The sequence below is a fragment of the Lissotriton vulgaris genome, chromosome 3_1, assembly GCF_964263255.1.
Source record: "Lissotriton vulgaris chromosome 3_1, aLisVul1.2, whole genome shotgun sequence".
Lineage (NCBI taxonomy): Eukaryota > Metazoa > Chordata > Amphibia > Caudata > Salamandridae > Lissotriton > Lissotriton vulgaris.
Window position 1 is genome coordinate 1,534,421,189 of NC_141689.1, and position 144,179 is coordinate 1,534,565,367.

A 144,179-nucleotide genomic window follows, 5' to 3' on the forward strand; every position below is an offset into this window, starting at 1 on the left:
TGATTTCTCAAGCATTAACAAACAGGCCATTTTTGTTATGTACTAACACGGATATCTATGCAAAAAATGTAACACTATTTACCATCAACAATAGCGGATGTTACAGAAAGAAAAACTTGTGTTCAATAGATCAACAAAAAACACAGAGGTTTTACGAAACTGGTCCCAGAAAATATCCAAAAAAAGAAATCCATAGGTTGTGTGTCTTTTTTAAAAAAAATATGTTTTTGCATAATAAATGATCCTTACATCATAAGTCTATAAAAATCACAAAGTCTTACTGGTATAATAGGGATGACAAAACTGCTCTACTAATCAAAATGACAGGGTGCTGGCCCAGCCTAGCCTTGTCCGGGCAAGGACGGGCTCGTCTTCGGCCCAGGCTTTGCCAGTGTGCCGCCCGCGCGCGTCCCGCATCGCGGGTGGAGGTGCGCGCCTTTTATGCGCGAGTCAGTTCCTCCCCTTGAGCAAGGGGTTCTGGTTGTTGAAGTACCCCCGCGGCAGTGGAGTAGGGTGCAGTCGGCCGATTTCAGTTCCCGCGTCGCAGGGCGCGCCTTTATGCGCGAGTCAGCTCCTCCCCTTGAGCAAAGGGTTCTGGTTGTTGAAGTCCCCCCTCGGCAGTGGAGCAGGGTGCAGGCGCCGGATTTCAGTTATCATTTGCATGGGGCCTCGCCCCCATGCATGTGAGGGTACGCTCTCTTGAAGAAGCGCTTGTGCTGTATGTGGGCCAGCACTTTCAATATTACAGAAGGCGACGCACAAACGTCTGCGGCCTCTTCTGTGATAACAAAATGCCCCGGGGGCACCCATAGCAGGCGAAAATGCCCTTTGTGTCCCCGGCACACATGTGTAATGCAGTCCCTGGTCCCAATTTCCCCATTAGCACTACACTGACTTTAGGTCAGTGCTTAAATGAGCCGGTGCTTTTCGTGCTTGCACCAGCCCTTCATTGTCAACACCGCACTAATGAAAGTCTGCCACATGGTGGCGCTTCTCATCTAATTTAGAGGTGAGCAGAACAACGATTGTTTATAAATACAATATACATTAAGAAGTACTATTACCTGCCTCCCCAGACATTCCTTTAGCTTTGGGGACCTGGAATAATCTGAACTGTCACCCTTGCTGGCGAGAGAGATGGTTAGTAGTTGTTTTGGCACAATGACATGGGTAATGGGTGGTGCAAGCTGCAGTGGCCTCCTGGGGCCCAATTCACAAAACTAACTAAAGACAAAATCCTAAACTTACTACTTTTGGTATTCACAGAATGCACTTACTAATTTTGCTATTCACAGAATGCACTTACTACTTTTTGTATTCACAGAATGGATTTACGACTACTAACTTTACGTCCGCACTCAGGCCAGAGATTTAGGCCTGGAGGCGGAGCTTCTGGCCAGGAGGCAGAGCTTCCGGCCCGGAGGCAGAGCTTCCGGCCAGGAGGTGGAGCTTCCGGGCCAGAGGCGGAGCTTCCGGCCCAGAGGCGGAGCTTCTGGCCCAGGGGTAGAGATTTTGGCCATGGCTAAATCTCTGCCACCGGTCGGAATCCCCACCTCTGGGCCAGAAGCTCCGCCTCCGGGCCGGAATCTCCGCCCGAGTGCGGACTTAAAGTTAGTAGTCGTAAATCCATTCTGTAAATACCAAAAGTAATAAGTGCATTCTGTGAACACCAAAAGTAGTAAGTGCATTCTGTGAATACCAAAAGTAGTAAGTTTAGGATTTTGTCTTAAGTTAATTCTGTGAATTGGGCCCCTGGTCAGGGCCCTGGCACTGATTATTTTGCAAATGAAGCACTGCTTTGGGTGCAATACCCGTTTTATGAATTTGACCCCAGGTGAACATTTTATTCTCCATCTCAAGTGTCCAGGAGTCTTCATATGATCAGAGGTGATGGCATTGGTATGCTATCACCCGAAACAGGGAAGCACCCATGAAGAAAACTTTGAGAACAGTGAGGAGAGTAATGGAGGATGTTCCTGAATGCTAGATGCCATGTGGCGATTCACACAAAAAACCTTAAAGGTTTGTTCATGCAGAGTTATAAATCTCCATCCATACTTCACTTATATTTCCAATTTAAAAACCTTCACAGTAGTATGCCCAGAAAGCTATACCAGGGCCAGGTTTCTATGTGTTCAAATGTGAATTTCATGTGGCATCTCCCAAGGCTTATATTCCCCCTGCGCATTTCTGCCTAACGTAAATTTAGGCTCAGAAAGGATGGACCCCGCTGTACAAATTTTTAACTCCATGTGAAAAAAAATTCTTTATGGACAAAACCCTTCCTCTACGCCCCTACAAATCTGGGGGTAGACCATTATTCTGCCAATGCTGCAAAGGAATTAAATTCCTGATCAATTCCAGGGTATGAATGAGTTGGATAGGAGTTTGTGACTTCCTATAAACATATATGTTTTTTGGGATTCACAAACTTGCAAGACAAACCACTGAATAACACCTGCTTTTCATGAATGCGCTGTAGTAAATCTTTTTGCGTCTGCCAATAACCATTTTGTAGTTATTTTTCACCAAAAACGATTGTTTACAGCCGAAAATACCTTGCTGTACCGGGCCCATTGTTAGTATTGTTACCTATTAGAACGGTTTGAGGCTAGGAAGTATATACGAGGCGCCACGCGGCCTACAGGAGAAATCTGCTGCGTAGGCTGCACTGTGTGTTACTCAGCTCTTCATGCGTGATAATGGCAAACGCTTCCTGTGAACGCACGCGCTCTCCTGTCACGCGAGCCCAGCCTTCTCAGCGAGAGTACGAAAAATAAAGCTGTTGCAAATAACGGGAAAACTTTCATATTTAAGTAAACAGAACACTTGTCCCTTGTCAGGCTGATTTCTCCCTTTGGGAGCCGCGAGAGTTCGTCGTTTGACAGCAGAAGTGGGCGGACAGCTACTACTTTTTCTGCTGGGACAAAAGACTGCAATATAGCATCTGTTATCCAGTGTAATTTATTAACTCGGGTACGGTTTCCGTATCAGCCCGAGTGTGGTACCAGCTCTCATCATTATCCTGGTCTCAAGGTTCAGGCCGCAGTGCACAGTCGCTGACAGGAGCCTGCATGCAACTCTGGGAACGAGAGCATTTAGGGTAAGCAGTAGAGAAATTATGCTGTTTTCTTAACAAGGAATTTTAATTATTTAAATCTTTGGGCGTGTGGCAGCGCTTACATTAATAAAAATGGCCCATTGCACGTTGATGGCAGACACTGTGTTGTTGAATAATGATTTAGTATTATACAAGAGCAAAAGGAGGGTCATCCATGGACTTAAATTAAATCCAACTCCACAAATGTCTCTAAAGGCAAGTTAAAATAAGTTTGATGCGTGGAGACATCAAGGCTGTGTTTCCAAGCACAAGAGGGCGATTATACACATGCTTTTTAAACAACCCTGTAGAAATAATTGTTTTGGATGTGAAACGTTTGTAGTCTAAATAATGTTTATGTGCAACATCATTGCCTTTCAACACAGGGACCCATTCGCAAAGATAAATTCGGTCGTAAACATAGGTTTACAACCAAGTTCAACTTTTACATGCTTGCCAGAAATTCACTAAGCCTGATTCCCAGCAGGCGTAACTCACCAGTAAAGCGATCTCTGCACTTTTAAACCGAGCCTCATGGGGTGAGGCTCTGGGAAGTGGTATTCCAGAACACGGTATGCCTTGGCGTTTGCGAATGTGCACAAACATTCATGTTTGTAGACATTCCAAAATCTCCAACTCTTCCCTTTCCCACCTTGGAAATGGTCAGAGGTTTACTATATAGTAAAGGGCTGGAGTAACTTCTTTTCAGGGTGGGAATCATCCCCCAAATTTGACTGAGACTTTCTACATGATGAAAAATATTTTCCATGGAGAGAAAAGCAATGTGCATTTGCACAGGTTATCGTATTATCTCTGTGGAGAGTTCTGTTTTATGGTGAACTCTATACAGCCGGAAGAGGAGCCCTCTGGAAAAGTAATCTGCCCATCCCAGGAGTATTCCCGGATAGCTGCCCCTATTATAGCCTTATAGCCTACCGTAGCGTGCTATACTGGCCATTAAAGGCACTCTGTAGCCTGCAGCTCGGGCCTTTAACAAGGGAGCAAGCCTTTATTGGCCAGTATAGCCGAGCTACAGAGGGCTATTACACTATTGGAACAAAACCCACACTATAGGGCAGAATCTTCTAACATATAAAATAAAGGCTTCAGTGAGCCCAAGGAGATTTAAAACCCTCGGGTTCCTTTATGCCTTTGTTCACAGCAACACCTGTGAACGACAAACATTGGAATGTTGGAGCTCCGGGCTCTTGCCAGACATTAGAAACCCAGAGCACTCCATTGTCTTCAATGGAGCTCCTAACATTCCAATGTTCTAATACAGTCTTAGAGCCCGACGTAGCGGGCTCTTCCGGCCATTAAAGGCCAGCTCCAACGTTCGGTTCGGGCCTTGAACAAGGGAACATGCCTTTAATGGCCAGTAGAGCCCACTACGGAGGGCCCTAAGGCTATCAGAACATTCAGCCCCTAGAGAGCAGAATGTTTAAATTTGTAAAAAACAAAGGCCTCTCGGAGCCAGAGGGGATTTAGATCCCCTTGGGTCCGAGAGGCCTTTGTTCACAGCAACAGCTGTGAAACAAAAAAAAACTGGAATATTGCTTTCCAGGATTATACCAGCCAGTAAAAGCCTGGAGCATTCCATTGTCCACAATGGAGTGCTCGACATTCCAATGTTCTAATATAGCCTTAGAGCCCACCATCGCAGGCTCTACCAGCCATAGAAGGACCACTTCAGCATTATAGGCCCAAGTCAAAGGCGAGGGCCTTTATTAAGGGAGCAGGCCTTTAACGGCCAGTAGAGCCCACTACAGAGGGCTCTAAGGTTATTGGAACATGTCGCCCCTAGAGGGCAGAATGTTCTAATTTGTTAAACAAAGACCTCAAAGACCCGAGGGGATTAAAATCCCCTCGGGCTCCGTGAGGCCTTTTGGTCACAGCAACAGCTGTGAGCAAACATTGGAATTTTGAAGCGCCGGGCTTCTGCCAGCCATTAGAAGACCGGAGCACTCCACTGTTTTTAATGGAGCGCCCAACATTCCAATGTTCTAATAAGATTTAATCCTACATTGCCTGTTTAAGCATCATATACAGCGGGCTACTGTTGCGGGAAGGGACATCCTTTCAACAGAACATGAAATAGACACTGAGGAAAACTACAGTGGAAACAAGAGGCATGGAATGGGCAGACACCATGATAGTCTGCGTCCTTATCTGCCTCTAGGTATGTTTCTATGACCTCCGATTTGGAAATGCATACACTTTATGATGGCTTGATCCTGGCATCGCGCATCTGGATATCTAGATCCAGGTTCCACTGGATTAGTGCTCTTAGGATGTAGGGCTGGGTGGTGGGTTAGCATGCCTAGGATGTTACAGTCTCCCACTGCTGGAATGCATGAAAGGATTTACTGTGGTTAGGATGCAGGTCATATGTCAGTAGGATGTCGTTTTGCGTGGAAAATATGTTTCATAAAGATGCTGCCGTGTGGTCTCCTGTCCCGCGAATGAAGTGTAGTGTGGTAGTTTCTGTTTACAGTATCCTAAGCAATGTGGATTGTAAGCATCCCTTTGGTGTAACGGGCTAGTGCCCTTGGGATATAGAGCAGCGTTGAGTCTCTGCCTCTACATTTTCAGACCTATGACAAGATAATTCAGTTCTATTTTAAACGTTTGTGGTACCTAATACTGAAAACAGGGGCGTAACACAGGCCCCTGCAGCCCCCGCAGTGCGGGGGGGCCTCTGCGCTCCAGGGGCCCCCAGGGGCCCCCGGCCCCTTCTGCTGCCACGCAGCCTGCAACCTCTAAGAGCCATTTCGACCTGAGCAGGCCTGCCTTCAGCAGTCTATGCGTTACTGGCGTCTCAGTGTGGGTGGGATAATGGATAAACGTCACTTCATCAGATTCCTGCTGCAAGCGCCGATGATTGATAGCCTGACGTCATGACCCCAAGTAGTTGACGCAAGCCAGTCAGGTGTCGACATGGGAGGGGGGTTCTCACTCACATCCGGCTGCCACCAGAAAGAGGGAAGCTTCGAGGAAGGACTGGCGCGGCTCCGCGCTAGCTGGTTTGCCAGCTGCGTCTTATAACAGAAAGAAACCTGTTTGAAAGAGTTTCTCTCACGTGAAGGGAGGACTCATAACTCTTGACAGATGCACTATGCAGTAGGAAGAGAAGCTCCGATGAAGGATGAAATGGCAAAGGCTGCATATATACAGTGAGTGTGTGTTACAAAAATGGTTTCGGTTTGCTACAGAGTACTCGCTGTTCTTTAGTTTAACTATTGCAAGTAAATGTTAACTAGCTCTACTCGCAGCAGCAGCAGGCTTGTTGGTGGGAGTGCAACTCTCAAGATGCATCTGGTGCGCCATATAAAGATATTTTTAATAATTGTCAAATAATGCATTTCTGGCAAAAAAAAATAAGCCACCTGTTTTACACACATTTCGGACAGGTAGTGCATCAGATGATTCAATCTTTCAAGACCAGACACATTTCTCAAAAGCATGAATCTTAAGCAGCCGGAAATACGTTTGTATCCGTCAGGAAAGTATGTGTCTTGTAATAGGGCTGATGGATAGCAAAAGCGTGTTACTGACTTCCATTTCGGTTGTACATCGTTTAACGGTCTGTGTAGTATAGCCATGTCACTGCTCGAACTCACAGCAGAAGTAAGCAGTGAGAGTTTAGCTTACCTAGCAGTTGACTTCCTGTAGGGAAATGACCATTATAACTAATCATTGTACCAGGTAAAAAACACATCCGATTGTTTTGTAATATTTTTTTCAAGATGTAATGCACATTATATATATATTTGCCAGTGTATGTCTGTCGAGAACCTGATACTTTTTGTGCCTGAAAATAACATACTTTCCCAATTGCTGCAAACATTTGCCACTGTGCTGGCATTAGATGTGAAGATACTAGTATCGAATGCCAGGCAGTGTCTTTCTGATGCTGCTCAGAAGTTCCTGGCAGCTGTGGTGCTGCTCAGTTATGCCACCGGAAGCTGCTGCTGCTCAGATAGCCCTGTGGTTTCATTCAATTATGGGCTGTAATGAAGCTCTCTGTTCAGTTGCTGTGCAAATCAATTTCCCCATGTGGTGCAGCTCAGCTACAGCTCTTTTTGACTATTAAAATATCGCAATTTCCCCATGTGTAACTTTGGTGGCTCACTAACTCCTGTGGCACTGCTCCTTTATGCCAAATGCATTTACACCTCTTTGACTTCATTGTGCAGTTCACCTGTGAGCTTCAGCACAGGTCCTGTAGGCATCTGTTCAGACTAACTATGCCCTGTGGTATGGCAATGTATAACCTGGATGTATTTGCACTGGGTAAATAGGTCGAAATTTGGAAAAGCGTGCACGCTTCGGTAAAACCTCATCCACTTGTTATTCTCCATTGCAAACTCAAGTCATGCTCCATGCTCAAGTCTGGTCTGTAGGCCGATGTGACGTTAGACTTTTAGCTTTCGAGTGCTTTTTGGAGGGTTGGTGGAGCTTATTGGTGCAGGGTATGAAATTGGTATCACAGGGCATATTTCAGATATGTATGTGGAGTGTAGGAAGGAAATCTTTACTTTTCAATGAAATTCCAGACGTTCAGCTTAAAACTTGGTGCCAGGTGTACGAATGCTTTTTCTGGTCACAAACTCTGTGATTCAAAAATGTTTTCTTTTTACTGCACTAAACACATTTAGCAATTCGGTAAGATGTTATCAAATCGCTAAATGGGTTTAGGAAACTGTTTAGAATCACTATTTGGAACAGGCGTATATAGGGCTTCATTTCCAAACAGCAATTTATAATGGTATGTATTAATGTTTGGGACAGTAATCCATAAACAAAACATTAACATTTTACTGACTACTGAAAGATAGTGATAACCCGATCTCAAATTGGACGGGGTCCTTCAAGAAATTGGATTATTAATTGGTAAAGGTGACTACAGACTTCAAGGAATATTCACAACTCTTATAAGGGTAAACCTTCAAAGTCAGCTACTTAACCTAAGTTCAACCGCCTGGTAGCATTGGCACAGAGCAGACAGGCTTACACTAGGGCAATGTGTATGGTATTTATGCAGTATCAAAACAGTAATAATGTCGAACTGCAACACAATAAGAAGACCAAACCAAATTAGAGGAACAGAGTAAAATTTTAAAAAACAACATATAGATGACAAAAATACAGTAAGGGGAAGTGGACATATGAATTTAAATGTTTTAATTAGGAATAACTCAAATGAGCATAAAGTGCCAATAAAAGTCAATGGCTGAAATATTCTGGGACCTAGTTGCAAAATGAGGCTGAACACGATGGAGTATGGTCAGAAACTCCAACCAGGTTTGTCGTGGTCGAAGATTTTACCTTCTGACTTTAGTCCTCTAAGTCACAATCCACCACAAGGTGACGCTTCTAAAGCCCCCCGGGACCTTAGGGAGACACTTAAAGACTCACAGGGTGTCAGACAGAGGCCAAACAGACAAAGTCAAGTACAGCTCTTGTTGCCACTGGACAGCTGAACAGTTGCAGGAAAAGGCCTCTCATAGCTTGTTGTATACCTTTAAATTTAACTGGAGGTCAGCCGTATGCCATTAGAGTCCACTTCTTTGTCCTGAGTAAAAGAGGGATGTTCAATTCCAGTCTTCTTGACTTTTCTCATTTCTCAGAGAGCAACAGATATCAAGTTCAGTCCTCTTCTGATTTTGCACATGTCAAGAAGTGTTCTGAAGTGGGTGCCTGGAGGTGCCACATTCATGTCTGACTAAAGATAGTGGGTAGGAATTACCCCTGGGTATACCCTAACTAACCCAGTAAAAGATCTCATGGCCAACCATACTCAATCTGGGCATTTCCAAGATGGTGGAAGTCTTCGGTTACACTTGGGCTTTGACGACTGAGGGTGTGCGTGGAAAGCGTACTATGGTAATACCTTTCACATTTAACACTAAAATCCAGTTTGAGGCTGCCACTGTATCCTTATTAAACCTGGACACAGATGTCTGGTAGAGCGAAGTGTGGATTTCCAGCAACCATACAGTAGATACACAAGAATTTCTTTGACATCCTGTTCTCGACTTTTTTAGCGCACCCCCTGTGTTATTTGTAAACTCCAGCAGACCTGGCATGCAGGGTGTTACACTCTAGCAGGATTTGACACTGTAACATAAAAAAAGGCCTACTTGGTTGAGGGGGACAATGGACAGCCCAGCCCAGGGGTCAGCTAACATTTGCCTGTGACAGGGGTAGCCTCTTTGAATTGTTTCCTAAGTGTTATAAGTAAACCCCAGCATACCTTTCAAGCAGGATTTGACATTCAAACACACTTTGATGCTGGAATGTCTAAAAGGATGCTCACAGCTCCACCCTGCATATTCTGTCAAGTTCCGATCGGTCATCTCTTCCCATTCAGGTCCGCCTTTCAATTTCTCATGGGAGACATTTCACACTCATTTACACCTATTTAAATGCTAACTAGTGACTGGCAGAAGTGGGAGAGCAAATGGAGATGAGCGTTCAGAGACTTCTGGCTGGGGAAAGGTAACTTTCTAAAGGTTACTTTTCCTTAATATTTATTAAAAATCAGACTGAAAAATAAACCTTTAATTATAGTTAGTCCCATTATTCGAGATACAGTTTTAGGATTTTATTCTGTACTGTGTGTTATGATTTTCATCTGTTTCTACGTTGGACAGCTATGACTACCACAGTGATAGATAGCTTTTGTATGATAATACATGTAAAGACATGTTATCATTGAATATCTACACGTCCTACTTTTAAACAGCATGCACCCAACCTTTTGGGTGACCAGGCCTGCATATGCGTGTCTTATTAATATTTAAAAGGGAGGTTTTAAACTGTAAAAAGCTTTTATTTTGACATGTCAAATTTAAGGTTTTATACTGCTACAATCAGGCTGCGCTGGTATGCCTGATGCCAGGTTTTACACTGTCACTGTAGTAGATGGCACAATAGGTGCTTCTGTCTACTAATGACATTGAACTTACAGGCCGTTGGTACACTTTGTACCATATACTATGGACATTTAGGTAAGTTAAATATACCAATTTGGTATGTGACAATTCAACCATGTTTAGAGGAGGAGTACTGACTCTTTCTACTGGTTAAGTGGGGTAAGGTGTACAGAGTTCTAGAGCCAGCAAAAATATAGGGTCCAGCTAAAGATGTTAAATACCAGGTCACCATGTAGAAAAGGTGAATTTCCTACAGGTCCTCAACATACCCCTTCCCGTTACAAAATACTACAGGATTTGCCAATAGTCATTGCACAAATTGCGTCCACTTTTTGTGAATCCTGTCTTATTACATCTGGCCCTTAGTTCTTTGGTTAATGTAAATAAGCAGTTATCCTAGTGGCCTATTGGGACTTGGGCCCACTGGAAATATCATGAAAGGTCAATGGTCAAAGGTCAATGGTCTAAAACCGGCTTTATAGCAACAATCTGTTACAGCTACAGATGAAAATAATTGTGCACACTAGACAGCTCAGAGATATAGTCAAATCAAATTTGGATTGGTGCCAAGAGACAAAACATGAGCTGGTGATTGCTTAGGACTCAACAAAGGCTTTTGAAAATAGAATCCATACAAGGATCTGGATGGGTCACACATAACACAATTAGAAAAAAGAAAGCATTGACAAAGCTGATAGGTATCCTCTTTGGGACATTCTGGTTTTGCCGATAGTTTTACCAATATGATACTGTATATTCACTGTATATTTTATATAAGTAAAGACTTTGATATTGATAACATTTGTAAAGTCTCTTTAGTGTAATTTTGAATTGTAATTATAATTTACTAAATATGAGCAAAACAAAGATGTCTGGTCTAAAATTTGCTGAGCAATTGTTTTCCAATGCTTCTGTGGTACATGTGAGAGGAGTCGCAATTAGGTTTCCAGGTGAGTTCTGGTTGTGAGAGGGTGTTCATGTTTGGGCATGACTGGAGCTCAGGAGCTGAGGCTGAAGGCAGTGTGAGTCAGTAGGCCGTCACATTGTTCATATTACATGATCCCCCAATCCTTAGCCTCTCTATATTGTGCACATAGTAATGGTCACATATGTCCCATTTATAATTACCATTACAAATTATTTACAAGAAATCATGGTTGTAGCATCTTTATATCTAACAGTTAACAAGCAATCACAGTGCCAATACATCGGCCTTGTTTTAGGTGTATGTTTATTGTTATGTGATATGTCTGGAATCAAGAGCAGAAAATCATCAAGAGGCGCCTTAATACTGGTAATGCAGCATGACGTGTAAAGAAAGCACAGGATTATAGTACACGTTTGTTAAGCCGCACTTTTAAATACTTGGACCACACCGCTTTTAGAGACCTCTCCCCCATCCCACCCTTTCCTCATTACTTAAATGAATGTGGGCCTTACTAGGCTGTAGCCTGGGGACTGCTAACATTCTTTCCTCTCTAAGGTGAGACCAAACAATTGTAATGTAAAACTGTTGAATCCTTGAAGTCACATCTAAAACTTGTGGAGCAGAATGGAGCGACTATTTTGCAGTGTCTATGAGAGGGCAGAAGCACAGCTGGGGTGAGTCGTTCACTTCAGTAAAAGAAAGGAAGGGGCCTGACCTCCTCCACTGTGACACCCCTGGCCGTGATTGTAGGTCTTAGGGGCCTCCCTGAGGGCCACTGTGCCCCTTTAGAGATAGTGCTGATGTATTTGTTCACCAGTGTTGTTGATCCAAAAGTCGTGCAGTTTATATACTCTCTGACAAAGCTGATCCAGTTATCCTCAGCTTCTTTGGGGTTCAAGTGCAAAGGGAGAAACACAGGTGAGAGATTGCAACGTGGAGCGTCGGGGGTGCTGGGCAGAATACGATGAGCTGGCATCCTATTCATGGAAGAGAAGGGGTTTAGGAAGCGGCAAGGCGGCATGCGGAAGCGACAGAGAGCAGGGCAGATGCAGCACGATGGGCCCTAGTATGTTGGAAGCTGTACGGAGGAGCGCAGGGTCGAAAGCAAACTAATGGGCAGATTGAGCAGCAGGGAGGGCTGGTGGGGGAAATGTAAACAGGTGAGCGAGTAATGGAGCGGGTCAGGGAATAACACACGGGCACAAGGGAGAGCGCATACGGTGAAAAGACAGCTGGAAAACATATGCACTCTTTAGGAATGGTTAAAAAAAGAAAAACGTAGTGCCTGAAAAGTGAGCAGTGGAATGTGCCAAGTAATGCGTCCATGGTGCAAGGGAGTGACAAATATGAGAAGAAGGACAGCCCACTCAAGTTTACAAGTAAGAAGACAGCAAATGTGAGTGACAATAAAATCAACCAATGGTAAGCAATAGGTGGGTTCTAAACCCATTGGAAGCAAGCGATACATTGTACAACAGACAGCGTATGTGCTGTCTAGTAGGTGAGAACTAATGAGAGATACAGATGTGATTCGATCATTTTATTTAGACCAAATTAATTGTTTATTCAAAGGAACCCTGGCCAGGGTCTAAGACTTGACCATATGTCTTCTTCAAAGCAGGTTTTTGCCTTCACTTGTATGGCCATCCATAACAGAAGTTGGGTTCATTGATAGTTACACTCCATTAGGACTGAAAAAGGAGAGTCAGGGATTTATGTACAGTGCAACCCTTTCGCAGTTACAACCAGGGGCCTAACACAGGCCCCGCAGCCCCCAAGCTCCAGGAGGCCCTCTCAGCACGGCACTTCATCCGGAGAGCACCTGATAGAGTCCGGAGGGGCCCCCTCCACTTACCTTGCAGGGGGGCCCCCTGAAGTTTCGTTACGCCACTGACTGAAAAAGCTAAATGTGCTATATTCATTCACACTATTAAATACAAGTTGGATCTCAAAAGAATGAGCTTAACCTCAGGGCAACCTGAACTTTGCTAGTTTACATCCCTTTAGCCTTTGACAGCCTGAGTTCTTCTACTCCTCTTTTGAAATGTATATGTGGGAAAGATGAGGAGTAGCTGGGGATGCACCACCTGCTGAAATTGCACTGTTGAGCCACTTCTCAACCACAAAGACAAAGCAAGTGTGTTTTTCCTCAGTTTCTTTGCACACAACTGTTTTTCCACAAATGCACCATAAGCAAGATGGTAATTATTACACCTCCCCCATTCTTCATAGTCTTTTCACAAAACCTCCCAAAACGGCACAGATATATCCGAAATAAGGTTGCAGCATTACTCATCAGTGCCAGGTACAGAAATCACAGTACTGTCATCTTTTCACCTGCAACACTACCTCAAACAGCTGTCAGTAGAAAAACAACAGTTGTAACCATAGCCATTTTAGCTCATACATAATCTTAAATCTATGCTGCATTATACCATCACTGCCCCTTTATCTATTCTCTCATTCCTAAACGTTTATGTTTGTGAATATTTTTCTAAATCCAAACATCTTGTCTTTAGAATTTATTTTTTAGCAACCTTAGTACCAACCAAAATATCTTGGTATTAAAAAATAGATCATAATGGAGTTTTTTTGCTCTAGTTTTCCAAAATCAGCTTTCCCATCAGTATTTCAATGGCTTCTGGTGTATATATTAACGTTAATGTTGACTGGCATTTATATAGCGCCTAATCACCGACAGGTCTCTTAGCGCTTAGAGGAGAGTGGCCCGAAGTTTATTAAAAGGTGACAAGAACAGTGCATGGATTGGGGACTAGACCGTATTCGGGGCATCTCTGAACAGAAGAGTATATTGCCAGGTATATTGTTAATAATAAAATAAGACAGATCTATGTACCTGTACAGGGCAAGGTTGAGGTGAATATAATTAGGAGGGTTCTCTGATATCTGACCAAAGAACCAAAGTGGAGCTGGACCATTTGGTGGTACAGTGATTTATCGAGATTGGGCGTGTTATTCTCTGATTGACCTGCCTATCATCTCTTTCAACCTCTGCTGCTCTAAATATATATTGAAGATGGGCCTTGTCGCACGGTGCTGTATCATTGAACTTAAAATGACAGCGCTATGCATTCACAGACTTTTTAACCTCATTCTACTACAGCATGTACCTAGACATGCAAGGAGCTAGTCTCCCGATACAACCTGTGTAAGGCTACAGGGTCCAAGGCTAGAAAGTCCAGATGCTGTTAGTCGTGGTCTCTAGGGTGTGAGCATCCAAGGACATGTTTGTCTATGTATAGTCATTAGTTATGGTTGCATCGGCCCCAGATACTACTGAATATAAATTCAAAGCTATGGGATGTGAAATGCATCTTTTCCTTTGTATGGCTGCTAATTATGGTTTCAAGAGAAGCTTCCCCAGGACAGCAGGTAGTGAGGGGACACTAAGCCGTCAAATGTACTTTTCTGACGTCAGCTGCAGAATATTTTGGGAAAGTACAATTTTCCCCAAAATAGTTCAGGAGGCTTGTTCACTATTCTATAGTGTGCGAAAAGTTTAAAATTCCCCAAGTATTTTAAGTAGGTGTAAAAATTGATCGGCAATAAACTAGAAGTGCCTGTCGAAGATGCCCAAGACAGGTTTCCCCAATCACGGCCACTGGATGTGTACATTGCTGCCTTGCATTACTCTGCATCGAGAAGGTGGTCCATGGGTGGAGCACGGGTGTTCCCATGCACCCCCCCCAATGCCTTTTGACACAAATCAGATTTTCTAAAAACAGTAATCCTAGGATTATGTCAAGTCAAGTCAAGGAAAGCTTTATTCGACTGGCTATTTAACAGTCATAAAAGCACATAAGACAAAAAGACATATCATCACAATATTATACAGACTTTAAAAACAGTAATCCTATACTGATATTACGATATCAGGTGTCATTAAACCAACAGCAATAACACCATAAAAATATCCGACAGCTATTTATGCTAGGCTTCATTTGTTATGTACAATTTTCTTTGGAGGAGTACCTTCTTTTTTTTTTTTTGTCCTCATTTGCCGAACCCTTATGTGTGTTTGAAGAAACCACCGACCACCATATTGTGCTAACTTGTCCTGCCCACCAGGAAACTATAGTGTGCGTCAGACAGTTGCACGAAGAGAACAGATCTTAGATTGGCGGAAGAAGGAGAAAACCACACACAAAGAGGGGGACCTTAAGAAAACTCCATCTAGGCATATTTCGGCCTGTTGGACCAGAGATTCGGAGAAAGACCCTTGTTGTAGGTCCATGGAGCAGGGAAACCGGCATAATCATAGGATCCGGGGAAAAAAAAAAGAAAAAAAAAACCCGGAAACCTACTTCCACTGGATCAGGTATTCCCAAAAAGCAACTCTTTTCCTACTGCAGGATCTGGCCAGGTCTACTTTAGAAACTTCATATAGGGACGATAACCATCCTGCATATGTAGGAGGGGCTGCATCCACCCAAAACCTAAAGATCTGTCTCCTTGCCATTAAAACTGCAAAAAACAGGAAGGATCTGGCATGCCCTAAGATGTTTTCATCAATCCCGAAGATAATCAGAGGGAGAGTGCTACTCAAAGTGATATTTAGAATAGAAGAAAGGGCATCCATCACCTCTTCCCAAAAACGGCTAATGGCTGGGCACTCTTTAAACATGTGCACATCTGAAGCTTCTGCAAGATCACATTTGTTACACTTTTTACCAGGCTGAAATTTGGCTAATTTTTGTGGCGACAGATATGCCCGATGTAAAGTAAATAGGTGGTTTCGTCTCAGCCAAGCTGGCTTCACAATTTTATACAGTAAACTAAAAGAGTTCCGCCACAAATGCTGGCACTGTTCCCCCACATTGCTACCCCATAGCACCTCCGGGAGGTTGATGTCATCATCTATCTCCTCCAGGATTGCCCAGTACCAACATACAACCTCCTTTCCCCCCCCCCTGGTCTTGTCATCAATACATTTTCTAAGTTGCTGTAATTTCCCAGGGGGGCTCCCTTCCTTATCAATGCCTGAGCCCAACTGGTCAATTGTATGTATTTAAAGTTGGTTAACCTTGGCCCGACTCTCTCCCGCAAAGCCTCCCAGGGTAACAATGAACCTCCTGCTATCAGTTCTCCCCAGTTAAGAATTCCGGCTTCCTTTATTGAGCATGCCAGCCTGTCTTTAAGACACAAAGGAGTGCCTGGCGAATCCCAGATGGGGGCTAAGTTGGAAAAGTAGCTCATCCCTGTTCGTCTCCTAATTATGGACCAACTACTGGCCAATGAATGAAGAGTTTTAAATTTTATCTTTTAAAAGAATTTCTGGTCCCCAAACTAAAAAGAAAACCGTCAGATGAAAGTTCTGACCCCTCCAACATAGCTCGAAACATCCTCCCACTAGGGTTATCCACTGGTGTTTTAGAAGCATTCTTGAAAAAGATAATTGGAAAGCCCAAGCATAATATTGGATATCTGGAGACGTTAACCCTCCTTTGGAGGAGTACCTTCTTAAAAAACGTAACTAAGCACCAGGCAGTTTGTTCGTCTGAAGTATAATTAATGCAGGGCGGCATAGACCCTGTAGTTTTAAAAGCTGTAAAATCCATGTTTTCCTCAACGCAGCATAACATTTACAAAATAAGCCCACGTGAATTGTGGACTGGGTAGAATGATTGTCACACGGACAGAGAGGCAAATCCTGTGACCAGTCATTAATTTTTGGGAGGGTCACATGCCTGTGGACGATATTCAGTCTGAACCAGGTCAATAACCGTCTATCAAAGCTACCCAGTACAAAAGTGAGGTAAGATTCTATATGAGTAGCAGTTACAATTAACTGATGTTGCCTTACACTGGGTTTTAAAATTGCTCCTGACATTCTTGCTATACCCAATAGTTCAAAACACTCCTATCTTAAAGCCTTTCTGGAAATTGTCCGTAAGGCAGTAGGGTCGGTGAAGTATTCTGGGTGCCCAATGACCTTTCTGAAATCACGGATGTGCTTTATCCAGGGGATCTTTAGGGCCCCTTCCAGTTTAAGACAGTCCTGTATGATCTCCCTATTTAGCTTTGTCTGGTCCTTTGACCAAATCCTATGCCATAGAAGGACTGGTTCTAGTTTTCGTTCGTTTTGTAAAGCTTTATTTGACATATAATCATAAAAGCATATAACAAGAAATGACCATAGTTTCATATAAAAATCCAATTCTAACAATAGGGCTGATATGTATGTCGGCTTTGATAAAAAATTATCATTTAAAAAACCCTTGGATTATTAAAAATATATGATAAATAAAAAACTGCCCATGGTTTTAAAATGGCAGTTCACAACAAGATTAACTTCATCATAAAGACCTAGGGACTCGAGAAAGCCCCATAACAAGTGTCAAATAATGTTTGCAACAATGCATCAGTGTGGCAGACAAACCTGTAGATGTTATATTAACATTGATTTTGTCCTTAGTACCCACGCCCATCCAAGATAATTTGCAACAGCTGTTACGATGGTAGATGATGTGCTTGTGCATATGATTCTTTCGCCTTCTGCACTACTGCGTGTGCCTAACAGTTTACACAAGGGTCTCAGCCAAACCCGACGGGGGATTGCATTGGCTGGACAGGCAAAAAGCATGTGTGCTACTGTTTCTTTATGGGTCGGGCAGAATGGGCACTTATTGTCAGTTGGATTAGACCACCTTGCCGTGAAAGATCTGAAGGGTAACAAACCCACCCTCAACTGGAAATGCAGCTTCCTTTCTTGTGGTTTAATTATGATATCCCAGTAAGGTTCGAAGTGGGTAGTGTATTTGAATTCTAGGAATCTTCTTGTCAATATGGCTGCTTCACAATGTCTCCAGGTGTTAAAAGCGATCCTCTCCCAATATTTTTCCTTTTTTGTTGGAAATTTAGCCGTTGATGGATCTTCCCAGAGCGATATCAGGCCAAGATCTACCAGGTTCTAGTTTAATAAGGTCTAAAAAACATGAAAGACCTAACTCTACATGACATGCAAAAGAGGATGTGCTGGGTGGCACCGATAATAAAAATCTTAGAAAATAATATTCGACAATTTGTATAGCGAGAGCATTAGCAAAACCCCATACCCCCGCCCGTATATTGCATTAGCGGTGCACTTAGCCTTATACATTTCATTAAGCTCACCTGGGGGCTTCCTGCCTAGCTTTCTTGAAAATGACATCAAGGCCACTGTAGTCTTGATGAATGACAGTTTCTTAGCGAGTATAGTTTGTGCCCACGAGTCCCTTTGATTAAATAAAATGCCTAAGTAGGAAAAACTTTATGTCTGCACTTATTTTTGTCCGTCCATGAACGTAGTTTTCATTCTTTGAACCCCACGTCCATAACTCATGGTGAAAGTCTTAAAGATATTAGTGGTAAGGCCGAGGTCCTTCATAAACACAGTAAAACTATCTAGAACATTCTGAAGTCCTATTTGGGTTCTGTACATTAAAACTGCATCTTCCGCATAAAGGAGCGCAGGTATGGGACGTCCATTCACAGAGGGGAAGTCTTGAATATTCCTAAGCAGGGCTTAGCACATACCGTTACAGAGAAAGCAGGTGTGAGCTCGCCAGCCAAACCTAAGCGCACACTCGTGGATGCGCCTTCATACAGGCGCCTTAAAAAAAGTATAATGTGTGGATCGACTCCGACATCTATATCTTACTGAGTCAAAGGCTGCAATAAGGTCAACAAATGCCAGATAAAAGTGACCTTTCTTGACTCGCGTGTATTTGCCAACCAGTAAAGACAGATTTAGGCTCTGCTCGATGGTCCCCAGGCCTTCTCTAAATCCATATTGTATATCTGAAAAAACTGAGTTTTTTTCTGCCCCGGCTTGCAGTCGTTCCAGAGTAACCCATCCCACAACCTTAACCATGGAGTCTATTAAAGAAATCGGCCTGTAGCACCCGGGGTCATCTCCATCCCCCTTTATAGGTCTCGCTGCGAAAAGTGCGCGAAAGCGTGCTCTCGATGAGAGCCTATAGCTGTCAGTTCAGCCGACTTCAGCCGACAAGGACTGGATACAGAAGATGGCCACGCGCACATTAAGAAGCAAGGCAGAGTCGGATTCAGACGCGCGGCTTGGGATTGGGTCGCGCGCGTTGGAATCCGACTCTGCAATGCGCCTTGGGTTTGGGTCGCACACGTGAGCTTCTACCGTAGACAGCTCACGTCGCGTGCCTCGTATGTTTCAGTTTCGTTTTATGTGTGGCCGATGGAGAGGAGCCGAGCGTCGGCGGCCGCGGAGGCATTGCTAAGCGCAGGGGGGAGACAGCGTCCCTGATACCAGCACGTCGGAGCCCAGGTAAAGTCCGTGCTATATAAAAGACTGGCCCGTTGCTCGTTTTTCATTTGAAGGTGATTGTGTGACAAATATATATAGTCGCAACCTCCGCCCGTGTTTGTAGCTGATGGGAGGAGTTTCTGGTTTTTCAACGGTCTCTCCTACAAGAGCAGTGGGCCTTGCCTTGCATTCAGTCACGTTTTGCAGCAGGCCTTTGACATCTGTGGCGTATTTTGAGGTAGAAGACTGTGTTTTCCTGAATGAAGAAACCACTCTGGATTTTCCTCAGATGCCTAAGGAGGTCCTGCCTCCCGTCCGGGCAGTGCAGTTTGCAGAGTCATGCCATCGGCTGCCCTGGTTCATCACAGATGCCGTCACGGTGCGTGTGGAGCTTGGCAAGGCCCGCAGGGCTGTTATCTCCAATGAGCTGTGCCCAGTCCCCTAGTGACTGGCAGACCAAGGGCGGGTCAGATGAGACTGAGAACAGAACAGCCGGATCTCCTGCTTGGCACAGTGTGACACACACCATCGGGTAGGGTGCCAGCTGTTTCACCATGTATTGTACAACTTGCAAATGCAACCGGGAGTGTGAACGGGGAGAGGTCGGCAACTTGGCCGCATTGCCTCTCCCATAGAATTAGTATTCCAACATCACAATTTGTAATGCCTGTGTCATGTCGGTTGCGTGCAAAGTACTTTTGCCATCCACAATTGTGTTAATCTTATGCTAGGAATGTCTGGTTACGTTTTTATTACTCTGAAGCTGTAAAAAAGGCAGTATAGCTGCATGAAATAATAATGAATTTCTAGGCGCGCCAAAGGCAAGCCCGTCTGCGCCCGTCCGCGCCGGGACCGGGCCGAGGGCCACGACCCCTGGCCCAACTCTTAAAGATTCCATCATGGTCTACCCCAAGGACGCTCTCCTCAATCTAAGAATACCAAGGAATCATGCCTGTGCTACATTCGATGTTTGTAAAACGCATAATGAAATCAAACAATGTTGTCCTCACTGCCTTTTTACGACATTGCGTCAAGGCGAGAAGAACCCCCTAAAACAAAAACCTAAACCGAATAATGTTGCCATAGCCCTCATTAATGCACGGTCCCTATGTAAACATAGCCAAGAAATCGCCGACCTGATAACAGATTCAAAGGTAGACGTACTTTTTATCACAGAGACCTGGACAGATGACTCGTCCGGTCCGGACATGGTTACTGCCACACCTACAGGCTACAAAGCCTATAGACAAGATAGACCTAGACAGAAAGATAGACCTAGACAGAAAGGTGGAGGGATCGCCATTATAGCTAGAGAAAATCTGGAGGTAATAGTGACTCAAATACAGGACATCTCGTGCGAGGCCATGATGTTTTCAATCAAACTTAGCCCACAATTCAACTTTAAAGGGCTTCTTATATATAGGCCCCCAGGAGTCAAAACTGGCTTCTTAACAAGTATTAGTACACACTTGGAATCTCTAGCATTAGAGGACTCGATCACAGTATTAGGTGATCTGAACTTCCACCTAGACGATAATAACCACAAGGAGACTCAAGCTCTCATCGCGGATATGGAAGTCCTGGGGTTACATCAGTTGGTTACTTCACCTACTCATCAAGCTGGACACATTTTAGATGCTATATTCTCAAGTGCCCAGGGGCTCCATGTACGCGACATCCTTCCGCTGCCATGGACAGACCATTATGCGGTTTTCTGTACCTTGGCTATGGATAAAAGACCAGTTACAGCTACTTCTCTTCCCCAGTCTATATCCTTTAAAGCATGGCACAATGTCAACCAGTTGGACCTAAAAAACCACCTGGATGATACTTGCCCGCTAATCTCGGCTAACCCCAACCTGGCCATACAACAACTCCACGACTGGTTGGGACATGCCATGAATTCATTAGCCCCCATTAAGAAATTATCTAAGAACAGGTCCACCCCTACCGCACCATGGTACACGGATGAACTAAAAGCACAAAAACAACAGAACAGATACTGGGAAAGACAATGGAGAAAGTCTTATAATCCAACAAGTAAAACTAAATACAAGGATGCTTTGGCAACATACAAAGCCATGATTATAAAGGCAAAAAAAGAGTATTACATGATGCAAATTGAGCAGGCAAAGAACTCTAGCAAAAAATTATATGACATAACTAAAGTGCTCTCGGGTAACACCCCCGATCTGACCCCACCTCAAACCCAAGACATGTGTGATGCCCTGGCCAACTTCTTCTTCACGAAGATGGATGATATTTATCAATCTTTTTTGGCTAAAACCACGCACACCAAGGTTCCCAACATTATTCAGGAGGTCTCAAAACCTACAGTAACATCATCCTTCACTAATTTCATACCACTGACAGAAGATCAGGTATTAAAAATTGTGTCGACAGTCAAAGCTGGATCCAAGCTGGATCCTTGTCCACTATCGGCGCTCTTACCGGTGATGGACTCGATCATACCAGTCCTGACACAAGTCTGTAACTCCATCCTGCTCTCAGGGATATATCCCCTTAATCTAAAAACCACACTGCTCAAACCACTGTTAAAAAAACCAGGAGCCGATAAGTTAGAACTAAAAAACTATCGACCCATTGCCAGTCTCCCGTTCATGGCCAAAGTGGTGGAAAAGGCCATGAACATACAATTAACTGAGTATATAGAAACCCATAAGAAGTTAGATGACACTCAGTATGGTTTTCGGAAATACCATGGGACTGAAACCGCCCTTATTAAAGCATCCGAAGATATAAGAATAATAAGAGACAAAGGCGGTACAGCGGTGTTGGTACTGCTGGACCTTTCAGCAGCTTTCGACACGGTCGACCATAGTATTTTGGTCGACCGTGTCGGGAAAATGGGCATCTCCTCCACGGCAAGAGCTCTCCTCGCTTCCTTTCTCTCTGAGAGAACGCAGGCCGTCACTCTTGGCCCTTACCAATCTGCTAAACTGTCACAACCGTGTGGGGTACCTCAAGGCTCATCCCTGAGTCCGACACTTTTTAATATCTATGTGTCGGACCTGGCCAATGTCATCAAGGCACATGGGATGAGCCTAACCTCCTACGCGGACGACACTCAATTGGTGATGGCAATAAGAGGTGATGGAGAAGAGGTAGCTAAAAGATTCCAGAGAGGTCTGACGGAATTAGGTGAGTGGATGGCAGCGAACTGCCTAAAACTTAATTCGGAAAAAAACGAGGTAATGGTTTTTGGACAACTCTCACCAGAATGGCCCGCCTCGTGGTGGCCCCAAACTTTTGGTGCCCCCCCCAATCCGGTGACTAAAGTAAGAAACCTAGGAATACTTTTTGATAACCATTTAAACTTCATGGACCATGCTAGCAAAGTGGCCTCTATAGCCCATCACAAACTACGCGTGATTCGAAAAATAAGTCCTTATCTTCCTACTACTGCCATTAAAACTCTGGTGAGCTCACTAGTCCTGACATCCCTAGACTACTGCAATGGGCTTTTCATCAACTCCCAAGTTAGAGTTATAAAAAAACTGCAGACCATACAGAATGCGGCAGCACGTCTTATTCTGGGAATTCCTAAGTTTGCTCCTCTCTCTGACGCCATTCCAAAACTACACTGGCTGACGATTCAGAACAGAGCTAGATTTAAATCACAGTGCATTGTTTACAAAGCACTAAACAAACAGGGCCCGCAGTTCCTTAAAGACCATCTACGTCCTTACCAACCTATACGCCAGTTGCGCTCCACCAACAGCAACCAACTAACGGTACCTCGCACCAGAACAGTGATGTGGGGAGACCGACGGTTTGTGGTAGCAGCTTCCAAACTTTGGAATACTCTACCCCAGGACATTAGAGCATGTCCCACACTACTCCAATTCCGCAAAAAATTGAAAACCTGGCTGTTCAATAAATAAGTTCTCGGTATAGAATAGAGGTCTGAGCAAGGCAGCTTATTTAACATCAAGCTGGCAAATTAATCAGCGCCAAGACACCCTAGGGTATATGCTGCGCTTTATAAATGCCAATAAATAAAGAAATAAATAAATAATTAGGTACAGGTGCTTTTATTCGGGTATGGGGAGCTGTCTGTCGGATCTCTCCTAGGTTATTATATGCACACACAAACTAAAGCACACATAGTCTCTCCTCTCTGTTTTAAAGTTCTTAAAACATGTTGATTATTTTACAAAACCTTATGCTTTAAGGACCGCTAACAATTCGCACTGCTCTCGTTCCCGCTGCCCCTTAAGCCCCTCTTCTGTCCTGCTTCTCAGATAATGTATTTTACCACAATATTTCAGCGTGATTGGTGGGAAATCTAAAGCTCATACCCCCACAATCTGACTGACCAACCTATGCCCCTGCTGCCTAATCCCACTGACTGGCAGGAAGTACAGATTGGGACAAAATGAGTCACGTGACATGCCAGTGGCTCTCTCAAGCACTTAGAATGGAACAGACTGAACCGCAGTTTAGCATTTTATCATAGGCCTTATATTGTTGGGTAACCTTTTAATTTCACAAGAGCAGCCTGCCCATGTAGGAGCAGAAACAGAAAATGTTATGTATTTCAAAATTTTAAGCAATAACGGCAGACGTATTTTAAATGTTGTCATGTCATATTGCAGTGAATGACATGACATATTTCTTTTAAGGGCCAGTGACTTGCCTGCTTGGTGATTACAACCTATTTGGTGGTTTCCCAACCCCCTTGGGGTATATATATATATATTACTTCTGGTCAGGCATCCTGCCAAATTGTGGGCTGAAGTATTTGACCTTCTACATCTCTGCACGAATAGCTCTGAAGGGACTAAAAAAAGCAAGAACTGGGCGCAGCTCGATTGTTTTGGCATTTTACAAATAAATTATTAAATTATAAGGAAATGAAATGAAATGCAGTATTTAATAAAGCTCACAGCTACTCAAGCTAGAGTGTCATAGACAGCGGAGAGAAACGGAATGGACGAAGCACAATTATTGTTTATATTTTTAGATTCTTTCTAAAAGAAAGTATATTTGTGTCAAGTCTCAGGAGCTCTGGCATGCTGTTCCAAAGTTTGGCACCCAAAAAGCAGAAGGATCTACTGCCAGTGCGAACAAGGCGAATTATGGGCACAATGCCAGATTAGCGTTAGGGGAACGCAAAGGTCTCGATGTAAGTTAGTGGTTTACTCGTTAATGGGAATAAACGCCCACCCTTGAAAGGCAAATTTAGTACTATTTATAAAACATTCTGCGCCGAATTTCACCTCAGGTCACAGTTCTTGCAACTGCTCAGCGATCAAAGTGATTGTTGATCCCGCTCTTATATGACTAACCTACCACCACATCACTGCCTATATGGACCACACCTCCCATCTACGGATAAGCGGACTTGCATGCAACTTGGTTGTAAAGGCCTGTGATTCAATAGACCAATCAGATGGGGAAACCTAAGTGTGTGTGACACAAAGGAGAAATGAGCTGATGTATTCTTGGACTGGGAGTTAATACAGGGTGCAAATTGCACTCTGACTTTTTGCTTCTTTTCAGTATTTAATCAGGCACCAGAACAAACAATTGTAGGGGGGAGCAAATCCTCCTGCATCATCATTATTACATTTTGCAAGTTACAATTATGTTTTTACGTCTCGACTAATATATCCCGCAAGGGATAAATCGACAAGAGTATAGTGGGCAAACCAAGGTCTTAAACCATTGCGGATTTCGGACAGTTCGTGTGGTGCACTCGTGCGGAAAGCGCGTCCACATCAAAGCCATCAGCCTCCCTCCCACAGGCATCTGTTGCTTCCCCAGCGTGCGCAGTGCGCGCTCGGCCTCACTTCTACTCCCCCCTAATTACATCCCGCTTTCACGGCCGCGAGCCCGTGAGCTTCACTTCAAAGGGATCCGCTCCCCTGCCCCCTGCTTCACAGTACAAAGGAATGCGCATTTCCCGGCCGCTTTTCATTATATCTTTCGGCGATGTTTTTGTTTTCTTTCGGCAATGTTGTTGTTCTCCTTGCATCTGGATAAGCATGTATTTCGGGCCCTTTTACTACAACTAACAGTCACTGTAAACATTTACACGGAGTTCAGAGCTCTCAATCGTGGCCATCCACAACTTTTCGCACGACACACTGACACACTATACATTAGCAACGTGGCACTGCAGTGGATTCCAGCATCAAGCTTATAGTTGTACCTCAGTAATGCTTTGTAACAAACCTGTTTGTTTTTTTGCATGGGATGTAATGTAATGTAATGTATTACTTGTAAAGCGCGGCATCAGTAAATGGAGCGTCACTTTTCCGACCAGCTAGATTGTGCGGTTTTATGAATAATGCACCTCGGTACAAGTCATTTAATCTCACATGTAAGTAAGCAAGTCATGTATTTATAGAGCACATGAACGCCGAGGCTTCTATGCGCTGAAAGTAACATGTCACGGTAACTGTTATTGAATGGGCTGACATGTGGCACCTGGATATAAATGCAGCACTGACCGTGATATTCATGTCATGAGTCTATGTTGTACGAGTTATAATCACTTTCTGAGGCCTTTTCACAGCACGTCAGTGTAGTATTGCTTTACGTACCAACATGCATTCTTAACCATGCACGATGAGATGAGGCTGGTCTGCGTGAAAGGCTTTATTTCCTGCCCAGACGTGGCAGGTTTTAATAACGGATGAGAGGAAGCTGTTACTGCACCTCTGTGAAATTTTTCTGGCAATAAGACACCACTACATTATCACTCAGCACCACCACAGCACCACTCAGCACCACCACAGCATCACTCAGCACCACCACAGCACCACTCAGCCCCACCACAGCATCCATCAGCACCACCACAGCACCACTCAGCACCACCACAGCACCACTCAGCACCACCACAATACCACTCAGCACCACCACTTTATAACTCAGCACCACCACAATATCACTCAGCACCACCACAGCACCACTCAGCACCACCACAGCATCACTCAGCACCACTCAGCACCACCACAGCATCACTCAGCACCACCACAGCATCACTCAGCACCACCACAGCACCACTCAGCCCCACCACAGCATCCATCAGCACCACCACAGCACCACTCAGCACCACCACATTATCACTCAGCACCACCACAGCACCACAACATCACTCAGCACCACCACAGCACCACTCAGCACCACCACAGCACCACTCAGCACCACCACAGCACCACTGAGCACCACCACAGCACCACTCAGCACCACCACAGCACCACCACAGCACCACTCAGCACCACCACAGAACCAGTCAGCACCACCACAGCATCACTCAGCACCACCACAGCATCACTCAGCACCACCACACCACCAATCAGCACCAGCACAGCACCGCTCAGCACCACCACATTATCACTCAGCACCACCACATTATCACTCAGTACCACCAAAGCATCCCTCAGCACCACCACAGCACCACCACAGCATCACTCAGCACCACAACAGCATCACTCGGCACCACAACAGCACCACTCAGCACCACCACAGCACCGCTCAGCACCACCACAGTACCACTCAGCACCACCATAGCATCACTCAGCACCACCACATTATCACTCAGTACCACCACATTATCACTCAGCACCACCACACCACCACTCAGCACCACCACACCACCACTACCACAGAACCACTCAGCACCACCACAGCACCGCTAAGCACCACCACATTATCACTCAGCACCACCACATTATCACTCAGCACCACCACAGCATCACTCAGCACCACCACAGAACCACTCAGCACCACCACAGCATCACTCAGCACCACAACAGCATCACTCGGCACCACCACAGCACCACTCAGCACCACCACAGCACCACTCAGCACCACCACAGTACCACTCAGTACCACTCAGCACCACTCAGCACCACCACAGCATCACTCAGCACCACCACAGCACCACTCAGCACCACCACAGCATCAATCAGCACCACCACAGCACCACTCAGCACCACCACAGCACCACTCAGCACCACCACAGCACCACTCAGCACCACCACAGCATCACTCAGCACCACCACAGCACCACTCAGCACCACCACAGCACCACTCAGGACCACCACATTATCACTCAGCACCACCACATTATCACTCAGCACCACCACAGCACCACTCAGCACCACCACAGCATCACTCAGCACCACCACAGCATCACTCGGCACCACCACAGCACCACTCAGCACCACTCAGCACCACCACAGCACCACTCAGCACCACCACAGCATCACTCAGCACCACCACAGCATCACTCAGCACCACCACAGCACCGCTCAGCACCACCACAGCACCACTCAGCACCACCACAGCACCACTCAGCACCACCACAGCACCACTCAGCACCACCACAGCATACCTCAGCACCACCACATTATCACTCAGCACCACCACAGCACCACTCAATACCACCACAGCATCACTCAGCACCTCCACAGCACCACTCAGCACCTATACAGCATCACTCAGGGCCTCCACAGCATCACTCAGGGCCTCCACAGCATCACTCAGGGCCACCACAGCATCACTCAGGGGCACCACAACATCACTATGCGCTACCACAGCATCACTGAACGTCACAGCATCACTCGTCGCCAATACAGCATCACTCGTCGCCAATACAACATCACTCCGCGCCATCACAGCATCAATCTGTGCAACTATTCAACAACAACTGGTTCAAATATGTTCTCTCAATGTTTCAAGCTTTATTACAAATGTCACAAAAAGATGTTAATATTTTGCTTCTGTTCTTGGATTTTCGTCACAATAAAATACACTGAACATAATCTTCACAAAAGTTATTTACAAAAGTTTAAGCTATTGCCATTATAAATTACAATCACTTTTATTTAAGTATTAATTATTTTTAAAAAAAATTAAAAGCCATTGTTATTTGTAATATCAATACATCTAAGTCACGTAAATACGAAACATGTTGCATTACAAATGCTATAGGTGTCACATTTGCGAAAGTTATAACTATTGGCATTGTAAATGACAAAGCTATTAATTTAACTATTTTCAAAACCAACACATAAATAAAAAAATTGTCATTTACAATACCAATAGCTCAAACTTTCCTAATGCGAGACCTATTGCATTGCAAATGCTTGTTTAAGTTTGGGACTATGATGGATTCCGTCCAAGTTTTATGCAATGGGGATGTACAGCTTGCATTAATCACTTGAGTTATAATGGGGCCCCAGAGCAAGCCGTTTGACTTGAACAGATCCACATGTACTCCGTCAGGGCCAGGCACCTTACCACTCTGGCTCGCTGACAGGGCTCTTTCTACTTCCTCCAAGGTGAACTGTAGATCTACATAGTCAGTGGGCTCCCCTGGCGTATCACTGACTTGGAGGAGTGGATTCATCTGTTCATTTTACACTTTTGAAAAGTGTTGAATCCATAGCTCCTTTGATAAGGCAATTTCTATTGTGGGGCCGCCTGTAGCTTGTAAAAATGGTGTTTTTACCGCTCTCCAAAAGGCATCATTGTCTTTCAGTTGTGCTGCACTATGAAGGGATTCCCATGCTTCCCTTCTCTGGGCACATCTTCTTTCCTTGAGGGCTAATCTATATTCTAGTCTTGCCTGTCTGACCTTGATGTCGTTTTGGGTTGCTTATGCAGTTCCTGTTTTAGATTTGTGAGTGCGCGTGTGCATTTTCAGGTGAACCACCCCTGTTTTTTTACCTTGTTACTCAGTTGCACAAATAATAAGTCCCTGACCCCAGCCGCAATTTGCTGAAAAGACAGTAGAAAACTATCTTGTGGGGCTGATTCACTCAGGCAGTTTTCAAAGGCAATTTTAAATTTTGTTACTAATTGTTTTGTGACAGCTTCAGGTTCGGCCTTTGACCACCGCAAGGTGTACCCATTGGTTCTTTTAAGTGTTATTTTTCCCACCATTTCTACAACATTATCTACTCTGGCAAGCCTATGTGATGGCAAATTGACCTCTAGGCTTAACAGGAAGTGGTACTTATGGGGTTGTCCACCTTAAAGGAATGCAGCCTGTGTGCATAGTTCATTGAGACCAATATAAAATCTATTGTTGAGATTAGACCTCTTCCATTGAATGTCGAAGGCATAGGAAAGGGTCTAGCCACTAGGTCATTCACAAAACCAAGCTCAGTGCTCACAATCAACTCACTAAACAGCTCCCCCGTCATTGTGTGACAGAAATGGGTACTACATGTGCCCTCCTTGTCAATGTTACCACAAATCCTGCTATCTTTGTGTGGACATATTGCACAGTTAAAATCGCCCCCACATATTATCATAGTCTCTTTTCCACTGGCATTAATAAGCGAGTTAAGTTCGCTGCCAAATTTCCGAACAACATTACCAAGGTTATCTGAGGGAATATTGTTGTTAAAGTTAACCAAGATAGTGCAATGGGTCAGATTTTGATGTACTTTTACCAGCTGATAATATCTGTTCCCCAGTATTAGGTCTATTTTGTCTGACGCAAGTTTGTTCGAAATATACATGCAAAGCCCACCCTTAGCTCTGCCCCCTCTTTCTTTCACCGCAGGTGTATGGAGAGTTTTAAATCTGTTAATATGAACTGGTTCTCTGACCCAGGTTTCCTGAAAACAAAATATATCCTATTCAGAGAAGAAATCACACCATGTTTGATTGTTTACCTTACTGTGCAGCCCTGCAATGTTCCAGGAGACGAACTTACATGGGAAGCAATCATCGCAAAGGGTAGTTCTCGTAGGAGATGAGTTCAAAAGGGGGGGGGGGGCTACCGGTATGGACTGATGCTTGGACAGGGGTTGGTAGTTCATCTAGATCTAGGCTGTTGGCTAGAGGGCTACTTGTCGTACATCTCTCAAGGGGTTCCCTTACTTTTATCATGTGAGGTGTCCTGAGACCTACGGTCTCTTGTACTACAGTGCCATCGATATGTGTTACTGCAAACATATTGCCCCTTGAAATGCCCACATCAACATCTAAACCCACATTTAATTACTTCAGTCAGTCGTTATCATCTAAGGTATTGAGAACATCATATTAGTTATTAACTGGGATGGCATACCTATGTTGTCTCCACCCCCAGCCTCGGTCCTCCCCCATTATGTGCTGTGTAAGGCCTTGTGGCTTACAGAAATAGCCCTGGGGTAGAATGTTAATCCCCGTGTGTTAAATTGACCAATTGCCCGCCCAATCTAGTACTGTTTGAACTAGATCTGGTGACCCGAATGTTAGTGCTACACCGTCACCCTCTAGTGACTTTTTGGATCTTCCTAACCAGCCTATCTGCCTGGCCATCTTAAACTTTGAAAAAAGCGGGTTTGATAATCCCGTCCTTGCACTTATTATGTGCAACAATTTATTTCTCAGTATTGACCAATGTTCCTTGGCTCCATATGGCAACGAAGGGACATTGGCCAGCACAATGGTATAAGGTGTTGCTTCTGGGGGGAGTTTTAATATATCTAAGCAGTGCAGATCTCTCAAGGGTTAGTTTAGTTATCTTTGGACGTTTTGTATCTGGGTAACCTCTCTATGTGCTTAATTTAGCCTGTCAGGGGGGGGTTCCTTTGGAATATTCAACAGCCTCTCTTGTATAGTGGTTGGGACCTCTGCTGTGTCATGTGACCTAACCAAACCCGCCATCTTATAGTGGTTGGGTGGAGGATCCGGTGCAGCAGTTTCCACTCTCTAATTAAAGAGAGGGACCCAAAACGCCAAAGGAGTAGGGTTCCAAAAGACAATATGTCACAGAATAAAGTCCCCTTTGGACCAATTATAAACAGTCAAACACACTTACATTTATCACCATACTAATCAGTAAATTCTTTCAATTTTGAGCAACAATAAAGATGATGCGAAAATAGTCAGATATCATAAAAAAGTACACAATTTATTATACTAAAAAACTTTTACATTAAAAAAGGATAAACAATATATCCTAATACAGTATATGCAGGTAATAATCACAGAGTGGGAATAGAAAACAACACAATGGTTAAAAGATGGAAAGGGATACTGTGATTCAATTTCAGTAAATCATATTCCAATTTTGTAAGTATATCTATCAAATTGGAAACGTTGTACAGTCCAATGATTTAGTGTATCCCAATACACAAGGGCAGCGACGCGTTTCGGTTTTGGCAAATTAAATTCCAAGCCAGCACCTTCATTAGGATAAAAAAAAATTACATTCCCACAATATAAGGAACACCTGCAAGAATATAATAGTACAATATCAAAAACATTGGCACTGATATATTATTACTAACTAATTATTACATCATCATCATATAGTCGCTCAATTGGAAACACATACTAATATCTATAACACATACATAACACATCCGTCAATGCAGTTAAGCATAATTCTTCAGCATGGAAAGTATATTTTGAGATTCTCAAGCGCTTAGACTAATAGATAGTGTTTTTGGTACTCCTCAGTTCTAAGCCAGAGATGGTGAGCCAGATTATAATTACGGTCATACAGATAAGTGGACAAAGAATTGCAGTATAAAGGGTAAGATAAGGTCGCCTCATAGGTATTCTTTGTCATCTCATTGATCCCTCACCATTATATTTGGCGGATATTAACCTCGTAAAATTGATAATCACAGGCCAGTTTAGGTCCTTCCAATATTTTATCTCAAGGTAGGAAATAGGTAAACACGTAACCCACTGCTGCCACCTATGAGATTTATACATAGAATGAGTTAGTTGATAGTTAGAAGAGGTTTATTTTCCTTTGCGAACACAATTTATTTTTGTATAAATGAGGCTCACCCGTGAGAACTTTGATATATATTCCGTCTCTCGGTGCTTAGCTAGTAGTGGAATTGTAAAATTGTAAACAATTTTCCGTAAGTCTGAAAATAAATTACGAAATGCGGAAATAAGAAATTTAGGTTCAAACATAATGCTAGATTGAGCAACATATACATGAAATAATTCATAGTATTCACACTGTAAAGCTCAATTTTATAATATTTCATTGTCATCTTAACAGAGTGCGTATTGATTTAATTAGGACTCCATAGAATGCATGAAGGTATGGGTAGCATAATTCATTTTATTTTAATTAAGACTCCATACAGTGCACAAATGCATGAATAACACATTTGCCTTAATTGAATCAGACCTATTTAGAGCACATTTCCTAGCAGAGACAATCACTCTCGAAATGTTATTGAGGCTTGAATCATATGTATAAGAAATTATTTTCATAACTTCAAACACGCTATAACGATAGTACTATAGTTTAGACACTCACGATCCGGTGCTAACGCCTGGGACGCAAGACTGCAGGCGGTCTTGCGTCCCAGGCTTTAGCTTCGTCGGAAAAGAGAAGCTACCTTGACTAAACGCCGACCCATGTGCGAATATTTTAAGGTACACCTCTTGTTTATCGCATGCCCGGCTAATGTGTACATACGAAATGCTCCACGCTGCCTTCTGTCGTTATAGAAAAGTTTTTTTAGGTTAAAAGCACCGGATCGTGAGTGTCTAAACTATAGTACTATCGTTATAGAGTGTTTGAAGTTATGAAAATAATTTCTTATACATATGATTCAAGCCTCAATAACATTTCGAGAGTGATTGTCTCTGCTAGGAAATGTGCTCTAAATAGGTCTGATTCAATTAAGGCAAATGTGTTATTCATGCATTTGTGCACTGTATGGAGTCTTAATTAAAATAAAATGAATTATGCTACCCATACCTTCATGCATTCTATGGAGTCCTAATTAAATCAATACGCACTCTGTTAAGATGACAATGAAATATTATAAAATTGAGCTTTACAATGTGAATACCATGAATTATTTCATGTATATGTTGCTCAATCTAGCATTATGTTTGAACCTAAATTTCTTATTTCCGCATTTCGTAATTTATTTTCAGACTTACGGAAAATTGTTTACAATTTTACAATTCCACTACTAGCTAAGCACAGAGAGACGGAATATATATCAAAGTCCTCACGGGTGAGCCTCATTTATACAAAAATAAATTGTGTTCGCAAAGGAAAATAAACCTCTTCTAACTATCAACTAACTCATTCTATGTATAAATCTCTTAGGCGGCAGCAGTGGATTACGTGTTTACCTATTTCCTACCTTGAGATATTATATTGGAAGGACCTAAACTGACCTGTGATTATCAATTTTACGAGGTAAATATCCGCCAAATATAATGGTGAGGGATCAATGAGATGAGAAAGTATACCTATGAGGCGACCTTATCTTACCCTTTATACTGCAATTCTTTGTCCACTTATCTGTATGACCGTAATTATAATCTGGCTCACCATCTCTGGCTTAGAATCTAGGAGTACCAAAAACACTATCTATTAGTCTAAGCGCTTGAGAATCTCAAAATATACTTTCCATGCTGAAGAATTATGCTTAACTGCATTGACGGATGTGTTATGTATGTGTTATAGATATTAGTATGTGTTTCCAATAGAGCAACTATATGATGATGATGTAATAATTAGTTAGTAATAATATATCAGTGCCAATGTTTTTGATATTGTATTTTTATATTCTTGCAGATGTTCCTTATATTGTGGGAATGTAAACATTTTTTATCCTGATGAAGGTGTTGGCTTGGAATTTAATTTGCCAAAACCGAAACGAGTCGCTGCCCTTTTGTATTGGGATACACTAAATCATTGGACTGTACAACGTTTCCAATTTGATAGATATACTTACAAAATTGGAATATGATTTACTGAAATTGAATCACAGTATCCCTTTCCATCTTTTAACCATTGTGTTGTTTTCTGTTTCCACTCTGTGATTATTACCTGCATATACTGTATTAGGATATATTGTTTATCCTTTTTTAATGTAAAAGTTTTTTAGTATAATAAATTGTGTACTTTTTTATGATTTCTGACTATTTTCACATCATCTTTAATGTTGCTCAAAATTGAAAGAATGTACTGATGAGTATGTTGATAAATGTAAGTGTGTTTGACTGTTTATAATTGGTCCAAAGGGCAGTTTCCACTCTCCCAGGGCCAAGAGTACCAGACTGAGTGGTTGTGGAGCCCCCAATCCTACTTGACGTGTCAGATTTAGTTTTACATTGACATGTATTAGTCAGATGAGATTGGGTGCTCATCTGACTGGGTTGACTGGGGTGAGTACTACCCTAAGGTTTTCTAATTTATCTATACTCCCTTCCAACCGCGATAGCTTTTGTATCAACGGATTCAATAGGCTGAGATAATCTCACCCATTTTTTGCCCAAAACTTCCACTATCATTGGTCTGAGGTGGGGTTAGAGTTATTGGGGTAGCATCCTTATGAGCCATGTCAGTTTCTGGGTGATTCCCCTCCTCCTCCTCCACAATTTTGCTTTTGCAGCCTCTTTTTGGTAGGGGGTGAGTTTGCCTATACAAACCCTGCCCCTTTCTTTTCTTGGACTGAGTTAAGGGACTACTCCCCTGCTAATTTTAACTTTTTGGCCCCTAGCGTGCAACAGAGTGTCTCCCAGTGAGAAAAAGTTCAAAGGACTGTGTCAAAATGGTATGCCTTTTCAAGTGAGGCATAACAAGGAGAAATATATGTATTTCTCTTTGTCATTTCCTCTTTCTAGAATGCAGCTCACAGAGAAGGAGGAAATTGCCTCTAAGGATTGTTTTTATGCAGGAAGGTATCCCTTCTTGCAGAAAAACAATCCTGCTTGTAATACAGGCACCCCTACTCCATGGCACAAGGGGACCTGAGTTGGCGCTAGGCAATACACAATTCGCTAGTCCAGGGAGAGAGCAGAAATATGCCATATCATATGGAGAAAGTAGGAATAAGCCATATCGACTGTCACACAATGTAGCGCAGCATGTTGTGTTGCTGCGTTGCATGACTACTTAGTAAATCTACCCACAGAACAGCATTTTATGTGCATAGCTCAGTGGGTTACTGCTTTGTCACAGAGGCCCTTTGTTACTATGAAATTCATAAGTTACAATCATAATCTAGTACAGTGATCTATGAAGTGTTATCAAAAAGCTGCATGCAAACTACATGGTACAGGTTAGAAATCTGTGGGTCTTTGTCCGAGTCTTTCATTAACCTAATGTTGCTAAATAAGGGTATTGTTTGGTTAGAAATAAATTCTTATTAGTAAAGCCAGTCCCAACCACTTTGTTACGTTCTGACTCCTGGGTTTGCGGTACTCCAGACCAAGCACTCTTAAAAAATGCCTACCAGTGTAGATGACATTTGAATCCTACACTTCACCTTTGTCTTATGTAACATTTGTATACACTGATTTACACATGTATGATTAATTGTCTGTGTGTGTGTGATGTAAAGTGCTCCGACAACCTACACTAGTATGTGAGGCGCTCTAAAATGGCGCATTAAAACAAATGAATGACATGTGAGAGAGTTGCTATGGATGAGATGCGGGGCACTGGGTGGCTGGTGATAGTGAGGGAATCATTGAAGAGCCCCAACAAGATTGTTGACTCCTGGTGCACTGTAAGGTCCTCATTTACTAAACTTTAAAGCTCATAACATTGAATATATCATGAGAAATGTGTTGTAGAATGCACTATTTCTGCCCAAATTTTCTTTGGAGTGAGATCACCCCCAAACCCTCCTTGTAGTGGTCAGGCTCGCTTGCTGCACTCGCTATGCACCATATGGAGGCTGGTCTGACAAAACTTGCCAGCGCTGCCTTGGGTTCCCAGTCCAGTCCTGCCCTGCCCATGATGTACCTATTTCTGAGGCTCACAATTGTAGGATAGCATGCAAAGGCTTGGTCTGTAGAGCTGACACCTATGGTGATGTTATGAAAGGCAACATAAAGATAATACTCCCAGTAGACGTGAAACTCCACCACATCAGCTGTGGCCACAGATTCTGTCCCTCACACTGGAACACACATGGTTCTAACAGCAATGGCGGAAAACTAATTAAACAGACACCATAGATAAGGAACTAAAGAGAAGTAATACTTGACAAAATGCAAGACAAAACAAAAGGAAAGCTTGGCAGAAACTAAGCAAACAAATCACACAAGGACAAAGGAGTAGCGAGAAAATTAAAATACCACCCAGTTTGAGCTACATGAATGAAATGTCCTAGCAAAGTGAACGATCCCGACCCCTTCTATTAAAAAGCCAGAGGGCATTGTTCCCCAGAAAAAAAGCTTCTGAATGATGCATTTTACAGCATGATTTGCAAAGAATGAACATTTACTAGCACTGACTTCTTTCTTTGATTTATTTTTTCCTTTTTCTCTTCATCTTACTTTCCCACATTCTATTTCTTTCTTTCGTCCCTTGTCATTCTCCTCTCATTCCATTTTTCATCTTTCTTTTGCTCTAATCATTCTTCTTTCAAGTGTCTTGAGCTTTCTGTCCTTCTTTATATTTATTATTAATTTTCCTTCTTGCTTGCCGTCTTTCTTTTCCTTACCCCTTCACACATTTTTGGTCCTTCTTTTTTCTTCTCATCATCGCCCTTTCCTTGCTTTGCCTCTTCTCTCATACATCTTTCTTCTTGAATTCCTTCTATTTGCTAAGTTTTAATTTTCTTTCCGTCCACCGCCCTACCACCCATCACTCATTTCTTTTTTGCGTTATTTCATTCTATTTTCTGCTTTCCTTTCTTTCTTTCCTCCCATTTTCATTTCATTTCATTTTTTTCATTTTTTTTGGTCTTTACTCCCCCTTATTCCAAGTTTTTCTTTTCTTATGCCTACCATTATTTTCCCGACCCGTCCTTCTCTCCTTCTTTCAATTCTTCTTTAATACCTGCTTTCCATGCAACTTCCTTTTAACTTTCCTTCTTCCTTTTCTGATTTGCATTAATCTTTCCTTCCTTCAAGCTATTTTGTTGTATGTACCTCTAGCTTATTTTGTCCTCTTATATTCAAAACATTTCTCTTCAATTCTGTCACCATTTTAAGCTTCGTTTTTAACTCCTCCACCACTTCCCCATCCCACAGTTGTACTTACTTATTCTTCCAGAATTTAAAGGTCTTTTCTTCTGCCTTGCAGTGACCTGCCAGCGAGAGATAACTGTTAAGACGGGCCGTAAATCATTAGGCGGGGCGGTGGTGCTGACTTCCGGGGTGTGCCGTGTTTGCAAGTATATTATTATTTTAAAGCACCTGCTGCCGCGCTCGTTTCCTCCACTGATACCAGCCAACAAACAAATGTCAGGATAACTCCTGTGATTAATGTTCTTTCTGAAGAAGATTTGGAGTATTGTTTAATTGGGGATTCGACTCACTATAAAGTAGCACAGAGAGTTAATACGCCTGCTGCAGAAAACCAGTACCGAGCAGATTACAAAGTGCATGGAACGAAAATAGGTCAGTGGGTTACTGCTTTTTAAACGCGATATCATTTTGTTACTTGTAATTTATAAATTCGAATCCTAGATTAGGATTTTAATTTATAAATTGCGTGTAACAAAACGATGTCTCTTTTAAAAGCACTAAACCACAGACCTATTTACATTCGATGCACTTTGTAATTGTTCTGAACTATTAACTTTTATCAAAGAACTGCATGCAGGCTGCAAAGTATAGATCTGAGAAAAGATTAATGTTACAAAAAGTATTAATTCATGCATTAATCTATTCTCATTATTAAAGTAAACTTTAACCCCTAATTATAGTGTTTCTTTTTAAATTCTGAGTATGTGCTTCTCTAGACCATGCACTATTTAACTATCCTGCCTAGCAGTGTTGATAAGATGTGAATCCTACACATTGGAGTCCTCTGTCTTATGTAACATTTGCTATGCGCTGAGTTACACACCTATGATTTATTGTGTCTAGGTAATGTGTGTCTGATGCAAAGTGGTCTGACACCCTACATGAGAGAGAGTGATTAGGGAGACTTGGGCACTGTTAAAGGGCGGTGTTGATGGAATCCGTGGTGGAGGTGGGCATTGGGGGCGCCAACAAACATTGTCGCACCGGGCGCCACCAGCTCTAAAGCCAGCCCTGATCATTCTAAACTGTCCCAGTCACCCCCGTTTTCGCTGGTAAAGCGAGAGCTTCGCTACACCCTTGCATAAAGAAATTAGAAAGGAACAGGGATAGGAAGGCAGAACCCTCAGAATTTTAAAAGTAGGGAAAGTAAGACTAACATACTAAGAACTAGGAGCTAAGGAACCATTTATAGGAAAACAAGGACTGCAAAAAGGGAAACTACAGAAGCGAAAATTTAAGGAATTAGAAAGTAATGAATAGTAATTGCACAAAGAACAAGAAAATACTGTAGAACTGTGAGGGTTCAGGAAGCACAATAGTAATCTCTGGAAACTTAGCGCCTCAATGACTATATTTTGACGCACTGCAGCGCAGCAAGCCTTCCTGCTGCGCTTCCGTGCGTCAAAATAAAAGGGCAGAAATGTATAAGATATGGCGCATTCCTGTCCTTATTCCCTGCGCCGGCGCACAAATAGCAGCTGTGTGCCAATGCAAACATCATTGCATCATGTTTCCTGCGTTGTAGAGATTATTGTTTGTGTGCAGGAAGAGACAAAAACAATCATTAATGGCATTTTCCTCTTTCAATGCATGCAGCAGAATGCAGCACACATAGAGGAAAAAACTAGGCGAAATAAAAGTATTTCTCCTCGTTGCGCCAAGGTGTAGGAGGATTCTGACAGATTATCAGTTTTACAAAATGTTGTAAATCTGGAAATGCGTCAAGTTCCATGGATGTGGCGTGGGAACACCCACGGCAACATCCATGGAAGGCCCCTTTCACATAGAGTAATGCATGAAAGGGGATCATATTTAAAGGCCATGAAAAGTCACGCAGGGTGACTTTAAGTGGCCTTGTATATATGGGCAAGCCCACTGCGCCATTGGTGCTTCAGAAAAAGTGACGGCGGCGCAATGGGCTTGTAAATAAGCCCCCAAAGAGTCAGTTAAACAGGAGCATTACCAGTGACCAACCTTGGATTAAGGTCATGTGCCTTAAGTATAATCAAGCTACCACCTGCCAGCCACAGTTGTGCTGGTTTCTCCTCCCATCTTTGGTCTGCAAGGGTGTAGACGAAGCAGCGAGCAAGGAATTCTAGGAATAGCAGTCAATGGCAAGAAAAACAACGGACTTCCACAAAACCCGGCATGGATCTTGAAAGAGTTTCGGAATATTGGGCAAGGGATTGGAAGTCAGTGTATAGATGCTAAACAAGATTAGGGAATTTAGATGAACACTGAAAAACCCAATGCTAGCGGTGGGCACAAGAGCACAGGGAGCAAATAGTGACACAGTCAGTATGGTATGTGTGTCACTGGGTGACTAACTGACCACATATGGTTTGAGTGGATTTGTTGTTCGTTAAGATGTCACTACTGTTGGTCTGGGGACATATTGCATGCCTACTGATGTACCACCTTGTCACTGTAGATGTTTGGTTAGGCCTTTTAGTTTTTTTATGCATTTTCAAGTATTGGTAACATGTGCTACCTAGAGTTCCAGGGTCTCAAATATTGGCTTACGGTGACAGTCCCCTATGGCCACTGACTTCATATTTTATTAGACCAATCAGCTATCCTTCCTAACTGGTATTTGGAAGCAGTACACAAGGGTCATGAGTAGTACATGAATCGAGTGCATTGAACGCCTATTATAATTCTCTATAATACGTGGCGGGTTTGGGTACTTTCGGGGCCTAAGTGCAGGGGGATGGGGGTGATGCCTTGCAATGGCACCTTGTTTGATGTGGGGCGAGAGGGAGGTATTGCAGGCAATTTCCCACTCTGGTGGTAGCACAGGGTGGGTGATAGGGGGAGGGAGTGGCGGGATCACTGCAGTTAAAAAATGGAAGAGTTCACACTTGGATATGTAGAGTTGTTTATTGGCTAATGGAATTAGAAATGGAAATATAGCAAATGTAGTAAATGCAGTAAGACCTGTGCAGAAAGAGTTAGGTGAGGAACAGTTAGCAATGCTTAAGGTTGTAACATGCACGTTGGCACTTTAAAACCAGAACGGTGCAATGAAGAAGGGCAATAGGGAGGTGCCTGGTGGACCTGTGGTGACAAAAGTATCCAGGCAAGCATGAAGCCTCCTATACTTCTGAAAGGCAAACATCTGCAGCAAAGCTAGATTATTTTCTTTCTTCGTGTGATTTGGGTCTAATTTGTTATTGTACATGTCATAAATGGCTTTTCAGATCACTCGTTGATAGAGATGGAAGTGACGAGGTTAAGGTAGAAAGGTCTGCTGTGAGAAGATCTTTCAGCAAAGTGAAGATGGAAGACAAACACTGGTGAAAGGGATAGAAAATGAGATTGTAGATTATTTTAAGATGAATGTAAACATGGCTAGAGTGGAAAGTATTTGGGAAGCATTTAATACAATCATTCGTGTCTGTATAACTTCTAGAGAAGAAACGCCTGTCAGAATGCATGACAGGATTAGAATTGGCGTTATATAAGGCAAATGAGGAAGTCTTACGAACAAGGACCCTTGCTAACCAGTTAGCAATCATACAAGCTGGACTGCACATGTAAGATTATTATTATGAGCAAGGATGCATTGCCAATACTGCTTAGCTTAAAAATATCTATGAAGAAAGTGAATATGTGGGGAAACTTTTAGCCTGGTAGGCCCCTAAGCGGCAAACTCAAAATTGGATAGCATCACCCTCTGATGAAGGAACAAGGACTCATATCGCACATCCTGTTGAAATTCAGGTAGAATTTCGCAAACACTGTGAGTCGATATATATAGTGCATGTCAGAAGGTAGATATTTTCTAACTCAGGCATTTTTTTAAGTCATCTCGCTATTCCTAAGCTACGACAAAGACAGGCTCAAGCTTTGGTAGCTTATTTTTCTCTCGATGAAGTTGAGGAAGTAGTTAAATCTCTCACAAATGGAAAGGCCTGTGGCAAAGATGGCTTACCAGCTGAGCTATACAAGAAATTCACATTTCTGTTAAATCCCGAGATATTATTGAACTATATTATAGAAGGGAGAGAAGTGCTGTCATCATTTCGTACAGCAAAAGTGGTCAGCTTCCTGGAAAAGGATAAGAACAGGGAACATGTGAATTCCTATAGGCCCATCAGCCTTTTAAATGTTGACTATAAGATTGTTGTGAAAGTACTGGTCATTCGTTTGAGTAAAATTGTGGGAGAAATTGTCCATCCGGACCAGTGTGGTTTTGTTTCTGGCAGACAGCTGTTCTACAATACAAATGTTTTGACTGAGGCCTTAGACTACTTTCTACAAAAACGATTCCTACCCAGGTTATGCTATTAGATGCCGAGAAGGCATTCGACCTATTTTGTTGATAGACCCTCTTTGTCATTCTTAGGGAATTCGGATTCTCCACTAGATTTATACAGATTATATCTCGACTATATAAAGACGCATCAGTTTAATTAATCATCAATTCTAGCAATATTGGTTCTTGCAAAGTTAACAGCGGTTTTTATAAAACCCTTATCTATAGCTGTTCGCACTGGGTGGATATAAGAATAATGGCCTGACAACTGAGATTTTAGTATGTAACTGTGCACTCAACACTTTCTTACAGAATTTCACTCTCATGTTAATTCCAGGCCTAAGCGTTATTGAGGAATATATGGAGAACATCAATGATCTATATGCACTGAAATATTCCCCTCTGATTAGAAAAATGAAGGCGCTTTTCACAGGATGGGCCAACAAACCCTTATCGATAATGGGCTGTGTTGCATTAATTCGAATGTCAGTTTTACCCTTATGCAATTTCCTGTTTGCGGCAATCCCCGGCAATCTTCAGATGAACTTCTTTACGGAAATGGAGGGAATATTCTCTGCCTTGATATGGGCCAAAAAACACCTACAGTGGCGCTAGACACATAATATAGGCCAGTTAAAGAAGGGGCCTCACCCTCCCTGATTTCAAAGAATACTGCTTTGCGAATTTTACACATTGCTCTTAAAGGTATTTTAAGTCTCCTGGATTAAATTGTATAGAGTGTTTTTTCCAATATTTACATTTTCAGGACTATGAGACCAATGATATTTATGCCTAACTAGATCACCCGAAAAGTTTAGATATAAGATTCTGCAGTGGTCTCTAAAACTTAAGGAACAACTGTTTAAACATTATGATATTCCTGCTATCAGTGGAGTCACCCACGTGGCAGATGTTCATATTGGTTGTCAACCTTTATTAGATCAGTGGCGATTTCTTTATTGGGGCGCGAGGGCGACACCCCCTGTTTGTTTGCCACGTTAAATGTTCAATTAATTGATACCGTTGATTCCATTCTTTTTTTGCCACCGTGCGCCGTATTACCAGGGCAAAGTAAAAAAGAAGTTACATGTGATGGGGTAAGGGGAGGGGAGGGGAGGGGAGGCTTCGCTTCGAGTCTGCTCGATGATTGAAGGTGAGGGCCTCCTTGAGGTGAACTGCACATGTCAGTTTGGACGGGTGCCTTGTTCCGACCAGCCCAACAAGCTCACTTAAACCCTCACCAGGCTCTGCAATGTGGGAGCCCGGGGGATTGTTGCCACAGTCCCTCAGGCTCCGAATGAGCGTTGGCTGCCTCTGACCCAGCCAATCGTCGCACTGCTGGATTCACAGGGGTGGGACCGTGCCTCAGGGAGATGAGGTTGTAACTTGCTTGAGGCATGCAAGAGTCAACTGGAATGAAGGAGCCTGAGGCAAACATAAACTCATCGTGTTTGGGGGTGAGTGTGTTTAAACATTTATTTTAATTAAATTATCCTAAGAGTATTACCTGAGTCGAACCAGGGCATTTAGAGCTGTGGTGTTTTTTCATGCTACTATATTGTTGTACGATATTGTTCAATACTCCATATAAGTGGGCGTTATAAAAAGCAGATTCCTCTGAATAGAAATAACACAATTTTTTATTCACAGAAATCCGTTTCAATAACACCCATTTAGATGAAATAGAAATTCGCACAAATAGTGGATCACTTTTGCAAACACACGGAACAGAAGTCGGTATACACAACTTTCACTTTAACACAGAGCTCTGCATTCGTTTTATGCAACAACGTAAAACCAATACAGGGGGTTGCGTGAAAGTGAAAGAATTGTGTATGCCGATTACTGTTTTCAAAACTGTTCACAGTGATCAGCTATTTGCTACACGCGGTACACGCTTCCATAGTCAGAAGTAGTTCTGTTTGGACTAGGAAGTCTGATCTGACCCTTTGTTCCAGGTCGGACTCTGGCTGTGGCCTTATATTGTGCAGTGGAATGTCGAATCTGGTGAACTCAATTTCACCGCACGTTATCTATCCCCTTCCGCCAGACCTATCTATAAGAAGCTTGAATATCTAGGGCCTCATTTATGAAAAGTGACGCATCGCTGCGTGAAAACAGCGATGCGTCACTTTTCACTGCGCACTCCTTGCGACACCAATGATGCGTCATATTTAATGTATGACGCATCATGTCGCAAGGACTTACAGATACGTCAGTATTTCTGACGTATCTGTAAGCGCAAAAGTGACGCATTGCTGGAGTGTGTCACAAAAGTGACGCAACTCCAGCAATGCGTCCTTTCACATGGGGAAAGCCCCATGTGAAAGGGCTTGCGTCAGTCTTACGCCTGCTGTGAGGCAGGCGCAAGATTTTGACGCAACAGCATCCTAAAAGTGACGCAGTGAAATCTCATAGATTTCACTGCGTCACTATTACGAGGCTTTTTGCGGGGGAACGCCCCCTCTGCATACATTATACCTGACGCAGGTATAATGTGCGCAGGGGTTTAAAAAGTGACGCATCTACCTAGATGCGTCACTTTTTAAATATGGCGCGTCACAAAAAGTGACGCACCAGCGGCGCAAAACTGACGCAAGGCCTCATAAATAAGGGCCCTAGTGTGTTCGGACACCATGTTTACTGGAAGTTTATAGGAGCACATTACATAACACATTTAAAATTGTAATTAATGACTGTGTTTGGACCTTCGTTGCATGATATTAAACAAGCACTGGCGTTGCCAATAGGTCTCGCAGTAGGAAAGTTGGAGCTATTGGTTTTGTGAGTGGCGTTGCGTGTGTGAGTGGCGTTGTGTGTGTGAGTGGCGTTGCGTGTGTGAGTGGCGTTGCGTGTGTGAGTGGCATTGCGTGTGTGAGTGGCGTTGCGTGTGTGAGTGGCATTGCGTGTGTGAGTGGCGTAGTGTGTGTGAGTGGCGTAGTGTGTGTGAGTGGCGTTGCGTGGGTGAGTGGCGTTGCGTGTGTGAGTGGCGTTGCGTGTGTGAGTGGCGTTGCGTGTGTGAGTGGCGTTGCGTTTGTGAGTGGCGTTGCGTGTGTGAGTGGCGTTGCGTGTGTGAGTGGCATTGCGTGTGCGAGTGGCGTAGTGTGTGTGAGTGGCGTAGTGTGTGTGAGTGGCGTTGCGTGGGTGAGTGGCGTTGCGTGGGTGAGTGGCGTTGCGTGTGTGAGTGGCGTTGCGTGTGTGAGTGGCGTTGCGTGGGTGAGTTGTGTTGCGTGTGTGAGTGGTGTTGCTTGGGTGAGTGGCGTTGCGTGGATGAGTGGCGTTGCGTGGATGAGTGGGGTTGCGTGGATGAGTATGAGAGGGGTTGCGTGGATGAGTGGCGTTGCGTGTGTGAGTGGTGTTGCTTGGGTGAGTGGCGTTGCGTGGTTGAGTGTGGTGTTGCGTGGATGATAGTGGGCTTGCGTGGGTGTGAGTGGCGTTGTGTGTCTGTAAGTGTTGCTGTGTGGGTGAAAGTGGCACAGAGCCTTTGATGTGACATTTCAGGTGCAGAGCATGAGATTGATGCAAGGAGCAGGCATGGGAAACAAAACCTTCCTGATGTGAGAGACGATAACGGGTGCATATGCATAGGAGGAGAATACAGGTATATGGCATGTGAAGATATCAGGTGGAAAGATTGGGTAGGGAAGATAATAGGTTCAGGGCTTGCAAGGCATGAGTAGAGTAAAGCATGACAAAATGGTGCAAGGCATGAAAAGAAACTAATGCCAGGTGTGGAAATTGAGGAGTAAAAATAACGATACGGCATGAGATGTCCAGCAAGAGAATATAAAATGTGTGCCAAATTCAGGTGGCATGGGTAGGTAATGTAGTTCAAGCAACTGTGATATAAGTGACATCACAGGCTTTGGTGTGCAAGGCTAGCGAAGGGCCGTCACTGATGTAAGGCTTAGGAAGAGAACATAAAACGTCGAAAACAAGGACAGCGAAGAAGATAGCTGTCTGACCATAGCTGATCCGAAAGTAGCCTTGTTTGCTATGATTACAAGTGCAAAGAATGTGCCGAGAAGGTAGGGAGTGCAAGGCATGATACAGGAAATTATGTGTGCCTTAAACCATGGTAATGTAAGCAAACTGATACAAGTTGATCGGCCGGGAAGCGGCCAGGAAACACAAGTACGGCCGGCCACATAATTAGGGGAGGAGAAGCCGCACAGCACACGCTGGGAGAAGCCCTTTGATGTGCTGTGCGGCCGCGATGCGCGCTCTGTGCTGGGGGAGGGGGGAGGGCCATTAGGAACAGGAACAGATGGCCATGAAAGTGTATGGGCCAAATGCGCGTGCCTGTACGTGCACTTGAAGAAAACGCCACGGAAAAAAGCGGTGGTTTGACTATCCGATGGAGCACATGAATTCTCCCCCATTTCCCATTGCTTCATTGTTTTGTTTCAAATATTTACGCACAAACAAGAACCAAAAAAAAAAAGCGAGGTCATTGAAACCAAAGTGGTCATTCGTCTGCACGTGATCAGATGACTCAAGGGATCTGTTTTTCATTCGTGGCTCTTTTTGACTGTTATTCAAAGAGACTGGCTCTTTCTGTGCAGTTGGCTCGGCGCTTCGTACATCTGCAGTTCAGAACAAGAACTAGTCGGGTTGGGGCGGGAGAGTGAGAGAGTGGGAGGGAAGAGCTGGAAAAGCCCAGGCTCGGCAGTGCAGCATGGCTGTGATTGCGTGGAGAGAGAGGGGAGGTGCTGGTGTGGGAGGGGGAGGCTGTGATTGCGTGGAGAGAGAGGGGAGGTGCTGGTGTGGGAGGGGGGAGGTGCTGGTGTGGGAGGGGGAGGCTGTGATTGCGTGGAAAGAGAGGGGAGGTGCTGGTGTGGGAGGGGGGAGGTGCTGGTGTGGGAGGGGGAGGCTGTGATTGCGTGGAGAGAAAGGGGAGGTGCTGGTGTGGGAGGGGGGAGTTGCTGGTGTGGGAGGAGTGCTGCTAGGGGAGGAGAAGCCTGATGCCGGATGGGGGCGGGAGAGGCTGGGCTTGCATGCGATGCGCGTGCTTGTTCACGTGAACTTCATGAAAACCGCGGGGCTGAAAGCCCTTTGGTTTGACTTGTGTTTTGCCGACATGAATTCTCGCTCCGCTCGATGCGCTTGCGCACATCGATAGGTCGCGAGACCTAAAAACAGAAGCATAGCCAGGCAGGTGTTTCACTGTCAAGCTTTGTGTTTTTTTCTCATTGAAGCAACACAATGTTATTGATTACAGCTTAACACTTCTAAGCAGCACCTACCACTTCAGAGGGCCCCAGTGTAAGCAATCTTTCTCAGATCCCTGCTGCTTTTGAAAAGGGACATATACACAATGAACTCTAAGCCGCCTCCGGCTCATAGAAGACAGCTGGACATTGCTAGGGGTTCACTGACACAACATCGATGTAAAAAATATTGGTGTTAAAAATATTGACTTAAAAATATAGACAACCAAAATATCGACTCCTATACTTAAACAGGTAAGTACAAAAATGTTAACTCAAAAATGTTTGATGTAAAAAATATAGATGTATAAAATATCGAGTTTTATATAAATATAAAATAAAATAATATAGCCTTCTAGCCCGCCGTAGTGGGCTATACCAGCAATTAATGGCCTGCTCCAGCGGTAAAGGCTTGTGACTTTTGAGGGAGCAGGACTTAATAGCCGGTATAGCCCAGCTACAGAGGGCTATAAGGCTATTAGAACATTCTGCCACTAGAGGGCACAATGTTCTAACAAATAAAACAAAGGCCTCTCGGAGCCCGAGGGGGATTAAATCCCCAGAGGCCTTTGTGAAACAACTTTGGAACGTTGCTTTGCGGGCTTTTACCGGCCCGTAGAAGCTCGGTGCACTCCATTGTATTCAATAGAGTGCTCCACATTCCAATGTTCTAATATATATTAAATAAATTAAATATTAAATATAATATTAAGAAAAGAAAATACATTTAATATACATTTTAATAAAAGATAACAAATAAACTTACAAAAAAAATAAACACACAAACATAATAATTTATACAATATTTATTTACTTTATAGAACCATTCTATTTATTAATCGATCCATATCTCATACACTGCTTTGTGCCTTCAACCCTGAGGCCGGCAGCGCTAACACATATCTTAACGGAGAACAAAAGAAAAATAGCAAATCAACATAAAAAATACTCAAAAGCCCTTTACCTCCCCCCTCCCTTCCCTCCCTCACCTCTTCCGCACCAGCCCTACAATGGTCCAGCCATGTTACTCGGGCCAACAATTCTAATCCGGGTATAGGGGCTGAGTACAAGTGTGTTGCACAGGTAAACTTCAGCACTATTCCCCTCAGGAAGGAAGGAGTTGCAAGATTCGTAGGTATTGTGGGCAGGTGACCTCCCGAAACTCAGTTGATAGCATCTGGGTGAATGGAGACCATGGATCCGCATAGTTCTCTTCTTTATGATCTGCCACCGTGGACATTTGTTCCATGGCTAGGGCTAGCCAAAGCTTCTGTAGCCAAGCCAAATGATCCAGAACAGTTGGCATGCCTCACCTAGCTAAAATTACTTGTGGCGCAGCTAATAGCGCAAGGGCCACCTGTCTGCCCCTTAGGGAGCGCAAGGAAATTGCAGTGGATTTGATAGGCCTAGGAGCGTGTACCCTGGGAAGCGCGGGATTGAGGTCCTGAATGCTTTATCTATGTCATCAAGGACTGCCTCCCAGAAGGGTTCTAGTTTCGGGCATTGTCATAATAAGTGAACCAGGGAACCTGTCTGACCGCACCCTCACCAGCATTTTTCGGATCTGCCCTTATCCCAGCTATGAATGCCGCCGGAGTAAGGTACCAGTAAGATAGTACTTTATATGCTGACTCTGACCCTGCAGTGTTATGTGCTGTGTGCTCTATAGTGGATGTCCTCCCACTAATTGTCAGACAGAGCTTGTCCCAACTCTTCCTCCCAGCGCTTCTGCCCTTTGCTCTTGTCACCGTTCTGGCCCCCCGTCAGCAGCGCATAGAGTTCTGATATAAGGTGTTTGTCATCCTGTTTTTGTACCAGTCATTTCTCAAACCCCATTAAATTCCTCAAGACCGCCTCCTGGTATGTTGGCCCGTGACCCAAGGGTGTAGTTGCAGATACTGAAACTCGTCTGTCTCGGGGAGGTTGTAGTCCTGTTTTAATTGATCAAATGGGATCAAACCTTCTGGATCATATAAAGACCCTATGCGTTTACAACCTTGTTCCCACCACCTGTCAAATACTGTTGAGTTACGTCCTGGAGGGAAGTCGGGATTCCCCTTAATTGGAGTCATCGGGGAGGGAAATGTCGTCCAGTTCTTGGTGCATGCCACTTTATCCGACGCTCTCATTGTAAGTATTGTCACTGGAGAGGAATATAATACCCAAGCACTGTGTTTACGCGGGAGCCATATCTCCCTCCAGTTGTTGACTACTGCAACAGATCCATAAAGGACCAGTGTTTTTCTGATAATGGCCGGTTCCATTCCAGAATATAACGTAGAGGTGCCGCCTGTAGGTATCTGTGAATTAAAGGCAGGCCCACTCCTCCTTCCCGTCTCGACCATGCAATACGTGCAAGGACTACACATGGTTTATTACCGCCCCAGACAAATCTATTAATGGCTAGTTGCAAAGAGCAAATTGCTTTCAGGTACCTTTTGGCGGGTACCTCTTGCTATGGGAAATTTGTTAGAGGACTCTCCATTAACTCAAACAAAGGCTTGTGGAGAATTATATATGCAACTAACCGACTTGATGAAGCTCTCTCCAAACCCAAAGTGCTGTAGGGTGTCAAAAAGGTAAGACCACCGCACCAGGTCAAATGCTTTTTCAGTGTCGATAGAGAGGAATATCGCCTCTTTCTGTGATTGGTGTATGACACCCATGAGATGGAGCAGTTGCTTTGCACTGTCCCTTGGATCCTCCTAAGCCCTGCATGGTGCTAACTCTAAATGAGTCATCATAGCCTCTACCGTGCCCTCTATACCATACTATCAGACCTTGGTGCGGAGGAGAATGTGAACATAAATAAAACCCCATACCAAACAAACCCCAATAAGACTTTTCCCAACATAAACTAACAAACATTTGTAACGCAGCAGGCGACAGTTCTTCCAATCTAAAAGGATTTTCGGGTGGAATGAGCCGGTTTCTTTCTTTTTTGGCGAAGAGGTATCTCGAGCTACCTAGTTGACTCGAAAAGAAAAGAGAGGAACTGACTTGCCAGGGGGGTGTCCTCTGGCGCCAACCTGCCCAAGAGCTCCCGGGGCCCCAGTGGAACCGGTCAGGGGGAGGCTGGACGTTCTGGTGAACTGGCCAGAGCTTCAATCATTGCTTTTCTCTTGTTTCCTATCATTTCGAGATCTGGCTTGTAGCTGGCCGGGGCCTTCCAGATCTTGTGCCAACAAGAGTCTTTAATGGTGTCCCTCCTCCTGCGTCTGCTGCTGTATTCCTGGGAGGCCTCCGTACTGAGGCCCAGCACCTCGCGGGCCTCTTTAATGGATTTGATCTGCCACAGCTTGTCTTCGGGTCTGAATATAATGCCAAAAGGATGTCACCATGAGTACAAGATGCCTTTTTCTCTAAGGTGCGTGGTAACAGGTCAGAATTCTCTGCGCTTGAATAGTGTTGTTAAGGAGAGATCCTGAAGAGCAACGTATGGCCCCTGAACTGCACTGGGTGGGCGTTCCTCGCTTGTCGGATGATAGTCTCTTTAATCTAGAATTAATTTATGCACACCAAAATATCTGCCAGGGGTGCTTTATTGCTTTAGGACAGTCCTACTCGATGCACCCTGTCGATCTGTATATCCGAGGGACCCTTGTCTCCCAACACATGTCTGAAGAGAACAAGGACGTACATTAGAATGTCATCCCATTTCGCTTACGATGGTACTCCCTGCATGTGCAGGTAGTTTCTCTTTGAGCGATTTTCTAGATCCTCAGCGGCCCTCTGCAAATCGATATGCTGCTACCTTTGTCGCAGGATCTCTTGCTGCATCATCTCTAGCTCTTCATCTCTGCATGTTTCCCTTTCTTCCAAGGATGTAACCCTGTCTCCTACTTCGTCTAGGTCTTTTTGTACATCTTTGAGGTCCGCTGATAACTGGGATTGCATGACCAGGAAGTCTTCACAAAGAGAGGTGAAAAGCGAAGTCATAAAGACCTCGGTCACCGGAGCATCGGGAGCTTCTACCCCATCTTTATGCTCTTTGTCCCCCACCGAGCTGCTTGCAGGGGTTCCAGCCAATGATTGCTTCTTTAACATGTCCTTCGCCAAATGGTCTTTTTTGATCATGGCCATCACCATGGGCACTGTGCGTGTTGCAGCGTATGCTACTGTGGTTTCGGGGGCAGCAGGTGCTGTTCTTAGACCACAATTTCTTCCCCTTCGACCCCTCCGCAGGTTGTGTTGTTTCCCTCTTTGTGCCAGCCCCATCCAGTGATTAGAAAAGGGGCGCTCCCAGAGGAGTTGGATCAATTGTACAACCTTCCCTCGGGGTAACGTCTTCTACTATACCCCGCAGTTCACCTGTGTATATTGTGCAGGGGTATATGTGCTCTGTGTGCCTGCTCAGCTAGTGCTCCTCTCACCAGGATTCGTAGGTCGCAGTATGGCATAGCTGCAGCTCATGAGGAACACTCCGCTGTCTCTTGCCCCTTTGCTCTGTGTTGCTGAATCTTTACATGGCTCAAGTGTTCTAAGGACTTCGAGCTATTCAGGCCCTGTGTTAGACCATGAAGGGCCCTTTAGGAGGCCCTACTTCGACTTAAAGTCAAGAAGGCCCACCGGGTCACCCAAAGTTCTTGTAGTGCCGCCTGTAACTATCAATTCTTCCCCCTCTCCGCCGGGCACCCAGCCTTCATCTTCACCAGCTTGCTCCTTAGTAAGCGCAGTGGGTGGTCCCTGGAAGGCTATTCTGTTGGGGTAGGCTCCACCCCAGACTCACCACTCCCTTCGGGGGGAGGGGTTCCGCTTATGCCTGTGCTGTCAGTGCTCCTCCACTGCTTCCACCATGTCTCGGGGGAGCCGGGAAGAGCCAAGCACTGTGCCAGTCCGCCACGCAGCGCCCAGTCCTCACCACACTGACTCACCAGATGCCCTCCTCCAGCACTTAAGGGTTTCTCTCCTCTACCGCCAGGCCCTCAGGCCAGGAGCGGATGCGGCCCGGCAGATTGTCCCAGCCCTCACTCACTATCCGGGCGTGCGTAGCTTGTAGCGCGAAAGGGTTCTGTGCCTGGGTGCCAATATCGCACTCTCCTTTTCTGCACCCGCAATCTGTCGAGTTCAGCTCTCCAACTCCTCCGAGGTCTCTGATGTTTCACCCGTGGCCGGACAGCAGCGGCCTGGGGCTCTATCGAGCCGCGAGCCCTGGCGCTCCTCCTTTGTCCAGCGAGACTTCTTCCCTGCACGGTTCTGCAGATCCGGCTCAAAGGGCAAGCGGGATGCACCAAACCGCCGGTGTGCTTGTTTTATAAAAAAAACCTGGCCCGGGCAGAAATACGATGCTTTATGCCGGTGGCGCCGAAGACACTCCGATGTACGTCTCACTCGTCTGCCATCTTGGCCACGCCCCCTAATTATTTACTTTAAAACAATTAATAAACTATTAGTTTTAATTTATGTTAAAAGTTTAAAATAATATAAAAAATAAAAATATATATTCATGATTTAAAATATTAAAAAAACTAAAATCTATAATAAATGTAAACAGTAAACTATTAGTAAAATATTTTAACTTAAATATCCCAATACAATCAGTACAATAGTAGGGAAACTGTTGGATAGCAAAGTTATAAAAATAACTATTCCCACTCCAATGAGTGCAAAACTAGGGTAAGTGTTGGATAGGTGAGGAATTACATTTACTCTTCCAACTCCAGTGAGTGCAACAGTCGGGAAAGTGTTGGATAGCGGAGGGGTAAAAATGACTATTCCAACTACAGTAAGAGAAACAGTAGGGAAAGTGTTGGATAGTGGAGGGGAAATAATTACTATTCCCAGTCCAGTGAGTGCAACATTAAGGAAAGTTTTGGATAGCGGAAAAACAAAAATACTATTCACACAGAAATATTAAAAACGAACCCCTTCGCTGCGGGGGATATTCCCCCGCTGTGTTGGGGGGGAGGGTGGCGCGTGCAGCGCTCACATGCTCATGACGAGCTGAGCTCGTCATGAGGCACGGCGCTCCGTGGCTCATGACGAGCTCAGCTCGTCACGGCCACACCCGTTCCCGTGGAACGCTCAGCACAGCAGGGGAATTATCCCCGCATGCGAGCGTTCCACGGCTCATGACGAGCTGAGCTCGTCATGAGCATTCAAGGGGCTAAAACAATTATCATAATAAATAAACAATATTTTAAAAATAAAAAATAGTAAACATATTAAAATCACATATAATATTAATTACATATAACAAAAATCAACAAACATTATATAAAATAAAATAATGAATACATATAAAAACAATTATTCTTTTAAAGTATAACATATTTACAAACATTTTTTTTAACAAAAACATACATTTATTTATTTTATTTCCTACCCTATAGCACCACACCAATAACAAAAGACTTCAATTTTTTTTATAAAAGGTATTTCCATAATTAACATAATTAATAATGAATTACAAAATTATTGATAAAAAAACGAATAAACATTAATTGACTACTCACACTTTAACACTATAATATCCACAACACATACCTAAATTAAACTATAATATAATAAACCACAATTAAAACCTATTTTCAAATTAAAAACTATTACTATTAACAACTAATAATTAAATAATTAAAATGTATTTAAAACCCACCCTTTAACCCTTTAAAAGTAAAAACAACACAAACAAAATAAACAAATCCCCAAACTAAATATCAAATAATTTACATAATTAACAACAATATATTACTTAATTAAACACAACTAACTTCCCACCCTTTACTACTATAAACACCGCAACACACACCTAAACTTAATTACAGAATTACCATAATTAATTACCAATAAATTATGTAAAATTAATTAACAGCCAATTATGAATTCATCAATTAAAAATAAATTACTTCCCACCCTTCTCACCCTTTACACCTATAAACACCACAACACTCACCTAAAATTAATTACACCATTACCAAAATGAATTACCAATAAATTAATTAACATTCATTAACAACTAATTATGAATACATAAATGAAAAATAAATTACTTCCCACCCTCTACACCTATAAACACCACAACACACACCTAAAATTGATTACACAACTACCATAATTAATTACCAATTAATTAATTAAAATTAATTAACAACCAATTACAAATTCATTAATAATAAATTACTTTACACATTTAACACTATGGCATCTCAATTAAACAAATCTGAATAAAAAAATAATCAATAAATGTAATATAATTAAATTAAATCCCACTCTATTCCCCTATTAAGCCCACAACCCACTACGGAACTAAAAACTCAAAATTCAAATTAAAAAAATTTAATACCTACCAAAAATGCAACACATATATTAAAAATACAAACAGTTCTTATACAAAAAAACATATATTACATACATATAAAATATGTACTAAAATACATAACATTAATTTAAAAAACTATATTTTTAACAACTATATTTTTGCAAATTATAATAAATACTTTAATATTTTTAAAATCGATATTACATACCTTAAGTCGATATTCTTGACGTCGATATTTCTGCCCCACAATATTAATGACTCAATATTTATGCAACGTGATATTTTTTACTCAATATTCTGTCTCTGCACCATTGCCAGGCAATGCTGATGGTTACTGATCGGGCCGCACAGTTCCAAGAGTTCATTCGTGACATGATTTATTTGTGTGTTAATTGGGGCTGAACAAACCATTACAAGATGTCTTTCCTTATAGCACACTCACTGCCACTTCACACTCCCATCTGAATAACTGCTCTGCCTCTCAACTGCAGCAGCAGAGGAAGATACATGCACAGTACCAATGTGTTAATAAAAGTCACATAAAAATTCAATAAATATAGAAGGGGTGGGAGCACACAGCCTCACCTCCCAGCACAGTTCTCCCCTACGCAAAATGGTAAATGCAGTTCACTGTAAATGCTTACTTGAATATTAGCTGTATTACAGAGCAATGGTCACTTACTCCAGTTGCAATTGTGTTCTCTGCAACTGTGTGTGAAGGAGGTACACAGTTGGCAAAATAGTGTGAAGACAAAAGTAAATGAAAATAAGTTGATTACAGATGAGTGGGTGTGTAGTGTGTTTGGGGATAGTGAAGTGAAGGTGATGCGAGGAAGTGCATTCAGGAGTCAGAGAAAGGAGGCTTCTGAAGATGGTAAGATATGCAGATGGACAAGATGTGGAGAGAAAAGGGTGCACATGTCTAACGTAGGATGAGCATAATTGGCATGATTAAGACACTCTGACTACCACTACCCCTTCCAAAGCCTTCATTAATGTTTAATTCACAATATCACAATGTCAGAATTGAAACATTTTATTTAGTCTATTAAACTTCTTGCTTTCTCAAATCTGCTTCAAAATTCACTATTTACCCCCTTATGACTGTTGGGCTCACTTGCTCGCTACAGGGCACTCATCCCAAATGTTTTCGACCCCAACACTTTCAAAAGTTACCACCCAACACTGTATTAGATAAAAAGAAAAACCTCTAGATGGGAGAGTAATGGATTTAGAAATATCTCAGATTTTCTAAGTCTAGACTCCTGGAAAGATTAGACTAAAGTTGAGCCTGCTTTTAGGCGCCATAAAATAATGATGGAATGGTCCTTTATTAGGATAAGATATTTTTTGCATGAACTGGATCATAGAAGAATCTTGACAAGTTTGGATCTGGTTAAAGATTTCATAGAGACTAGAACGCACAGTTCCATTATTTGCTGGGTAACCTGATGAGACAAAAGAAGGGCAATGAGGCATTGTTGAAGGCTTGTGATAATTGGCAGTCCAAAGAGGGCCTCTAGATGTTGATAGAGACCTGGAATAAGATCAGTTACATTTTTCTTTAATGAAGGGGCAAATTTCCATCGAATGCAATTCTACACAAAATGGTTGCTCAATAGAACCCCAGCTTTTTGCACACAATTAGCCCCCAAATATTTGAAAGTTGTTTTAGGTGCTCAGTAGAGGGGGTGGGGCAACTGGACACACATCATCTGGGGCTACCTAAAAATAAATCAGTTTTGGGTTGAGATTCAGGAATATTTCCTCCATACATTGGAAACACACATTTAATGTATGTTCAGTCAACGGTTTTGGGGTATTCTCCCGATGTCAAAATAGAACCACTGCAGAAAAAAAAATATTTATAATTTCCTTAGTAGCGTGATCAATAATTCTCCAAAACTGGAGGTCAGAAGTGATTCCTACTTTCCAACAACGGCAGTCTTAAAATGTAAAACATTAAGGGATTAGAATACCGCTATGCATTAAGGTCTAGAACGCACAACAAATTTCAGAGACAATGGGGGGTGCTAGGATAGGTGGGGTGATAAGAGGGGAGTTTTCTTTATTCTGTATGGGGAAAAAAGTATCATATTAGAAATTAATCAATACGATATCCGGGACAATATGCAATGCATGGCTTTCCATTGGCTTTGATGCACCCTATTTCTGCTGTATCTGGCATTTGTAAATACTTTTTTTCTGTTGACCATCATGATGTAATGTTTTAATGAAATCTGGTTTGTTGGCTGTATGAACTCTTCCAATAAAAAATAATTTAAAAAAAAACGATCTTCCAAGGGAAAGATCCACCTTTGATCCTCATAGTAAGTGAAAGGGAGGTGCTAAATATGTTTGCTAGTTTAAAGGGCTAGCACAATTGCCTGTTCCTCAGACATAACTCACTCTCAGACCTGCAAATTGTTAGGCCGATACTTATAGCAAAGCCAACATGTCACCTTGCTGCTTTGTGTGATAGGGAAAGGGCAGGAATGTGCCTTATTTAAAAGAATACGACTCATTCTTGCCTTTGTTTCTGCGCTGGCACCATTTTGCCGGCCTAGCACGAAGGCAGGCACCATTGCACTATGGTGCAAGGGTATTTGCGTTATAAGGAGGATTGTTTTTGTGCAGGAAGGGGCAACTTCCTGCTCATAAATAATCCCCTGAGGCATTTTCCTCTTTCTATGTGTGCTACAGAATGCAGCCCACATAGAAAGAGGAAGTAACGAAGAGAGAAAAAAAATATATATTTCTCCCCGTTATGCCTTACCTGGGAAGGTGTAGCATTTTGGCGCATTCCCAGGTATATCACTTTTGGTGAATCTGGGAATGCATCAACGTCCATGGATGTTGCATGGGAATACGCATGCAACACCCATGGAATGCCTCAATGGTGCAGAGTAACACGATGCAGCGAATTGTGGCCATGCATGGATTCATATATCAGATTTTGGGCTTGCGTCACAATAGCAACAATGTGCGTAGTGGAAGCGCGATGCAACCACACTCATAAATATGCCCCTTAATGTTTTTCTCAAAGGATAAGACTAGAACTACAATGGATAGATCAATAAATATACGAATAGACAGACACCATGTAAATTAGCTCAATGTAAACTACACATTTGCCTGTGATGTGAATAAATGCACAAAGACCTGTATATTTAGAGATAGAAATGCTCAAGTATTAGGTGCAAATGTACACGACAGAAAAATGGCACCTTATGTAGCAGAATGTTGTCAACAGTAGATGGAATACCCATTCGACTTTTCTTCCCAATAATACTGAAATCTTTGTCAACATTTGTTAACTTTGATATTAAAATACAAAACTCCACCAAACCATCTACTGCTCAAAACGTTCTTCTTTACAGAATGTGTAATAAATGCAAGGAGCTGCCTTCCAGCTTGGGTGGTTGGAGAAAATCAATAACAGAATCAAACAAGCATTGGCAAGCCCAACAGGTCTGGCTTTTTGTTAGGGAAATTGTTTGGGGCCATATTTAACGTTATATGACACATTTCTGTTCTCTCCTTGCGCTGGTTCAAAATGTGCTGCCATGGTACAAGGGTGCCTGCGTTACAGGCAGGATTGTGTTGTGTTAGGGACACCTTCCTGCACAAAAATAATCCGTAGAAGCTTTTTTCTCTTTCTATGTCTGCTGCAGAATGCAGAACACTTAGAGGGAAGGATGAGATATCTTTATTTCTCCTTGTTTCCACTTTCTATTGGGAATGCGTAGCATTTTGACATATTCCAAGGTTTACCCTTCTTGGTAAATCTAGAAATCTAGGAACACTCCAAAATCAATGAGTGGATGTGTGGGAATACCCACTCTCCACCCATGTAACGCCTTCCCACGGCTGAGTTACTTGCGCTGCCTTGTGTTGCTCCAGATTCACCAAGCAAGCAGGGCCACACAAGGTGGCGTTGCGTAGTAAGTCTTACATAGGGATTGCGTTGTCCTTTCGACATCCTGCGTGACATAAGGGCGACAAAATGCCATGATAAATCTGGCTCTTGCTTCGTATTGTAAGTGGTGAACTTAAAAATCAACCCCAACAAAATATAAAGAAGCTGCCATGCTATGAGCAATGTCTGAAGTGCATACAATAATTTTGTGTTTTGTCTTATTACACAGAGGAAGAGAAACTGAAATAAGAGGATGTCAGAGAACAACGAGGTCAGTGTGAACCTTCTTCTAATGGGAAGAACACAAAGTGGGAAAAGCTCTTTGGGAAACAGCCTTCTTGGCAGCAATGAGTTTGAGAGCCGGCTCGCTGCCAGTTCTGTCACCACAAAGTGCCGCCTTCTCAGCTGCCGGATACCAAACTTTGGTAGGCGTCTTGGGAAGGAGCTGGGTCTACGTGCACATGTCCTAGACACACCTGGAGTCCCGCACAGCCACTTCAGCCAGAAGCAGGTGAAGCCGGAAATAGGATCAGCACTACTGCATCACTTCCAGAAGGGACTCCACATGGCCCTGCTCGTCCTGAGAGCTGACCTCCCACTCTGCGAAGAAGATTACCATCACACCCTGCAACTAGTTGAGGTAATTCAAGCAATGTGTATTTAAAGGATCTATGCATCAATTGTAGGCACATAGGGGCATATTTACAAGCCCCTATTGCCACCACAACGTCACTTTTCACGACGTTGTGGTGGCGATAGTGACTTTGCCTTATTTACAAGGCAGTGTTAAGCCACTTAACGTTGCTAAACGTTGCCTTGGAAATAAGGAACCCTTTCACGCAAGACTTAGGGGCCTATTAGGATGACGGGCGGACTTTGTTCGCCCGTCATCCTACCGGGGATTGGGACCGCCCACCATAAGGGCGGTGGTCCCGGTGGGGTATTAGGATGTGCCCGCCACAGTGGCGGGCGCATCCTGAATTTTTAGCTTTGTGGCACACGTTGCTCTCAGCACCGCCCACCACAATGCTAGAAAGGCATTAATGCATTTGCATAAACAAAGCGGCAGACACCCCGCGGTGCCTGCAGCTTTGTTTATGCAAATGCAAGGGGGTACCACAGGTACCCCTCGTGTGCACCCCGCACATCTCCTTCACTCTGGGCGCCTGCAGAGGGCCCCTAGAGTGAAGACCTCATGCCTTTCCGCCACGGAAAGGCATCTGTTTTGGCACATACAAATATGGCTGGCGGTGTCTAATAGACACTGCCACCATATTAAACCTTCTCCGCCCCGGCCGCAAGGCGACCGGGGCATAAAAGCGGCGGGCGGTCTTTTGTCCGCCGCGGTCCCCCCGCCATAATAATATGGCGGGGGGCATTTAGGAGAGGATGGCGGGCGGATTGTCCCGCCAGGCCGGCGGTGACTACCACCAGCCTGGCGGGGGCAATCCTTCCGCCATTCTAATGGGCCCCATAGTGTGAAAGGGGAGGGCAATGAGTGTTGCGGTGGGCGTTCCACAGCAACACCCATTGATTTTGATGCTGCCCCATATTTACAAAAGTGACGTAAATATGGGACAGCACCAAAATTGAGATCAGGGAAAACCTGGTCTTACCCAGGCAAAACGAGGAGCTCGTTTTTGCTGTTTTCAATGTGTGCTGCGTTGTACAGCACACATGGAAACAGCAAAACGCCATTGATTGCTTGCTTATGTGCAGAAAGATGTTCCTACCTGCAAATAAACAATCATTTTAAAAAATTACGTTTTGCAACTTCTATATGTGCTGCATTAAGCAGTACACATAGAAGTTACAAAATGCCATTTAAAGGTTGTTTATGTGCAGGAAGGGGCACCTTCCTGCACATAAACAATCTTCCCCTGCAATGCAGACACCTTTGCACTATGGTGCAAGGGTGCCTGCATTGGCCCTAGATAGCTAAATTAGCGGCAGCGCAGGGGGAAACCATGGCTGCACCATATTGTTGTAAATATGGTGCAGCCCTATGTTTCAAAAGTGGCTGAGTGCTGCGTTTAGCCAAGGAGGCTAATGCCTTGCTCTGCCACTTCCTTTGTTAATATGTCCCTTACTGTCCTATCGAGAGGTGGCCAGGATGATAAAGCAATTGTACTATAGGATGATATGGCAAGAATCATAAGGAAGACAAACTGAAAGCAATCCTCAAAGTACAGGGGAGTGTATGTACATTCCTCAGGACTCTCCAAGACAGACAGGAAATACCTCTAACAGAAGTCTCCCTCTTCTGTTCTTCTTGTCTTCTCGACTCCAAGAAGCACTCTGATTCTCAGCTGATGGAACCCACAGATTATAGGTATAACAACCCAGTGGTTGACTGCCTCCATGAATCTATCCATATAAAGTTCTCAAGCTGTTCCCTACCAGGCTTTTCTGCACTTCTGATACTGTACGATTAAGGCTATCCCAGAAAGTACTATTTTTAAAATGGTGGAAGTTAGCTGAACTCAATATAAGCCCTTCTAGGGCTGGGCTATTCTAATCAGGGGCCTTCCTCTCTGCTGCAGCTGCAATCTAGAGTACCCCCTGGGCACATGGAGCTAGTGAACTGGGGAAAAGGGCAATATCACAGGCTAACTGAACACACTGCATGATTGTGTTGCCTGTACATTAAACATATATCTTTCTTTTCCAGTCCTCTCCTGCTAAAATTGAATGAATATCTTATGTAGAACCCCTCCTCCTTGCTGCTCTCCACCTGGTCCCCAAAGTTCAAGCTCTCATCACCTATAACTCTCCACTCTTCATTAGCTTGAATTCGCCAGTCTAATGCTATGTCCATGCGACACACATGTTTTTCTGTTTGCTCATTGATGCCTTTAACACCCTCCACCCTCCTTTGTTCTTTTGTCTGTGATTCATCAGAGCCTGATCTTATGAACTCACAACATGATTAGAACACATAACTAATGTTCATTCTTTTCCCTGCTCTTCGGCACTTTTAGTTAATGTCCCTTTTGCGCCTCGTTTATTTCTTTATCTCTATTAACTCAGATGTCCTTCTCTTTGAAGTCCATGGCACTTAAGGGAACTACTTTGTCTGTAGATGTGTGCCTTGTAAAAGGCAGAATGCCGACATTCACAGTGGAGTTAGCCAATGGCAGAAATGCCCTGAGAAACTTCCTCATGCTATTTATTATAGTGGGAGGAAGTAAAGCTTTTGACTATCACCACACCTAAAAACAAGCATTTACAATGCAATGGTCTCAGCATTTTTAAAGTTAGAGCTATTGACATTGCTCATGACATTTTTATTTATGTTTTTTTAAAAAACATAAATAAATGGCATTGTCATTTACAATGCCAATAGCAGGGCAGGAGAGCAAGCACAAGCAATGAGAGGGCAGGACAGCAAGCACAAGCAACGAGGGGGGAGAACAGCAAGCACGAGCAACGAGGGGGCAGGACAGCAAGCACAAGCAACAAGGGGGGACAGGACATCAAGCACGAGCCACGGGGGGCAGGGGAGCAAGCACAAGCAACGGCAGGACAGCAAGGGGGGCAGGACAGCGAGCACAAGAAACGGGGGCAGGGGAGCAAGCACAAGCAACGATGGGGGAGGACAGCAAGCACGAGCAATGAGGGGGGGAGGACAGCAAGCATGAGTGTCACGACTGCACAACGGGCGCTTCTTACTGTATGGGTTCCTGCTTTGCCCTGCTGCCGTCAAGCCTCCTCATCAAAAGTAGACGTGGACGAGCGATGAGCCGAGCCAAGGGTCTGGGAGCAATGCAATGCAACGGTCTCGCCTTTGCAAAAGTTAGAGCTATTGGCATTGTAAATGGCACATTTTTGAATTATGTGTTGGTTTTGAAAACATAAATAAATGGCATTGTCATTTACAATACCAATAGCTTAATCTCTCGCAAATGCGAGACCTATTGCATTTGCACACACACACACACACACACACAGCCACACACACACAGCCACACACACAGCCAGCCACACACACACACACAGCCACACACACACAGCCACACACACACAGCCACACACACAGACCAACACACACAGAGCCACACACACAGATGTAAGACTGTCAGAGGCGCAGCACCTTCGACAACAGTTTTCCCAAAACGTTGGCAGAAGAGCACTGGCAAAGCCAAAAGGCGGACAGCAAACTACAGATCTATCGTATTTCCCAATGTTTGTTTAAAATTTGGACTAATATGGAAAACTGTTGGTATATTCTACTTTGACGCATCAACAAACCATGAAAAAAATATTATTTCCTTTTCATGTCTCCACACTATGAATAAGTTAGCATATTCATGGCAGGCAAATTAACTGCACTCCAGGCAATATATAGGACCTTGAAAAATGTGTGTATTAATCCGGTCTCTTCCTCTCGTCTAGGGACTAATCTTCTGCAGTACCCACGTGTGTTTACGTTCGGTCTGCTTATTATTAGATCTTTCTCCTTGAAGTTCAATTAGTGATCAGTGATACAAGTTCTTTTGCAGCATAATCATCTATATAGTACAGTCACACAAGCATGGAGGTACTTAACCTATCCGGTACAGCACTGGAGTATCTGGACTTATCTAGTATTTGCTTAAAAACCTATTGTTCATTTTGCCCCCAGTTGACACGCATGACTACAAGTACCAGAAATGAAAGATCAAACTGGAAGTGAGTCAGCTTACTCACATCTATCATGACAGCCTGAGAGGTCTACAGGGGCAAATTCAAAGCTGCATGCATGAAAATCTCCTTCTGCACCCCCAGGGGACTACATACAGTTGTTTGTTGAGCTCATGCACACTGAAGCTCACTGCACGGAGGTAAAGGCCACGCTGCTGCAGGATCCTACCCCGTTCTTCTTCTGCTGCTAGTGGCCAGCTTTCTCATGACAAGCAACAGTATTGGTACACCAAACTGCATCACTATCTGTCCACTTCTGATACTAGCTCATGTGTCCCTTAACACGTAGCAAACCACCCGCGTTGTTCATCTTCAGTGCTTGATATTTTACATTGCACCCATACTGACAGAAATACAAACGAAATAAAAGGACATCTAGCGTTAGATGAGCCAAGCTCTTCCTGGACAGAGCGATTCAAAGCAACCTGTCCCAGTCCTCTGGCAGGGAAATCTGTGCCCATTGTGGGATGCATGCACAACAACAGACCACCAAGAGAGAGCATCGTAGGGGTCAGGAGAACCGACAATGCACTCGTTCATGGGAGTGATTTAAATGGGCAGTGAAATACGGATACTCACTCTTTAGAGCACCTGTTTACTTGCTAGTAGGGTCATCCTGCAAATGTAGAGCAGAAGTGCCTGCAAGTGACGGGGCCCTCCCCATCAAAATATAGCGCTGGTAGTCAGTACTGACCACATGGGCACTTCAAAAGCAGTGGTTAACGGCCAGACTGCAAGCCACGCACTTGAAGAGGTGCAACAACAGCCCCCGATGAAGAGACCACCGCCACTTCTAAGAGACACCTCACACACTCCAAGGGAGCTCGGATCACTGGTGGAGCAGAGTACAGATGGATGGTGCTCCTCCGGGTGACGGGCAGAGCTCGGATCCTGCGGGCCAGAGCCCTGCGAGAGTTGCAGAAGGTGGACGAGAAGAGGTCAGGAGGGGGTGCATGGGCTTTTCACAAAGCAATGACCCACGCAACTCTGAGCCCGAGCCGGCACATCCGCTCCCGGGGCAGACTTGCCCCTCCCTGGAGTCCCTCCCTGGAATCCACATGTATGAAGAGCAGAATGACCCTTACAGATGCACACGTCCTCTGAAGTCAACAGGTGACAAGTCGTTCAGAGGCAGCCTGCGTGCTACTACACGTGTCGCTCACTGCTGTCCACAAGTCCCACATGCCTACATGTGCAGCACAAGTAGCGACAAGTGCCCATCTTTCTTTGCCATGCGTGTCACTGGGGGTACCTGTACCTCACCCACGGCGCCGCCACACAAACCCTGTGGTTTCCCGCCCTCTACCCTGCTTGGTCACTCACCCCGGGTCATGTCGCCTGGAGCTGCGGGGAGGCGGTTGCCGGTGTCTCGCGGCCCAGGAGGAGGAGGAGAGAGAGCTGCGCCTGCTCATCTGAACACCGGCAGAGTGCGGCCGGATCTGAGAACCAGAACAAGCTCGACCGCCATTGAAAATAAGTGAGAAGCAAACACACTCCCACCAACAAGGGGTCCAAGCAATCCCCCACCGCACCCGGAAATGCGTAGAATAAGTAACATCGAAGTACTTTCATTCCAATGCTTCTAGTAATGATACATGAGAAGATTACAAGTGAACAAATTACAAAAGCAAACGTTAAGTTACATGAGGCAAAAATGACAATTGTGAGCAAACAAAATACAAGACGAAACGACGAAAACAAGAAAAAAGAGGCAGAGTCTGCTCACGCTGCCTGCACGCACCAGTCGGCCCTCTGATTGGTTAATAAGGAACACCAATCAGAGAGCTGACTTGAGCGTGCAGGCAGCGTGATGAGGGGCGTGCTCTCTCCCGATGACGTCAGGGAGAGAAAGAAGAGAAAAAAAACGTTCCTGAATCTGGAAAAGACGGGGCTTAAAGGGAGTGACGCCCCTCTCCTCCAATGGCTGGCCAGCATTTACGAGCCAGCCAATGGAGAAGAGGGGTGGGTTCAAGCCCCCATACTAAGAATCATTAAATCTCTGACCGAGACTGCACAAGCGCAGCCTACAGTCCTCGACCTAATGAGCAATGATCTAGAGTCCAATGGGGCCCTATATTCCCTTTCTTCACTAGAAGAAAAGGAAAAAACTGTTTCCCCACTTTTCTCACGTCAGTGCTGCAACGTGTCACCAGAATTCTTAGTTGTGATGGACAAAGCAACACAGTTGATATCAGGGGTATACCCTCCGGGGTTGCTTAGGGTATAACTCCCCACAATAATTGCATTCTTGGCTTGGTAGCTGAATTGGGGGTCCTAAATCTAGTCTGCTATGTCTGTGTTGGTTTTTCTCATCCTCATTTCCCTAAGAGAAGGTTTTAACATGCAAATGATTTGGATCCAGAACTTCAGGATATATCGTGACTGATACAGAAAAAATTAGTAAATCTGAGGCCCAAGAAGCACTCCATTGAATGGGTGCAGATTTATTCTTTTTTGGAACTCAGAAACATTGTCAGTAGTAGGCTTGGAATGTTGCACCAGTCTCATGTCTTCAAACATACTACTAGCAATGTCTTGTGACATTTTGGTTGTTTAGCATTTTTGGATTTTTACTATTTTCAAAATGCAGATTGTACAGGCCTGAATGTTTTTCACTCTTCGTTCCTCAGTAAGCAATTTTCTGTATGGAGAAATCCCTTCCCTTTCAGTCCACAAGTTTTTGATGTGCTCCATTCCCCTTCCCACACTGGAAGAAAATGTACCCCAGTACTTTACTGGAGCAAATCTCCAACAATTTCTAAGATGGGAAGGGGTCAGACAGGAGTTGTTTTTAATGCTGACGAACGTGTCAGATTGTGGGCATTCTTCAACTCTCAAATATATCATAGTTCTTCCACCCACAGCACAGCCCTTGCACAGAGATTGCTACTGCATAATTGTATGAAGTTGTGATGCACAAATATGACTATTATCTGCAAGGTACCCGCTGTTGGATACTTGACAGGCATACATTTTTGGTCATAAACGTTGCTTTGTGAATTGGGCCCACAGTGAAATGCAGGACGCAAAGAAAATTTCAATGGCTTTTTTTTCTGTTCTTGGGGAGCGGTGAGTGTTGGAGTAGGAGTGTGAAATGGGACAGCCGGTCAAAAGAACACAGCAATAGTCAAGGTATTTTTATGCTCAATTTTGCAGAGCATGTCTGTGAGATAAAAGTAGCCCTGAAAAGTGTTTTAATCCAAGCCCCTTATTGTACTGATCAAGTCCGACCCACTCCAGGAAGGTTTGGGTTATCACACCAATAAAATCTGCAACAAATTTGGAACTTATCAATTTATTTGACGGTACAATTTCCCCCAAAATATTTATTGGATATAAAGCCATGTGTCCGATTAAAAAAACAGCCAGAAAGCTGCACACACAGGTATCCGACCGATTATGTGTGCTGTTTTTTTAGTTGGGAAATTTTAGATTTACCCATAACACCAGCCCCTCTCCAAATCTGACTTACGGCCCTGGTGGCTACTGTGGTTTGGTGTCTAATTGTCCAAGTACTATTTGATTCAAATTGATTATCGAAACTATTGCTACTTATTTTTAAATGTATCTTTTCAAGATTTGTATTGCTTATGGCCCAGGATCATGGTGCTCTGTAAACTTAAAATACCCTGCTGATTTCAGGGCTTTGTCCACTATGACTTGTTATATACATTTTCAAGCATAGGATTTTGTGGCACATGCATTAAAAGTGGGCACCTGACCACGTCTCTAGTGAAGGTTTCATAGAGACATTTTTAGGCCACATCCATTTTAGGCCCCAACACCTTTCCATCCCATTGAAGGCACTACTTGCTGCTGAACTCTTTGAAGCTCTCCTCACTTCACTTAGCTTTACATTCCCATCTCCACCTCTGTTGTACCACTCTTTGCCTACCCTCCCTGACTGCTATTCTCTGGACACGCCAGGCACCAACCACTCCCACCCTGCTTGTATATGTCTCTGCTGTACAACACTTCATTACTGACATTAAAGAAGTCGCAGACATGCAAATATGTTGTTTTTGACTTTCTCTCACCAAGGTGAGCTACATTTATGAAAAAGTCACACAACGCAGCAAGACAACTTGCATCACTGCATGACATGGAGAGAAAAGTAATTGGCGATATATACTAAGAGATGATGCAAGGCAGTGATTTGCACTAGTTAATAAGCCATGCAGTGCTATGCAAGGTGGCTTTGCGTGGTTTAGTAAATCTCACTTAAGCCCTTGTGTCGCCTTGCGTCACCATGCATGATGCAAGGACAATGCAAAGGCTTTGTAACTGTGGCCGCCAATAGGGCAGGTCACGCCTATACTCAAGAAACCCACAGCCGACCCGGCCGACCTAAACAATTACCGACCTATCACCAATATCCCCACTCTGGCCAAATTGCTAGAAAAATGTGTACAACTCCAACTGACAAAACACATTGAGCAGTTTGACCTCCTCAACCCTCACCAATCAGGATTCAGAGCAAAACATAGCACGGAAACGGCTATGACACACATAATTGATGACGCCCTCCAAATCCTTGATCACAACGAGTCCTGCCTCCTCATCCTCCTTGACCTCTCCTCCGCATTTGATACGGTCAAACACGAGAATCTACTGGAGCTGTTAAACAACAGAATGGGCATATCTGGGACGGTTCTCAAATGGTTCACTTCCTTTCTGCACAACCGGTCTCAGAAGTTCAAGATCAACAATGCATTGTCCTCGCCTGTGCCCGTAACACTAGGCGTCCCACAAGGCTCCTCCCTATCGCCCACACTGTTTAACCTCGTCATGGACCCACTCACCACCTTGCTTCAAGCATCAAATGTACACTTCCACATGTACGCAGATGACACTCAGCTCTACCTCAAACTTCAATCCCCTGAAGACATCAAACTTCTGAATGCCACACTAAGAAACACTCAAGCATGGCTGGCCGACAATCACCTTAAACTAAATGCTCTGAAAACTGAGTTCCTTCTGATCTCACCTCCTGCGAAAAAGGCCATCACCCAAACCTGGCTCAATCATCTAACCGCACTAAATATCCACCCCACCATCGTGGACTCGGCGAAATCCCTTGGCATCACACTTGACTCCAATCTCGACATGCAGCAGCATATTAGCAAAGCAACCAAGGGTGCCAACTTCCAAATCAACACGCTGAGAAAACTCAAACCCTTCCTACCACCCAAGGACTTCCGAACTGTTGTACAAGCCCTAGTCATTCCTCGCATAGACTACGGAATTGTGGCTCTCAGCGGGCTCCCCCTAACAACAACGGCGCCCCTACGAGCCTCCTTGAACGCGGCCGCAAGGCTCATCACTGGTTCAAGAAAACACTCGCACATAACCCCTGACCTAAAAGCCCTGAACTGGCTGCCGTTTGAAGCCAGAGTACAGCTGAAAATTGCCTGTATGACACATTCGGCCGTACACCACAAGGCACCCAACTACCTCACTCACAAACTGACTATATCAGGAGGCTCAAGATCCAACAGAAGCACAAAGAATCTCCTCCTGAAACCTCGCAGATTCCGGAAGGAAAAAACATACAAACGCTCCTTCTCAGGAATGGCACCCAGGATCTGGAATGCACTCCCGCCAGAAACTAGGCTTATCCCCTCCTCTGTACTTTTCAAGAAAGAGGTAAAAGCCATCCTTATGGCAAAGTTCACCTGAACCCTACTGCTACTGGATCAATGACAGCACAGGGCTCCTAGTCTACCGGCTACCTGATTGCTTATCTATATTAGACTCTTATACGACTGCTACTGGACTAAAATCATAGCACGGATGCCTTAATATTTGTTTCCAGAGGGTTTACTAGGGATGTACACTATGACCTGAGTGCCCTACTAACTTGCAATCCATTCACTACTGCCTATTATTCCGTTCTCAATAGTGTGTTTACTCACCCTCTGGGGTGCTATAATCCTACTCGAATCGTCATTGCACGGCTTCAATATTATTGCTTCTAGATTGTTATTAGTGTGCATACTCTTGTGCAAGTACTACCCTACTTTGCAACTCACTCTCTACCGTATATTTCACTGTTTTCAAAAGTTTGTTTTCCTACCTACTGTTTCTGTAAAGCGCTTTGATATCTGCAAAGATCTTGTTCGCGCTATATAAAACTCTAAAAATAAATAAATAGATAAATAAATAAATGTCTAGATCTTAAATTGCAACAAATAGTCACAAAAACACTCATTTTTGACATTTCAAATCAAACATATAGTTACATTGTTATGGCTGGATCTGTTGTGTATGCCTCAGCAAACTCCGGTGTTGGCATTTTGAGGTCGTGGACTGTCGGGACTGATGGTCACTGGATGATAGTAGCCCATGCGTGGGTTTGGTGTGAGCACTGAATGCACTCCGGATATCCTGGTGGCCTACTGACCCTCTGCTGGGATGCAGATAATATGGAGGCTAAGCTTAGCTTTGGTGCTTGGGCTGCCATTAAATCAGAGTGGTGGTGCACCTGACTCCCTTTAGCATCCGACCCTGGAGAGACCACAAACACGGCTATCATGAGCCGAAAGCACCACGCCCGATGATTCAATTCCAGTTCTGGTGTGGGAGCGCTACTGGCAAGCTCTCCCTGCATTCGGGATATCCCAGACGCACAAATGAGGCAGAACCACTTGCAGAGTTAGGGAAACTCTATTAAGATACTCCTGGGCCCTGCATAAACCTACAAGAAATGACACATTACTGATATTTCTGGTTCCCTACCCTTCTTTTGAAAGGTATCAAGTAAACCTAGAGCTACAGCTCATATTTGAGCGGTGGCTGGTTGAGGTCCTGGTAGATGCTTAAGTATTTGCTGAGGTACGATTACTGGCTACCAGAGACCCATCTGCTCTACACTAATGGCGATGGGCCATATGTGAGCAGTCGACTGGTGGCTACAACATTTTTACAGTGACCCAAGTGTGGTCTGGTAAATTTATTATACTATCCTTAAGACGCTGCCCCATATATCAGCACTGGATCATCAGCCGTGGCCTTTCGGAGGGAGCTCCGGTAGGGCAGAGAGGCGGGGCGGGGGAGGGGCCGGGTGGGGGGGATGCAAAAAACCGGAATATGGATAATTGGAGATAAGTAAACAATTTAATAAATAAAACGAATTTCGTAGCGCCCTGCATCGCAAAATGCGATGCAGCACACGCTACGAAATTCGTTTTATTTATGAAATTGTTTACTTACCTCCAATTATCCATATTCCAGTTTTTAGCACCCCCCACCCAGCCCCTCCCCTGCCCCGCCTCTCCGTCCTCCACGGGCCGCGGCTGTGGATCATTCTGGTGTGGTTAACAAGGTGTAGACATAGAGTCATGCCTCTGCATTCCATGTCTTGTATTCTCCTCTCTACGCAGTTGTTGCGTCTCTGTCTTCCTCCAAAGAACAGAGGTAGCTATTGTTTTCAGAAAGAGTTGCAGGAGCCAGGAGGGATAAGTAGAGGTTGGGTTTAACACCTGCACTGGTATTGATTGGCCAAGTCAGAAGCCCCCCTTAAACTCTGATTTTTTTAACAGAATTTTTATTGCCATTTTAGATAATACAAACATTTCCTAAATTATATTGTCAGGATATGCATATAAAAACAAATCATCACTTATGCATTACAGTTCAAAGAAAAAAATCCTACTTGGATTAACCAGTAACTCCCACTCCACGCCTCTGTTAAGGTCCCAACCCTAGGAATTCAAACATCACTGAATTCCATAACCTTAATGACGGAAATTACTTTTGTTAAATCAGCCATAGATACAACAACAGACTGCTCCATGACAACCTCTCTAGAGGCAAAATCTATCAGATCAAACATTGTGGTATTCCAAAACAGACGATGAATGAGAAAGGAGGCTTGAGCCCATTACCAGAAGTCCAGACATAGCACAGGAACTATGATGTTCAAGGAAAGTGGTTAGCTAGGAATATAGAAGCAGATGGGTATCCCAGAAGACCAGTAACAATCTGCTATGCCAAAGTTCCCATCAGCCTATTCCCTGGAGGTGTTGCATTCCAAGTTCTTCCCACCTTTGGTGATCCGGAGTGCTGATCGCGTTCGCACCAGACCGATCCACAGGCAGAAGATGCCAAGACTGAAAATAGCCTTTTTTGTTTTGTTCAATAGATGGGACAGGTCATCACATTGGTGAGGAAATACAATGACCCATTGGTTCATGTGAAACATAGGACTGTCATAACCGCAGACTTTTCCCAAGTGGCCAACCTGTCCAAAGAATTTCTGGCTCTCCATCCTTAGCTGCGGGAGTGGGCCATTGGATATAGCCCAGCAGAACTGCTGACAATGCTGATCATGATTGATGGTTAGAACAAGGATGAACCTGTAGACTTGGTAAAGTTCCTTGAAGCGTTTGAGGACTCGGCCATGAGCAAATCACTCCTGACACAAAAAACGATAGAGGGACCCTGAAAACCTAAACAGCGTAAAGGCAAGGGGAGCAACCCACCAGGGAAGAAACGTATTGCAACAACATGGAAAGGGGCATCCCTGAATGATAAGAAACACACATAAAAAATCAACCAAAAACCCACAGAGCAACTATTTTACTTTAGAAAATTTATTTTTATATAATCATTTTTAGTAAGTTTCTCATAAAAATGAACACAGAAATATTCATATTAATCAACTTCTAATACATAAAAATTTCATGAGATGATGCAAGAGAGAAAAAGAGAACATCAGCCCAAAAACTAATAGGACAATAAAAACATGACGCACAATTCAGTCATTTAATCAATCAACCACAAGCTCACTATCATACAATACATACATTCATTCTCAATCAAAACATCATTTCATCATACAATTGGGAAAAAGCGCGACGCGCGTTTCGGAAAAGAAAGTTATTTAGGAAATTCCTTCATCAGGGCGCATATCATCAATCCATTAATCTGCACGGTCTTTAAAGATCGCAATTTGTAGTGTAAAATCAATTTATCAAATGATTCATGGTCTCAGTGAGAGCTGACGAAGCATATCTGTGGGTGAGAGGGGAAAATACAAAAGATAAAAATGTACACTGTGGACCACAATTCCAGGTCATAATCATGGGCAAGGCAGTGTTCGATCATGCATACTGAAGCAAGTAAACTCACATCATTCATCCAGATCCAAGGGATTGTCTCTATAAGTACCTTATAGCCCTAAGTAAGAAGTAGGAGTTGAAAACGGTATAGGAAGGGTCATGCCCTGACAGAGAACAGAGAGAAAAGTAGGTATACACACCTCGAAGCACGGCATTGCTAGGTATTTCTTGAGTGTTTAAAAGGAATACATATCTCAAAACAGTTCAACGAGACACGGTTGATGCGGGAGAGAAGTGAGACAGACCTCGCTGTTCCGCATATCTGTTTGTAGAAGAGAAAAAGGTAACAGGATCTATTAGCGACACCTACATGTATACTACGTGTGTCTACAATAGGTTAGTGAGTTTGCGAGAAGGGGTAAGGAATCCATGGAAATTTCTGACACCAAAGACATAAACGGTCTGAGAAATATGACCGTATCGCACTGCTTCAATATGGCGACGCACTGTTTACCTGTCTTTAATGTCGACCAAGATGGAAAGAGACGATTTTGATCCAGTCCAAAGCGCTGTTCGAGTCTGTTCTGAGTGAAGAGGTGTGTTCAGAAATAGAATTCCAAGTGTTTCCTCTTTAAATAAAGAACAAACAGTAATATGGAAAGGTCCCCATACTCGTGCCGGTAATTAGAATTACAAAAATAACAGGTGATGGACAGAATGCAGAACAATGTCATACATTCACCCCAGTACAGAGATCTGGGCCTAAATCCATCGTTGTTTTGCTCACCATGCCATTCCAGTTTGAACCCAGCCATATGCAAATCAGTCTTGACCCTGTGCCCCATGGGAACAGTCCAGCCCGAACTGCCAAGCCAGGTCCTCCCTGGACTGGAAATAAGCATCCAAGGACCGGTTTCGGGCTTTCAGCCCTCATCAGCCTGGATAGCTTGATTCCAGTGGCATGGAGAGCACAGGACTCACGTCTGAGCATACCCGTCCCACTCGGGGTGACAAATGCAAAAATAACAGGTGATGGACAGAATGCAAAACAATGTCATCATTCACCCCAGAACAGAGATCTGGGCCTAAATCCATCGTTTTTTTTCTCACCATGCCATTCCAGTTTGAACCCAGCCATATGCAAATCAGTCTTGACCCTGTGCCCCATGGGAACAGTCCAGCCCGAACTGCCAAGCCAGGTCCTCCCTGGACTGGAAACAAGCATCCAAGGACCGGTTTCGGGCTTTCAGCCCTCATCAGCCTGGATAGCTTGATTTCAATTAGAATTAATCATACGGAAAATGTGAGTCCTTAAATGCGGATGTGATAGGCACACAGTAAGTAGTAAACACAGTCTAAATGGGTGAAGCACGCATTATTTCAAATCAGGGAAATAAATCCGACCTTATTTCAAACAGGCCCGGTGTATCCCGGATATTAGGCAGAGCCCAAGAAAAGACATGGAGTCTGTGGATGTTCCGGTACCGTTAAGCAATAGAACGAAGTGTGAAATGAAAAGTTTTTCCAAGGTACCTGGTAATATCTGAAGAGACACATGTAGTTATTTTAAGATATTCGATCCATGCTGGGGAATCACTGCTCCCTGTGGTGGATTCTCCTACAAGGTAAAAAGAATATCACTCCTGACACCACACATAGAGATGACCATTTGCAGGAGTCCAACACCCTTTGACACATTGGGGGACAGAACAAGGGGACGAGAGAGAAAGGACAGACTCTGTCACGAGGCGGTGGATGAACAAGGAGAGGTCTTTGTCCTTCAGTTTAAGCTTCTGTAGAGACAAATCCGCGCCCCCCTTGGAGAAGTCACCTTTCCCTCACTCCTGTTTTTCTGCAAGCATTCTGTTTTATAGGTTGGGGTATTAGGATTTTTCTGCATCCTGATCATTTCCGCGTAGGCAGTGGGTTTATTTTTTGGTTAGAGACTTAGGCAGCTCGCACTATGCACAGTTAACGCGGAGATTTTGGCCATCGTCGTGGATCCTATTAGATTAGGGGGGCTTTGTTTTACATGAGAAGTGAGACCTTGCCCTGTTACTACAAGTTCGGGTTTGGATATATGCTACTGAGTTTACAGGCTTAGAGTTCACAATTGCTGTGATATCCCATGGTGCGGCAGAGGGTGGAAGGATTACCCGCCTGCCTAAAGAAAGTTAAGTTTCATTTCCCTTTTTGTAGCTAGTTAGTTCTAACTTAAATGTTTCACGGTTTCGTCTATATTGTTGCATTAAGCTATACCTGCATCTATTAGTCACTGCTGGCTCGTAATATTTCTGAACACCCTTCTTGGTCACAACACATTCTTCAGTGGGGCAGGGTGTAAGGACTCCTTCACAGTGGCGTCACTAGGGGGGAGCAGGGGGTGCGGACCGCTCTGGGTGACACCATAACATGGGGTGACACCGTGACACCTCCGAGAGGCCAGTTTCGTCTGAACCACGGACGTGCGTGCGCTGCAAAAGCTTGCGCCACTGGCGGCACCTGCAGTGCTGCTCAGAGAGATATGTTGCTGCCAGTGCCAGCAGCTGCTCTTCAGAAATAGCTAATCAAGTCATGACTCAGACTGCTCTTACCTCGTGGCTGTGAGAGAGAGCCAGCAGCGCTAGGTCCTAGGTGGCTACAATGTAAAAATCATTGTGCTGACTCCAGGCTGGCGCTGCAATTTCCTGCCGCGCCGTGGCTTAAGTTAAGTTTACACAGACAGTTAAGACTGCCAATTAATTACGGGGGGGGGGGGGCTTGCTGCACGTCCGGAGGAAGTAGTGAGCACACTGAGGCAGAAACGGCCTTGGCGGGGGACTCAAATCGAATCAGGCAGTCCTTGCCGTGACATGCTGCACTGCTGCACAGACAGTTTTTGTTCTCACCTCGCGTAGGTGACTTGTGTCCTCAATTGGAGATCTGACTCGTCACCCGCGGCCCATCCGCCGCCGAAGTCAGTGTGGTGCCTCAACAGGCAGTGGGTGCAGCAGAACCGATGCCATGATAAAATGCGAGGCCTGTTCCAGACCTTGGTTGACTCGAGGCCTGGACCACTGCTCACGGTGCAGGGAGGGGAAGTACCGCGACGGCGCTGCAGTCTTCCACAAGTAAGTGTGTCACACTGACTACCTATTACGTTAGTACCGGTTGGATGTTTCAGACAATAGTTCAAAGTTGCCTGTATTACGGTCTCACTCCCCCCTTGGTATTGAAAGACACCAGCTCCTGTTCATCAGGTGCGTGCTCACAAATATCAGTAGCTCACTATTGTAATTAGCGATTGTTAACTAATGTACATTCCTAAAGTATAACCTACTTCTTTAGGTAATTTTTGAATTCTAGCGCTTTGTAACTGTACCCATCCATCTAATTACATAAATGTTCTCGGTATATAAAAATGTACATAAGAAATTAAACGTATATTTCCAAATTCCCTCCTTCTTCCCCATCAACCCCCGTACCAAACCCTCCATTTCTGGGACAAACCTGCAAACTTTCAACATCTCAGCAATGTTCTGACTTCAGAGCAACGGGGGATTTCTGGACATTTATACCCGAATCATGGCACAGTGAGCGAGGGCCTCTAGGCACTGCTGGAACTAAGTCAGGGCACAGGGAGCTAGCTAGGCTTCTAGGCAGGTGCACTGTTAAAACCGAGCTCGGATACAAGAATAATAGAAACAGAGAAAGCTAAGAGAAACAATCACAGGCAGGGGTGTATCTGCAGTGGTCCGATTCTCGCCTCATTCCTTAAGGCACAAGAGCACTTTAACTTTTTTAATTTTTTAATTTTTTTAAGCGTGCATTGACAATGCTACCATTATTAGATACATTACTAGATTAAAATAACTTCAACACCGTTATGCAGATCTGCAGTGGAAATTTTTAAATAAAAAGATAACGTTTTATTTGATTATTGTATTTCTCTACTTGTAACATTCAAGTTAGTAGTCGCCATATATGACTAAGCAGGGCCGGCTGTAGCCCTGTTGGCACCCGGTACAATGACATTTGACTCCCCCTACGCCCCATGACTGCCTCCTCGGATTCTCTCACTAGAACATGGCAAAAGTTCCCCTCATCTCTCCAAAAGAAACCAAAATCTTGTTTACAAAGGATTTGGTAACGTGTCTTTGCTTTTACTAAATTTGCAGTCAATGGGGGCATTGAGTGCTCATCCGAGCCAAGGTGCTGGAGTCGCACACCAGTCGCATTCCCTGTCTGTTGTTTATTTGTTCCACAGAAATGGTCTTCAGACGCCAAATATCACGCATTCATAGCTGTCAGGTTTTCAGATTGCATCTGAAAACATTAGCAACGTTTAAGTGTGCTTTTTTTTGTATAAGTGCCATTCCATGGCTTTTGTGTAACATTTAAAGAAAAACTTAATTGTGATTAAAAACAAACAGCAACACTCTCTGTTCACAATACATATCAGAAGTATTCCCTGTTGCCGCAACATGAAGCTATAAAAGCAAGTTCCACTTCATCTTTTTTTTTCAATTTTTCTTGCTTTCACTGAGGCACGGCTGCTCACTGGCACCAGGCTGCCACTGAATTTAAAGGAGCCTGCGCCTGTAGAGAGCATGGACTCCCATCACAAGCTAGTGCGCATAGATTGTGTAACCATCTGGGTCTGCAGTCCAGTCACACGGTGATCCGACATGCTCTGTGCAGGAGAAGTCCAAAAACATGCAACGCTCCCTTGGTAACCTGGGCAGTCACGAGTGGAGGGAGGGGTCCCAGGGGGCGGAAGCCGAGCAGTTCTTCAGAACTCCCTGCAAAGACTACGCTATTCACAAGCCCCCACCCCTCCTGTGAACTTTATACTAGGCCCACCCAGTGATTAAGTGCCTCTCGCACACTATCAAAAGCAGCGTGGAGGCAAGTGCCATAAAAGTACGAGGCAGTCAGACACGCTACTTAAAACAAGCCTGATTTATAATGCTTGCTATCTGACCAATATACACACACTCTCTTAAGGCGCTTCCTCCTACTAAATATTTACTTTGTGTCCATGTGCCAATGTTCATCATGGGGTAAGCCGTGAGGGGGTGACACCATGAGTTACGCACTGGGTGACACCAACCCTAGTGACCCCACTGCTCCTTCATGCGTAATAAGAACTCTTTAATTAGCTGCATTTAATTCTTCTTACTTGTCCTTGTAATTGTCCCTGGTTCGGGTGCCTCATGGATTCTAAACATTGCTTCAAGGACCATATCAATGTAAATGAGCACATAAATTGCCCTGATGCACGGCTTCAACACTCCCAGATATTGCATTACTCCAGGAAACTCACTATTCCATCTGCGAGCCTTATAAAGCCAGCAGGGACTTGGTAGGGAGGGTAATTAACACATGTAACGCTTCTGGCAACCATATTCCATATGCAGGTAAAACGTTGCATAGAAAGATGGGGATGCCATAGTGTTCCATAAAACACTTTTTTCAGCATTGTAGGATTATGTGCCTGTGTACCATACAAATACTATTGACTCTGACTGGTTGCTGCACTAAAATACTCTTACAGACTTCTTCTGCCTTCTTTCTGAGCCTGTACGTTTATTTTGGTTAGAGTTTATTCAATTACATTGTGGTCGGGGATTTATAGCATAAGGAAGGAAGTATCAGAAATCGCACGGATAAGAATCAATCAGAACTATTGGGCTACAGAAAGTAGTAGTGCCACGTTTGCTTATGGTCTGTAATCAACATGTTTCAAATTAGCAAAAAAGATAGGTTTGCAAATACCTAAAACCCACACCCCAAAGTGCTCCAACAAATAGCATGAAGCGGAAACCACGAAGGCTACCACTTAGTACATGTAAAAGTTATCGGGAGATTGACATCTGAATTGTTCTTATTTTTATTGTGTCATTTACTGAGGGTGATACACCTAAATGGATAACATAGAAGTGAACGAATGCACCAAAGGATCTGCAAGATTCTGCTTCATACATCTCTGTTGTTGACTTTCAGAGTCATCATCAGGACAATATTGAAGCAAACATAACATTCAACACTAGTCAAAGAACAGGACTACAATATAAAGAGAAACATGCATATTTTCATTATATATATCAGCATCCCAGACTATGTTAAGGACTCTGCTATGATGAGCTAATGAGTACTGAAGGATTCCACTTCTATTTTCATAGGAAATGCGCCCAAACCTATCAATCTGCATTCAAGAGAGTAAACTGTGGAGTAAGGGGCATGAATTGAAATGCATCTGTTAGACCTATCAGCCCTAGGGTGGTCTTACTCCGCATTTTTTCCCTTTGCGCCTCATTTTTTGCCACCATCTTTTTGTTGGACATAGGCCTCTGGGTGCCTTACCACTGCCAAACAGTGCTGAGGTGCAGGTGCTCTCTCCTAATAACATGGCTGCCACAGGCCCCTGCTACTGCGGAGAGGCCATTGAACATACACGCACCAGTAGTTAGGAGCAGGCTGGGACATGCTGCTACTGAATCTTTGCCGTCCAGCCTTTTTGTCCCATAGACCAACATGTAGAAGCTCCTGGAACCTTCCAGCCCAGGGAGGAGTTATGCTTTGCTGCCTTTGCAGGAGGGTCACCTGACCTAGGGGTATAAGAGGAAAGGAGGGAAACCTTACTAGTTAGTTGGGGCACCACTGGACCTGGGGGAACCTCTGCTGGAGTATAGGCGGTTGGGCCTAGGGGGGAACCTACACTACTGAGACTGACTGAGCTTAGGCCCTGCTGTACCCAAGATAGCTGAGGGACTCTGCCAGCCTGCTGACCTTGCCCAGTGAGAGGGAATCCCAGGGGACCAACTCCAGTGTGCTGCAGGGATCCAGTCTGCCTTTTATGCCTGTCAACTCAACCCCTACTTGTCCCCCAAGATACTGCAATCAAGAACCTGCCACTAAGACCTTCTAATAACCAGCGCTGTGAACCTGAAACCTGCCATCCTCTCTAAGCGCTAGGGACCCTGTGAGAGCTGCTGCTGGGGGATCAACAGGTAAAGCACTGTGCCCACCTAGCGCTATCTTGTCAGGGCTGTGCCCACCTAGGCTATGGGGAAGGAATCTGCCTATGCTGCCCAGTGCTGTGGCCTTTGAGTGCTATTTGCCCCCCAAATCACCGCTGCAGCCCAGGACTTGGCCTTACTGTCGCTGACCCCCGGCATGCTGTGACACTCAAGTGCTGTGAGTAATCGCGCTGCAGGCCCCAATCACCAAGGCAGCCCAGGTACCTGCCTTTCAGCGCTGTGCCAGGAAGCGCGCGATCTGCAGAAATCATCGTTGCGGCCTTGGGGGAGGAATCAGGGTTGGCCCCGAAGTCACCACCGCAGCCCCCAAAGCCTGGGGAGGGCCGCCGCGGTATCGGAGAAGGCCCCGCTTGGCCAGAAAAGGCAGAGAGGGTGTTGTCATGTGACTGGGGAGCAGGCCGCGTCATCGGCCGCGCGCCCTGCCAGTTGCGTACCCATTGGTTCTTGCGGCTGTGCCCACCGTCAGCCGCATCCTGACTGGCTGCCGTGCCCTGCCCCCAAGACGCTGCGACCCGATTGGTTCCTGGGCCGGGAAGAGGCCTGAGGCTCTGGGCTGATCCTGCACATCGCCGGAGGGGCTCCGCTGCCAGTGGGAGCCCCTCAATCGATTTCCCTGACATCGCCCCCTCCACGTGAGAGCCCTGTGGGAGCAGAGCATAGGGCTGCCTGGGCAGGGAGGCGAGATCTCTGCCAGCGTCGGGGCTTCCGGGGGAGCGCAACAAGAGTGGAGCGGTAGTCCTGAGGGTGCTCAGGAGACTGGAGCTGGGCCGTAAAGGCTCCATTTAAGCCCTTTTGTGGAACTGCTGGGGGCTGGGCCTGGCTGGGACATAAAACTGCCCTTAACCATGCCGAGTACTGGTAATCACCATCTGCCACACAAGATAAATTGTTAATGTGATGTGCATGCCCCTGAAGTGTTACCTGGATGTCATGCCTTTATTAAGAGGAGAACCTAATGAATGTTGCGCATGTTACTTTGATGACCCCCTATCTAGGAAATGCTTTGATGCTGTATTCATGCCCCCCAAAGTGTTGCCTCTTTGCGGAAGTGCAGAGGGGATGTTACCTTTACCAATGTTTGCATAAGAGCTGTTGCCTATGAAGTCCCTGAATATCAAAAGTGCTATTTTTTATGAAATTGATGTTTGAGAGCTGGTTGCTCCATTTGCCTAGTAACTAAGAAGTGATACCTGCCAGAACTAAAAGCAGGTAAAGAGACTTGGTTTAAACAACAACCTGTTGTGGTGTCAGTCTGTTGCGTGCAAGTTACTATCTCAGTACGAGTGTGTGCTGCACCACTGCTTTACACATTGCCTTTGGGTGCCTTCCTGCCCCCGGCCAAGCTACTGTGTCGGAATTGGTGACCCCAGTTCTAACTTTGGTGTTCAGCGGCGGGATAAGGACTTGTGGTTGTGCAGCACCCTCCAGTGATTCAGTGTGCGCCGCAATTGGACCTCTATTGTTACGCAAGCCTAACAATTTGCCCTTCACTGCCTGATCGATTGCAGTTTCCTGTGTTAGACCTGTTGCCTACGTCCTAGTGTTTTTCCCTTAAGTTTTCAGGGGCCCCACCTGTCAGGATGGAGTTTGAGCTGGCCAACCTAGAGATGTATACGGTGGCGCAGCTGAGGGAGTTCTGTCAGGACATGGGGGTGTCCGTCAAGCGAGGCGCCAAGAGAGAGGAGCTTCAGAAAGCCTTGAGGGCATGGGTAATGGCCCACCCAGGGGGGAGAGTGGATGAGGGACAGGGGGAGCCGGGCGCTCCAGGAGAGCTACACCTACTGCAAGTAGACCTCAGTGAGAATGTGTTGCCAGGAAGACGTTCCAGGGCAGGCAGTACTGTGTCAGGGAGGAGTGCATCGGCAGAGGAGTACGAGGGCAGGAGGGAGGAGAGGTAATTGAGCTAGAGCTTGCTAAAATGGAGAAGGAGTGAGAAGAGGCTAGCTATGGAGGAGAGGAAGCTCGCGCATAAGCTTAGTCTGAAGGAATTGGAGCTATGAGCACTGCAGATAGGGGCGCAAGGCACCATGAATGGTGCTAACGTACCCGCTGAGGCTCCACGAGAGCCTAAGTTTTACCTACGTAAGGAGGTGGTGGCCAGTTTTAGTGTAGGGAATGACATAGATAAGTGGTTGGTGGTGTATGAGGTGTTCTTGGTAGCCCATGGGGTGCCCGAGAGTTACTAGGGGGGTGGCCTGTATCGGTACATACCTCCGGTGGTAAGGGACACACTCTTGACTTTGGATAAAGTGGATCAGACAAATTACCTTGTCATGAAGCAGGCGCTGCTTAAAAAGTTTGGCCTCACTCCAGAGAAGTATCGCCAGAGATTCTGCAACAGCCATAAGCTCCCCACACACTGGGTGGTTTTTTTTTTATTATGCTCGCAAGGCATTAGAGGGTTAGGTGCGTGGCAGCGAAGTGAGTGACTCTGAAGGGCTGTACAATCTGTTTTTAAGGGAGCACCTTCTTGATAAGTGTTTTCCAGAGGTGCGCCAACACCTGGTGGACCGCAAGCTGACCAACCCGCGGGAGCTTGCAGAGGAGGTAGATTCCTGGGTTAGCACTTGGGTGTCCCACAAGGGGTCCCGGGGGAGACACCCCGAAAGGTGGACAGGGTTTTCCCCAGAGGAGAGAGGGGAGAGAAAAAAAGAAGGAGTTCTTTAAAGGCCCCCAAAATAGACGCCTGGGAAATGGGTAGGTTCCCCTCCCCAATCTAGATTCCAGAAACCCACTTACCCTGACAAGAGTCAGCAGCCCAGAAATGTCCAGTGCTACGAGTGCGGGGAGGTTGGACACTACAAGGGGGATCCCCAGTGTCGCAAAAGGACCCTAGCCCCCACAGGATTAGAGCGGCAGACCCTGATGCAGAGGTCTGGCCCGGGACCAGGGTTCAATTCCCGACGCGGCAGGGTCCTGAGCCCAAAATGTCCACGGACTCGATAATTCTCGCCTCGGTGCCTACTCTAATCATGGGATCCCACGCTGCAACTCTGGGCAATAGCTTGCTTAATCTCCACTACGGCAGCCCACCCGCTGCGGGATGCCTGGCTTTCACCTTGGGGATGCCCAGTAAGGGTTATCTCACAGGGAAAAAGCCAGGACGGGTTCCCAAGGAAAGCGCCTTGATGCCTTTGGGTGATACGTGCGCTATATAAGTCGCAATACATTTACATTTACATTTACAGGAGGTAAGAGCCCCGGGGTGGCTAGTGTAGCGCTAGGGGAGGTGTTGTCCCTAGATGAGGGGGTGAGTGGACAGGCTTGACCCTAGTTTCACTGGGGGATAGAGAGATCGTCCCAGAGACGCAGTTACCCTCAAATACTGCCAAGTATCGGCAGAGGGTACGAGTTAATGGGCTGGAGGTGGAGGCTCTGAGGGGCACGGGTGCCAGCATGACGAAGGTACTGAGACAGCTGTGTCCCCGGAGCAAGTGATCCCTGATGTATTCCACCCGTTTATGTTGGCTGACAACAGTGTGGGTCACTACCCTGTGGCCCAGGTTCCCTTTGAGTGGGGAGGGGTCTCTGGCCTGTTGAGAGTCGCCATAAGCCCTGCCATGCCAGTTGAATGTCTGCTAAGAAATGATCTGGAGTATACCGCCTGGAAGGAGGTGGAGTTCCAAGCCCACACAGAAATGCTGGGATTACCAGGATAGACTTGCATGGTCTTGCGGTCCTTGGATGCCCAGCAGGGAACTCAACCCGGGTTGGAGTCTGGAGCAATGACCCACCCCAATGCTGGACAAGAAGACGTCTTGGAGGACACACCGTGCAAGATGGATGGGGAGCCCGCGGCGGTGACCCCGGAGTCCGCGGAGGTGGATGTTGTTCCCGTGGGAGACTTGCCGACCCCTGCAGAGGGGGTAGATGGAAGGAGGGCCTACCCGGGCGGAATTGTGTTGGGCACAGAGAGAGTGCCCCACGCTTGAAGGCATGCGGCAGTAGGGCGAAGCCCAAGCGACTGACCAGGAAACTGGCAATTACCATATTTACTGGGAGGATAGCCTCCCCTACAGTGAGCCTAAGGCTACGGTGCATGGGTCATCAAGGGCCTGAATGGTACCCCAATTCTACCGAGCCTTCCTGCTGGAATTGGCACATGAGATACCACTGGCAGGACACCTGGGCCAGGACAAGACCTTTGCTCGGTTGTTCCCACATTTTTACTGGCCCAGAATGCGAGTTGCCTTTCGTAAGACCAGTAAGACTTATCAGGCGAGTGGCAAGACTGGGACTAAGTTGAAGGTCCCTCTGGAACCGCTCCCGGTTGTCGGTACCCCTTTTGAGCGGGTAGGCATTGATATTGTCGGGCCAATGGACCCGCCGACTTCTTCAGGACACTGGTTCATCTTGGTGCTGGTGGACCACGCCACGCGGTACCCGGAAGCAATCCCTCTGAGGACCATCACTGCACCTGCGGTGGTGCAGGCCTTGATGGGGATTTTTACCGAGTGGGATTCCCCAAGGTCATGGTGTCAGATAAGGGCACAAATTTCATGTCAGCCTATATGCAGGCAATGTGGAAGGAGTGCGGAGTGACCTACAGGTTCTCCATTCCTTACCACCCCCAGACTAACGGGTTCGTAGAGCGCTTTAACAAGACCCTGAAAGGGATGATCCTGAGCCTGCCAGAGAACTTGAGATGGAAGTGGGATGTCCTCTTACCCTGTCTGCTATTCTCATACTGTGAGGTGTCGCATAAGGGAGACGGATTCAGCCCCTTTGAGCTGCTCTATGGACACCCCGTTAGGGGGCCCCTCAGTCTTGTGAAGGAGGGGTGGGAGAAGTCTTCCAAGAAGCTTCCCCGTGATGTGGTCAGCTACATGCTGGCATTCTGCAGCCAGGTGGTCAAGCTGTGGAAGGAAGCGTCAGACAATCTGTAGGCTAGTCAAGCCGTCATGAAGAAGTGGTATGACCGGAATGCTCGGACGATGGAGTTGGATGCTGGACAGAAGGTGTGGGTCAAGGAGCCCGGAGAGCTTAGCGCCCTCCAAGACCGGTGGACTGGACCGTATGAGATCTTGGAGAATAGAGGCCAGACCACTTATGTAGTAGACCTCAAGACCCCCCGACAACCCCATAGGGTGTTCCACATCAACAGCCTGAAGCCGCACCATGAGCGATCTGTGCTTGCTCTCCTTGGTGACGGATGGGAGCGAAGAGGCAGAGAGCGAGCCTCTTCCGTACCTCCTGACAGCCCAATAGAAGGATGGATCGGTGGAGGGAGTGGTCCTCTCCCCTTCCTTGACCCCTGTACAACAGAGGGACTGCCGCCAGGTATTGGAGCAGTACTCCTCGTTGTTCTCCCTCACTCCTGGGATCACGCACCTGTGTACCCATTAGTGGACACAGATGACAGCCCACCCATGCAAACCAAGTCTTACCAGCTGTCAGACAAGGTCAAGGCTAGTATCCAGAGTGAGGTTACCAAGATGTTGGAGCTGGGGGTGATTGAGCCTTCCAGCAGCCCTTGGGCTAGTCCGGTGGTGTTGGTGCCGAAAACGGCCCCTCCGGGCACCACTACAGAACTTCGGTTCTGTGTGGACTACCTTTGCTTGAACTCCGTTACCAAGACGGATGCCCACCCGGTCCTTCGGGCGGATGAGCTTATCGACCGACTGGGAGCAGCTCGGTATCTGAGTACCATCGACCTGACGTCAGGATATTGGCAGATTGCCATGGCGGATGGGGCGAAGGAGAAGACTGCGTTCTCCACCCCCGAGGGCCACTTTCAAATCAGTGTGATGCCCTTCGGGCTAATAAATGCTCCTGCCACTTTCCAGCGGTTGGTCAACCAGGTGTTCTCTGGCCTCTGGGCCTTCTCAGCTGCCTGCCTGGATGACATAGCTGTCTTCTGCAGCAGCTGGGAGGACCATCTGGAGCATCTCAAGGCGGTGCCACAGGCTCTACAGCGGGCTGGCCTAACCATCAAGGCCAGCAAGTGCCAGATTGGACAGGGATCTGTTGTCTGCCTGGGACACCTGGTGGGCGGGGGTAAGGTGCAACCCCTCCAGGCCAAAATCAAGACCATCTTGGCATCGGAGCCCCCCAAAACCCAAACGGAGGTCCGGGCTTTTCTCGGCCTGAAGGGTTACTACCGCCGGTTTGTCAAGGGCTATGGAACCATCGTGGCCCCCCTGACCGAACTGACATCCAAGAAACAACCACGTAAGGTAATTTGGACCGCTGCCTGTCAGGAAGCTTTAGATACCCTTAAACATGCGATGTGCACCGCTCCGATGCTTAAGACTCCAGACTGCGACCAGGAATTCATCGTGCAGGCAGACGCCTCTGAGCATGGCATTGGAGCTGTGCTCTCCCAACTGAACGAGGAAGGCCAAGACCAGCCAGTGGCCTTTATCTCTCGAAGGCTTTTCCCCAGGGTACAGCGGTGGAGTACTATAGAACATGAAGCCTTCGCCGTGGTTTGGGCCCTGAAGAAGCTGAGGCCATACCTTTTTGGCTCTCACTTCCTCATTCAGACAGACCCCTTCGCTGGCTCGTGCAGATGAGAGGCAAAAAACCCAAATTGTTGAGGTGGTCCACTTCCCACCAGGGTATGAACTTTAGGGCGGAACATCGACCTGGAGTAGACCACGCCAACGCTGATGGTCTCTCTCGGTTTTTCCGCCTTAGTGATGAGAACTCCCTAGAGGTTGGGTAGCTCTCCCCACTTATGGCTGGGGGGACGCATGTTAGACCTGTCAGCTCTAGGGTGGTCTTACCCGAATTTTTGTGCCCACCTAGCGCTATCTTGTCAGCGCTGTGCCCACCTACGCTATGGGGAAGGAATCTGCCTTAGCTAAACAGCGATGTGGCCTTTGACCGCTATTTGCCCATCAAATCACAGCCGCAGCCCAGGACTTAGCCTAACTGTCGCTGTACCCCTGCATGTTGTGACACTCAAGCGCTGTGAGTAATCGCGCTGCAGGCACCAATCAGCGCCCCAGCCGAGGTACCTGCCTTTCAGTGCTGTGCCAGGAAGCAAATGATCTGCAGAAATCATCGTTGCGGCTCAGGCGCCCGAAGTCCCAAAGCGCTGCATGCGCTTCGAGCGTGTGTGTGCCTTAAGTGGGGCGCTACCATTGAACGCGCCTTGGGGACCAGAATTCACCGCCGCGGCCCCGGCACCTCGTGGGAGGAATCAGCGTTGGCTCCGAAGTCATCGCCGCGGCCCCCGAGCCTGGGGAGGGCTGCCGCGGTATCGGAGAAGGCCGCGCTGGGCCAGAGAAGGCCGCGCTGGGCCGGAAAAGACAGAGAGGGTGTTGTCACGTGACTGGGGCGCCGGCCGCGTCATCGGCCGCGCCCCCCTGCCAGTCGTGCACCCATTGGTAATGCGGCCGCGCCCATCATCAGCCACATCCTGCCTGGCTGCCGTGCACGGCCCCGTGACCTGATTGGTTCCTGGACCAGGAGGAGGCCTGAGGCTCGGGGCTGATCCTGCACGTCGTCGGAGGAGCCCCTCGATCGATTTCCTTGATGTCGCCCCCTCCAGGTGAGAGCCCTGCGGAAGCAGAGCAGCGGGCTGCCTGGCGAGGGAGGCAAGATCTCTGCCAGCGTCTGGGCTGCCGGGGGTGCGGGTCAACCACTAATGGTAGGTGGATTCATGGTAACACCCACACTCCACCCATGGCACGCCTCCCTGGGGCAGAGTAAAGTAAGGTAGCAATTTGCACTGCCTTGTGTTACTCCAGATTTATCAAGCCATTCAGGGCCACGCAAGGTGGCCCTGCATGGCTTGACAAATCTGACTTTAGTGTTGCGTCACCCTTACACCCCCTTGCGTTGTGCAAGTGCGACGCAACACTGTGAAAAACATGGGCCCGGTATGTAAGTATATTAAATATGTACGATCGAAAATAAAAGAGAAATATCAGTGGTTTTGAAAGTATTCATAGTACTATATAGAATTTAAAATAAAACACATCTAGATTGATAACAGTAATAAATACATGTATGTGATTGTGATGATATGTGTATCTAATACAACATATGTTATATTGTCTAGTTCATATGATACATGTAGCATGTTAGGACGTGACTTGAAAGTGCTAAGAGTGTGTGAATGAATAATTAGAACAAACGTGTAACTTATGAATGAATGAGTGATCTGTTAGTGAACGCATTTTTCATTCAGATTTGCAAGCTTGAATGTGATACCATGGTGTTGCAACATTGTCCGACTACTGTGATCAAGCAACCAAACTAGCAGCTTAGTTGAAAAATGAGGCTACTTTATGTGCTCAAAACTGTTTTGTGAATAGGCTCCATTAGTGTCTATCAGGGTCATGATGGCCCGGATTTACCAAACTGTCGCGCAATGCTGTCAGCCGCCAAAGTGGCTGCGATGTGTGACAGAGAGAGAGCAGGAAAGCACCATATCTACAGACATATGACACTATCCTGCTCTCTCTGTAGTGCTGGTGCACAACCAGGCTGCATGAGCCTAGCAAGGTTTTGTACTGGAAGGTTAACCTTCAAGTACAAAATACTACGGCCAGATTACTAAGCCCCTGTGTTGCCCTGGCTGGTGAGCCCTAACTAGGGTGAAACCGGTCCTGGGTTTCTAGTGTTTTGGTTCAGGGAGCACCTGGCCTGAGAGTTCAGGCTGGACTGTTTCTGTTGGAGCAGGATCAAAACTCATTTGCATATGGCTGGGTGCAAACTGAAGACGCATGGTGTGCAAAATGACATTGGACTGGGATGCGGGCCAAGTAATTACCAGAGACAGAGAATAATTCGAGCATTCCATCCATCACTTTTTTGTATGCTGTAATGTAATGCAACAAGTGCAGAGAGTTGCTTATTTTTTCATTTGTTTTTACAAAGCGATGCAAATGGGCCCTTTCATGGCATTCTATATCTTGACTAGCATTTTGTGTTGTGGCTGTGCTAAAAAAGTGGCACAACCACCACAAAGGAAAATGTTATTAAAACTGGGCCTATGTATGCAGCAGCTAGAAGCACTGTAACTGTGATTTCAAATGACATAAACCTCTCCTAGCACAGCTCTGATAAGGCCATAACAAAAAGGATTCAATACATTAGTGACCCCAAAAATAAAAGAAAACCAGTTAGAAAACGAATTGTCCTTGGTTTACGTGTAAGCGCTTTAACTTTAAAAAAAGAAGAAAGACTCACAAGCTCAAAGATGGAGCACTAATAAAAATTTCAAATATTTGACAGCACTTAAAACTTTCACACACTCCTCCCTTACGCGTAGAGGCCACAGAGCCACTCCCATGATGCCCCGCTGCTATGCCCGTGCCCGCCCGCATGCTCATTTAGCTCAACAGATGGAGCAACGCCAAACGGGAGAGCCGACAAGAGTGACGGGGAAAGCTGGGGTAATCTTCCAGAAGCTTCCCTAGCTGATGCCCTTAATAGCGGTAAAATGGTTCAGGGGTCAGAGTCGCATCGTTTTTAGGTTTCGCCTGTCGAAAGCTGCGCAAGCAGCCTTTCGCGCAGGCGAAATCTAATGACTTACACTGTGTGGCTTTGTTCCCCCCTCTCTTTCCATTGGCTAGCTCCATAAATGGAGGCTAGCCATTGGAAGAGAGATCTGCTCGTCATTCTGCGAGCAGATTCGTGGGCGTTCTGGCAATTTTTAGGCTTTTCGGTACGTCATGCGGCTGTGGGCGTGTACTTTTTTTTTTTAACGTGGATGTTTTTCCTCATTGCTAAAATCGTCCTGGTCGCGCATGGTTGTATCCCGCTGTCCGTCCCCCTTCCCGCTGTCCGTGTGCCCGTTCCTGCCCCCCCTCCCGCTGTCCGTGTGCCCGTTCCCGCCCCCCCTCCCGCTGTCCGTGTGCCCGTTCCCGCCCCCCCTCCCGCTGTCCGTGTCTCCGGCCCCACTTGTACATGCTTGTTGTTAGAAGTGTCGAACTGAGTTGGCTGCGTGAGATTCAAAATGAACGTGAAGGACGTCACATTGGGATGTAAGCTCTGAATTAAAAAATACCCTGTTCATTATTAATTGGTTTTCGTGTACGCCGGCTGCTACTTTGTCGGTAGCATGCAGAATGACAAAGGAAGCGGTTAGCAATGTCACCATGCCCCCGTGGAACCCACTGAGCTATTTATTTTGGCTCTTTCCGGGGTTACATCTTGGTGATCATCACTGGGCAGAAGGAACGGAGTGTACACCACCCCACGCAACCACCTTCCGCGCCTTCACGATCAGCCGGCGCTTGCAGTATGATTGATTGCCAAAGCCAGACCCCGCCAAGCAGATCCGCCTGCCAGCCCTGCAGCACTCCCCAGCCCCACCGAAGCAGATTTTTCTTTCAGAGCGCATGCATCAAAGTGCTACAAAATCACAATGTCACACAGCTGTGCTGGAGATTTATGAGATGCCGTGAGAGAGAGTGTGCGCTCGAGAGAGAGAGGAGAGAGAGAGAAGTGACGCTCAGCGAGCAATCCACCGTCAGGTGGGACATGCTTTTTTTTAAAAATTTCCAAATAAACATTCTTTGAGTTGAATGAGTGGGTACATTAGCATTACTTCCTTTTTAATGGGATTGTTCTGATTACACCCCCGGTTTTCCATCTCTCCGATGAGTATTGATGTTGCCACTCCGTTGGAGACAGGGACAAATTACCAGAGAGCTGTAATCAATCACATGCTGTGGTAAGAGATAGTCACCCCTTAGGGTTGAACATTTAAATCTATCGGTATTTAAATACTTGCGTTTCTAAGCGCTCCCAATTTTTGGCGGATAAGAGAACAAGTGCACAGCAAGATAACTTGGTTCTCCCAAGATCACACATTTTGAGGAAATGGTGAAGCTGGGATTGGACGGTGGGCTCCTAGTTCCCAGACCAGCATCTTCACCACTGTTTTTCCAGACACAATCCTAACAGCCACAACATTGTTTGCCACAAAGATCCTTATTGTTGCGGACTTTTCGGCCCTTTTAATTGAATTATTAATAAGAAAGAGGTTTAAACAGTGCTTGCTGCTTTTCAACTTTTCCTAATAAAACAGGCGAAGCACATAGATAGGAAAGCAGAGCAGTGCATTAATGCAGAATATTGCACACACGCACATACATACATACACACATGCAGGCAGACACATACAGGCAGACATGCACACAGACACACACACACACCCTATTCCACCTCCTTCCCAAGTACTCTAAAAAGTGTTGCGGAAATGAAGGTTTACAGTCTCTTCTAGGCATTTATCCAAGATCACACAGGTGTAAGAGGATAACTGAATATGTGGACGACTGATCGTACACCCCGTTAGGGAGAAACCACTACATCTATGTAGAGTTGCGATACAGGATCAGTTTTAGGGGTAGGTACGCAAAAATCGTGTGATTTGCTATTTTGCACAGTTGGGTGAAATTACGCTAAATTGTAAACAGATACACAGCACTGTATTTTAGCACAAAATGCGCCCTCACATCCACTTTGGACACGAGAATGCATTTGGTGCTAAAAAAAACAGTGCAACAAAAACAAAAGCAACTTGAACAACAGCTGTTTGAACTCTGTCATTCACGTTGTTACCCTGCACTCATGGTATTTTTTCACAAAATACAGCACATTCGTTGTAGTTTTTTTGTTACCACAAATAGCCAATAATTATGCGATGTAAATGTAAAATGTATATGTGGCATAATAGCATAATTTCTGGAGTTCTGTGTAACAATACTAACGCAAAATTATCAAAATTAAGCTAATTATGCCAGCATAATGCAAATTTCTCCCAGGCCTGTCAAATTTCCTTTTGCTAAACATATTCTAGAGATTATGGGCCAGATGTAGGTAAATCAATTTTACCGATCTTAAAATACCGAATTTTACCGAATCAGTATTTTAAGATCGTAAAATGGGATGTAGGTAAAAAAATCTGTAAAAAATACCGATTCGGTAAAGTTTGGTATATGACAATCGGAATTTACCGAATCGGTATTAACCTAACCAAAGTGAAACTCAGGTAGGCCGCCAATCATGTGCCACCACCCTCCCCCTCCCTACCAGGAAGTGGCTACACAGGCAGCTGCAACTAATCAGAACCTTCTGGAAAGGCAGTTGGAGCAGAGCAGAGTGCAGGAACAGCAGAAAGGGTTTGGAGCACTTTTAAAAGTGAAAAATGACAAGCAGCCAAGAGAAAGAGCAGCCTGAGAGGAGGAGGAAACTAAAATTCAGCAGTATGGAGCTGCAGGTCCTTGTGGAGGAGGTGGTCAGGGTGCACCACAAATTGTTTGGCAGACAGTCCCTGACTGTGGCTGAATCAGCCAAAAGAAAAATCTGGCTGAACATCATGGAGAAAGTGAATGCTGTGGGGGTCACCAGCAGGGATACAGAGGACCTTAAAAAACGGTTTTATGACCTGAGGAGCCAAACAACAACAAAAAATGGCAGAACTACACAAGCAGGCAAATAAAACAGGCGGAGGCAAGAACCCAGCACCCCACCCCCCTGACTGACCTGGAGGAGATGGTGGCCTCAACCCTTGAAACGGAGAGCGTCTGCGGACTGGAAGACGTAGACAGCTCGGCCAGAGCTGCAAGCAAAAAAGGTAAGAGAAATGCACAGCATTCCCCCCCATACCATAACCCTTACCTGTACCCTTAGTGGGCAAGTAAACCCAATTCCAGTACTGCTAGCAATACACTGGACCAATGCATGATGCGATATGTAGACAGGAAATGTTAGGCCATGTCATAGAGCACACCAACCAACTAGTACATGTAATGACTGCATACAGAACATGGCCAAAGTGAAAATTATTTTATTGTAGTGACTGTGAGACAGTAGCGCTTAGCTAATGTACGCTCATATGTCCACAGGTGAAACCTCTCGTAGGCGCTCGCAGGAGGCTGAAGGGACACCACCTGAGAGGGAGGAGAGTCAGGATGCAGGAGAAAGTACCCCCAACGTACCACAGGAGAAAGCTGCTTCAAGTAGCCATCCAACTGGCCAGGACACAGAAATGGCCCAAGAATTGCTGGCAACCCCTAGCAGATCTCAGTCCCCACTCCTGCTCTCATCACCAGAGATGCCTGCATCACAGCATGATGTGATACCCCCAACACAGCCAGGCAGGAGGCATGTTGTGGGTACACTCCCGATTTTGAGTCCGTGGCAGCTGACATGGAGGGTGAGGGACAACAGAACCTGCCTGTACCAGCGAGCCCTTGCACAACACACTCCAGTGCAGGGATGGCCCATAGTAGTGGAAGACGCCGCAGAGTGCAGGAAAGGCCAGGAGATGCACCAGTTGAGGGGCGAAGTGTGTTCCTTGGTCTGGAGGGGAGCATGGTCCAGATACAGAGGATGCAGGGGAGAGCCATCCAGGCATGCCAACGACAGCTGAGGTCCCTGAATAGCAACATTGGGGAGATAGGAAAGAGCATCAGTGAGATGGTACAGGACAACAAGGACATGGTGCAGGTCAACAAGGAGATGGTGCAGGTAAACAACGAGATGGCTGCAGGGATGCGAGGAATAAACAACTCGGTGCAGCTACTATGCACAAAACTTGACAATGACTTTGCTGCAAGGGACAGGGATAGGCGTTGTGCACATGTCCGAAGTACAGCCATCAACCGCCTGGCCACTGCTGCATCCCTGTTATGCAGGAGGAGCTCCAACATGCAGGAGGCCATGATGCAAAACACTAATGAGGTCACTAGGGGCATGGACAGGGTGACCAATGCTCTGGAGGCACCGTTGAATACCCAAACTGCGCACACAGCTGCAATGGATGTGCCTATCAGTGAGGAGAGCACGAGCAGGAGCAGCATTGGAAGCACCCCTGTAACAGAAACTAGGAGGAGCAGGCGCCATGCTGAGGCCGCAGGCCAACAAGACAGTGAGCAGGTTGAACAACCTCCTAGTGTTACTGGGAAGCGATCTAGGAAATGACTCACACAGTTGAAAGTGTAATTCTACATTACTCAGAGCATTGCCGTAAAATGTGTTTTTGTTACACTTTTTTGATTTAATAACAAAAGTGATTTGATAATTAAACCTGTGTTGTAGCATACTATGCCTGTCTTTGTCACCTTACTTACTTAAAAATAGTTGCGTGCAACCTCTTCCCATCTGTGTCTGCCATCAGTTGCTGTTGCTCCACCAGATGTGTGTGGTTCAGGGACGGCATACTCGTCGTCATGGTCCTCAAAATCTGAGAGTTCCACTTCTGTCCCCTTCTTGACCGCCAGGTTGTGCAGCATTACACAGGCTGCAATCATTTTGCAGCAGGTGATTGGTGTGTACTGGCGGGCCCCTCCACTTTTATGGAGGCAGCGAAACCTGCTTTTCCACATGCCAAAGGTGCGTTCCACGATGTTTCTAGTTGTTTTGTGTGCCCGGTTGTATCGCCTCTGACTTGGTGTTGTTGGGTTGAGGTAGGGTGTGAGGATGAAGGACCGGAGGGCATATGCACTGTCCCCTATTAGTAATGAGAAATTGACATTATTCACATGCTCACACACATCTACCTGTAATACGATTCTGCCACACAGTGTCTCACCTAGCAAGTATCCTTCGCCAAACTCCCCCGCAGTCAGGCGTGCATAGATCCCACTGTTTTGGAATATGTAGGATTCGTGGGTACTCCCTGGAAATTTGGCTACTATGTCAGTGTCTAAACAACTCGTAAGAGAGGGTCCGAGGGAGGTGTTTAATGACCAAACAGGCTAATACCCCCTGTGTAACTACCTGAATAACAACAAAGCCTGTAAGTCAAATGGTGCTGAGGTATAACAATTGATACTGGTATGTTTGCACATGAGTGAATCCAACAAAAGACTATCAACTGTAGCTGATTAAGTCCTATCAGCCCACCAGATGGCGGAGCCTCATCATGTAGGACTCCAGTACCAAGGTAAGTGTGCAGTCGCCCGGTTGTAATTTAGCGACGCATCACTAAACCATGGTATGGTCACCACAGTTGTTAGACCAAAAGGTGAGGCTGATATGTGCAGTGCAGGAAATTAAAATAAAGTGAAGTGTGTTAAAATGGCTATCAAGGCAAACAAAGACCTTTATTAGCGTTTGCCTGGACGTCAGATTAAAAATAGTGAAGACAGTGTGAAAAAATCACTGTTTAACTTGCTTGGTAGAAAACAAAGTAAGATATATAAAGGGCCAACATGTTTCTGCCTTAATGTGAAGAGTCACTGGCATTCGTCAGGGCCAAGTTAATATCTGCTACTGCAAGGGCACTATAATATGTGCTGAACTTAAGAAAATTAACAACAAAGTGAACATTACAGAACCATCCTACCACATCTTCTCAGTATTGTTCTGGTGATGCAATAGGTCTTTCCCAACTGTGTGTGGGAAGTGGACCTCACCTCACCCGGCAACTGCTCGGACGGATAAGGCACCGCTCTGTCCGTCGGTACCTTGCGGCTGAGCCTTCGGCTCGTTATTCAGCCGCAAGGTACCGACGGACAGAGCGGTGCCTTATCCGTCCGAGCAGTTGCCGGGTGAGGTGAGGTCCACTTCCCACACACAGTTGGGAAAGACCTATTGCATCACCAGAACAATACTGAGAAGATGTGGTAGGATGGTTCTGTAATGTTCACTTTGTTGTTAATTTTCTTAAGTTCAGCACATATTATAGTGCCCTTGCAGTAGCAGATATTAACTTGGCCCTGACGAATGCCAGTGACTCTTCACATTAAGGCAGAAACATGTTGGCCCTTTATATATCTTACTTTGTTTTCTACCAAGCAAGTTAAACAGTGATTTTTTCACACTGTCTTCACTATTTTTAATCTGACGTCCAGGCAAACGCTAATAAAGGTCTTTGTTTGCCTTGATAGCCATTTTAACACACTTCACTTTATTTTAATTTCCTGCACTGCACATATCAGCCTCACCTTTTGGTCTAACAACTGTGGTGACCATACCATGGTTTAGTGATGCGTCGCTAAATTACAACCGGGCGACTGCACACTTACCTTGGTACTGGAGACCTACATGATGAGGCTCCGCCATCTGGTGGGCTGATAGGACTTAATCAGCTACAGTTGATAGTCTTTTGTTGGATTCACTCATGTGCAAACATACCAGTATCAATTGTTATACCTCAGCACCATTTGACTTACAGGCTTTGTTGTTATTCAGGTAGTTACTATGTCAGTGATCACGTATTTGGCATCACAGATCACCTGAACGTTGATGGTGTGGTTGGATTTGCGGTTCCGATAGATGTACTCTGTGGCAGCTGGTGGGCATATTGGTACATGGGTACCATCAATACAGCCTATGATGTGTGGGAAATGCGCCACCTGGTAAAAGTCTGTCTTTGTCCTTAGCAGTTCTGCATGCGTTGCTGGAAAGCAGATGTATAAATGCATTATCTGCAACATAGCATCAAGGAATTTTTGAAAGAAACGTGACAGACTGCTCTGGGACACCCCACCTACCGCAGCAGCCACACTCTGGTAACTTCCAGATGCAAGCAGGTGTAGGCTGCACAGCACCTGGACATGGGGGGGATGGTGTGGGCCCTTGTGGTTGGATGTTCCAATAGTGGGTGGAGGTCCCTGATTAGGTCCAGGATGGTTTGGGGATCCAGCCTGTACCTCTGCAGGATCTCTGGGTCAGTTAGCTGGAATAGAGTGATCCTCTGTCTGTACACCTGCTCCTCCCTCCTCCAGACCCTCTCACCTTCTGCCTGTAGGCGTAGCCGCCTCGCAATTACATAGAATGCCGCCATTGTTGAGAAAATGTTGCATTTTGGGCCATTTTTATACATTGCACCTGTTTACCACCTGATTTGAATCCATGGTAATTACAGACTCTTAAATACCGATTTTCAGTCAAAATCGGTATTTCAGAGGTTCCCTACATCTCAAATACTCATTTTTACCATTTGTTATTTTCAGATTCGGTACATTTTCCGATTCGGTAACTTTATCAATTCGGTAAAATTACCGATTCGGATGATTTTCTGTCCCCTACATCCCAAAAGGCCTATACCTGTCGGTAACGGACGAAATTCGGTAAAATCGGCCTTTACCGACCGGTATTGGCCTACCTACATCTGGCACTATGTCGCTTGCTTTAAAACCTGCAAACTTGAGTTCAGGTCCTAGCTTTCCTAGTGGTCACTTTGTGTGACCATGGAAACAGCACCTTATTTTTATTTTCCCTGAATCTCAGCCCCCTACCTCCTAAAACGTGGGAAGCTTGAAAGCTAGGTAGTCTTCAGTATGAAGCGTGACATTAAACAAGCATCTGCAAAGCAATTGGTCTAGCATTTACGCAGGTTTGAGCTATTGGCATTGTAAATGAGAATGCCATTTATTTATCTGTTTTCAAAACCAACACATAAATACAAATTTTGTCATTTACAATGCCAATAGCTCTAACTTTTCCAAAGGCAAAACCGTTGCATTGTAAATGCTTGTTACCACTGTTTACTGCTTTTGGAAATTTGTTGGGGAACTTGAGCTTCCGGACAAGGGGTAGAGCCTCGTCCTTGGGTTAGAAATCTGGCAGTGTCTGCCCTCCATATCTCCCCTGAAGGGGAAAGAGTTTGTGGCCAGAAATTAAGTCCCTGCTCAGGGCAAAAGGCGTTTGGAACATTTTGGAACTCTTTGGTACCAGTTAAGCGTGTTCTAGTAATTGGCTGGGGAAAGCAGCAGAGGACGGACCTGTGTGGATGATAATCATCCGATGATTTGTCCTGTGTGTGAGAAGGCAGGGGGTAAGTGCTGGAATGTAGACCGTCTATTGGCATTGCTTAAGCCGTTAAGGACACAGTTTGAGGGGAAAAGTCTCAGAGTTAAGCGAAAGCATGAGGTGGTAATGCTCAAAAGAGTGAAGACCCCACGGTAACCCTGTGAGACCTAAGGAGGAAACAGGTATGACTCCTTTGGGACAATCCATAAAATAGTCTGTAGGGAAGTACTTTAACCCCTTCGATGCTGATGACGAGCTGAGCTCGTCATCAGCCACGGGTGACGTGTGCGGATGACGAGCTGAGCTCGTCATGTATCGCGGTTAATTGAAAACAGCCGCACAGCGCAAAAATAACCGCAGCAGCGATGCGGTTAAAAGGAAACCTTAGTACCTTTGGTCAGTCTGCTTTGTTGAAAAAAACTGCTCACCAAAGAAATCGGTGTGAGTGAGGAGAATGTAATAAGTGACTCAATTTTGCTGAACCCAGTGTTGAATTTGAACCACGCCTTAGGGAATGAGTTGGACAAAGAGACTGGGGGCGCGGGGACTGCTTTTACCTAAACTTATGGTACATCAAAGGAATGGTCACAGTGGGATTCAGTTACATTCCAACTTGAAAGAAACAAATTCAAACATGCATAAAAACAACAATTTAGACATCACCACAAAAAGTCAATGAATAATTGTGATTTAATTTCCTCACAAACACGAAAAAGTAAGAATGAATCAATTAGATAATACAATAAATGTACGAATCAGAATCATAAACTTGGTGCTCTAGAGGAGAGGAAAGGGGGGTGAGTGTTTAGGAAGGATTGTGTGATGGTGTAAAGGAGATGGAAGGTAATGTGTTATACATACATCCAAGCATTGTAGAACCTATCCCGCCAATTACTTAGCAAATGCATGTTAGAGGTGATAACACAGTAGGTACAGATACATTATCTCTGTTGCCTATGTTTGATAAATAATAACACAATCTGTCGACGTTTTAACCCTTGTAATCGTAAAGGTGACTTCAGCCTTATTGGGGGGTCTTCATCAGGACCATGGGGGACTCATGAAGGGGGTGACTTAAACACCAATGGAAAACAGCACGATGAGTCCGGCTGTGTATTGGAAGAAGAGCCCGTAAGCTCTGTAAGCGAATTGAAGTAGCCACGATCCAAGATTGGAGGTGGTTGGTGTCTCGGGTACACCAGGGTATCCGACAGGATTGATAACTCGCCTGACGGCAGCTCTGGTCTGAATCCAAGCAGCTAAACCTAGGTTGTTCTCATCACATTGCCTCTCTTCCTTTGTGGTTAAAAGTCTTACTGTGGACAGCAATGGGTCCATCCCAGGAAGAGGATGGTCTAAGGGAGAGTAATAGTGGGAGAGGGGTGAATAGGTCATTGGATGAAATAGGTAGATGAGTCAACTCTCGGCAGAGCCCCTCCCCCTCCGCTCCCTCACAGACCTCTTTGGGTTCTGATATCACAGCAACCCCTTCTTCATCTATGTTAGAGGTGATGTTTTTAATGCAGAAAACGCTAAAGGAAATATTGGAAGCATTGATGGTAATGGGCTAGGTAAAGCTCAGCAGAGCCAGCTACAGGCGATTGCAGGAGAGTTAAAACAAACCAATAACTGTATGCCTAGCTTAGTTAGACCCATGATAGAGACAGAGGAACAGGAGGTGTGTGTCTTCAGAAGTTGGAGAGGCAGCCTCCAAAAATACAGCAAGTTTTCCAATGGTATATTTATGGAAATAACCTATGTTGGTGAGAAAACAGGGAGCGTATCAGGGGTTCAAGGGCAATATACCCAGAGTAAGAAAAATTTGCAAAGTAAAGGCAGCGAGCTAAAAGAAAGGTGCCAAAAAGGTTAACTGGAGGAAAGAACTGCTTAGGGCCCCAAAGATTGATCCCCTAGGGAAGAGTGAATGCGGAGGACGGAAGAGGGCAAATGGTACCTTGAGTGGAATGAAGGTTCTAGGGAGAAGGGCGCAGACAGTTAAGGCCTGACACGATGCAACTCCCAAATCCTGAAAATGATAGGGTAAGGGATCCCCAAGCCAGAGACAGAGAGAAACGCAGGCTGAAGAGTGTGGCTCCCAGAACAAGTCATTGGAGGGAGGCCAGTCTAGAATAACCTGTGAAGAGTGGGTGCTTATCGTTGGTTAGGGGAGATGAAAGTGAGGGGTGGAAGACAGACCAGGAGGTGAAGTGAACAATAAAGGGGACAGTTTATGTTTATACCTTGAACCCCAGCAAAGAGTGGAAGGTTTGAAACAATGAAGAAAACTTAAGCCCTTGAATCACTTTCCCCTTCTGCAAGCATTGGCTAAATGCCCAAGCTTGTGTGAAATTGTATCAGAAGATGTAGAGCAGATAGGGTTTACAACAAACCGGAAGGTAAAAGAGATTATGACGGTTCACTTTTATTCAAAATGTAACAAGCTGATCCTGGTGAGGGTGGAGGAAGAGCTATGGAAAGAAGGCATGAGACTGGTATATGTGAGCGAGGTAGGGATGGATATGAAGAGGGGCCATAGTGCCCTGACAAACCATGCAGGTTTAAGCTTAACCCAAGTAAGGATTTGTTGCAGAGAGTCCAGAATAGTAGGACATTTACTAGCCAACAGGAAGGTGGCCTATGAGTGCCCACAGCAAGGGGAGACAAGGGCCTCAAGCTAAGAAATTACTTTAGGTACCTATATGTCTTGGTATCAAGTCTCGGGGATGATGGAAGGTGGTTTATGGGTGATCTGGATTGGGGACTACGGACTTCGCACAGCCTGGAAGCCACTGTCTTGGAATGTAGGGGGTTATAGGAAGCTTTTGACTCAAAACCGTTTTAAAGAAATGTTGGGAAAGTAAGAGATTATGTGCCTACAGAAGACCTAGCTGTGCAAACAGACAGATTTTTAATGCTTTATAAAGATGCTAGGCATCTGGGTCCAGGTTGGCCTTCGGGCAGGCTATTTAAAATAGTATTTACAAAAGTAGTCAATAAAATGATTGTGCCGAAGGTTAAAAGTCGACAGATATTGGCATGCCAGATAGAGATTTATAGTGGTACAAAGGCAAAGATATATATAATTGCGATTAATATTTACATCCAACCAGGGAATGCAGAAGCCTATGCGTTGTAGCTAGGGTTGTTAGAAGAAGACGTAGAGGCAATATGTACAGAAAATTCAACTCCGTTGGTAATACTTTAAGAGGATTTTAATCACGAGTTAGACCCAACCTCCAGTGACCAGATGTACAAAGACCTGCTATCTGTTACCCAGGTACCCCTAGCCATCTTTCCAAGATCCTGTGGCTCGGCGTGCAATGAAACCCTAGTAATGTTTTTAGGGTCTATAGGTTTGTTTAGTTTAAATGGGTGGGTTGATACCCATCACCCTGCTGGTCAGACATAGTGCGTAGGAAACCACGCTTGTCCAATCGACAATGTTTTTATCAATGCCTGGCACTTTTTCGCGGTGGAAGAGTCCGAAGTGCTGCATACCGGGGGTAGTGATGACAGACCCTTACAGTTAATGTTTAGCGCAGGTCAGCATGATCAAAGAGATGAAGTTGTCCCTCTGCAAGTGGAGTACCCCTGAGGCATAACAACATGTATATCAGAGGAAAGTCTAAAAGTACTTAATGATTTTAAAATAGATTATACAGTGCTAGACGCACCGGAGGGCCAGGGTGACATTTCAACATGGTATGATCAAGTGGTAGGGCAGGTCGTTAACTGTTTGAGGGTAAGACTTAGCCTGGGAGCCTGGAAAAAGGAACATGAGCAGACTATTTAGGGCAAAGGAAATGGTTGGTTTAATAAGGATTGTAGGAGGTTAAAACTAAGGATACGAAAATGGGAGAGATTGCATAAGAAAAAGCATGATCTGGTAATAGCGGGTAAACTCCGCCATGCAAAAATTAAAACAAAAACATGTTGAGGAGAAGGAAAATTGATTTTACAAGTCAAAACTGGCAAAACATGTAAGAGGTGATTGGTACAAATACTATCACGAAATGTTAGGCAGCTGGTATGGGAAGGGAGCTGGTCAGGGAAAATGAGATGTCTCGTAGGCAAAGGTGACTGGGTTTACCAGTCGTTTAATATATATGGTAGCGACGATGAGGAGGTTGGTGATGAGACTGGGTAGCATTTCACTCTTAAAAGAACTATCCAGGCCCTCAAGTCAACTAAGACCGTGGGAAGAGACAACCTCCCAGCAATAATAATAAAAGCTTGCCCACCAGTTCACGTTGTTTTTATGTCCGCTTTCAAAAGGCCTTGGCCCGGGCATTTTCTAGAAAGTTGGAAAGGTGGGATAATTAGGCCAATTTATAAGAAGGATGATGCCACGTTGCATAAGAATTACCACTTATCCTGTACTGTAATCTCGTAGATGATGATTATCTGAAGCTTGTTTTCATGTTTTACAAAAATAATGATTAAAAAAAAATTACCACTTAATTAGCCTACTAGGTGTGGGGGGAAAAGTTTTCTCCAGTGTTGTTAGGCCTAGCAAAGAACTGGGTGGAAGAGAATAACATAATTCCGAATGAGCAAGGTGGTTTTAAGGAAGGCCACTCAACCATCGATCATTGGTTTAGTTTATAGACAATGGCAAGGAAGTCAATTGATCTAAAGGGCCAATCGTTTTGTTGACTTCGGTGCCATCTTCCACCTAGTGGACCGAAGGTTATAGTGGTAAATGCTGAGGGGGTTTAGTATTCATAAGGAGCTCCTCTTACTTCTTCATAAGCTACATAGTCAGAATTGGGTTCGAGTGACATTAGACACTAAAGTGACCCTATTGAAGGAAACAAAGTACATATTATGAATTTGAATAGCACACTTATACCCCAACCGGGGTTTCCTGGCGCTGTACGCATACCGCTGTGGAACCCTTCCTGGCTTTTCCCTGTGAAATGTCCACTCCTGGGCACCCCCAAGGTGAAGCCAGGCATACCAGCGCTGTTGGGGCCGTTGTGGAGATTAAGCAAGCTATTGCCCAGAGTTGCAGAGTGGGACTCATGATTAGAATAGGCACCGAGGCGAGAATTATCAGGTCCGAGGAAATTGAGCCCCAGACCTGCCGAGGCGGGAATTGAACCCTGTTCCGGGCCAGACCTCTGCATCAGAGTCTGCCGCTCTAACCGTTGAGCCACACTTCTCCACATTAAGAATGGTCTACTACAGAGTTGTGTCCTGGCTCCCCTATTATTCTCCTTGTTTTTGGCAGACTTACCAAACACATTATAGGAAGTAAGTGGCCTTTCCCCCAAAATGAATGGTACCCACTTCCCATGCCTACTATACGCTGATGAATTGATGATAGTGGACATGATGGACATAGGGTTACAAAAGAAATTGGACGTCTTCCACTTCCATGATTATTGTTCAAGTTAAAGGCTCACTGTTATTCTAGACAAGATTGAAGCAATGGTGTTAGAGAAAGGTAAGGGAGGGTTTAATTGATACTGGGGCGGGAACATGGTGAATGTGGTTGAAAAATATAAATACCTTGGCATGTGGCTTGATACAAAGTGAAATTGGAGAGATCATGTTGAATCATTTAAAATAACCACATTAACCACAGTATGGAGCTTAAAATGGTTTAGTTGGAAGTATGGTGGGCTATCCCAGCGCCCTATATTGTCTGACTTTAATGCAATGGCCTGCCCTAAATTCCAGTATGGGATAGAAGTATTAACCTTAGGAGGCTAACTGGACTGGAACCTTAAAGATGGTAGCAGCAATGGGAGATGAGCAGGGTAAGTGCATTCGTGGGCTGAAGACAAAATGTAAAGGGAACACATTTTACTGGATTGTTTATAAAATATATAATTACAAATTGTGATCAAGCCCTTAGCCTGTTGGTGAATATGAGGTCTTTGAATGTTACATGTGCCATTGGGAGAGTTTTCATTGCAATACAGGGGAAGATAACACGCATGGGAACTGGTGGATTTTTATGAGATCCCCAACCCAGATTTATTTATTTTTCGTCATTGTATGTATTATTTATTGGATGTATCTTTAACCTTTTTATTGTATGTATTATTCTAGGATGTATTCATGGTGTTATAGATTACAGTCTAAATAAACAAAGCTTTTGATGAAAAATAAATACTGCCCGGAGATAGAATTATTAAGACATTATTTACAAAAAACTTTAATATACAAAAAACAAAATCAGCATTTCTCAACAGACCAACTTGACACCAAATCACCAAACGACCTCATTTTCTCTCTCGTATCCAAATATAATACATCTCTGAATTACTTCACTTTACAAAATAACAAGTCAAAGAATTGTTATGGAGCAAGAGTGCCTGCATTGGCACAAAGCAGCACACAGCGCACCAGTACTGAGAGAGAGCAGAAGGGCACCATATCTTAGTAAATATTACGCATTTCTATTCTCTTCGTTTCCACAAAGCAGCGGAGGAAGCTGCCATTGCTACGTTGTGCTGCATGACAAAAAAGTATATCTGTCGCTAAAATCTTTCTTGCCTATGCAATAGCTTTCTCTTTTCCTCATCATTCCTTTTAAGTACACTTTTCCCTATTCTTCCTCTTTTCTACCCCACTCTTCCTTCCTTCCCTTATATGGTTGCCCTTCACTCAACACAAACTGGCTCTTTCTTTAATGCGTATTGCCTTTCTTAGACCTGTTATCCCCCTCTTTAATAGTTTCTTCCATTATTAACCTTGTTCATCATCTTCTGACTGCTCCTTGCCCTTTCCCGAGAGATATTTTGCATCTACACCACCTTTTCTTCCCTCCCTCCCTTCTTCTCCACTTTCACTCCTTAGATTTTCAGACTCTCTCTCACACTCCAGCACCACCACTATTCTTTTTCTATGTACTCCTGCTCATCCCGTCCCTTTCTTTTCTTCTCCTAGTATTTTCTCATCCTGCTTTCGCCAAATTTTGTCCATATTTTCCCTGCTCACTGTAACTTATTTTTGTTTCTATCTCAGTCATGATTTTACCAACTTTTGTTTCCATACCACTCATGCCTTTGATTATTTTTCGAAATTTGTTCACATAGTTTCACTGTAAGAGATATAGGTCTGAAAATGTATTTATATGTGAATCACGCTAATATATTTCTGGTAAGACAGAACTATATTAACACATAAATAAAATGATACAGGTTACTCAAAATGCGACTACCAATTCCAAAAACAGTGTTCTGACTCGTCAGAAAATGTTATTTTTATAACAGTAGAGGATATGAGAGAACTTAACTGAACTTTTTTTTCATTACAGGATCTCCTGGGACCGAGATGGAAAAATTTCACAACTGTTGTCTTTACTCATGCAGACAAACTAAGAGAAGCCAAAATCTCAGAAAAGGCATACCTACGAACTGCTCCAGACACACTTGCTGCCTTGCTGGAAATGGTGCAACACAGATACCTTTTCAAAGGTTATGAGGACCACACAATGACCCAGGAGAGGGCAATTATCCTGAACCAAATAATGGACTACATAAGAGGGAACAGCTATCAGGTGCTTGAGTTTAGATAGACTAAGAGCACTGATAAAACCAACAACCGTATCCAGCTCAGCTTCTCCGAGAATCAGCATCCCTTGCTTGTGACTGTACCTTGCTTTAGTTCATAGTGAAAATTGCACAATGTAGAGGTGTTTTATCAATAAAAGAGTCCACCGCCACTCTTTTGCTGTTGATCAGGTAAACAATTCGGGTGCTACCTACACTACCGATCCTTGACTAAGTACAAAGCACCATTCTCAGAAAATAGCAAAAAGGGAGGATAAATATGAAAACACATTACCTGAAAAAAATCCACCTCTCAGGGTCACACAAGGTTTTGGTAGAACAGGTAGAAACACTTATGTTGGATGATCACTTTGCAAGAAATCCAATATAAGTGTAAATTACACACAAAAATGACTTGGCATAGTACTGTTGGCTATGTTGTATGTGTGATGCAAATGTGGTAGCTTTCTCCCCTGAGAATGGTTGCTTAGTAACAACCTATTATCTTTCAAAAACTTTCAGCCCCGATCCCTAAGGGAGAATCTCCCTTACGGGTAGTTCCTGTGCTCTGCATTAATAGACTTCAAGAAAGAGGCTGCTTTACTGAGTGACAAGCTATGGGAAAGAGACTATCCTGATTGAGTGATCCAGATGGCTCAAAAACGTGCCAAGAACAGCAATAGAGAAGCGCTACTTGAAACACATGAAAAAGAACAGATAGAGAGAATCATCTGTGTCACTACATACAACACCACACTGAACCTGATGAAAAAGATAGTGCAAAAGAATTGGCGCAATTTAAATTCCAACGTACTTAATCAACCATTCCCTCTCTTTCCATTAAAAAAAGTGGGACTATAAAAGACACCATTGTAAACACACGACCCAGGGCACAACAAACTTTAGAGATAGGGAGTGAGCACCAAAGGCACCTACCACTTGTCATGGGCCATTATGCCTGTGGCTATTGCAAAGCATGTCCAATGTCACTGAATGGCTTACGGCAACCTTGGGAGCAGTGAAAACATACTACCTGTAATTCAGATAACGTTATTTATCTGTTGAAATGCCCTTGTAACATGCAATATGTTGGTATGACTACCCGTCGGGTCAAAACACGTATATTAGACTAGAGCACATGAGTATCATACGGTGTAACAAAACGAATACCAGGCTCATTACACACTTTAAAGATATGGGGTACTGTCCTGGACTGTGATTGACAGATCATTTATTCCACCTAATGTAACCACAAATTTTCTCCTCATTAGAGAACAACGGTGGGTGGACAGACTAAAGGGCTGAACGAGGGGCCTTAATGATTGTATTCCGTGGTTTCAACTATATGGGATTATGAATAATTGAAAGAAGTTGGCCTCAAATAATATTATGTGGATTGACTTCTGGGAAGATATTATCCTTTATCAACTAAAACGAGCCTGATTTCTGGCTGGGACTTCTTTACAGGAATCACTAGGAGGACCTTCTTGAATATTAAAATATGTTTTTTCCTTTTGGCCAATGCTAGTTAAATACAGGATATGGAAATCATATAGATGCCTTTAAATGATCATGTACTACAGTTGGCATTGTAAGACGGAATAAGCTACGCCGCAACAATTCAATATGGCCGCGAGGGAGAGGATACACCAGGCGAGAGGTTTAGCGTTGCAGCTCTCGCTCTCCCTTAATTGCATTCTGGTCCATCCACGTGACCGATACCAGCAGGGTCCTAAACACCAGGAAATCACAATGCTGGTATCATCGGTGGACCTAGACTGGAAAAAGGACGTAAGCTGATCTTTGGAGTAGTAAGCAGGGGTCCAATTTAGGAATGTGAAAAGAATATAGGGGCTGGTGTGATAGTCTTGGAACTGTAAATTTGAAACTGTGAGAGGGGGATCCCTCGGTGCTATCTGCACTGCGTTCTTGATAATAAGGGGTGGAAACACAGACTCAGCCACGAGCAGGCTCAAGGACTAGGCTATACCCTTATAACAAACCAGATTTGGGGAGGGGGCTCTGGTGTTTCTATTTTAATAAAGTGTGACTACAAAATCACGGTCCCATGATGGTCCCTGATTAGAGAATTGCTTTTAAACTTGGGTAAGAAAAGCTTTTGATTTGCATTTACGTCAATGGGAGCGATCACCCGTGGAGGGGGGGTCCTGGGGTACATGACGTACATTTGAATTTGCATAGTGAATGACCTATGGCTGAGAATGAGTGGACTTCGGGTCTCATCATGGTCTTTTTAACCCCACTGATGTGTGGGAGTGCTGATATTGAAACAGCACGGTGGTGCTGACCACTTTTTACCATTAAAATGAGAACTTTTAAAGTAGTAGAGATTATCGTTGTGTCGTACATGGATGAAGAGAAAAAGAGGCTAGAACTGAGGGATGAGGGGAGAGTATGCTAATGGAATGCAGCACTGGAATCGTTTTGTTATTTGTTTTACAGAAAGGTTTACCTCTATGTAATGCGTAGAAGGTGAACCGGAGAATCTCCTGTTTCTATTACCTTAACACCCTATTGGTGGTGAAGACCACAATAAATATGGAATCTACACACTGACAAAGGCCGCATTGTCCCATGGGGGCAGTTGAGATAGGCCGAAACATGTTGGTTCTTGCAGCTGAGAAATAGGGGCATTTATCTCTCCTACGTATCCCAAGGTTGATTTTTAATCCTGCCAAGGGGAACCAAGAATAAATGTAACTGTTGGTATCTCCTTAGACAGTTTTACTTTCACTTGTCTGCACTTTATGATCCCTTCTAGAGGGAATATTCTTCCTTCACACTTGTTTTTTTATTTCCCTTTTTCTTTTCTGCCTCACCACTTTACTTCTTCATTAACGTGGACGTTTGATGCAGCCCTATGATGAAGCATGACACTGCATAGTGTGTGAGGGCAGTATTAAGAAAAGTAATTTTTCCCTCTCTTCTTGTCTCTTGTGGTACGAATTAGTCATAGATTATATAGGGAGCTAGATTAGACCCTCTAACTCAGCTCAGATTTTGTAATGTATTTATTAGTCCTCTCTAGAGAGAGTTATAAATCTTGGAAGGGGAGTCAGAGAAGGCTCATTCCCTTGTCTCTTCTTTGTGATTTTTTTTGCTTAGTAACATCCCTTAACACTGACACCCTGATATGGATCCTCCTTTTGGAATGCATGTTAATCTCCGATGAAGAAGCAAGGGAATCCTTGTAAAAGGGTTGGGGAACTACCTTTTTCAACACATGCATGTTTCAGATTTGTTTGATCTTTTTAATGTAACGCATCAGACTATGCAGGGACTAGAACTTTGTCGTTGTTGCCTCTCCTCCTACAGGTATACTCTGTTTGTTGAATACAAGTTGCCACAGTTGAGAGAATAGGAAAAGGGTTAAAATGACTTTGTGAAGCAAATGAAGGCAAAGGAAGAACTTTAATTCTGAAGTGAAAGGGAGACACCATTGAGTGTAGCCCTACATCTCAGAGGCCAACTGACCAAATCAAATCTTCACGATGCGACTGTTTAGAACATCAGAAGGATGGAGTAAACCAAAGTGAGGTGGAGGAGGTGAGAGTAGAAGATACAAGACATCTTCCAGTTTAAAAACACAACATACATTAAGGATATTATTAGCATAGGGTAGAGTACTGCAACAATAGATCTGGACAGAGTAGAGATTTCAGAATGAAATGATTACATCAAGCACATCAAACTCATTGAGCCAAAGAGGGGTTATCCCGTCTGTAAGTGTAGCAGGGTTTCCGTTCTCCCACAGAACTGTGCACAGAGATCTAGAACCTGGGTGAGTTAGGGTGACCCAAAACTCACCTTAGTTTCAGAAATCCCCTTACCAAGCAAGCTACAGTGTCTCATTGGTACTAATTACTTCCCAATGTATTAGACAATCCAGAACATGAACTTAGGGTACCTCAGGTATCGTGGAACACATGAACACTCTTTCGTAATATAATCATTACAAACCAAAACGAGGAGTCAAAGAACACACGTGCAAGTTTGAAATGTTTATTTTTCAATGCAAGGTTCTCAAACGCAGTATCTTATATAATATCAACATACATATTATAACAATCGGAGTAATCAGAATAGTCACTAGTCCATAGTAAGCGAACGGTGATAGCATATTATAATGCAAAATCTATAGAAATTCGGTATCACCTATATATCGCGCACCCTATTTAGCATACTATATTATATCTAAGAAGGTCTTATTTGGGTTTTTAGTATGGGCGGGCCCATACCTCTAATGGTCAGTAGGAGCAGATCACATCAACAGCTACCGGCTCTCTGCATGCGAAGCATCAAGTGTGTCGATTCATTCCCTGTAACTCTATCTTAAACCCGCGTAGAGCCCAATGTTGGCAGAAACATTATTTGTGTTATGTCTAATGTAGTGCGAGGATCAGGCCTTCAGCAACCTTGTGTTAGGTTATTCTTAGAGGGTGCAGTTCTCAGTGTGCAGACAGTTGTACCAAGTGTACCAAGCACAACTGATATCAGAGCAATAACATATTATTCTCAAATAAATCACATCTTTCGTCTAGGTTGAAAGCTACAATAACAATTAGGTGTCGTGTGCAAACTGAAGCCGAAGGAAAATATGCTGTTTAAACATTTAATAAACTCATGCTAACTTAACACAATATATAGAAACGCAGTAACCATATGACACCCCCCCAATGATCCGAGGACGGTCAAAAATGAGAGAGAAAAAAAAAACCAAGCCAATACTATAAGAAAGGCAAAACATGAAAGCAGAGTTCAACAAGATTGAGCCACGCTAAATGTATGTATATGTGTATGAAAATCAACAAAAAAATATGTATGAATGCCTATAGTGGCCACACAAAAATTATAAAAATCTTGAACTTGAGGCCCATTATTACATCATAGGCCCAGAACATAAAAACGTCGAATGTTCGTACAAGAAAAGGCACCATTCAGAATTACTAAAAAGTCACGTGCCATAATAGTGAAAGTCTCCAAAGTCACTCATGGGTGGATAGAATATGCAAAATAGGCAGCCACAGCTTCCAACATGAAATCACTGTCATCATCCGAAAACAGTTCAGCCATCCAATTAAGTAGTGGGAAAGAACATACGTGCTCCTCCAGCACCGAATCCTCTAGCAACATCAGAGGACAACTCAGTGGGTTCTCGAGAACGCTATGTGCCAGAAAGTCATGCGCCGCTGTGGATATGTCCCACTGACCCATTAGTCCATGCATCGCTGCCACGGCCATAACCCTTTCGCCAGAACAAACCAACTCGTGAGCAACTACGGGGCTCATCAGCTGATCAAAATCGACGTCAGGAGAAGTCGGTAAGCAGAGACACAAATCAATGGCCCAGTCGAATTCACAGCTCAGGCAATGAAACACAGGCTGGACACATGTGAAATAGGAAAATCGAAACGATAATCCAAAAGCCGTGCTTAAAGTCGCAAGCGGTAAGGTGCCATAGTAATCAAGCATCCGGTTGCGAAACAGCATCAGTAGGGGCTGAGCGTTTTCTTGCGCAGGATGGGCATCCATGTTTAATAAAGCAAAATATCACCAGAACGCCTGCAGCCAAAGCCAGCAAAACAGGGAATCCGCCAAACAAACTTGCGAATAAAGAATGAAAAAACGCAGGGATTATACCAAATACTTTTTCAAACGTAGTCACGACAACACTGCTAACCAATTTAAAAAAATGTGCGAGACCAGACATGGAGGAGGCATTAAAGATTTGATGAACCAGCTCGCAGAAATGAAACGGCAAATCAGTATTTAAAAGCGCCTGCACCTCTGTGCGTGTGTTAGCTATGTGAAGGACATAAGTTTCACGGGCCGAGCTCAGGGCCACTTCTTTTTGAGACAATAGGGCTCTTATTCGGCTCAAACCATTGAACTCCGCTCTCAAGGTTGGTATTCGCGGCCAAATGGAAACATCTGAATTCCCATGCGTGGGTGGATATAACACGTTCTTGCAACACACCACACGTTCTGATACAGTAACCACATAGGCGATACCGACCAGTAACCCACAACACATTTCGTTGTTCAAAAGTAAATAACTACCGTTAGACAATAAAGTGAATGTGGGAACTATTGCAGGAACCGTTGTGCCTTTTAAAACACAGGCTAAATTTGGCCTATCCTGGTCACAAGAACCATGCAATTGGATGTGCCTGCATATCAGTGAATGGTCAGGCGACTGTGTGCATTCTTCACCATTCAGATTTACTTCCTTTCCTTCTTTCAGACATCTGTATGTATATGGTAAAGACCATGTCTCATGTAGGAAAGCACTTCCCAGTGGTTCATATCGGCCTATAGCAATATATCTCATACAATTTGTAAATTTATACAGAGCAAATGGTAAAGTAATAATACCATGGATAAGCCATGTAGCAGCAGCTGCCTCAGCCACAGAGAAGGGCAAAGATTCTAACTTCTCAATGTGTAACATAGAAAATGATGCATCTCGCATGAAAAGCATGCAGCTTGTCAGTCAAATTAAATGGGGCAAATAGTGATGAGACGTTCATATAACTCCAAGGCACTCGGCCAGCCTTTAGAGTCTGTAGTGTCCAAGCAAACTGCATAACAGAACGCAATTGATTTTGACCATGATATAATACGGACACTTCATCATGCACAATGTCAACAACAGAAGAGACAATATTGTTCAACGTGTAAATTCGGGAAGAAAGCGTGTTAATACTGTTATCGACAACTGCAAGTACCTTTTCCAAATTTGCTTGGTCAATTGCCCTTAGGCGCTTAGTAGCCTCAATTTGAGAAACTTTCCAAATTTCATTGTAAACTGCATAAATCCACCGTTTAGACCTACCCTTAGCCGGGCCTTTTATAAAATCATTTAAATCCACATTTTCAGTTAACTGGGACAGATGTAGTTTAACTGCAGCTAACGTGGAATGTTGTAACCAAGTCTGACACAGTTTCCCCACAGAGTAAGTGGTGACAGTATAATCAGTTTCTAAACGGGGGTCTGGTCTGACTAGTGTGAACCCTTCAGCCAACCCCAGAAAGCGACGCTGACAAGAATCAGCACTTCTTTGCCACAATAGCCAACCCTTCGGATCCAAACTGGATACATTAAAGGACGAATTGTGTATTAGAGACTGTATTTCAGTAATAGACAAATCAGAAAAATTACCCCATCCTGAATATTCTTCTAATTCGGGGATAATTGGTGTATTCAATTTTTTAGAAGTAGCCAATCCAAAGCATGTTGTTTGGAAAATAGTAGAATTTAGAAACAACATGAGACATGCACGGTGCAAAGCCTCAGTGCCTTGTACCTGCCAATCTTTGGTACCCCAAACCGATTTAAGGTCAATTATTCCCTTCCAGAACTCGTAGCCATCTACAGCCAACTTGTCTAGAAAGGACTTCGAATACAGCAACTTTGTATCGGTAAGTCTAACTTTGGACATGGACTTTTGTGTCATTTTGAAATAAAATGACTCAGGATTTGATTGATTAAAGTCTGTAAAATAAGTGTATTTTTTCAGAAATGTATCGGAGCTGCCTCCCAATGGAGCAGGGCAGTGTTCCCACTGTGTGTAATTAACAGCAACCCTCCTGGAGTTTGTCTTATGTAAAAAATGATTACCATAATGTTGAAAACAAAACAAATCACCATAATTAATAGAATCTAAATACAGATCCTCAGCATCAAAGGCAGCATAGTACTTCAAATCGGAGAATAATGCTTCTACGGCCTGAATATCCCAATCATCAGAATGTATATTTTGTTTAATCACATCTCCCATGTTTACTCTAAGCACATTCGGAACATTAATCACTTCAGTGGGCCCATGTATTTGAAATCTAACCGCATCCCACACAATCCCATCAAGGACAGGCCAAGCAGTGATGTTGACCGTATTCAAGTTTCGTTTCAGTCTGTGTGCTGAATGTGAAGAGGAAAGAGGGGCCAATGTTCCATTAAGGTACCGAATTCCTGTTCTTTCTTTAACATAGTGACCATCGATCAGGCGGAAAAAATAAAACACAAAACCAATTGACATAAAAAGGTAAAATGAAAATAGAATCAACCAAATGTATGTCCAAGGGGGAATCAAAAAATGTTTTTTAAATAAGGTGGCATATTTTGCAATAGTTGAGGGTTTCTTTGAAAGTTCTGAAACAGAGTCAAAAGAGAATCTGGACTGGTCGGCCAAACGAGTCTGCAAATCAGGCATTGATAAATCAGCAGGATAGGTGTAGTTCAGCTCATCAATGTTAGTAACAGGAATAGTATTTAATAAAGGACTGGAAATAGCAGGCATCTCGAGGGACACCTCCGGTTCTGCACCAGAAGCAATAGCTAGCACAGAATGCCTCACCATGGAAGGACAGGATACAGCCGGTGTCATGCTATGAAGAATCGGCCACCCTGTGTATCTTGACATTGTCAATAGAAATAAATCTGTTTTCCTTACGACCTGGAAGTGGTGGTAAAATGACTGTTCTTGTGCCCTTCACTCCAAGAACTCGAACCAGTGCACGATATGAGGGACCAAACTCTTTCTTGTTATCGATCTTCTCTCGAACCAGTTCTCCAACTTGGGGTAGCCAGCCAACTACCGGGATCTGCAACGCATCATCCGATGTGGAGGGCAAATGTTCCTTTGCTAGACTGTCTCTGGTCTTTTGTAGATCCTGTAAAACATTGCAATGTTCATCTACGTCAAAGGCCGTGGCCTGGGCCTTGCAGTGTAGACCGTCGAGGTCAGGGACGTACATCTTGATACCAAAGAGCATTTCGTACGGGGTCCGCCCACCCAGAGACCTTCTAGGGAGATTATTAAGCGCACGCTGCATGCCATTGAGATGGGCCAGCCAGTTTCTGCCAGTGCCTATAACTCGAGCTGTCAAAGATTGCTTTAAGTCACGGTTCATTCGTTCCACTACACTGTTACCCTTGGGTCTGTACGGACTCGAAAATTTTACTTGGACCCCCAACAAAACCATAGCATCCTTATACGCCTTAGAGGCAAATGCCGGACCCTGATCCGAATGGAAGGTACCACAGGCAAAAATCCCTATGAAGACTCGCAAATCCTTGATGACAGTTCGTGAATCAGCGCTCCAATGTGGCCATACCCACACAAAGCGTGTGCATGAATCAACTGCTACTAAGATGTACTTGTACGCAGTATCAGAAGAAAATGGACCGCAGTGATCCAAATAAACGCATCCAAGCGGTTTATTCGAGATGTACAACTGTGTCTGAGGCGGACGCGTAGCAGTTGAAGGTTTAATCTGCTGGCAGATGTCACATTGAAGGACATAATCGCGCGTCTGTTTGTACAGTCCCCGCCACCTGAACCTTTGTTGTAGCTGAGTTACAGTTGCTGAGACGCCCGCATGCGCAGACGCCACACCTTCATGAGCCGCTGTAATCAAAGCAGCCCTGCGATCCGAGTTGGGAACTAGACGTTCGCCAACATCAGGAATTTTCACATAAGGAACCTTATCGGGACTTAAGTGGTATGTGTACTTTGAAGGGAACCCGCAGGATATTTTACCTCCCTTCGCGGTCGCAGCCACAGCTGCCAAGATGTCATCATCTATTTTGCTTTTGGACCTCGTGACTGCTGCAACTAAGTATTTTGATACCGCTGACTTCGCTGCTTCATCAGCAAGCGAATTACCAACAGCGTGGACCCCCACGCGCTGATGACCGAGAGTATGAATCACAAACACGAGTGGCAACTTCTCTTTAAGTTCCGCCACTCGGACCCAGATCATTTTATGTTTTATTGTGCTACCTTTGGAATCACGAAACTCATTCTGAATCCAAAAGAACAAGTTTTCATTGTAAGACTGGACACAGTAGTAAGAATCGCTTACGATCAAAGTCGTCACATTAGGATCTGCGTACTCCAATGCAAGCATCAGAGCACGAAGCTCTGCTAATTGTGCAGTGCAATCTCCAAGCGTCTGCGTGTGCACGACACTGGACTTGAACTCATCGTTCACCATGGCACCGACCACAATGGCGCATGCGGAAACGTAGGCATGTTTAGAGCCATGGGCAACCTGCGCCGAACCATCAGTGTAAATGATGCAATGGAAATCCTCCAACGGCCGCATTGCTAAAGGAGCAGGATGAACAAATTCATACTGTAAATACTCCTGCGACCGTAAAGTGGCGTCAAAAATAAACGTGACATCCTGGGATGTCAAGGATGCAGCCCATTGAATCCACCGAGGGTGCAAAGCTTTGGAATTAGGTACACTGGCTTTCGTAACTGCCTCCAAGGCAGGACACGGGGTTACAACCAACATGCGTTTTACTTGTGACAGGGCTCGTTCCTTAAGAATTGCCATCTGTACAGCCGTTAAAACTTTCTCCACAGTGGAAAAACGCAATTCAGCCGAAGTGTACAAGTGTGACTTGTAAGCAATAGGTACTGTATCTCCTTCATTAAAAGTCAGGTACGTGAAACCCACCACCCCAGGGATAATTCTTATCACCAGGTTGGTCTGGTTATCACGAGTCTGTAAGTATTCAGAAGCGAGCAAATCAGCCTGCAAAGACTGCAGAATGGCTGAATGCCCAGGCAGCCAGCATGATTTGGAAAAAGATGGTTGTATCAAAGCATACAAAGGCTTGATACGCTGGGCATATTCCGGAATGTAAGTCCTCACGAAATTCAAAAAGCCCAGTAAAGATTGTAATTTTTTCAGTGTTGTCGGAGAGCGCAACTGCGTGCATTTCTCCAGGAAGTGAGGTGCCAACCCCTTACCCTCGTTGTTAAGCTCGTAGCCGAGAAACAACACTGTGTACTCTGCAATGTGCGACTTTGCAAAGTTAAACTTGTAACCTATGTCTGCAAAGTTACAAATTATGCTATTTACTCGACACAGATGCTCCCAAAGACCGTCGTCTGTGAGATAAATGTCATCCACATACGAACAAGCAACTGGGTCGAAGCCCTCCAGAAGAGAGACTATGCGGGCGGAGAATACTCCAGGACTATTCTTATAGCCCATCGGGAGACGCCGAAACATTTTTTGCACACCGCCGCATGTAAAGCTGGTCCATTGGGAACTTGGACCATCTAATCTATGGGCATAAAAACCATTGGAAATGTCAAGCGTGGTTTTGAACCGTTTACGCTCAAGACTATTCACTAAAGCAGAGCCATGAGTATTCTGTACTGCGCAGTTACGGCAATGCGAGTTTAAATGCCTATAATCCAAAACCAAACGATATGAGCCGTCCGGCTTGTTTACAGTAAAAAGGGGGTTATTCATCGGTGACACACATGTTTCAATTACACCTTGATATTCCAATTGTTCAAGGATAGCCGCGACTGAAGCTTTGGCTTCACGCCGTATGGGATATTGAGGTTGAGGCTGCGGCTGAGACCGTAAAGGAATCTCGTGGCTTGGAGACAATTTATCCCAGCCACACTGATTGCGGTACACAGCCGGCGCAAGCTCCAGAGCCCACTCTTCTGCAAAATGCAGCGCCTCTACTCTCGATACAGTGTGCGCGAAACTGGGGAGGATCACCTCCTCCCCTCGCGGAGCTGCGAGAACAAAAGGCGGGGGCCAGTCAGCCTCCAAAAGCAAAATGTCATACGTAGAGGAAAGATTTTCCCAAAATACCCCTCTTACAGTTCGCTGCATGTCACCTTCGATTAACAGGACAATTTCAAAAAGACGTTCAGGGGGAGCAACATGCGTATCAGCAGTTTCAATTACAACATAAGTGTCAGTCGCTGTCACCTTCAACAGTGGACGGAGGGCCTCTCTCACTATGGTAATCTCTGCCGCGCTGTCCAGCAAGGTCAGAGCCCACGTCAGATTCCGAAGCCGCGTTCTCACTATCTGGGGCATAACGATGCGCTGTCAGGGCGGCGACTTTCTTCGTGGCAAACTGTGGTCTCTTGGGCGTAGCGCCGTCCTGCTGATCTCCACCGTTACGCGGGCGGGGCTGACCACGTCCTTGCTGGCCTGCCGCCCCCTCCACCACCGGTTGACGGAGCTGATGAGTCCTGAAAGGAATGAGGAGAGCGTTGGTCAGAAGCCTGAAACCGTTCAGGTGATTTAATCATCGCGCAATCGCGCAAATCATAAACTCGATCCGACTGCGCAGGCAACGGAGTTGCAGGAGCAGAAACCTGTGTTTGTTGTTGTTGTTGCTTACCCTGATTCTGCTTTTAAGGCCAATTCTGTTTCTTGGACTTAGGTTGACCACTAGTATCCGAAGACTGACCCTGGGGCTGCTTTTTCTCTTTATCAGGAAAAGCCTTAAGCCCCTTTGCATTGCGGCCAACCGTTTTATAAGCAGCCACAATTATCCTTGCCAACTGACGGGGTCTCTCGGCCTCGGGAATTAACGCTAAAGCGTTAGCAACCTGAAAGTTCACTGCATCCCCCTTGACATTTGCAAGGATCAGATCGCAAACTACATCAAAGGTGCCACACAGGCGCATACCCAATTCAACCGCCGACTTCGGTCCGTGTTCATCCTGAACACGTTTAAGGACCGCACCCAGATTGGTCACAGACGGGGTGCCATAGCACCTCGAATAGACCGCTGCAAAAGTCTTACCCCAGGTCTCACAGTCAACAAGTTCAGGTGCCAAATCTTTCGGTAAACTAAGTGTAAGAATCCTGTGTTTGTCACCAGGATTCGTATTAGAAAACACAGCTTCTAGCTGGCCGAATTTCTCTGCAAGCCAGAACAGAAAATCATCCTTGTCCTGGGGCTTTTTGCCCATCACGGAATTCACCATGACAGGATTGATTTTCAAACCAGCCTGTTCTGCACGAAGCTGCGCACCCCTAGGGGCCGCGTCCTGAACATTACGGCTAGTGTAATGAACAAGCGCTCTAATCACAGTCACTGCGACCTCATGAAGCCGTCGCAGATCAGCCACGTTACAAGTGGCGCGATTAGGGTGAGGAGTGAATCCAGCCAAAGCGGGCCAATTAGTGCCCGGAATGGACAAAGGACCCAACCTCGAAGCGGTTAAAGCGTGTGGTAGGGTGCCACTAAACCAAACTCCATGCTGCCAAGCATCAATAGGAACTTCCAGTGCCCTGTACGGAGCATACGCAGCCGGTACAGCTGAGGCAGTGTATGAATGGAACACTCCAGTATTAGCGTCCACCGCCGGAAATGTCACCCACGAATAAAACAGTTCGTACGGGTAAGCATGTTCCGCACTCACCACCAGAACCACAGCCAAGCCTTCCACAGGGACATCAAAAGCCCGCAGGTGATCACGCACCGCAATGCGACTATGCTGCGGGATGTCCACGGCTTGTGCCATGTTAGCACAGGAACACGAAAAACAAAGATTACTTTGTAGCACAACTGGGTAGTAATTCAAGGAAACCATTTTTAGATAGATTCAAGCTTGAAAAGACCTATTTCAAAAATAGGTAGGTTTTCCGTCACCACCGTTTTCCGGAAACGGGAATGAAGGGGTTAAGGTTTGAATGATATACTACTCGAGTGTCATGATATAAGGCCAACAACGTATGGGCGCCATGTAGCAGGGTTTCCGTTCTCCCACAGAACTGTGCACAGAGATCTAGAACCTGGGTGAGTTAGGGTGACCCAAAACTCACCTTAGTTTCAGAAATCCCCTTACCAAGCTAGCTACAGTGTCTCATTGGTACTAATTACTTCCCAATGTATTAGACAATCCAGAACATGAACTTAGGGTACCTCAGGTATCGTGGAACACATGAACACTCTTTCGTTATATAATCATTACAAACCAAAACGGGGAGTCAAAGAACACACGTGCAAGTTTGAAATGTTTATTTTTCAATGCAAGGTTCTCAAACGCAGTATCTTATATAATATCAACATACATATTATAACAATCAGAGTTATCAGCATAGTCACTAGTCCATAGTAAGCGAACGGTGATAGCATATTATAATGCAAAATCTATAAAAATTCGGTATCACCTATATATCGCGCACCCTATTTAGCATACTATATTATATCTAAGAAGGTCTCATTTGGGTTTTTAGCAGGGCGGGCCCATACCTCTAATGGTCAGTAGGAGCAGATCACATCAACAGCTACCGGCTCTCTGCATGCGAAGCATCAAGTGTGTTGATTCATTCCCTGTAACTCTATCTTAAACCCGCGTAGAGCCCAATGTTGGCAGCAACATTATTTGTGTTATGTCTAATGTAGTGCGAGGATCAGGCCTTCAGCAACCTTGTGTTAGGTTATTCTTAGAGGGTGCAGTTCTCAGTGTGCAGACAGTTGTACCAAGTGTACCAAGCACAACTGATATCAGAGCAATAACATATTATTCTCAAATAAATCACATCTTTCGTCTAGGTTGAAAGCTACAATAACAATTAGGTGTCGTGTGCAAACTGAAGCCGAAGGAAAATATGCTGTTTAAACATTTAATAAACTCATGCTAACTTAACACAATATATAGAAACGCAGTAACCATATGACATAAGGAAATGCCTCTTTTTGCATGATCGCCCCCAAAGATTTGGACTTATGCTGCTGTTTTTTCGACTCTGAATATGCACTGAGGCCTGTTAATCAGACCGTAGTGCCAGTGCTCTGACCTAGCAGCCTACAAGACAGTGTTTCAATGCTCAAAAGTTGCACCCACGTCTGCTGGATACAGGAGAGTTGTCTGAGTGTGGTTTACTCGCAAAAGATGGACACTAGTCTCAGTTAATGGAAACCATTGGTTTCGCTGTAACCGGAGACCAGTGGCAACTGTTTCTTGGCCGGACTTTGAGGTACATCGACCCCTGTGCTAAAGTCGCCTCACCATGTTTGTGGACTGAGGGCTGGCCCCAGTAAGACTCCCGTCACTGGAACAGTACCGATAGCATCCTTCATCCCATGCATCAGGACCACTCCATTGATGTTTATTGTGATTCGCCCATAAAGCCTGGAACTGGAGTGGAGAATGCAAGGTAAACTATCCTGCCAAGCCGCATTGGCCCCTGTGACTTGTTCCCTGTTGGAATTGGTCACCCAGAGCAGGCCAGAGTAACTAAACACAACTTTACAAAAGTTTTCCAAGTAACCACCAGCCACGGCCCATGCAGGTAAGAGTGATGGGGCTGAGTTGGGGGGTTCGGGAATTCGACAGACAACTACGAGGGAAAATTAAATAAAAAAATAATTTTCCCTCATCCTAGTCTGTCAAAATCCCCCTTCACCATGCCCCACCTCTCTTACCTGCACAGGCCGCTGCAGATGTATTTGACAATGTTTGTTTGCGAGATTTGAATGAAGAGCAGGGATTTATTATTTGCTTAGTAATCTGTAGAACCCAGAACTGTCTAGTAGATTTTGTTTGTTCTGGTCTTTAGAAACTCATACAGTTAGGGCAATTTTTATAAATTAGTATCAGATTTCCATTGTGTTGAGTTTCTTTCTTGTTCAACTGTTTCGGTACTTCTAAATGCTTGCACTTGTTCCTTTAACAAAGCCTGATAGCTCGAAGCCACAGCTACCATGGGTTGAGTTAAGGTTCTGCAAACAAGCCTGACTGGACCCAAGACTGGTTGGTGAGTTTATTACACAGTGAAGTCACACAACCACACCATATACCATGACGCCGCTGCAGTCTGTCTTGTTTTGAAAACCATTTGTGCTTGTTCCTTTGCCTCGTTGCCGGCTGACGCCGCTGCAGTCTGTTTTGTTTTGTTTTGCCTCTGAACAACATTTGTGCTTGTTTTTTACTGTATTTTGACTTCCTGTGTTAGCGTCCTGTTTGAGCATTTGTGCCTGCTGTTTTAGGCACTTTTGTCCGTTTTTATCGTTCTCCTTCCTGTCTGCCCGCCTACCTCGACGCCCTCCGCCTTCCCTCCCCGCTCCCCGCTTCCCGCCACCACCGCTGACCACGCCCCCTTTCCCTTCTGCTCCCGCCTCCCAGCTGCCCCGCCCACCCGCGCACTTCGCCTTAAATGGCGACCGTGCGGACGCGCAGCGGTCACGCGCAGCGGGTGCGCCGATTGTGCGCCGAAGGAGCGCCAAAGGTAAGCCCGTCTACGCCCGTCCGCGCCTGGACCGCGCCCAGTGCCAGGATCCCTGGCCCACGAAGACCCCGATCGACCCGCCTGACGTACTCCGCCGCCACCCTCACCGCACTCAACACCGGCCGACTCCCAGAATGCCATCAAGCCACTCCAAGACGCACCCAAGGCCCGTTCAGCTGCCACGCCTGCAAGTTCTCCTGCATCCGGACCAGCCCCGCACCAGCACCCGCCAAGGCGAACTCCAGCAGCACCCACCTCAAGTGCATCCTGCTCAACACCCGCTCCGTCCACAGACACGCCATCGAACTCTGGAACCTTCTAGACACCACAGCCCCTGACGTTGCCTTCCTCACGGAGACCTGGATGAACGCCTCTTCAGCTCCCGACATCGCCATCGCCATCCCAGAGGGCTACAAGATCGTCCGGAGGGACCGCAACGCCAACCAGATGGGAGGAGGCATCGCCATCATCCACAGGAACACCATCCGTCTCACGACCAGCACTGACAACACCCTGACCAGCGCCGAACACCTGCATTTCCAGATCCACACCAACCCGAACACCACCCTCAGAGGCACCCTGATCTACCGACCACCTGGACCACGCACACAATTCAGCGAGGACATCGCCGACTTCATCAGCCCGCATGCCCTCCCCTCCGCTGACTACATCCTCCTGGGAGACCTCAACTTCCATCTCGAGAACAACAACGACCACAGCACCAGCACCCTGCTCGACAACCTCGCCAACCTGGGACTCAAGCAACTGGTGTCCACCCCCACCCACCTCGCCGGACACACACTCGACGCCGTCTTCTCATCCAGCACAGACATCGACTTCAGCCACGCCACAGAGCTGCAATAGACGGACCACAGCTGCGTCCACTTCACCTTCAAGAGAACGACGACCCACCAACACCAGCAACACACCGCCCGCAGAAGCTGGAACAAGATCACAGCAGACCAGCTCGCCACCTCCCTGAGCCAACACCCTCCTGCCTGCTCAGCGAACCCCAGCCAGGCCGCCGAGAACATCACGAAGTGGATCAGCAACTGCGCGGACGAACTCGCCCCGCTGAGGACCCCGCCGAGCAGACCCGGCAGCAAGAAGGCCCCATGGTTCACCGACGAACTCAAGAGCTCCAAGAAGAACTGCCGAGCCCTCGAGAAAGTCTGGAAAAGGGAACCGACACCGGACAACAGGACCTCCTACAAACTTGCCACCCGGAAACACCACCAGCTGATCCGCGCCGCCAAGAGAACAGCATACAAGGACCGGTTGGACAACAACACACACAACAGCAAGGAACTCTTCAACATCGTGAAAGAGCTCTCCAACCCCAGCGCAGGAAACAACGACATCACCCCATCGCAAGACCTCTGCAACTCCCTCGCCTCATACTTCCACAACAAGATCACGGACATACACAGCAGTTTCAACAACCAACCAACGCACACCACGACCGACCAGCCACCCCCCCCCACCACCACCCTCCACGCCTGGACCCCGATCAGCACCGAAGACACCATCCGCACGATGAACTCCATCCACTCCGGATCACCGACCGACCCCTGCCCTCACCACGTCTTCAACAAGGCCGACACTGTCATCGCACCCCACCTGCGAGAAATCATCAACACATCCTTCGACACCGCCATCTTCCCCGAAAGCTGGAAACACGCCGAACTCAGCGCTCTACTCAAGAAACCAACAGCGGACCCCACCGACCTCAAGAATTACCGCCCCATCTCGCTTCTCCCGTTTCCAGCCAAAGTCATCGAGAAGACCGTCAACAAGCAGATGGCCGCCTTCCTCGAGACGAACGGATCCCTCGACCCCTCACAGTCCGGCTTCCGAGCCAAACACAGCACCGAGACCGCCCTCATCGCCGCCACCGATGACATCCGAGCCCTGATGGACAAGGGAGAAACAGCGGCCCTCATCCTCCTAGACCTCTCCGCGGCATTCGACACGGTCTGCCACCGCACCCTAATACAGCGCCTCAGCAACATCGGAATCCAGGACAAGGCGCTGGAATGGATCATCTCCTTCCTCGACGGAAGAACACAGCGAGTCCGCCTACCACCGTACAAGTCAGAGGCCTCCAAAGTCATCTGCGGCGTCCCCCAAGGATCATCCCTGAGCCCAACCCTCTTCAACGTCTACATGAGCCCCCTCGCGGCCATCGTACGCAAACACCACCTCAGCATCATCTCCTACGCCGACGACACCCAGCTGATCCTCTCCCTGACCAACGACCCCGCCGCCGCCAGAGCCAACCTGCACGAAGGGATGAGAGAGGTAGCCGAGTGGATGACGACCAGCCGCCTGAAACTGAACTCGGACAAGACGGAGGTCCTCATCCTGGGCTCCTCACCCTCCGCCTGGGACGACTCCTGGTGGCCTCCCGCCCTGGGCACCGCACCCAAACCGACAGACCATGCACGAAACCTGGGCTTCATCCTAGACTCCTCCCTCTCCATGACCAGGCAAGTCAACAGCGTCTCCTCGGCGTGCTTCAACATCCTACGCATGCTACGAAAGATCTTCTGGTGGATCCCCACAGAGACCAGGAAGACCGTCACCCAGGCCCTCGTCACCAGCCGACTGGACTACGGCAACGCCCTCTACGCCGGGACCACCGCCAAGCTCCAGAAGAGACTCCAGCGGATCCAAAACGCCTCAGCCAGACTCATCCTCGACATCCCACGATCCAGCCACATATCCGGACATCTGAGAGACCTTCACTGGCTCCCCATCAACAAGAGAATCACCTTCCGCCTCCTCACCCACGCACACAAAGCCCTACACGACCAAGGCCCGAACTACCTCAACAGCCGAGTCAACTTCTACGCTCCCAAACGCCACCTCCGATCAGCCAACCACGCCCTCGCCGCCGTCCCCCGCATCCGAAGAGCGACTACAGGAGGAAGGTCCTTCTCCTACCTGGCCGCCAAGACCTGGAACTCCCTCCCGTCCGACCTACGCCTGACCCAAGACCACCTCTCCTTCAGGAAGAAGCTGAAGACCTGGCTGTTCGAGCAGTAGCGGCACCCCCCCCCCCCCCAAGCGCCTTGAGACCCTACGGGTATATAGCGCGCTGTACAAGTGTCTCTGATTGATTGATTGATTGATATAATAAACCACTTTCATCGCACTGTCTCTGACTGCTCTGTGAGGGACAGATTGAAAAATAATCTCATTAGTAAATTCTGCCATTTTAGAGTAAGGTTTACATTACCTGTCCATACTCCACACTTATCCATTGCCCAATTTTGCAACATTTTGACTTCAACGATCTTTGCAAGCAGTGAATAAACAGAAAGTGTATTACCTTGTGTCTCATTTCTTCTTAAATGCACCACATCCCCACTTTCCAATACATACGTTTAGTTTCTGGTTTTCTATTGCACCTTTCAACATATTCCTTATGATTTTATGCTACTCTCTTCATGATAGAGTCCCTGTTTATATGTACTTTGGGATTATGTAACAGACACACACATGTTAGTTCTCAGTTGCTTGTCCTTCAGTGACACAAATGGCAATATCACCTTTACAGAGTTGGGTGTGGTGGAGTATCGCGTGAGTGCACAAATCAAGATGACCCCCACCCACTGAGGCCCATTATAACGACGGTGTAATTTTAGGACAGGGGGGCTTGTTTGTGGCTTAGTTTTTGACAGTGGGGCTGTTTTCCAACTCCTGCACTTCATTTCTGTGTGCCTCCAGAGGTGTTCTGATCAGTTTTGAGCCTCTTTCCCGTCATCTCCGGTTCCTCTGCTCCAGCTTTGCTGCTGTTCCAGTCAGGAAGGTGAAGTTTACTTCAGGAAAGGAAAGTGCGTGCCTGAGGCCTCAACCCTCTTACAGCTGGCTTTAGCTGTTACATTTACATCTTCTGTGGTGACTATCAGTTAATTTTGCTTATTTATTTCTAATTCCAATTTTGCTTGAATTAAATATAATTCTTAAGCCAAAATGGAAGGAAAAACTTTCCGCATGAGAAATAATAAGCAAAAATAAACTACTTCTCCTCCACCAGTAAAATCTTAAACTGTGGATAGTAATGAACCTTCATTAACTACATTGTTGGAGGAGTTGCAGGCTGTTTAAATACAGCTTCAATTGCATCAGAAATTAAAAATATTCACAAATACATGGCTAGTCCTTCTATGAATGTTTCTGATAACACAATTAAAATTCAAGATAATAAATCCAAAATTGATAGACTCGCACCTATGGCGGCAACATTTTTACCAATGAGCAACATATTGTTGGATTTAGAAAATCATAACTGTCAAATCAATTCACGCATCTTTAATTTACCAGAAGGCGTGGAAGGAAATAACTGCAGGCTGTACTTAGAAACATTGTGGTCTTCTACACCTGGTTGACAAGGCACATAGAATTCCTTCTCACCGCAATCCTCGTCATGATTTTTAAAGTTTTGCGCCATAACCATTTAGTGTTGATAAGGAAGGCAGCCAGAGAAATCCCATCTTTAATGGTTAATGGTAATAAAATCTATATTCATCAGGACTTTGCTAAAGAAACTGTTAAAATACGCAAAGAATTTATAGAGCTGAGACCATGATTACGAAGTTCTGGTTTTAAATATGGTCTATTTGACCCAGCTACAATGAGAATCTGGAAAGATGACTTCTCTAAATCATTTCAACATCTAGAATATATACTTACTTTCTTGGATCAACATTATCCATTGTCAATGGAAAGGAATGTGACTGGCACATGACTCTTTCGGCATTCATTTTTCATTTTAATTTGCCTTTTTTCTAAGATTTGCTATGTGGGCTTTCTCGAGTCCTTCTTGCGTATCTGTGTGTGATTCAGCAGTATTATTTATGTATCTTTGTCTGTGTCCTTCCTTTTATTCCTATCATTCATTTCTAGAGCTACTTTTTATTCTTTTATATTTTTATTTTATTCTTTTCTTTTCCTCTGTACCTTCTTTATATATGGCTAATTTTAATAATAATAATAAAATTGTATCTTTGAATGTTAAAGGTTTAAGACATCCAGTTAAGCTCACTAAACTTTTAGATTATTTAATCTTATATATATCGATATATATATATATATATATATATATATATATATATATATATATATATATATATATATATATATATATATATATATATATAAAAACAAAAGTATGTCTGTTTGTCCTTTATGCATTACTACACCATTCATCCAATCGGCATGAAACTTTGGGAAGTTGTTGAGTACACTCCCGAAAAGGTTTCTGGCAAAAAAAAAAAAAAACGATTTTTTTTAAAAAGTTGTTGAGTGCACCCCCGCGAAGGTTTCTGGCAAAAATGACCATCAACAAAGCACAAGGACAATCGCTGCAAGTGTGTGGACTAGATTTGGAGAATCCGTGCTTCTCACATGGACAACTGTATGTGGCCAGCTCACGCGTTGGAAAACCTTCTGATTTAGTCGTGTTCTCATCAGACGGAAAAACAAAAAATACTGTGTATCCACAAGCACTCGAATAAATAAACAAAATTAAAACAACACTTTAAAATGTTTTCCATATTAAAATGAATATGTTTCAATAAAAATGACACAATGTAAATTAAATTTTATCATAACAAGTTTCCTTAAATTTCCTTTCTTCTGAGATCGCAGCAACACGCGACGGGTAAGCTAGTAAGTTATAAAGCAGATATATGTTTATTACAGTAAACACATATTGATGGCACTGTTTTAGCTTTTATGCAGAAAAAATGGGTTAGTACTGTTATATCTTCCCCCTGCAGTTCATAAGAAAAATGGTGTTGCTATCCTTTTTGCAAAAAGATTACATTTTCAAATATTGAGCAAATGTTTGGATAAGGAGGTCGTTACAATATAGTGAAAATTAAAATTCACAACACAGTTATGTCTTTACTTAATGTATATGGACCGACTACTGATGATCCTAATTTTTGGGCTCTTTTTACTACTGAGGTGCTCAAGTTAGGTTCTACTCATTATTGGAGAAGATTTTAATGTCATTTGTGATACTTTATTAAATAGATCTCCACAAACTTAATATCGTCCACCTGGAGCTTTTTTCACTCTAAAGTCGTTCTTTAAAACAACTAAGTTGAATACATCACCCAACAGAAAAAATATTTAAATTTTTTCAAAATTCGGATAATTCTTATTTAGGATTCGATTATTTATTAGTTTCTTTTAGATTAATTCACTCAATTTCTGCACCAATTATCCATAATATAGATATTTCTGACCATACTCTTATTTATGTTGTTTTACAACAAAGCTCAGCTCATAAGGCTCAATCTAGATGGTGTAGGAATACACATATTGAATAAATTTTGGAAAAGGTGATGGACAGAGTTTCTGAATGATGCAGAATACTCCTACCCAGTCAAGAGATCAGGGCTTGATCCATCACCGTTTTTTAGCTCACTGCACCATCCCAGCTCAGAACCTGGCTATATGCAAATTAGTCTGTTCCGGTCCCAGTGCATGATGGGAACAGGGCAAACCAAACTACCAAGCCAATTCTTATACTGGGAAGGAGACAAGCTACCGGGGACCGGTTTCTGGCATTTCAGCCGTCGTCGGCCCGGCTTGCTTGAATCCTGATGGTGCAATGAGCTAGGGACTCACGTCTGAGTATACCCTCCCACACTTAGTGTGGATAAAATCAATTTTGGAAAAGGTGATGGACAGAGTTTCTGAATGATGCAGAATACTCCTACCCAGTCAAGAGATCAGGGCTTGATCCATCACCGTTTTTTAGCTCACTGCACCATCCCAGCTCAGAACCTGGCTATATGCAAATTAGTCTGTTCCGGTCCCAGTGCATGATGGGAACAGGGCAAACCAAACTACCAAGCCAATTCTTATACTGGGAAGGAGACAAGCTACCGGGGACCGGTTTCTGGCATTTCAGCCGTCGTCGGCCCGGCTTGCTTGAATCCTGATGGTGCAATGAGCTAGGGAATACACATATTGTCCTGAATGAAAATGATAAAGCAAAACTTTTATCAGCACGTCAGGATTATTTTACTTTTAACCCAGAAAGCTCTACATCTATGGTAACTTGATGGGATGCATTTGAGGCTTATATTAATGGGGTATCTATTTCTCTTATGGTTCATGAAAACAAATCATTCAATCCCAAAATTAAGGATTTTGACAAACAAATTGGGAAATTTGAGAGACTCTTTATAACTTCTAATGATCTCAAATATAAAATACAATTGCAAAACTTTGATATGAATTTAATTCAAAATTAAGTATTTATATCTAACACTAAAGACAAATTCTGTTTTTATGCTAAAAGATCTGGAAGACTCTTGACAAATTATTTGCATATTAAAAAAGAAAAACTAAAATAAATACAACTCATGGTTGCTATGGAAAAATTGCCTTATCTTAAACGGATATCATTAATGCTATTTTTGTTATTATTCAACCTTGTATGATAAACCTCATTCAGGGGATCCTTCCCTGATTTACCATTTTTTACATAAATGTGGTTTACCAACAGTGTCTCAGTCAGCCAAAGATAACTTAGATTCACCAGTTACTATGGAAGAGATTGAATTGGCTATTAAATCCCTTAAATAATGTGAATCTCCGGGTCCTGATGAAATTCCAGCTGAATTTTACAAAGAATTTTCTTTGCTGCTCATTCCTCATTTGTTTAAGCTTTTTATCTTTTTTAGTTCCTCAGGTACAACTACTGGATCTTTTACTGAAGCATTGATTATAATTCTTCCAAAACCTAAAAATACCCGGCTATTGTATCAAATTATCCCTCTATTTCCTTAATACATCAAGATTGTAAACCCCATGCTAAAATTCTTGCAACCAGGTTGACCTCAGTTTTGGAGTCCCTTATACATCCCGATCAATTTGGTTTAATGGAACATATATTTACTTCGTTAACAATACTAGAGTATTATTACACACCATTGAACAAGGGTCTTCCTTACCCTTACCACCTGGAACATTAGCAATGCATGATGAAAATGCTTTTGACAAAGTTCATTGGCAAAATCTATTACATACCTTATTGGTGTTTAATTTTGGTGACTCATTTGTTTGCATGATATTGGCTCTTTATTCGAGCCCTTCCCCTCGACGTTTCATAAGTGGTCAAATTTCTAATCAATTGTTTCTTTTCAGAGGTATCAGACAAGGTTGCCACTTGTCTCCTTTACTTTTTTCTCTTGTTATTGAACCTTTACTTACTATTAGAAATTGTATAGCTATTACTGCCATTAATATTATTGATGTTATTATAGAAACATTATCTTATGCAGATATATACTTTTGTTCATTAGTAATCCTAAATCCTCCTTTCGTCAATTATTTGATATAATCTCATTATACTCCAAGATTGCAGGCTATACATTAAATACTAACAAAACTGATTTTTTTCCTCTCAATCTTCATTGTACACCTGATTGGTAACCCATAAAAGAAATCATTTGTCAAAGGGATTCATTAAAATAACTTGGTATTCTATTTTTCAATTCCATAAAAAAATTGATCACATTAAATTTTGAAACTATTATAAATTATTTTAAAGACACATTTTCCAAATGGTCTGCATTACATCTTTCATGGTGTGGAAAAATGGATTCAATAAAAATGGTAAAAGCTCCTAAAATGTGTTAATACCTGGCTAAGAGTCCTAGTCACTTTCCTATGCAGTTTTATAAAAATGTTGATAAACACTTTTCTAAGCTCTGTTGGAATAATAAAATGCTTTAAGTTAATAAAAATGAAAAATTGCAAAATGTTGTGGAGGTTTTGGTTCACCAGATTTTTTTAATTATAATAAAGATTATATATTAAGATAACATTCACTTTGGGTTAATTATTCCCATCTTAATAATCCTCATACATGGTTTCTCATAGAAGAAGGGTCATTAGTACCATTTCCTTTACCTGGTTTACTATGTCTAATACTTTAACATTTATTTAATAAATCTATTATTTTGAAATCCACAATGTTAATATTTAATAATTAGATTAGTTTTTTAAATCCACAATTTCACATACCTTAGATATATTGTAATGGCATAACCCACACTTAAAACGTTCTCAAACTGTAAAGTTTTGGCACTATTGGAATATAGCTGGTATTTTTTACTTTAAAGATATGTACCATAATAACACTTTTGTTTTTTATTTCTGACTTTTCTAAATATGATCTTTTATGTCATTCTATACTAGATTCCTTTCATAGTAATATTCCTTCAATCATTAATTCAGATTTAGAAATGTATATTCAAGCAGTGTCTCCTTCATTTCTTGCTAAATCATTACTTTATTAAAAAAAATATTTTCAAGGTAATAATATTAATATGCATTGTTGCAGACATTTAATGGGTTCTGTGACAATGGGATACTGCCTCCAACGATGCACAAGGGTGAACTTTGTATGATCCCTAACCTGGGCGGGGACAGTCGGGACCCGGCAGCTTACCAACCGCTGACAATGATCAACACAGATGTAAAAATCATATGCAAAGTGCTGGCCAAAAGGATGGGCCCGCACATGGGCTACCTAATTCAAGAGGATCAGTACGATTTCATCCCGGGCCATACCACATCCATGAATATAAGGCGCTCAGCACATGTACTACACAAGACACAGATGGCCCCTGGGGAGATGGCATTGGTCGCAATTGATCTTGAAAAAGCGTTTGATACAGTGAACTGGGGCTATTTGCTGGAAATTCTTAGGATTTCAGGGGTTGGGCCACGGTTCTGCAGGCGGGTTGGAATACTATACACAAACCCAGCAGTCAGGGTGCGATTGGGCCAAACAAGGTCAGTGCACTGGTTACTGGTGAGAGGTACACGGCAGGGATGCCCCTTGTCGCCACTGCTTTTCGCAGACAATAATTAGACCTCCGGGGTATACAAATAAGGAATGGTACTCACTTTATCTCACTGTACGCGGTTGACACGCTGTTCTACATCACGTCGAAGCAAGAGACAATTCCAAAACTACGGTAGTTGTAGGATCAGTTTACAATATACTTCCGGTACCTGGGTGTGCAGGTAGCACACAGGGATGCAAATATACTTCAACTGAACATGACTAGGGTAGTTGAGCCCCTAAGGCACTCAGTAGAATTTTGAACAGGCTGCCATTGTCCTTACTGGGCAGAATAGCAGTGGCAAAGATGGTGGTGCTATGTAGATGTCTGTACGCCTTACAAAATGTACTGTGTGCGATCCCTATGAAGGTATTTAGACAATTGAACTCAATACTAATTTCCCTATTTTGGGTGGGGAAACACTGAAGAGTCGTCCTACAGGTCCTTTCAAAGCGATATGAAGAGGGGGCCTGGGGGAACCTAGATTTGATCTATACTACTATGAGGTGCACCTACAGCATGCAGCGCAATGCTTAGATGAGGTTGACAGATGGGGAAAACGTTTACTCAGCGGCGGGGTGCAACCAGAGAACCTACCTGTCATGTTGATGGAGGGTGCAGGTGTGAGTGCGGAATTATCATACATAGTCCTGCAAATGGCATGCATATGGCAGAAATTCGTGGACCGGGTAATTGGACGGGCTCCATTTCACCTGGAGTTACCCATCTGGCAGTTAGTCCCAGTGCGAAAGATGGTAGAGAACATGTCCTTCCAGGCTTGGAGGGACAGTGACTGCATGGTTCTGGCAGACTTATACGTAAATGACACCTTCATTACTTTTGAACAGGCGTGCGAGGGATTTAATCTGGGGAAGGAGCAATATCTCCAAAATGCGGGACTGGTGGAACTGGCCAGAGTTACATGGCCCACCTATCCAAATATGCCCCAGACAATTTACACTCTAGATATATTGTTAACTTGTGGCAGTGGGCATAGGCTGGTATCACGATTATATAAAGCTATGTGGGTGGAGTCTGGGTCCCTAGCCCTTAAGGCATGTGAGGCATGGTATGAGGACTTGCAGTCTCCACTACCGGAAAAAAGAAGGGTGAGGGTATGTGCATTAACACGCAAGGTATCTTGTAAGCCCGCCTGAAGATGCTGCAGTATAACATCTTGCCCTGTGAGGCTCTACCATATAGATGCCAGCGGTTCGCATGAATGTCCAAGATAATAGGGCCCATTCGGGGTTTATGCACCTGGCGTGGGAATGCCCAGAAGTACAGCAGTTCTGAGTCAATGTAGTAGCAAGGATCCTTGTAGGGGTTGGGACCTTAGTAAAGGTTAAACCAGAGCAGTGCCCGCAATCCAAGAAACTGAAAATGGCCAATAAGTTGTTACAATTATCTTTGGTGTTGGCCAAACGGAGGGAGGATATTTGCTGGATGAGTGAACGGGCCCCAACTTTTGAAAGCTGGATAAGGGATGTGGGAGAGTGGTCCCTTGCAGAAGAACTGCATATGAAAACCGGTCGTGAGGACGAGAAGTTAAATGAGGACATTGCAATCTGGAGAGAGCTATGCAGGGAGTTGTTAAACCCAACAGGAAATGGAAATGATCAGGACAATGGATCTGACAGTAGTAGTGTAATGTAAAATTGGCAATTGTGCAACACCCTAGCTATGTATGATGCTAAGTATTCTGCTGCGCCATAAATGCATACATAATTACGAAATGTGTATAGGACTCAGATGTATAGTGGAAACAAGTGGGATGGTATTGTGATGGTAAACGTTGGGTGGAAAACTGAATAAATGAAGTTTAAAAAAAATTAATATGATTTCTACGTTTTGGAATAATGAACTATCATTATCATTATCCCAGGGTATATGGAAGAAACTTTGGTCCAATAATATTTCAGGATGGTTACCTGTGTCCTTGTATCAAAAAACTCTTACATTCTTTTTAATTGCTTATGCACACCATTAAAGTTGTTTCAAGCTAAGCTTCTATCTACTTCTAATTGGTGGCATTGAAATCTGCATCAGGTTTGTTAAAGCACATGCTTTTTTAAAGTAATTTCACCTTTAAATTTTGGAGGGAAGTTTGGGATGTCATGTTGGAAAGGTATATCTTTATTATCATTTTTATATTTAGAGGGTCACGGGTAATTTTTTCTTGAAGGGGTACCAATCTATCTTTATCTGGTGTTATTCATAACTTTTCCTATCATTCGTTTTGGAAACTGATTGATGTTTATATGGCTTTATATTTATATATTTTTTTATTTTTTTAACTATATTAAAATTTTCAGTCTTACAGTCAGACAAGCAATACATAACCAGTATTTAAAATATTCAGTTTAGGTTACAAGCTGTTATGTTATGTTATGTTATGTTATGCGTTTTTATTTGGCGCACAGATGCTCCAGCTAAGGAGCGTCCTGGCGCCCGACAAGGCAGCTGCACAACACAACTAAAACCAAAAACAAACGTATGTACACAAACTAAGGGAATAAAAAGGTTTTCACCGCGCGGCGAAAGGAAAGCAAATCTCTCATACCGCGAATCGCCGGGGGCAGGGAGTTCCACAGGACCGCCGCGTGCACTCGGAACGAGCGTCCTCCGGCTCTACTCCGCTTGAAGCGCGGCACAACAGCCAGTTCTAGGTCCGCAGATCTTAAGAGTCGCGCTGGGGTGTAGTTGGCAAGAAGGGCCATAAGGATCGTTGCTGAGGACCCCTTCAGAATTTTATAGGCGACGCAGAGGACCTTAAACTGGATCCGCTGGGCCACCGGAAGCCAATGCAGTGACCGCAGGGTACTGGAGGTAGGACAGAATCTTGGGAGGCCTACCACCGCTCTAGCTGCGGCGTTCTGAATCCTTTGTAAGCGCCCGATCTCTGCCTGATTCAGACCAGCCAGCAAGGAACTCGCATAATCCAGCCTGGAGATGACAGTGGCTTGAATCATGAGTTGCCTGGTGGGGGCATCGAAGAACTTAAGCACAGGACGGAGCCCGCGCAGGATGCCAAAGCAACATGCTGCCGTGCGTTTGGTATGGCACACAAACGTGAGGGAAGGGTCCAGCCAGACCCCGAGGTTCTTAAGCTCGGCGACTGGGATGGGAGCAGGACCCAAGTCCTCAGGCCACCATCTCTCTCCCCACAGATCCGGCTGTCTGCCAAAAACCATGACCTCGGTCTTACTAGCGTTCAGCTGGAGACAGTTGGACGTCATCCAGCTGGCGACCGCCCGCAGTCCTTGTTGAAACCTGGGGGCATCGACTTCGGCATCCCCGCTGATCGTGACCGCTAGCTGGGTGTCATCGGCGTATGACACCATCGTCATACCCCATTGCCTGACAACCTCAGCTAGCGGCCTTACGTACAGATTAAACAGCGTAGGGCTCAGCGAGGAGCCTTGGGGGACCCCCAGGTTCACCGGATGGAATTTGGACTGGTAAGGTGGGACGGTCACGCTAAAGGCCCGGTTGGTTAAAAACGACCGGAACCACTGGAGAGCGATACCGGTGACACCAGCCTCCTCTAGGCGCAGCAGAAGGATCGGGTGCGAGACGGTGTCAAAGGCAGCGCTCAGATCTAATAACACAAGCGCTGCCGTTTGTCCCGCGTCAAGCACGGAGCGAAGATGCTCCACCATATAAAGCAGAGCCGTCTCCGTGCTATGATCAGCCCTAAACCCATTCTGCGTTGCGTCGAGGATATCTGCGCGGCGAAGATGTTCCGAGAGGACGGCGTTTACATGCGCCTCCATAACCTTAGCCGGCCACGGCAAGAGTGAAATCGGCCGATAGCTCTCAGGCTTGCTGCCGTCCAGGCTGGGTTTCTTAAGTATAGGCCGAACCATGGCTCGCTTCCACTTCAGTGGGACCTCGCCAGATGTTAACGACGAGTTGATCAAGGAACATAGCGGTGAGCTATCATGTACCGCTAGGTCTTTGAACACATCTGGGCAAAGTGGATCCTCTGGGGACCCAGACTTCACTCGACGGGCCAATGTGTCTAGGCTATCAGATGTTAACATAGGTAAGGAATGCAATCCCTCAGATGGTAACGGCTTAAGAGATGGATTAGCCGAGGGAGTGGCCGAAGGGAAGGCCCGATAAATGGCATTCACCTTTTCCAGGAAAAACTCTGCCAGTTTTTCACAGTGTTCAACAGAGCTCTGGTGCGTCGTTGTTACTTTTTTGGCAGTAAGGTCTTTCAGTACCTTAAAAATAGCCTTAGACGGGTTCGAACTAGTCCTAAATTGTGCAGCATAAAATGCGGCACGAGTTCTGCATACCGCCCGATGATACACTTTCACAGTCGACAGGTAGAGAACTTTCTTCGTGCTATTATAGGCTTTACGCCAAGCCCGCTCTGCACGCCTACAAGAGACCTTCAGTGCCCGCAGTGAGTCATCGTACCAGGGGCTGGCTTTACCAGCTCCAGTTTTACAGCCTACCAAGGGAATAAGGGTGTCCAAAGCCCTGGATACCCAGTTGCAAAACCTGTCATAAACCTGATCAGGCGATCCCAAGATGTCAAATGGGTCAGCCGATAGGAGGTGGAAAAACTCATCCAGCTTAAGTTTGTTCCAGCGTCGTCTTGGAACCGAGCACACCACTGGCTTAGGTTGAATAGCCGAAATAGGGCAATGGATCTGTATCAAATAATGATCAGTCCATGCTAGAGGTGTGTAGCTGGTAATGCAGGCTTCCGTAAGATTAGTAAAAAACGGATCAAGGGTATGACCCCCTGAGTGGGTGGGCTGTGCCACCAGCTGATTCAGCTGGAGCGCCTCAAGGTCTGCCACAAAACTGGACACCGAGGGACTGATAGAGTTGTCAAAATGCAGATTTAAGTCTCCAATGATGGAAAAATTGGAGCACCCCGTAGCCAGTTCACTAATGGCGTCAGGTAGCGCCGCTCTGAAAGCCACTTCACTCCCCGGGGGCCGATAAATCAATAGGCCCGACAGGGTGAAGTTTGATGTAATGGCTACCTTGAACAATGCGCTTTCGCAACCCGGGATTTTTTGCCCATGCCACGTACAAGAACAGCAGGATTTAACAGCGAGAGCTATTCCTCCGCCTCTTGAAGCTCGGTTTAAAGTGAATACCGAGTATTCCGGCGGGAAGGCCAGATTGACAATGGCCGTGTCGGCATCCTGCAGCCAGGTCTCTGTCACACAGAATAGGTCAGGCAACTCCTCATCTAGCAGATCATGAATGTCTAGATGATGCTTAACAAGCGACCTGGCATTGAGATTCCATACGCTAATACAAGGCTGTGGGCTTATGGCCGCGCGGGTGGCCTCCCTGTAGCTCCTACTTACGGGGGCGGACAAGGAGAAACATCCGCAACCACACGAAAACGGGCCGCATAAGGGATCCACCCGAGATGCAGTGCAGGTCGCCCAGGACCGGTTGATGGCAACCAGACTGTCTCTAGTGTAGCACCGCATGATGTACAGGAGTGCGGCCAGGAGGGGGGTCAGAGTCCAGCCACGTCCAGCGCGTCCTGTCGCGGACAGGCGCAGACGGGCAGGACTCTGGCACGACTCCGGCCACGCGAGGACGCGCCCGCTCCGCGATCCCGCTACGGAAGGGACTCGCATTTAGTAGGCGTCCCCTCGCACACACATGCGCAGTCACGCGCTGGCAAAGGAAGCTGCTCTGCCCCTATCAACTATGGCGCCCACCCGGGAACCAAGCCCGCCAAGCGGCGGTGGGGGGCACAATTTACGGTGAGGGTAAGAGGGAGTATTTTAAAAACCCACCTGTCTACGCGCAGCACAATTAAGTGAACAAACTGCTATTAAAAAACGCGGTAAACACACAGCGCGCTCCAGTAACACAGCGCTTCGCTACCTTGTCAACCGGAAAACGCCAGGGACTCGCCTTTAGTAGGCGTCCCCTCGCACACACATGCGCAGTCACGCGCTGGCAAAGGAAGCTGCTCTGCCCCTATCAACTATGGCGCCCACCCCGGGAACCAAGCCCGCCAAGCAGCGGTGGGGGGCACAATTTACGGTGAGGGTAAGAGGGAGTATTTTAAAAACCCACCTGTCTACGCGCAGCACAATTAAGTAAACAAACTGCTATTAAAAAACGCGGTAAACACACAGCGCGCTCCAGTAACACAGCGCTTCGCTACCTTGTCAACCGGAAAACGCCAGGGACTCGCCTTTAGTAGGCGTCCCCTCGCACACACATGCGCAGTCACGCGCTGGCAAAGGAAGCTGCTCTGCCCCTATCAACTATGGCGCCCACCCCGGGAACCAAGCCCGCCAAGCGGCGGTGGGGGGCACAATTTACGGTGAGGGTAAGAGGGAGTATTTAAAAAACCCACCTGGGGGGGCGTGGCCAAGATGGCGGGGTGAGCGGACGCTTCCTCCCGTAGCTCCCCCGGCCCAGCTCAGCTCGAGCCCCGATTCCTGCGCTTCTCTCCCCCCGCGGCTGCACTGCGGGCGAGAGAACTGTGCCGGAGTTCTTGGGGCACATTTTGATATCACTTTGACTTCTGTAGCCCCGAGGGAAGTCCCCGAAAGGTCTACTCAGCGATCGCTCCGAGGAGTGGAGCCCGGGTCGCCCCGAGGAGAAGAGCCTGGAGGCAGAGCATACTGCGGCGCTGTCCGCGCGCCTCGGCTGGGCCGAGTGCTGAAAAGCTGAAAGCCGGAGATCCCGAGGGAGCGGACTAGACGGACTCCGCGAAGTGTGGAGGCTTCCTGGCCGGTGCCCTGGTGGCGAGCACCATTGCTGGGTGGCAAACCCCGGCCCTCCGTCAGCGATTTCCCCCTGCCCTGAGTGTCGGGGGTGACGACTTGCGAACTCCGCGCCTGGAGGCGCCGGACGACGGAGTTCGAGCAGTGCCTGAGCCGGGCAAATCAACTGGTGGTGATGGGAGACATTGGTTTCGCACATTTTAGACCCATTGCTGTTTGAGGGTCGCCCACGGACTTGCTGGCCTGGGATGCCTTCTTGGGTTCCGCCCTCCCGCCATCTTGTCTTTGTGGAGCTGATACTGGGGACCCTCGCCTGCGCCCTTATCGCATGGGTGCCTCGGTTCATCCCGGTGCCCACACAGCTGCTGTCCTCCCCGGGAGCACAAGGCTGAAGGCCTCCAATTTGGACCTTGCTGGCCGCCCTACTGGCTCGAGGGTCGTCTCGTCCAGACCCGGGCCGCCATTTTGTCGCCTGTGACGCACTACCCTGGTCCTCGGCGAGGACCTCACATCTGGTGCCCACGGGCGGCGGGGCTCGCCTACAGCGCCTGGCCCTGAGCTTCACCGGGGGTCAAGATGACTGGGAGACGTGGCGCAGCACGAGGAGATCGCACCTTGCCGGAAATGCTCAACAGGACCCAGCAACTACGCGACAGGGCGCAGCCATCCCCGGGGGCCTCCCGGGCATCGACGGACGCCACCGTGGGCGAACCACCAGTCACGAGGTCCTTCATGGAGGACTTGTTCAGCTCCCTCAAGGAGGATTTCCAAACTCTTAAGACCGAAGTGGCCGGAGAGGTCCGTGAAGTGCGTAGGGAAGTCGAAGGCCTGGGCGAGCGGGTTGACACTGTGGAAACGGCGGCCCAACGTCGCGATGAAGAGATAGTTCATCTCCAGCAAGACGTCCTCCGCCTACGGGAGCAATGTGTCGAGCTCCAGGCCCACTCGGAGGACCTCGAGAACAGGTCCAGGAGGAATAACATCCGGGTGCGAGGCGTACCATCCGCGGATGAGGGTGCGGACCTGGTGACCTATCTACAGGACCTGTTCCGCGACATCTTGGAGGAAGGAGCGGATTTTCCGATCCGCATTGACAGAGCACACAGGGTGGGCCGCCAGCTTCAGTCATCGGCACCCCCGCCTGATATCCTGGCATTCCTGCCGGATTTCCCCCTAAAAGAGCGCATCATGACGGAGGCCCGCAGGAAGCAGCCGCTGACCTTCCGAGACAGACCGGTGGCGCTCTACCAAGACCTGTCCGCCATCACACTGCAGAAGTGCAGGTCTTTCCGCATCGCTACGGACTTTCTGCGAGAGCATGAGACAGCCTATTCCTGGGGTCACCCCTTCCGTCTTATCTTTCGATGGAATGGGGTGCTGCATCAGCTGCGCTCTCTACAAGATGTCTGTGGAGTATTGGGCCTCACTGCTACGGAGGAGGAAGGAGCTACACCTGCATGGCGGCGCCCCGAGCGACGGGGCCGAAGGAGATCGAGGAGGCGCCAATCGTCAGCGACAGCGAGTCGCCCTGACTCCCCCACCATCAGGGCAGATATGGCGGAGGCCCTGAGGACGGCGGCCAGGGATTTGCCTGAATCTACTGGCGTGGCCCTAACGGCCTAACTTTACTCCGGGGGGAGAGACTCTTAGCTTTAACGATGCTGGGCTGGGGCTGGGAGTTGGGGGGGTGAGGGGGGAGGTGTGTGGCTGAACGTCCACTTGACTATTTTTCTGCAGACTCGCCCACTTGGGCTGGACTGGGACAATGGGGTGTTTTTTCTGGTTTTTTGTTTTGGCTGGTTGCCATGGGTTGGTTCTGGGGGGTTTTCAATGTTTGTTTGGTGCTGGGGGGGTCCCGTCCGATACTGTCCGAACAGGTGCGAAGCCGTCTCTGGCCTTCCCTGCGCCCCTGCCCTGCGAGCCCCTCCCACTGATCCCTCGCTTGCTGCATAGCGCGCTGTTTCCCTGGGAGCGATGCCACCCCTGAAAGTAGTGACCCTTAACGTTAAGGGTCTGAATAACCCCGTGAAGCGTAGGGCGATCCTTTCCCTGCTAGAGGGGTCGCAGGCGGATATCTGCCTCCTGCAGGAAACCCATTTACTTTCTAAAGATTGCCATAGGTTGCGCTCTGCCAAGTTCCCCACGCAATTCTTTTCCTCTGCTGTGACCAAGACCGCAGGGGTAGCCATTCTTCTAGCCAGCTCCTTCAGGGGGGAGGTGTTGTATAAACATGCTGAGCAGAAGGGGCGGCTTCTAGTGTATCGCATGCGTCTGGGAGGTGTTGCCTTTACGGTTGGTTCCGTATACAGCCCAAACGACCACCAGGATCGCTTCCTGGAATCTGTGTTGGTGGACGTCACTGCCTCGCCCGATCGCCATATCATCCTGGGGGGAGACCTGAATATGGTCTTCGATTCCGCCCTGGATAGGTCTGCCCAGCGCTTTCCGCAGACGGGGGAGCTGTCTAGGGCGGTACGGGACCAGATCGCGGAGATGGACCTGCATGACCTCTGGCGCACCATGCACCCCGCCGATAGGGACTACTCATACTTTTCTCACGCGCACCGCACTTATTCGCGGTTGGATTACCTCTTGGTGAGCGGACCGCTTTGTTCGGCCACCACGGCGGCAGACATCGGGATCTTGTCCCTGTCCGACCACGCCCCGGTTTCCGGAGTCTTTGCTTGGCCGGCGGCCCCCCCCCTCTAGAAGGATGTGGCGGCTTCGGGACACGCTTCTTCATAAGAAATCGGTGGTGCAGCGAGTGGAGGAGGTTATCCGGGAATACCAGACCCACAATGACAACTCTGACACGTCCCTGGCAACGCAGTGGGCGGCTTTGAAAGCGGTCATCAGAGGGGAGTTTATCTCCATTTCCTCGGCGGAAAACAGGGAACGCCAGCGCAAGAGGGAGGAACTAACGGCGCAGGTTAGGGAACTTGAACAGGTTCACCGCCGAACGGGGGCCCCTCGTGTCTGGAAGCAGCTGAAGGCGGCACGGAAACTCCTCTCTGCGTTGGATCTAGACCGGGCGGAGTATGCAGCGCTGCGCCTGAAGCATGCCTTTTACACCGGCGGAGACAGGTGCATAAAGCTCCTGGCCCATAGGCTCAGGGCTGCGCAGCAACGCAATGTAGTACAAGAACTAGTGGGAATGGATGGGATCCCGGTTTCCGGTGACGCGGAGGTGGCGGATTCCTTTCGTTCCTTTTACGAGGCGCTGTACGCTGCGGAGCCTTCCCCACCGGGAGAGGCTGAGGCCTATTTGGAATCCGTGACCCTCCCGGCCCTGGATCCCGCCCAGGCGGCTCACCTGGAGAGGGACATTCACGTGGAGGAGGTCATCTCCGCGATTGCACGACTAAAGCACGGTAAAGCCCCGGGCCCGGATGGCTATACGGCCTTGTTTTACAAGACCTTCTGTCCCACAGTCGCGCCTCTCCTGGCCCACTTGTTCAATTCTTTCTCCGAGCCGGGAGCCATCCCATCGGACCTTCTCTCGGCGACTGTGTCGGTTATCCCGAAACCGGGGAAGGATCGGACCCTGTGCGGCTCGTACCGGCCCATTTCGCTCCTAAATGTGGACCTCAAGCTTTACACGGGGATCTTGGCGGCCAGACTGGGCCTACACCTACCAGGTTTGGTGGAGGCGGATCAAGCCGGTTTTGTACCCGGTAGGCAGACGGTCGACAATACCAAGAGGGTGACGCACGTGCTGGAGAAGGCCTCACGCGTCCCGGGGGAGCGGATGCTACTATCGGTCGACGCGGAGAAGGCCTTTGATAGGGTTCATTGGCCATACCTCGAGCTGGTCCTTGGGAAACTGGGGATCGGCGAGAGGTTCCGCACTATGATCTTTAATTGTCATAGGAGACCGTCAGCGTCAGTGCGTGTCAATGGACACAGCTCCAGCAGTTTTGCCATTGAGCGCGGCACGAGACAGGGTTGCCCCCTATCGCCGCTCCTGTTTGCCCTCTATATGGAGCCGTTTGCACAGAGGATTCGCGATAACCCAGACGCTATTGGGGTGAAGATGGGGCAATACACACATACTGTCAGCTTATACGCGGACGATGTCTTGCTGACCCTGGATGACCCCAGGCGGTCGCTCCCTGCCTGCGTCCAGGAACTGAACGCTTTTGCCCGCGTGGCGGGCTTTAATATGAATATGACTAAGTCGGCTGCACTGGACGTGTCGCTCTCTGTCGACACCAGGCGAGACCTCCAGCGTCTCTTTCCTCTGCAATGGTCCTCCTCCACGGTGCCTTACCTGGGGATTTTACTTGCCCCCTCCCTGCCTGCAATGGTCGCAGCTAACTATTCCTCTTTGGGCAAGAAGATCAAAGAGGAACTCGGCCGATGGAACAAAGGCCTGCTCTCGTGGCTGGGCCGGATCGCGGCAGTAAAGATGACGATACTGCCTCAAATCCTGTATCTCTTTCGCGCTCTACCTCTCCAGCCCCCTGTGGGTTGGATACGGCAGACGCAGGCGGACATCTCTCGCTTTGTGTGGCAGGGCCGCAAGCCTCGGATGAGGCGGGTCCTCTCCATGCTTGCCCCGGAAGCCGGGGGTCTCGGGGTTCCAGACCTTCGGAAGTACTTTCAGGCGGCGCAGCTCCGGTATTTGGTGGAGTGGAGCAGGTGGGAATCGGACAAACACTGGCTCTTTCAAGACCAGGCAGTGGCGGGTCGTACCCTTCAGGAGATCCCGTTCCTGCGGCGCACTCACCGCCCGCCTAATCTCTACGCCTCCTTTGTCACCCGGCTTCCGCTAAGAGTGTGGGACGCGGTGTGTGAGCTTCGTGAGCTCACTACCTTTCCATCGCCGTTCACCCCCATAGTTGGCAATCCAGACTTCACTCCTGGTCTGGAACCGGGAGCTTTTTCCCACTGGGTGAGCGCGGGTTGCAGGGCGCTTTTCCAGATCTACGGGCCGGAGGGCGTGCTCCCCTTCCAGCAGCTCCGACAGGAGTTTGGCCTAACGGAAGGGGATAGACTGCGTTACATGCAAGTCCGCCACTGGGCTCTTCAACCCCCAGTGCGCGACGTCGCTGCCCGCTCGATTACGCCCTATGAGCGATGGTTGGTAACCCGGACCTCGGATGCCAAGCTAATTACTGACTTGTATAAGTTTCTCCAACCCCTGCCGTTTCATTACTATAACCCAGGGAGGGAGCGTTGGCACAGGGAATTGGGCAGGACCCTGAGCCACAAGGAGTGGGACAGGATTGCGTACCGGGCGAGGCATTCTGCGTACCACACTGGGCTGACGGAGACCTTCACTAAGGTGTCCACCTATTGGTATTATACCCCGGAGCGGCTCTATGAGATGCGCAAAATCGGCGATAAAGGCTGCTGGCGCGGCTGTGGACAGGAGGGCACTCTCACGCACATTCTCTGGGAGTGCCCGGTGCTGTCGGCCTTTTGGAAGGAAGTCTTAGATGAGGTGGATAGGCATTTTGAGATCGAGCTTCCGCGCTTCCCTGCGTATGTCTTGCTAGGCCTCCCCAATGACTTGATGTACCCGCTGACATCCCGCAGGGGAAGGCAGATTGCGATTGCGCTAGGCTCCGCGGTTCAGAACATTCTTGTGCTCTGGCGCACCCCCACTGCCCCCTCTATCACTGGTTGGCTGCACAGGCTCTGGCAGGTACTGGGCATGGAGAAGATGTCGCTAACGGTGGCCGGGAATGTTGGCCAGTTTGAAGAGCTTTGGCACCCCTTCTTGGCACTGCTGTCCACGGAATTTCGCGAGCTCACGTGTCCACGGTACTTGCGCCTCCTTAGGCTGACGCCACCGGCGGCTCCAGCGGAGTGAAAGTGCGGGTTCGAGGGCCGGGGGTTGGGGGTGGGGAGAGGGGTTATATGCTTCTAACGCTGACTTTCGGACGGGGATGTTGGGGTATTGTTTTCTTCTTTTCCTCCTTTGCTTTTCTTTCTTCTTCCTTTCTGGGGTCGGGGGGTTGGAGGAATGGTGTGCCTCTCTCTTACTGTGTTGCGGGGTGCTATTCTGCTCAGCCTTGCTTAGGGGAGTGGCGGCCTACAGGGGGGTCATCCACAGTGCCTTATTGCCTTATGTCTTATGCCTTGTTACCCTCTGGGACTTCCAGCCTCCCTACTTCTTTTCTGACCTGCTGCAACGTTACGCTTTTTGTACTGTATGTTCACTTGACCTCCTGCTCCCTTCCCCTTGTTTTTTGTGCCTTAATAAAATACTTTAAACCTAAAAAACCCACCTGTCTATGCGCAGCACAATTAAGTGAACAAACTGCTATTAAAAAACGCGGTAAACACACAGCGCGCTCTAGTAACACAGCGCTTCGCTACCAAGCAGGAGCAATTTACAATCTCATAGGTTATAACACAATATCTATCATTGATACAGCCACTACGAGTATGCAAGGCCTGTTACGCATCCGTACTCCATGCGCTTAGTGACTATGCCTCATCGTGTCCCCACCTATCCCAATCCAATTTGTGCCGGTCTGCTGACCCTCCGCAATGCGCTGCTCCAGATCACCTTGCCCACCATGTTCGCACTCACTAGCTGACTGACGCACTAGATACTCCTGATATGGCCCCAGAAATTCGTGGGTCTATAACGAGTCAGGAGTAGAGCATTGTGGTTATCCGATTGTGTGGAGCAATGTGGTAGGTCAGAGTGCAATTCTGTTATTTTGGGTAGCGGCCCCGCATCCAGGCCATAGCGATTCTGCGCTTTGCTAATAATAGGCTAATAGCTGCCAACCTGCAGCTTGACTTTGGTATAGCTTTGTCATAGCCTAGCAGTGCAACTAGGGGGGTTTCTAGAATTTGTGTCTCTAACATTTCTGATATTATGTGAACCACTTCCCTCCAGAATGCGCAGATGCCCCGGCAGACCCACGCCAGGTGAGTGAATCCAGCCCTGACGGCGTTGCAGCACAGGCACCTATCGTCATCCCCAAGTCCATATTTGTGCGAACGGGCAGGGGTGTGATAAACTCTGTGTAGTTTTTTGAAGTGCACCAACCTGTGTTTCCCATTCTGTGATATAGACTTCCTATTGCCATGGCAGTGCGCCCACTGTGACTCCATAATGTCAACTCCCAGTTCTTCTTGCCATTCCGTCTGAGTCCTGCACAGGGTTCGAGTGTTGTGTCTCTTAGTGAGTGCATACAGTGCTGTGATGCCACGCCTAGCGGTATTAACCTGAAGGAGGAATTACAACGTACTAATTTCTTGCGGTTCAGATAAGTCATCTCCCAGTTTGTCTTTCAACGCCTGTCTCACCCTGTAGTATTAGTATGCATCAAGGGTGGATACATGATGAGCATGCACCAGTGCCTGATCCCAAGATTTTACTTTACCATCTATGAAGAAATCCCCATCAGCGCTTTCATAAGCTTATGTAGTGTTTGTGTGACCGCCCTATCTTCTCTGAACAGAGCCAATCGCAACGTTCAATTGGCAGCTTAGGAGAGTATTTCAATGTAGGTTGTTGCGTCACTGCCACTTTATATGGGTTTGTCCTAGTGCAACCAGTCAGGTCTATCACTCCAGTTCTACATCTGGGCCCGCCCAGCAGTGTTTTTGCCAATGTGCTGGGGCTGACCAGCGCTTTCTATGGAAAGCTGTGGGAGACCCTGGGGTCCGTCTATCCAATAAAGGGCATGTAGTAACTGTGCTGCCCTATAGTATCTTTCTAATTCAGGTTCGTTAAGACCCCCTTCTGAATAGGCTTTTGAGTACCTCCCATTTGATCTG

At 45.6% G+C, this 144,179-nt stretch overlaps 1 protein-coding gene across 2 annotated transcripts; it reads left to right on the forward strand.

Moving 5' to 3' along the window:
* The first annotated feature begins 3,047 nt into the window (after positions 1 to 3,047).
* GIMD1 (GIMAP family P-loop NTPase domain containing 1) lies at positions 3,048 to 107,531 on the forward strand. Of its 2 annotated transcripts, none has more exons than XM_086962025.1 (3): positions 3,048 to 3,103; positions 58,077 to 58,487; positions 103,549 to 107,531. In XM_086962025.1, the coding sequence occupies exons 2-3, from the start codon at positions 58,101 to 58,103 to the stop codon at positions 103,807 to 103,809; spliced, it is 648 nt and encodes a 215-aa protein (XP_086818151.1). In that variant the 5' UTR covers positions 3,048 to 3,103; positions 58,077 to 58,100; the 3' UTR covers positions 103,810 to 107,531. The 2 variants fall into 2 exon arrangements, with proteins under 2 accessions (XP_086818151.1, XP_086818150.1); XM_086962024.1 differs by lacking the exon at positions 3,048 to 3,103 and adding an exon at positions 6,076 to 6,273.
* Positions 107,532 to 144,179: the final 36,648 nt, after the last annotated feature.

Excerpts from the sequence above, each read along its gene's own strand:
- GIMD1 (XM_086962025.1), top strand. The coding sequence starts at position 58,101 with ATGTCAGAGAACAACGAGGTCAGTGTGAACCTTCTTCTAATGGGAAGA. Across the intron at positions 58,488-103,548 it reads ACACCCTGCAACTAGTTGAG|GATCTCCTGGGACCGAGATG; the intron begins GTAATTCAAGCA and ends TTTTCATTACAG.